General features: G+C 48.2%; 1 long non-coding RNA gene and 2 other non-coding genes across 3 annotated transcripts; 1 reads left to right on the forward strand and 2 right to left on the reverse strand.

Annotated features, from left to right (window-relative positions):
- The first annotated feature begins 18,308 nt into the window (after nucleotides 1–18,308).
- LOC119963996 lies at nucleotides 18,309–18,415 on the forward strand. Its single transcript, XR_005460238.1, has one exon. It is a non-coding gene; the product is annotated as a U6 spliceosomal RNA (small nuclear RNA).
- Nucleotides 18,416–27,206: 8,791 nt separating this feature from the next.
- On the reverse strand, nucleotides 27,207–113,518 carry LOC119963879. Its single transcript, XR_005460190.1, has 3 exons — nucleotides 113,262–113,518; nucleotides 42,927–42,986; nucleotides 27,207–27,308 (listed from the first exon to the last, which is right to left on the reverse strand). It is a non-coding gene; the product is annotated as an uncharacterized LOC119963879 (long non-coding RNA).
- On the reverse strand, nucleotides 31,086–31,192 carry LOC119964005. Its single transcript, XR_005460247.1, has one exon. It is a non-coding gene; the product is annotated as a U6 spliceosomal RNA (small nuclear RNA).
- Nucleotides 113,519–131,427: the final 17,909 nt, after the last annotated feature.

Below are 131,427 nucleotides of genomic sequence, written 5' to 3' on the forward strand. Positions count from 1 at the left end.
GGGGCAGGTGGGAAAGTGGACGTGACACCATGACCAGGTCATCCATAGCATTATTGAATGGTGCAGCAAGCTCTAAGGACTGAATCATCTATTCCTGCTCCTAAGTCCTCTGCTCCTCTTTTCCCATACATAGCCAGGATAGAAAAAGATAAAACTCATTTCAGCTTTGAGGGCAAGACCATCCGCGTTTTTGAACGTTCTGTCTTGCCCAGAGCTTTATGCATCAGCGAGAAATGGGAATGAATTTCCATCTAATGTCTGCCTCTCACCTTTTCTTTTCTCTGAGTTTCACCCATTCGGAAGTGCTTCTCCACAACATTTTATTTCATGATCAAATGAATCTGAATTAAAACATGGATAAAGTACACAACAGCTAAAGCAGCATTTCATCCTGGGATGGGTGAGCAAGTTGTCAAAATTGTCGTCTCTCGCAAAGAAACCATCCAATTCAAAGCAAATTTGAATAGAGCATTTTGATATCAAGGGGGCAGAAGAAAAAAACGTAGCTGCTACAAAATATATACAATATGTAAATTTACAGTTTCAAAGACAACTTTAATTCCAGTTAACCACGTATTAGCAGCGGCTCAAGAAGGCAGCTCACGATCACTGACTCGAGTGCAATTAGGGACAGGCAATAAATGCTGGCCCAGCCAGTGACACCCACATCACAAGAATGAGTAAAAGAAAATGACTTGTCACTGACAGCACTTTAAAAACAACCTGTCCGTAGAATGTTACGCTATTATATAGGAATGTAAGAACAGTTGGAGGACATATGAACACCTCAAGTTTTTTCAGCTACTCAGTTAGATCTTGTTGAGCTGTAGCTGCTCCATTTACCTGCTTTTCCTCCCTAGATACCTTAATCTAACAAAACTCCACCGTTCTCAGTCAAGCGCTGAGTAAACATGAGTTCAATCCACCATGGCAAGTTGTTATATCGAACCTGATCGTTTGTGAGATGGCACACGGATAAAATAACCATGAAAACCGGCGAACTGTTGTAAAAAAGGAAGATTTGCATTTTTATAGCCCACTTCATGATCAGAGCACATCCCAACGCTCTTTACAGCCATTGAAGTACTTCTGCAGTGGAGTGATTGTTGAAAGAAAAGTAATTCAGCCGCCAATGTGCAGGCAACAAGCATCCACACACAGAAAGATGGTAACGGCCCAGGTAATCTGTGTTTTCTGTGATGTTGATTGAGAGATCAATATTTTCCGGGGTAGCCGTGGTAACACCCTGTTCTTCAAAATGGCGCCATCCACCAGACAAAGCAGGAGGGGGCTCAGGTTAGTACCTCAACTGAAAGGTGAGATGGATTGGCCCTGTTAAATTGCCCCTTAGTGTCCAAAAGATGTACAGGTTCGATGGGTTTACACAGTTACGGGGATAGGACGGGGGAGTGGACCTCGGTAGAGTGCTCTTTCAGAGGGTCAGTGCAGACTCGATGGACTGAATGACTTCTTTCTACATTGTAGAGATCGTACAGATTCTATGGAAAGACAGCATTCTAATACAACACGGGAGTGACAACCTTGGACTTCTGTACTAAAGCCAGCAGGTACAAACGTATATACGGACATAGGAATTAGGAGTAGGCCCCTCGAGCTTACTCCTCCATTCAATAAGATCATGGCCGATCTGACTGTAACCTCAACCCCACATTCCTGCCTACCCCTGAGTGGGGTGTGAATCTGCAAACTTCTAACCCATGGTTCAGAGTGCTACCAACTGAGACACATTTAGCACCTAAAGCCTACTGGCCTCCGGTCCACATGTCATGGTTGACCTTTAATTGTCCTCTACAGTGAACTACCAACCCCAGTCCAATATACAAGTTGCCATGAAGAATGGGCAGTGTCAATCACATCCAGAGATTAAGCTTTAAAGACAGTTTCCGAGTAAAGGAAATACTGACGTGTGTGCCCAGAATAAAAGGAACACATAAGGGAAGAAAAAATTATATTTTTGAATGACATTCAGATTAAGAACCTAACCTTTGGCTCATGAGCCTTCTCTAGATATTGATAGCACCTTATTGTATCCAGCAAACAAAAACAAAAAAGAGAATTTAGACATATTTATCACCAAAATTTCTCACTGAGATGAAGGAGATCAACATTATTAGATGGGCAATACTTGTTCCATGTATCTTACCAGAGATCCAGCATTTGCTCAGAAATGTAGCACCCTCTGAAGCAGCGTAGCAAGACTTTCAGTTAGGGCAGTAAATGTGACCTTGACGGTGCCACACATATCCTGTGTACTTCGACCCTAACTGATGTTGCTACATATCCAGTGTCCACTGCTGTAACTGCAGATGGGGGCCAGTTTAGCTCAGTTGACTGGACAGCTGATTCATGACACAAAACAAAGACCCAGTTCAAAACAGCTGTGGGTTCAATTCCTGTGCTGGCTGAGGTTATTCATGAAGGCAGCTGCTTTCTCAACCGTGCCCCCTGCCTGAGGTGTGGTGATCCTCGGGTTTAATGTGGCGACTAGGGGCTTTTCACTTCATTGGATGAGAGTGTGGGCAGTGTGTGATTCATAAGTAACTTCATTGAAGCCTACACGTGACAATAAGCGATTTTCATTTCATTTCAAATCACCGCCAGTCAGCTCTCCCCCTCAAAAAGGGAAAGCAGCCTGCGGTCAACTGGGACTATGGTGACTTTATTTGCTTATCTTCAAATGATTCATTGATCATAGTTTACGATTGCTCCTGTAAAACCAGCAGTGACACTTGCTTTGAAAAACTGTCCACTTATAGTTAGTTTTGCAACCATGATTTACCGATGGTAATAATAGGCAGGTCAGATCATCACAAATGAGCTGTCTGGTGACTGGCAGTAAATGATTGCAGATAACATCCACTGAACACATGTATGTCAGCATTACCCTCACCAATCTACCTTTTCAGTTGCATCTGCCCACGATAGAAATGACCAATCCTTATGGAAATGAATTCCAGTTTTCACACTGACGACACATCCATCATGTTGATCGTGTTGTGTGGCACTAACATTAAAAAGGGTGGATTCAGGCCAGATCTAGCAGTATTAAATGGAACATTCATGATGTGCTGTTGCCCATCAACTACAGCAGAATTTTACCGCCATGATTTGTAACCTCATGACCCAGCACAGGGAGAAAGTGCAAACTCCACACAGACAGTCACCCAAGCCCGGAATTGAACCTGGGTCCCTGGCGCTGTGAGGCAGCAGTGCTAACCACTGTGCCACTGTGGTGCAACAAGTTCTGGACTTGTTACCCACACTCTCATCCCGTCAATCAGTTTTAAAAAGTAATCTCCATTTGGAAGTTATAAAAGTCTAAGGCAAAAATCAGGTCTGTGAGTCAGGGCGATGGAGTCAACTCAATGACGCTATGACTCATGCACGTGATTCATAAGTTCAACTGCAAAAAAACTTGTGGAAAGGAAGTTGGCTGCAATTGTTGGAGGCCAATCATCCCAGTCCCAGGATAGAAGTTCCTCAGGTTAGTGTCTTAGGCTCAACCACTCTCAGCTGCCTCAGCAGTAACCTTCTTTTGTGAGGGCCACGAAGAATCCAGCACGAGTTTAAGGATAGAAAGAAATAACATTTATTTACAATAACATATACATCCAACAGCAATGAACAGCAAGGGAGTTGCTGCTGCTGACTCCTCTTTAGCTGGTTCCAAACTGGCCAGCTTTATTTATGCAGGGAATCTGCTAATGATTTCTCCACCCCCCCTCATTGGGGAAGCTCATCCTCCCAAAGGATTGTGGGATTGCCATTAGTCCCCAGCCAATGGCAAGCAGGCAGGTTATTACATCCCTCCCCCCCCAAAGTCCAAGGAATCCACCGAAGACCCTGGCGAAGGAGGGCGTCGGACTCGTTTTGCCGCAGGCCGGACACCATTTGCACGAGGCGCTGGATCGGGCGATGTGTAACGAGACGGAGAACGGCGCTTCCGTGATGAACGGCATAACGGTTGTACATCCACGGCCCTTGGGCCCGAGGACACCCCTTTTAGGCGTCCTCATCTCAGAGTTGGAGTCCGCTGCCTCTGTCATCTCGCCGTCTCTATCTCCACACGGTTCTGCAATGACCTGCGCAGGCTTTGAGTGCGGCACCAGAGGAAGATTGTGAGGAACAGTCTCCACTGTGTCTGGTCTCTGTGGCTGTAGAAATTAGCTCCGGGGGTGGGGAAGCTTTGAAAGAGATGGTCTTCTGGACCGAACGTGGTCTACATGCTTGCGCTGGAGACGTCCCTGGGTACCTGGTAAGAGATTCAGCGAAAGATAATACCAGGGACCCACTGGGCACCACCAGCAACATTTCCCGTACCAGCCTCCCCGAACAGGCGCTGGAATGTAGCGACGAGGGGCTTTTCACAGTAACTTCATTTGAAGCCTACTTGTGACAATAAGCGATTTTCATTTTTTTATTTTCATTTCGAACGAACGATGGGTCACTGGGCGCAAACTGCTGAATCGGCCAATGCCGAGAAAAACCATGTCCCTGCCATTCTTGAGTGCGGCGTACTTTTGCACCAATGTCCGGGAAAACTATGCTAAGGTGGCTGAGAAGTTTCCGGCCCATTGCGAGTTCCGCAGGAGCTACCCCAGTCACTGCATGTGGAGTGGTCCTGTATGAAAACAAAAAACGAGCCAATCTCGTGTCCATCGACCTGAAGGACTGCTTCTTTAGGCCTCGTTTGAATGTCTGCACTGCGTGCTCCGCCAACCCATTGGTATCCGGGTGGTATGGAACGGTGCGGATATGGCATAGGCCATTCATCTTCATGAACCTCGCAAACTCTTCACTTGTGAACAGAGTGCCGTTGTCCATGACCAGCACCTCGGGGAGGTGCCGTTGTCCATGACCAGCACCTCGGGGAGGTCATGCGTACTGAAAGACAAACGCATCTTCTTGATTGTTGCGCAGGACGTTGTGCACCTCTTATGCAACTCCAACCATTTAGACTAGGCATCGATTAATAGAAGGAACATAGATCCTTGAAAAGGGCCGGCGAAATCCGCATGCAAGCGCGGACATAACTCTGGACCAACATTTTCATTTTCATTTTGGTCACACCCGGATGCCCATTGTGCAAGTCCCTTAGTATCAGCTCCTGTCCTTTTTCCGGGACAATCACACGCATCCCCCACAAGAGGATACAGTCTTCCACGCTAAATTCTGACAGCTTGGATGAAAATGCCTGCAACTCGCCTGGGAGCTGTCTATGCTGCCCACCATACAGGACTATGTGCCGAACCTTTGACAGGACTGGCTCCATCTGGGTCCACTCATGGATCTGTGATGCCTTGAGAGGCAAGGAGTCCATAAAATTTAGGGTTGCAACCACCTCACCGGTCGTGGGGGTCCTCATGGGGCCGGTCGATAAAGGCAATCGGCTCAGTGCGTCAGCATTCGCAATCTGGGTTCCTGGGGCGAAATTCTCCGCGGACCGACGTGACGCCCATTTCCGGCGGGAAAAAGCGGTGCGGATGACTCCGGCGTCGTGGCCTTCTTTTAAGCCATTAGTCTCTGTTCCCGAAAGGGCCAGCAGCGGACTGACGCGATACGCGGGGGGTGGGGAGGTGGGGGTGGGGGGGTGTGGGGGGGGGGGGGTGGGGGGAGAGAGAGACCCGGCGTTTGGGGGGGTGGGGGGGGAGAGAGACCCGGCGTTTGGGGGGGGTGGGGGGGGGGGGGGGGAGAGAGACCCGGCGCTTGGGGGGGGGGGGGGGGGAGAGACACTGCGGCAGTTTCGCAAGAGAGAGGGGGCAGGTCTCACTGTTTATACCTAACCAGTGAGGTTGTCCTTATTCCACACCAGTTACCTTGACTGCCACCTACGCCTGTGTGTGTGTCTTTCTCCTGTGAAGGTGAAACGTCATCTGGAAGTGCCCCACTAGTGCAACTTCACAAGAGAGAGAGAAAGAGGGACCACTGTTTATTCCTGACCAGTAACCTCTCTTGAGTGGGCGTGTTCGAAGCGCTCAGATTCCCTTTTCCGCTCCTTGACTACGGGATTATGTCCTGGCAATTATTGTCACTTGACCAGAGCGGACAGTGAAAGGAAGGTGAGAACCACAATATGGTAGTTTTAAAATAATTGATTTATTCAAGAGAAATTAAGTCTTCTGCAACTCAGATTAACCCCCACACCCACACACTGATTATGAAATACTATGTGTAAAACAAGAGACTAAACGGCACATCGAAAATTCTTACAGTTTACACAGATTTACTTTAGCGACGCAAACACAGATACATTCACTCACCCATCCCCCCCCCCCAAACCTCAACATGCTATACTAATTGGGAGTTTTCTGTGAGCTGAAGGAATATACTCACCGCTCCAGGGACAGGATAGTTAAAACAAACGTTGACACAGATCTCTTTAGATCTTCTTCCAAGCTGGCCGGTCCTTGCGGCTGTTGCTCCTTCAGTTCTCGTAGTCTCTTTTCAGCCAGGCGAAGCATGTGTCAGGCAAGAGAGTAGAGTTTCTTTCAGGAGAGTAGAGTTCTTGCAGGGGAGAAGAGTTCCTCAGACTCGACTTTTTAAGGGCCAAACCCTGAATGGGTCAAACACTGACCCTCCCACAGGTGAGTTCCAGGACAATGGAAGCCTTTCTGATTGTTGACAGAATGGAAGTGATCAAATTCCCCAATCAAATGGTGTCATAATGTAATTTGATTTTAATCAGTGCCCTTACAAAAAGCTTGCAATGTCTCTGGTCTCTGCTGGTCTCTTGACAATGGTCACTGGAGACAACTTTAATCGTTATCTCAGTAAGGTATGGTGCTTCCGTCTGGCCAGGACAATAAGTGATTTGCATTTCAACTGCTCCTGGTCTCTTGACAATGGCCGCTGGAGATAACTTTAATTGTTATCCCATTAAGGTATTTTGAGTCTTTCTGGCCGGGGCCGCAAGTGATTTGCATTTCAACTGCCCCTGGTCTCTGAATGAGATTGGGCTGTTTCATGACTCATGGCCTGTTTGCCTTGATTCAGTTGTCTGCCTGATCTGCCCATTTAAAATGGAATGTCCTGTTCCAACACGTCCAGTTCATTTTGGTCCTTTGATGAGTTTGCTACAACTTACAGTGGCTACCATATTGTTGTGCTGCTGGACATGCTATTGGGAGTGTTGCTGAAAACTGTCTGCAATGGTCTGAAAGAAAGATACTGCAAGTTGTCATCAATCCAAAACAAAAAGACAGGAAAGCGAGATAAGTAAATGAGAGAAAAAAGAAGCAAATAGTGCTGGACAAAGTAGGATGTATGGAACATAAACACTGATCTGGGTCAGATGAATGGCCTCGGTCTGTGCTACATATTCTATGTGATTCTACGAATAGTTATTTGTGCAGCTGCCAAAAAAAGCGGAGGCAGAAGGAAAAGTTGTGCTCTATCGGTCCAAACTCCCGAAGCTAACTAATGTCTTTTTAGGATTAAATTATTTTAACGTTCACCCCTCCCTGAAAGAGTATGTACAAGAAATGGGAAGAAATGATCAAGCAGTGACAATTCAGGCTAATCCGGAAACTGCACAAAACAAAGTCCGCTTGACGCGAAGTTCAAACTGGGTTGAGTGTGAGGGCATTGTTTTATGAAGTGCAGTGTTTTTGCATTATAAAGGCATGCCAGAAATCGGCAAGTGCTTGCCAGATGACTGTGAGGTGAAACTGGTTGAAGTACCAGCACGACATATAAGGCTGCATGAAAAGTAAATCCATCCATAAGGCCAAGCGGGCAATTTGGATGAACCTCCTGTGTATTATTAAACCCCTGGCAACAGCTTTGTGAATTAACTGATTGGAATCAAAGGCCAGCCTCATAGCCGTGCAAGTATTCTCTGCCATTTAGTGTTCAGACTGCATAAGTCAGGAAACTCAATTGAGAGCACTTTACTTCTGCAGCCTTGCCGCATGCTTGGAATTCATTTCAGGATAATGCAGATTTCCAGCCCATGATTTTCTGCCCAATAACTTTATGAAGCAGGACATTTACCCTTAAAGGTAGCAGGAATTTAATGATGGGATTGATGGTGGTCTTCCTTGTCATGCTGCCCTCACTGACAGCTGCTGCCACTGGCACTACCTCCCAGGCAGCATTTCTGACCCTGCAGCTGGTCGGCCGACCCACATGGGGGAAAAGAGTCCCCCATCCACGGCATTGAGAAGCCTTGTGAGGTCGACATCCCCGAAGCAAGGAGCAGGTCTGCCCGATGCCATGCTTGTGTGTTACCTGGGAGTGGGCGGCCAGGGTGCGTTTAAAAGCAGCACCCCCTTGTTAGCGGTGAGCAACTGAGGCGCGAGTCTGGCGAATCAGACGTCGAGAGAGTCAGTAATGTCGAGAATCCCGTGGGGCTCATTTATGGCGCTATGCGCCGTTGAACAACAGGCCACGGTCTCGCCAACGCGGCTGTTGTGAAACACCCGTCAAATATGCCCAAAACCGGATTTTAACTGGTTCACCGAATTGAACCCGGAGTCTGCAAATGAAGATGAGTAGGTGATGAGAGTGGCCAGAACATTGGGTAAGATGGAGTATAACTTGGCCAAATTTGAACTTGTCTGCTTTGGCCGGAAGAATAGAAAAGTCTCATTATGGGGAGGGGGGCGGTTTCCAACCTACGTTGGCCGTCGACTAGAAGGGTGACATGGTGGAAAATCCCGCGAGAATCGGAAAACATGATTCTCGCCGGCGAGATCACATTTTCCGATTTCCCAAGCCTCTCGTCGGCGACGTTGTGAGGTTCACGCCCAGAAAGGGCGGAAACCTCGTTTAAATACACTTCAATACATTTTAATACAATTACCGAACCACCCTGCCACATGATCTCCCCTCACGGAATATTCATACCTCGACAACAAGTTTGGAAATACGTGAATTTGCCGAGCGGATCTCCTGGAGTTGCAAGGATAGGTATAGTCCCCGTACAGCAGGGTTGGTTGGGGGGCGGGGGGGGGGAAGGGACATGCCCAGGCAGTACCATGACACTGCCCCCTGGGACAGCCCCTGGTGCAGGTTGGAACTGCCAGGGCCGGACCCTCTGGGAAGCCCCGTTGGGGGGGGAGAAGGGCCACTGATGGTTATAGTAGTGGTCAGCGAGGAGGGTGGGGGGGCCTGATGTTGGGGGGGCCTGATGTTGATTTTTTTTGGGGGGGGGGTAGGTCCCCCATATCCATGGAAGTGAGGCTGTGAGGAGTTTATTTTCTGTGCTGATTCAGGTGCCCCGTAGTCTACGGAGCCAGTTCTATCAGGCCCCACCTCACCACAGTGACGGCTCATACACGGCCATTGAATTTTCCTTTTCAGAGGGGCTCGAAATATGGGCCAGAAACTCGGTTGGGCAGCTGGAGGTTTTCACGGCAACTTCATTGCAGTGTTAATGTAAGCCTACTTGTGACAATAAACGCTATTATTATGGAGAACTACACGCTGGGCTTCAGTCAGAGCCTGACACTCTGGAAAACTATGGGAAAATTCTGCCCACATTGTGAGAGAATGCAGGTCTCTGAGGTACAGAGGGATCTGGGTGCCCTGGTACATGAACAACAAGAGGTTGGTATGCAGACACAGCAAATGATTAGGGAGGCAAATGAAATGTTGTCATTTATCTCAAGGGAAATGAAATATAAAGGCTGGGGCCGGGATTCACCGAGCCCGCAGCGGGTTGGAGAGTCGCCGGGGGGGGGGGGGGGGGGGGAGAAGAATCGGCGGCAATCACGCCGGCGCGGTCGGGGGCTGTTGAAAGCCGACTCCGTGGGGGGGGGGCTCCACAGTGGCTAGGCCGATCAGGTGCAACCGATCGGTGGGCATGCTAATTCCGGGGGGGGGGCCTATGTTCTTCCGTGCTGGGCCGCTGTAGGGCTCATGTTACCTGTGGGCCGATGCGGAGATGGCTGTAGCGCACATGCGCGGACCCACGCCGGCTGTGTACAGTTTTGGTTTCCTTATTGAAGAAGGGATGGAATGCATTCAAAGTAGTTCAGAAAAGATTCATTTTGCTGCTACCTGGGATGGGGGTGTTATCTTGCTGGGAAAGGTTGGACGGCTGAGCCTGTTTTGGAGGTGATTTTGTTGGTTTTATTGATCCTGCCGGGACTTGGCAGGGTCGATATCAAAAGGATATTTCCCCATGTGGAAGAGACTAGAACCAGGGGACACAGTTTAAAATTAAGCAGTCTCCCATTTAAGACGGAGATAAGAAGAAATTCTTTCTCTCAGAGAGGGTTGTGAAGCTTTGGAACTCTTGTCCTTGGTGAGCAGTGGGTGCTGCAGGGTCATTGGATATTTATAAGGCAGAGGAACGTAGATTCTTGACTAACAAGGGAGTCGAAGATTATTGTGAGGGTAGGTGGAATGTGAGCTGAGGCCGCAATCACATCAACCATGATTTTATTGAAAGGCAGAGCAGCTTGAGGGGCCGAATAGCCTCCTGCAGCTCCTAATTCGTATATTTATATGTTCTAATATTTGAAGTTCCCAGCATCTGATCTGTAATGTCAAGGTCTGTCCACTCAATTCCACAAAACAAGCTCCCCGGTTTCTGTGTTCAAGGACTGCCCCCCCTCAAACTTCCTCCTTCACAAATTCCCGGATCCCAGAACTCCAACAGTGCTCAGAAGACCGCATTTCCTCCAATCTCAGGACCATCTGCCTGATCCTGAATCCTCCCTCTCAGTTTGAGCCATTGTTCCCAGATCTTGAGGATATCCAATTCTCTCAGAATCCCCCACCGAGTGACCCTGATCTCAGGACCTTTATCGTCTTGCCTGAAGTTCCCTCTATATTGTTCCTGGGATGCTCTTTTTTTCATTCATTTATGGGATGTCGGCGTCGCTATTTAGGCCAGTATTTATTGCCCATCCCTAGTTGCCCTTGTGAAGGCGATGGTGAGTTGTCTTCTTGAACCACTGCAATCCCAGAGGTGTAGGTGCACCCACACTGCTGTTAGGGAGGGAATTCCAGGATTTCGCTGAATGCCGTGTTCATTATGATTCATGTCAGATACCAGAATAGCACTTAAGTCTTTTCCAAAGGAACTGGGTTTCCATTAATGTTCAGTTTTTGCCTTGTGTTGCGTAGGTGCCTCTCCGGTCTCTGAACACGACTATATGATTTTCCGTTTCTCTATTCTTCTTTTCCCTCTTGTTTGGGTTCTATATATAATGATTCTGTCTTCCTTCTACATGCTCTCTGTCTTGACATATCCTTCGAACAGTAAATAATTTTTTTCTGAGCATGGAAGGAGAGGCTGGATTCCCACGCAACTTGCTTGAGTCCCTATTAATGTATTCTCTCTCTCTCCTACATGCAAGTCCAGAAGAGAAGAATTATGGAACTGGAATGATTATAATGCTCGCTACAGAGGCAGATGTTTATATGAACTTTTCACTTCTGAATAAACATATTTTAGACAGGAATTGATGGTTACTCTGGACTTTCCACCTCTCAAAACGATTGCGTGCACAAACTTATGCTTTACCGCTAGATGTCAGCCGTGCATTAGTCGGCAGCAGTCTTGACCCTTCAGTTGGCTGTTGTGGGGCCTAAGGCCCACCACAGACACTCTGGCACAAATCCCAGTGCAATGTTGAGGGAATGCTGTCTGCAGCATCAGCAGCCTGATCACAACCTCCCCGCCTCAGCTAATCTGCTGCTGAAACCTTCACCCATGCCTCTGTTGCCTCCAGTGAGAAAGGGAAATACTGCAGATGCTAGAAATCTAAAACGAAAACAACAACTCGCTGAGAAAGCTCAGCAGGCCTGTCCGCATCGGGGAAGAGAGGAGCAGAGTTAACATTTCAGGTCGCTACCTGTCATCGGGTAAAATCTTTCCTTCTCTCTGTCAAGATTCACAAAGCCGAATTTTTGTAATTGTTATTTTTTAAAAATAAATTTAGAGTAGCCAATTATTTTTCTTTTCCAATTAAGGGGCAATTTTAGCATGGCCAATCCACCTGACCAGCACATCATTTGGGTTGTGAGGGTGAAACCCACGCAGACATGGGGACAATGTGCCAACTCCACAACGGACAGTGACCCAGGGCCGGGATACGAACTTGTTATTTTTATAATGTGTTATTATGCATCTTCTTATTTAAATCCATTGCTGATGTCATCAGTAAGTGCTGTGAATATTTGTATTAAACTGTCGTTAGTTCTAATTCGCTTGTGTTACTGTTATTTTGATGTTTAGCTAGCTGTTCCCATGTTTGAGTCCATATTGTATTTTAAAATTGGTTATCTTTGTATATTGAAGGAGATTAACTTTACTAACAACAAGTGGCTTTGAGTAGGGTGATCATGGCTCGGCACAACATTGAGGGCCGAAGGGCCTGTTCTGTGCTGTACTGTTCTATGTTCTATGTTCTATGTTTCGCCTACATTTTTGTGGTCAAGTTACCACAGTTTTATTTCTACTTAGTGGAATGTTACTGTTAATGGAGAATAATGCAGGTTCATCCAGAAGTTAGTCAGATGTCCAGACTATCTGTTATCAGTGCTGGCTAATTTGAAATACAAACAAAGAGTAAGAAATTTATGATGCCGATTCTAACCAGCTTTTACATATAATTTGTGTTCTGCTGAAGAGTCATATGGACTCAAAAGGTCAATTCTGGCTGCAAATTAACGGTGTCGTCTCGCCTGACTTGATGTCGGGACGAAGCAGTTGAATCTCACCAGAGGCCTCTTGCGTGATTTGCGACACTCCAAGTCTCACCAGATTTAATGGATTCTCGTGAGACATTGCGATTTGGATCTCACCCTCACTGGGCATGATCTAGATCTGCCTATTTAAATGGGCCCTTAGGCTAATTTTAAATTGCGTTCATGGATTCTCCCAGTGCCCGGGATCTAACAAGCCACCTGGGAGAACTCACCAGGGTGCTATTTGGTACTGGTTTGCACAAACATAGACCAGTTGCAATGGCACCTGCTGGGGTCTCCCATGGCTGGTAGAGACCCCCGAGTGGTCGGGACAGGGCAGGGTGGCACCCTGGCACTCCCTCTGGTACCCAGGCACCCACATTGGCACTGCCAGTTGGGCACTCTGGCAGTGCCACCCAGACCCCTGGAAGTGCCTAGGTAGCACTGCCAGGCTGGCAGGGGCAAGGCCAGGGTACCAGGGTGCCCAGGTGTAGGTTGACACTACTATAAATCAGGCCCAGGGGACCTTCCTAGGTTGAGTGGGTGTTCCCGGGGCCTCCCCGAGGTTGGGGGAGGTCGGAAACGATGCGGGGGGAGGCTGAAAGAGGAGGGAAGATCAGAGCAGCCAGACAAACTGCCGGCCCGATCTACGGGGGACCTTCCCTGCCTTGGAGCTTGAAATGACTATAATTGTGGCCTCAGCAGAGAGAAACTCCCTGGGCCAAGATGACAAGATGTTTCTCAGCACTGCAGCTGTCAAGAAACACCTGGCGAAATGCACCCGAAACCTGACAGATTTTTTCCGGTAAAATTCCTCCCTCTGTTTCTCTCCACACGTGCTGCCAGATTTGCTGAGTTTATCCAGCATTTTCTGTTTTTATTTCAGATTTTCAGCATCTGTCATATTTTGCATTTATATCCACAAGATTATTCCATTCAAGGGTAAACATCAGCATTAAAGTGGAATACATGCTATGCTGTGTTGTCGAAGAAAGCATTGAACTCCGAATGCGCTTGGAAGTCTCGAGTTGTTAATTGTAACAGAAAGCTGAAGAAGAAATTTTCCTCCACTCCATGTGCTGAATGTTGAGGAGGCGATAGGGGTCCAAGTCACTGGGCACTCAGGCACCGAGCATCCTTGAACGAGGGAGCCCTCCTGCGAGCCCGCAAACAAACATACCAGTGTTTGTTTATCAGCCTCTCCACTTGGCAAAGCCCCCCCCCCCACCTCGCAGCCCATTGCTGTGTTCAAACTAGCAATGGTGGGATGAGGCCCTCAAGTGAGTACGAATACCCACTTAAGGGTTTCACCTGATGGCGGGGCAGGAAGGCTGACCACAGGATTTCCCACCATAGATTTGATCAGAAAGAAGGATACCCACCAGTTTAACATTAGCTGCAAAACTAACCTCCTAGTGATTCAACTACAAGAAACCAACTATGAACCCTTTGCTTTACAAGACCGAGTGCCCTTGAACGAGGGAGGCCTCCTGTGAGCCCACAAACAAACATGCCAGTATTTATTTATCAGCCTCCCCGCTTGGCAACTTCAACTTTAAGCCATCAAAATGATTAAGAAACGAGGCCAACCACGTGCGAGATCAAGTGTATTAATTGTACTAATGTGTGGGAATAAATAACCTTCTTTATTTTTTAACTCACCAAGCTTGCTGCTGAAATTATTTAATTGGAGCACACATTCAAGGGGATAAGGGTAAATATACAAACCTTTACATACAAAATATGGAGCGGGATTATCCATCCCCCCTTCCCCAGCGTGTTTTACAGAGGCAGCCAACCATTAGTCAGCAGCAGGATCATCCACTCCCGCTGCTGTCAATGGGGTTTCCCATTGTTCGCACCCTCCACTGGTGGGGAACTGCAGGCTGGGCTTTGCCTTTGGCAGGATTGGAAGATCTGACCAACAAGGGCGGCAGGAAAATCTCGCCCATGCAAATCGTTCGTAGCAAGGTTTTGATTTTATTTTGATTTGATTTATTGTAACATGTACCGAAGTACGTCTTCTGCGACCAAGGGAAAGTACACAGTACGTACACAGTAGACAAAAGAAAACAACAGAGTACATTGACAAATGGTACATCGACAAACAGTGATTGGATACAGTGTGGAATGAAGGGCCAAACAAAGCAAATACATGAGCAAGAGCAGCACAGGGCGTCGTGAATAGTGTTCTTACAGCGAACAGATCAGTCTGAGGGGGAGTCATTGAGGAGTCTTGTAGCTGTGGGGAAGAAGCTGTTCCGATGTCTGGATGTGCGAGTCTTCAGACTTCTGTATCTCCTGACTGATGGAAGGGTCTGGAAGAAGGCAAAGCCTGGGTGGGAGGGGTCTCTGACAATGCTGTCTTCCTTCCTGAGGCAGCGGGAGGTGTAGACAGAACCAATGTGGGGGTGGGAAGCTTGTGTGATGCATTGGGCTGAATTCACCACACTCTAGAGTTTCTTGCAATCTTGGGCCGAGCAATTGTCATACTAAGCTGTGATACAGCCGGATAAACATAGAATAACATAGAACATAGAACATACAGTGCAGAAGGAGGCCATTTGGCCCATCGAGTCCACACCGATCCACTTAAACCCTCACTTCCACCCTATCCCCGCAACCCAATAACCCCCCCTAAACTTTTTAGTCAAGGGCAATTTATCACGGCCAATCCACCTAACCTGCACGTCTTTGGACTGTGGGAGGAAACCCGCGCAGACACGTGGAGAACGTTCAGACTCCGCACTGACAGTGACCAAACGGGGAATCGAACCTGGGACCCTGGCGCTGTGAAGCCACAGTGCTATCCACTTGTGCCACCGTCCTGCCCACAATGGGCGATAGGATCCTCTCTGTGGCACATCTGTAGATGTTTGTGAGAGTCGATGCAGACATGCCGAATTCCTTTAGCTTCCATAGAAATAATTAATGTTCTTGGGCTTTCTTGACTGTTGCATCAACGTGAGTGGACCAGGACAGACTGTTGGTGATGGTGACTTCCAGGAACTTAAAGCTATCGACCATCTCCACTTTGGAGCCATTGATGTAGACGGGCGTGCGTGTCATGCCAAGCTTCCTGAAGTCGATGATCGGTTCCTTGGTCTTTCCAACTTTGAGCAAGAGGTTGGTTTTGGTACACCATGCAACCAAGTGATTTCTCTCCCTCCTGTAGTCTGATTCGTCATTGTTTGAGATGCGGCCCACCACAGTCGTATCATCTGCAAACTTATAGATCGAATTGGAGTTGAATCTTGCCACACAGTCATGTGTGTATAGGGAGTACAGTAGAGGACTGAGCACACATCCTTGCAGGGCCCTGGTGTTGAGGACTATCGTGGGGGAGTTGTTGCTGCTTATCCTGCCAGATTGCGGTCTGTTGGTGAGGAAGTCAAGGGTCCAGCTGCACAGGGAGAAACACAAGAAAACACATACTTCTGTCCATGACACCAGCAATGGTCTCATCACGCAAAATAATATCTTTTTACAAAACTTTTTCCATGTTCATGGGATGAATGGCAATAATAGAAGGTGGGAAGATACAGGACCAATGTTGTACCCATGTTAGCACATATTATCTGAGTGATGCTCAGGCAGAAAGCTTTGGCGGAAAAGAATAAAATAGCCTTATTTGGACATTTCTACATTGCAACAACAACGGAACTTCAAAAAAGTATTTAATTGACTGTGCTTTAGGATGCCTAGAGATTGTGATGGTATTTCTTGTATCGGGCAGTAACAGACCCATTTGTTACTCTGTATTTACTCAGCTGGCACTTAGCTTTGCTGACTGAGAGCGGCCATTAAAAGTCTTCCAGCATTGCAATGGGGCACCAGTCATGCAGTGATGTCACCTCTTTCCACATAACCCATGGCTTCTTTTCAATTATTTCAGCAATCCTCCATCTAATTTATGGGAATCAAACTTCAGCACCAGCTTCGGAAAAACCTGCTGCTCATCTTTGTGATCGTCTCGTAGCTGTCATGCGTTCCCTTTACAGAACATGCTTAATTGATTAAACTCTTTGAATGAGGAGGTGGTTCCTTGCTTTGCCCCCAGTCCATGGATTACCAGCCTTCCTCCCATTTTACCTGATTTATCTCTAAGAGGACTCTGGGGCTCGCCTCATCCAGTGATATAATAATTAGCTGAACCCTGGGATATCTATTGCACGATTGAAGTTAATGGGAATAAAAAGCAGGGGAGATGTAAAGCAGGCTGTCATCTCACTGTCAATGATAATAGCATGCAGTCAAGACCTATTTCTGTGAGTCTTCAGGGACAGAAACATGAGACACCAAAGGGGAGAGCTTGTTTGTGAACTGAAGTGTTTGCAACATAAATGGTTGACTGCAGCTATAATTACAACATTTCTTGTCGTGGTTGGTCTATGGGAAACTAATCTGTATGCTAATTGCACAGTGAAATTTAACAATAGGAAATTGACTTCAGTTACAATGAGCTACTGTCCGATGTCCCTTGCCTCAGGCAGGAAGGGCTGAAAGTTTTAAACTGATGTACTCCTACTCCTTGCACGATGTATTATTCATTCCCCCGGGAACTTCATCATAGAATCAAAGCAAGGAACCACCTCCCTATTCAGAGGGTTTAATCAGTTAATCATGTTCTGAAAAGGGAACGCATGATGGGCGGGATTCTCTGCCGAAATCGATGGGTGGAGAATCACTTGCGATGCCAAAATCGGGATGCTCCGGCACATCAAAAATGTCGTAAATGCCTCGCCACTCTACCAGAAAGATGTGGAGGCTCTGGAGAGGGCGCAGAAGAGGTTTACCAGGATGTTGCTTGGTCCTGCTATGCGGAGAGGCTGGATAGCTCGGACTGCTTTCATTAGAAAGACGGAGGCTGAGGGCTGACCAGATAGAGGTCTACAAGATTACGAGGGGCATGGATAGAGTGAATGGGCAAGCACTCTTACCCAGGATGGAGGGGTCAGTCACTAGGGGGGAAAAGGTTTTAGGTCCTTGGGGCAAAATTTAGAGGAGATGTGCGAGGCAGATCTTTTACACAGAGGGTGGTGAGTGCCTGGAACGTGTTGCCAGGGGAGGTTGTGGAAGCAGATACATTAACGCTGTTCAAAAGGCATCTTGACAAACATACATGGATAGGATTGGTATAGAGGGATACGACACAAGGAAGTGCTGAGGATTTTGGCAAAGATTGATATAATGTCTGGTACAGGCTTCGAGGGCCTAAGGGCATGTTCCTGTGCTGTATTGTCATTTGTTCTTTGTTCTTTGTGCTAATCCTTACAGTGCAGAAGGAGGCCATTCAGCCCAATGAGTCTGTGCCAGTCCTCTGAAAGAGCACCCTACCTCGGCCCATTCCCCTGCCCTATCCCCGCAAACAGACCTAACCTATGGAAACTAAGGGGCAATTTTAGAATGGCCAATCCACCTCGTCCTCACAGCTTCAGTCAATGCGTAACTCAGGTTTTCCCAATATTCAGAATTACAACACTAAACGGGGTTTGACCATGTAAAACCAATCAGTTTGGTTCGTTAAAACTGTTAATGAAATGAATATCTTGCATTGCATCTTTAGTGCACATTTTTCTGTGCTGCATGTCTCTATGACTCTTGTGAACCTAGTGCTAGGAAATGGGATTAGAATAGTTAGGTGGGTGCTCGCTTCGGCAGCACATATACTAAAATTGGAACGATACAGAGAAGATTAGCATGGCCCCTGCGCAAGGATGACACGCAAATTCGTGAAGCGTTCCATATTTTTAGTCTACAAAGAATAGTTAGGTGGTTGTTTTTGACTGGCGCAGACTCGATGGGCCGAAGGGCCTTTTCTTGCTGAATGTCTCTATGTCCGGCAAACCACATTGTTGTGGGAATCTCATTAAAAACTGAACTATCCAATGCTTGCTGAAAATGTCAAACTCAATACTGGAGATGAGTCATCGTGGCAAAATTCACATGTCATTAAAAATTCCTTTCCTTCGGATTAAAATTAATGAAACTCAGAACTGCTGCTGAAATAATGATTTGTTTATTATAATAAACCTTCCAAAATTGCTTGTTAAGCCTCAGCTAGTGACAAGGCCTCAAGGAGGGTGCAGAAGAAATTTCCCACAACGATAGCAGGGATGAGGGACCACAGGGTGAGACTAGATGTTACACTCACGGCAGAGATTTAATAGTGTTTAAAATGAGGAGGGATTTTGATGTTGTAAATAATTGTTTCCACTGGCACCCGAGGATATATGTTTAAGATAATGGGGAAAATATAGATCGGGGTGAGGGGGTTTCTTGAACCAATTATCTGATTATCAATTTTAAATGTCAAACTATTTCACAGCATCCAGGTAACTGGTCGCTGGAAGCATAAAAGTGTAATTTTGGGTTTTTTGCTGGGTACACAAGCCTACACAAATTCAACTAAAGTCACAAATCTACTGTTAGATGATATGAAAGCATTGATGGAGCCACAGCTTTCGACCAAGGGCCTTCTGTATTCATTTCCTGAGCTTAAAAACAGGGGGCGCGATTCTCCGAGCCCCGCGCCGGAACGGAGAATCACCGCAACAGCGCCACGCCGCCCCGACGCCGGCGCCGGACCGCTGTACGTGGCGGGGCCGCCGATTCTCCGGCCCGATTGGGCCGAGCAGCCATGCGGAAAAAGCAGAGTCGTGCTGGCGCCGTCCACACCTGGTCACTGCCGGCGAGAACTTTGCGTGAAGGGTCGGGGGATGGCCTGTGGGGAGGGGAGGGGGGCTCCGTCCCTGGGGGGGGGCCTCCAATGGGGTCTGGCCTGCGATTGGGGCACACCGATCGGCGGGCTGGCCTCTCCGCCCCCGGGCCTACTCTGTTGCGCGGCCGGCCCCTGAACCCCCACGCCATGATGCGTCGGGGCCGGTGCGCTGAAGAAGTCCCCCGCACATACACGGGTTGGCGCGGCACCCATTTGGCGCCAGGAAGGGAGCTGGAGCGGCGTGAACCACTCCAGCACAGTGCTGGTCCTGTGTGGGGGCGGTATCGGTAGTCCCCACGCCCGTTTCGCGCCGTCGTGAAACGTGACGGCGATCACAACAGCGTGGACACTTAGTCTCACAATCGGTGAATCGCGTCCAGGAATTGTTTGCTTTATATATCTATGCCTATTCTGAATCCACACACCAGCTGACTAAATCCACATCACCACACTGCTAACACAGCACATCACTTCATCTACAATTAATTTTTTAAAAATAAAAAAATTTAGCGTACCCAATTTTTTTTTTTTCCCAATTAAGGAGCAATTTGGCATGGCCAATCCACCTACCCTGCATGGGGAGAATGTGCAAACTCCACACAGACAGTGACCCAAGGCCAGGAATCGAACCCGGGTCTTCAGAGCCGTAGACAGCAGTGCTAACCACTGTGTCACGTGCCGCCCTATCATCTACAATGATACTTTACACACAGCAAGTTGTTATGATCTGGCACGCACTGCCTGACAGGATGATGGAAACGGATTCAATGGTCATTTCTAAATGGGGTTTGGAAAATACTTGAAAGAAGAAATGTCCAAGACAATTGGTTTTATCAAATTCCTTTTTATTGCCTCACAGCTAAGGCAGTGTTTGAGCAGTTATTTCCAGTCCTAATGACATCTTGTATATCTGTTCAGGCACTGGGCAGATTAGCGTGTATGGTTACCGGCTACTTTTGTTATCTGCCCGCGATCCTTAAATTGTTAGTACAAATTGCAAACCAATTTTCAGGTTACTGAAAGTACACTGTCAAAGATGGGGGTCTGGATTCTCCATTTCAGAGGCTGAGTGCTGACCCCGGGACTGAATTGCGTGAGCTCGACAGCCCTGAATGCGGCCCCGGTCCCGGAGTGATTCACAACATTCTAATGGCCGGGCACAGGCACTACGTAGACTGAATGCAATTCCAACAAGTGTGTGATCGGGTGTGATTCGCTGCAGTTCGGGATTGGCACTCGAGAGCCTGACAAGCTGCAGCCATACATAAGCACTCCACTCTCCACGCACTCTCATCCCAGCCAAGAAGATGCCATCCCGATAAGTGGCACTGAGGTTTGCTGATGCTGAGCTGGAGACACTATTGTCGTGGAGGGGAGACGCGAATCCCTGTTGCCCGGGGTGGAAACCCACCGACACCAACTGGGCCTGGGCGCAGGTGGCAGAGGCCGTAAGATCCGTGGTCCCACCGCCAGGGCCGGCCCGCAGTGCGGAAGGAGGCCGCACAACCTCCTCACGGCAGTAAGGGTGAATCACCACCACCACCGTGCCCCTAGTGTGAAGACCCCCACATTCCCCCCCCCCCCCTCCTCACCCCCCCCCCCCTCACCCCCCCACCCCATACGGTTCCCAACAGGAAGACCGATAGGCAATACTGGGTGAGGGTGAGCAACAACCCCAGACAAGCTAGGTTTACCACCTCCACCACTATGTCCCTGGCACCAACCCCTGTTCCACACAGACGAAGCACCCCATCCAGAGGACAATCAAACCCCAATCCATTGGCAATCTGCATGCACACCATCCTGCACCACATGCCAACACCCATACCGCCCGCCATGGCAGGGTGCCCCACAGACACAGGCCGTCACAGACCCCTGTGCTGCCCATGTCTGATTGTTTCACTATGAATTATCCATCCCCCCAGGAGAAGGTTGCCGACAACCATGGGAGAGAGAAAAGACCGGAGAGGCCCACTGGACCCGAAGCTTTCACTATCACAGAGCAGAGGGTGTTGGACTTGTTCCGTGAGGTCGGAGGGCGGGTAGTCGCCAAGGCAATCGGCCAATTGATCCCGCAGTGAATAGCAATGTCCCTATGGCACGCTTGCAATCCCCCACCACCCCCACCCGTGATCCAACCATTAGTCTTGTCTTATGTCTTGCAGGGTCACCTGGTGATAGGGCAGGTCCATCTGGGGTCTCCCAGCTGCAACCCTGCGACTCATTCGGCGATGAAGCAGGTCCAGCTGGTGACCCGCGCCCTCAGCCACAACCCCGCGACACCCGGAGCACACGTTTGGGGACAACACCGGCTTCTCGGCACTGCCGTCGCTGACACCCTCCGCCATCCCAGAGACACTCACCACAGTTGGACGTTAGGGAAAAAACTCCTGGGGCACTATCGGGTGTGCCACACACGTGCAGTGGTACATCAGATAGAGGCAGGAATCCCTGAGAGGGTGGATGGTCAGAGGGAGGCCCATCACCACGGAGTAGCTGCCATCCAGGGTTTCAGGCTTCTGGAAGGGAATGGTACCATTTGGCCCCGCCATTTTGGTGCCGATCTTTTAGCGCCGTTTTTTTGGCGCTGAATTGGTTTGGCGCCGATTGTTTTGGCATTCAACGATTTGCCGCCGAATTTTAATTACCTACTTAATAACCACTTTTAAAACCAACATTTTAAATGTAGTTCTGTACCTAGTTCCACCAGAATTCCACCTAGTTCTGTAGCGCAACATAGTCTTAGAATTTTACTGTAAAATTTTCTCACAATGTATATCTATATGTGTTCGACAAGCATAGCAAGAAGGACACTTTGATGAAGTTTTGGAGATGTGAAAACAAGAACGAGTGCAAAGCTCGTATACACACTAAAAACAATGAAGTGATAAAGGAAATAAACGAGTATTCTCATGGTGCTTCAGCAGCAAGCGTGGAAGTAGCTGCAATTAAAACAAGTGTAAAGCGCCGGGCTGGAGAGAGTCAAGATCAACCATCGGCAATTTTAAGTTCTTGTACAGAAAATATTTCTCAAGCCGCTCAAGGAATACTTCCAACTGCAGACGCAATGAAGCAAATTGTAAGGAGAAGAAGAAATCAAATGAACCTCGTTCCTCCAAATCCTGTTCATGTTCGTGAATTAGTGATCCCCGATGATTACAAACATTATATGAAGAACAATGGTGAACGTGAGAACTTTTTAATAGCAGACAGTGGTCATGAAGATGATAGAATTTTAATTTTTGGGAGACAGAGCTGGACTGTGTTTCTATTAGATTCTGAAGTGTGGTATGTTGATGGGACCTTTAAATTATCTCCTCCGTTATTTACACAGGTTTATGTAATTATGGGAAGAAGGCATGGAGGAGTTCATCCAGTTTTATATGCCTTATTACCAAATAAAAGGCGTGCAACATATGTACGCATGTTTCAGATGGTTCATGACGCAATCCCAGGATTAAATCCGGGAAGAATTTCTTGTGACTTTGAACAGGCAGCTATTTCTGCAATGGAAGAATGTTTTCCAGGAGTAAGGATACAAGGATGTTTCTTCCATTTCGCTCATCATGTGTACAAGCACCTTAAACAGATTGGGTGCCAGGTTTTATATAACAGTGATTCCGAATTTGCTTTAAGAGCTAAAATGATCAAAGCCTTATGTTTCGTGCCTGTTCCTCACTTGGATAACTACATAGATACCCTGTCCGAAGACTTGCCGGTAGAACGTCAATCGCTGCTTAACTGGTTTGAAGATAATTACGTAGGACGACCAATGAGAAGAGGCAACGGCAGGCGGCCCCCTCTTTTTCCTTCAGAGATGTGGAACAAGTACAATCGCACAATCAACGGAGAGGACCGAACTAACAATCACGCAGAAGCAGCACATAGAAAGGTATAGGCGGAATTAGGAGCTCACCACTCAATTATATGGAAATTCATTGATGGACTGAGAAAAATTCAAAACAACCGAGATGCATAATATGAACAATTGGTTGCTGGCCATGCTCCAAAACAAAAACTTCTTAAGTATGTGAGAGCTGACGAGCGCATTTTGAATATTGTGCGCCAGTTTGATGAGAGAGAACCATTAGAATATTTGCGTGGTATAGCCCACAATTACGAAATACATTAAATTACTGAGTTTTAATTATATCTTTTACATAAATATTTTATGCCAGAATAAAGGTTTAGTATTTTTATCAAGAATAAAGGTTTCGTATTTTTATCCAGAATAAAGGTTTTGTTTTTTTATCCAGAATAAAGGGTTCGTTTTTTATCTAGTTTAATTTCATTCCAGGACCCTAGCAGACTATCAACATTCTATGAAACGGAGAATCCCGCTGTTGTTAGGGATAATTGATTGGTATCACAAGCTAATTCATCTTAAATCCTAGTTTCCATTTATTTGCATGCTTAAATTTTAATTTTGGCGCCAAACCGTGGTGGGCCAAGAAAATGAGCGCCATAACAAATAGCGCCAAAAACACGGCGCCAAAAGATCGAGGCCAAAAAGGCGGCACCAAAAAGCACACGACCCTTCTGGAAGGGGTGGTCCCATCAATGCTAGATATCAAGGTGCAGAGGCGGAGATGTCAGCAACCAACCATGTCTGCAGGTGCCTGCAGGTGCATTTGGAGGATTCCAAACGCCAGCAGGAGGTGGTGTGGACCATACGTACCACCCAGACCAACACAGTATGGGTGCCGTCCGCGATGGGGGCCTGGTGGTTGGAGATGGGCCCCCAGGGCACTCGGGAGCCACCCCATGTGTCAACACCGGGCGCGGCAGGGGACGGGCCAGATGGTGGGGCCTACCCTGTGAGTGACCCACTACCGCACGTCACCCCAATACCCAACCCCGTTCCCCTCCCCTCCCCCCCCCACCCTGGACCCCGTCCCCACCTCCGCCACCACAGGGACCATAGATGGAATGACCAGCACACATGTCAGGATCACCCGGGCAAATGGTGGAAAGAGGGAGCAAGGGTAGGAATCAGACCTCATCAAACGATGTGGAGCAGCAGAGCGCATCGCGGAGCGGATCATCATCATCCTCCATCCCATGGACCAGACCCGCTGATACAGCCCGAACTTCTCCATGAGGCAGGTAGGAATCACAGATTGGGGTGTCGGGGTGAGGGGCAGGGGTGCAAGGAGAGTATACGGGGAAGGGGGTGACTTGCCCGGTGGGGTGGGTGTTGGCGGGGGTGGGGATGGCGTTTAAGTAGACGCCGGGCGGGAGCCTTAGTTGATGAACCTGGCAATGATTAGACTGTCCATGTGCTCTGGCCCTGGTCCACACGTTTAAGTAGACGCCAGACGGGAGCCTTAGTCGATGAACCTGGCAGTGATTAGACTGTCCATGTGCTCTGGCCCTGGTCCACGCGTTTAAGTAGACGCCGGGCGGGAGCCTTAGTCGATGAACCTGGCAATGATTAGACTGTCCATGTGCTCTGGCCCTGGTCCACACATGCAGCATCTCATGGCTGCCTGGGCTCCATACCCTGCCCATCCTGGCCCTTCTTTGAATCCTCCTCGATGAACGAGGAGGCCTGGTGTTGTTCCTCCTCCTCCAGCATGTCACCCCTCTGCTGCATGATGTCGTGGAGGTTGCAGTAGGCCACCACGATGTGCTATCCTCTGCTGGGCTGTAATGGAGTGCCACACCAGAGCAGTCTACTGACCTGAAACGAACCTTGAGTATGCCAATGCACTGCTCGGTTACACTCTTGGTGGCTGCATTGGCATCGTTGTTGCAGGTTTCCACGTTAGTCTGTGGCCTCCGCATATGCGGCAAGACTGGTGGCCCACGGCTGCATCTTTGGGACCATGGCTTATGTTCTCTCTCACCCTCATCAGCCACGGTTCATATTTTCCGATTCTATACACCACATGTCAACCATGTACCATATTGGTACTTGGCCTGTGTTGTTGAAAACTTACCACTATTCTTAGAAGTCCCCCTATACCAAAAAGGGCTGACATTCTAAATGGTGAACAGGGATTCTCACTCCCCGACTCCTATGCAGACTTCGGTGGGTGCTGTTCAGTTCAAACTATGTTTTCAAGTTATTCCCCGGCATAACCCATACCTTCACAGAAGAGTTAATCTACTTACCACTTAGTAGCATAGATCCCGGGTCCCGCATTGCTAAGTAAGTAGTGTAGACTTAGGAATAACCACTGTTTCTGGTTAAAACTTTTAAGTTAGTTTATTATTATATTTTTTCTTTTAAAATCTGCAATCACTATCTTTACAGAAAGGTAATAAGATCTTGCTTCTGGATCCTGCTGGTTGGTTGAAGGGACCTTCAGGCCCACCTTGACAATCAATCTTCTTTAAAGTCTAGTCTTCTTTGGATGTATTCGCTGGTTAGCTCGGTTGCTATGTCCTATCTTTCCCATGTACCGAGCTGTGAGAGTTGACTCTGCTGGCTGTCTCTGAGCAGACACTGAGCTGATTCTGCCTTCTCTTTAAATTCTGGTCTTTCTTAGATGCAGTAGCTGTTTTAGCTCGGCTACTTGGCTCTGTCCCTTTCCCATGACCAATCTGACTGTAAGCAGGCTCTGCTTGCTTCTCTGGTTCCGTCCTGGACTTCCTAATCTCCTGTCCCCTTTCTCAGGGTTTACATATTTTCCTGACAGTTATTAAGTTTTTATGACTTTATTGTAAAGTAACTTTTATTTCACTGGGATTGTAAAAGGTACCTTTAATCTGAATTTTTCCCACACAACTAAGTATTCATTTTGACATGACCTCAGCTCATAGATCTTGGATTACATTGTTTCCTTTGTGATGTTCAAAATGCTTTGATTTCACAGGGGTGTTACTTTTAATTCCTTTCATTTCTATAGTTTTATTATTGAATTGTGTCCCCAGTTCATAATTTTGACTTTGATCTGGGTCTCATTTGTGTTCTTGTAGATAGGTTATCTCCAGTTTTCTTTAATTTACCTGGTGTTGGCAGAATTTCACACCTATATATTTGCCCCCCTAGTCATTCTTTTCTATCTGCTGATTTTACTTCAATGAAGGTGTGAATCATTGCTTTTAGCGTAATGCTAAAAATCCACTTGGTTATAACTTGAAAGGTTTACATTTATCACCTAACTCAGCTGAAACCCTCATCCATGCGTTTCCAGATGCATTATGGTTAAGATGGTTAATTTCAATGAAGGTGTGAGCCATTGTTTTTAGCTTCATACAAAAATCCTGTGTGTTTGCTAAGCCTGTTTGGAAAAAGGAATCTGCATTTTATAACCTGCTCTTTGCAGCTGCTGTTAACCCTTCGTGGAATTTTGCCCTACATTCTCTCATGTTTCTTAAATCAGGTATTGCCAGACTTCCATGTTTCAAATGGCACATCTTTCCATATTATCGCCGGAGGCAGATATCGCTGGAGGACCAGAAAATGGGTCGGGCCCGTTAATTATATGCCAATGGCCTTTACTATACAATGGCCATGCCAGCGTAGAACGTATTCATGGCACTATCTGAATGTAAACCGCTTATTGCCACAAGTAGGCTTCAAATGAAGTTACTGTGGAAAGCCCCTAGTCGCCACATTCCGGCGCCTGTTCGGGGAGGCTGGTGTGGGAATTGAACCGTGCTGCTGGCCTGCCTTGGTCTGCTTTAAAAGCCAGTGATTTAGCCCTGTGCTAAACCAACCCCTAGGCACTGGAGCATGGCTGGTTTAGCTCATTCAGCTAAATCGCTGGCTTTTAAAGCAGACCAAGCAGGCCAGCAGCACGGTTCGATTCCCGTACCCTCCTCCCCGGACAGGCGCCGGAATGTGGTGACTAGGGGCTTTTCACAGTAACTTCATTGAAGCCTACTCGTGACAATAAGCGATTTTCATTCATTTTTCATTTTCAATCACGGTTCTCAATTCCGGAGTTGCCGACTGAAAATCCTACCCGGAGTCCTGTGATACAAGACAAGCATAAGTAAATGAATGAAAGTATTTGTTGTAAGCAAATGAATCTCTTACAATCTAAAATCCAGCAGCACACATGCATTATTTACTTTCCAGGGATTTATCATTTATGACCTACTCCTATTATTTCTTTTCACACGCATTAAACTTTTATGTGTAATGGTCTATCATTTTGGTTGGTCAGCTCTGGGGCAAACTCAAGAAATACCGAACAAGGATTATAACCAAATCTGAAAGAACCTTGCAATTAGATCGTTTAGAAATTCCCCTCCTAGATTCTTTTCCAAACTATTGAATCTGCCAATATCACCATTGAAACGATTAAACGAGGGGCTGTTTAGCTCACAGGGCTAATCGCTGGCTTTGAAAGCAGACCAAAGCAAGCCAGCAGCACGGTTCGATTCCCGTAATAGCCTCCCCGAACAGGCGCCGGAATGTGGCGACTAGGGGCTTTTCACAGTAACTTCATTTGAAGTCTACTCGTGACAATAAGCGATTTTCATTTCATTTTCATAAAAGGGGAAAAGTCAAAAATGTCCTCTTTCTCACAAGGATAATCAAACAAAAACACAAAGACACAATCTACCCAGGTTAATATTTGCATTCAACCCTTCTGAGTTAACTTCTTCAAATTACTTTCCTTATGGTCCCACCAGAAGTGGGTTGCAACGTGGATGAGGAAGGTGGCCATAGAATCAGAGGGCAGTTTGGGTGTGGGTAGAATTCCCACCACCTTCCAAACTCATTCAGTGATTGGGAAGGTTGAGGACCATCTTTCCTCCAAGGGGCCAATTGTGGGTCTAAGTGGCTAATGGACCTCTTCCCGTACCGCTGGTATCTTGCCTGCCCACTGCGAATACCACCCTACAAAGGCTGATAGCCTCCCTGCATGATTGTCAGGGGGCCAACTCCTGATTGGACACCTATGGCCCATGGTGGGATGCCCAACGGTAAAACCCGCCCCGGCAAAAACACTTCTACGGTCCTACAGAATCATAGAATTTACAGTGCAGAAGGAGGCCATTCAGCCCATTGAGTCTGCACCGGCCCTTGGAAAGAGCACCCCACCTTAGCGACCGCCTCCACCCAATCCTCTTTATCCCCGTAACCCAACCCAATCTTTTTGGACACTAAGGGCAATTTAGAATGGCCAATCCACCCAACCTGCACATCTTTGGACTGTGGGAGGAAACCGGAGCACCCGGAGGAAACCCACACACACACGGGGAGGATATGCAGACTCCGCACAGACAATGACCCAAGCCGGGAATCGAACCTGGGACCCTGGAGCTGTGAAGCAACTGTGCTAACTACTATGCCACAGTGCTGCCCTCAATGAACTCCCCCCTCACCTGCACCTACTTGATCCTCCCTGCCATGCCCAATCCCATTCACCTCCACTCCAGGGCAGCGTTCAATGTTTCTGACTGGTTGCAGTACCAGCAGCGGCCACTGCTCCCTTCAATTGGCCAGAAGTTCTTAGAGGCAGGATCTCTGCTCTTAAACAGACCAGAGACTCAAAGGCAACCAGTTAGTAACCTGATGGACATCAAATTGGTTTGGGGCTTTCTCATATGGCCAACAAGGGGTTTCCCCAGCTCTCCAGCTTTGCTGCTAGAACCAGCACCATCCCCAGTAAATTCAGTCCTCCGAATCACCTGGAAGATATCTGTTGATAGCTAATGCATGATGTACACAATATATATTGACCCTCAAAGCTTCCTGGAGTGCAGTACGAAGGATTTCAAGGGTACAGGTCAAAGGCAGCTTGTGGATCAGTCATGATTTAACTAAATAACAGAACTACTCAGGAGCGGCATGGTCTACCTTTGTTTCCATGCTCTAAACATTTAGGGTGGATGTTTTAAATTGAATAGTTACTGGAGAAATGGACAATGCATTAATGGTATTTGATGTTTGTCTTTTTTGTGCTTTTTATAAAAATGTTTTTGTTAGGGTTTTATTTAAATACAAAACAAAGATGAAAGTGAACATACACAAAAACCATATACATCCATTACCATTCAGAATTTTTACAAGTGTTTAGCTTTGATTTTGCCTCCTGATACACCTTTCTCCCAGAATCTCCTTCCCTACTTGCTATCTGGTGTGTCATCTTTATTCGTTAGTTCATCAAACCTGGAAGCGGTTTGATGCTTTGTGTAAGTTGCTCGTGTGGTTCTGACTGGTTAGCTCTTTGTTCTCTCCCTCCTTCTCACCCCCCCCCCCCCCCCCCCCCCCGCCCGCAACCCCACTACACCCCCCTCCCTCCTTACCCTCCACCCCCTCTCTTTCCATTCGTGCCTGTGGATCTTCTGTGGATCCCCCCTCCCCCTGGCTTATTGGCTGCTGGCTACAAACAGGTCTTGGAACAGATTGGTGAATGGCCTCCATGAATGGTAAATATTATTTCTCCATTTGGAGAACCGTGCGTCACTGAAACAAACGAGGCTGGGGAAGTGGTAGAATCCAGTCCCATATTTAAAGCGCATCACATATTCTATAAAGAGAAATATGTTGTTCACTTAATGTTTAGAGTGCTTATTTTCCTCTGTAACCCATAGAATATATCATAGAATTGTGGAATCGTTGAATTTACAGTGCAGAAGGAGGCCATTCAGCCCATTGAATCTGCACCAGCTCTTGGAAAGAGCACCCCCATCCAAGCACACGTCTCTACTCTATCCCCGTAACCCAATAACCCCACCTAACCTTTTGAACACTAAGGGACAATTTAGCATGGCCAAGCCGCTTAACCTGCACATCTTTGGACTGTGGGAGTAAACCGGAGCACCCGGAGGAAACCCAGGCAGACATGGGGAGAAAGCGCAAAGTCCACACAGCCACCCAATGCCGGAATTTAACCCATGTCCCTGGAACTGTGAGGCAACAGTGCTAACCAGTGTGCCACCGTGCTGCTGTAGTATCCACATAAGCAGCACTGCTGAGAAAATAGTCATTTAAAAAATCAAATAAAATATGAAGCATTCGGTCAAACTCATGTCAGAGTCTTGTAACTTCTTTGAGGTTCTGTTACCCTCCTCATCCTTCTCCAATTCATTTTCATCAACAGTCACATGGGCCTTTAAAAACATTTTTTATTGGCATTTTCAAAAAATTCTAAACAATTATGTACATTGCTGGCCGTGTTCATTCATTATACAATGCAGAAAGGTTTGTCTTTTCCTTCCCTCATGTTCTCCTATTTACAGTTTGCCGCTATCTGGCTCGGCGTGTGGTCCCTCCTGCCCTCCCACCCCCCCTTAGCCTGCCCCTCCCTGCCCCCCCCCACCCACCCCTCTTGTGTGTGTCCCATTGGTTATTGGACTGTGGGAGGAAACCGGAGCACCCCCTGGCCAACCCTAACCATTGGTTGGTCGGGGGGGGGGGGGGGGATATTAGGGTTAGGGTCAGGGTTAGGGTTAGGGTTAGGGTTGGCCGGGGGGGGGGTTCCCCCCCATTCCGCTCCCCTTCCCCCCTTTCTTTTCTTCCTCTCAGCTTTGGCCGTGCTTCCCCTGTGGCTGGGAGAGGGGGAAAGGGGGTGCGGTTTGCCCGCCCCCCATCCCGCGTTGTCCCTTTTAGGTCTCTCCAGCCCTTTCTCATCATCCCCCCCCCCCTCCCCCCAGGTTGCGCGTTCCGATGGTTCCCCCATGTCTCTCTTTTTTTTTTCCTCACCCTTTTCTTTCTAACTTTCCCGTTTCCCTATCTATTCATTGTTGCTGGCCTCGAACAGGTTCTGGAACAGGCCGACGGACTATCCAATGCGTTTAGGAAGCCTTCCTCCGACCCTCGGATGGCATACTTGCGCAGGGGCCATGCTAATCTTCTCGGTACCTTTCCAATTTCAGTATATGTGCTGCCGAAGCAAGCACTTCAGATGGCATACTTAATCTTCTCCAGTCATATGGGTCTTTTAACAAATATGCAAACATGGGCTGGTTCATTATGGTCAGTACTGTGCCTACTGTGAACCGGCGCAGGGATGTGCTATTTGATACAATCAGTTATTCAATAGGACATATGGTCTGTGTATGTGGCATCACATCGGCACCGAAATTCATACACTTTGTCTGGTAAAAAGAACAAATTATTGGATTAACAATTGGTCAGTTGAAATTACCACGACTGCATAGGAGGAATGTGAAATGGCTAACTTGGGAACTTTTGTCAGAATGCACGATACACAGTGAGCCATGACCTGGTCAGGGTAGCCATTATCCCGCAGGAACTAACACGTTACCAAAATATTTCAACCGTTTTCCAAAATCAAATGATTTGTGGATGCGGAAATCTGTCCACTAATGGTTTTGGACTACTGTCCATTTACTCGCATTTATTTCCTTTTTGGGATCCATCTCTCTTTGGGATATTTACAATAGATCCGTTATTCAGGGAGCTTCTTTGGGTTTTTACATTTTTTGACAAATGAATACTTGCAATATTTCTCAGCCATAATTGGCACAAAGGTCAATGGATTTGTTTCTCATTGTACAGATTCTGAAATAGCATCCACCCATCGATTTCAGGACAAGTGCATCTAATTGAGCATGTTTGAATGTACAGCAGTGTTTTATGATCTTTTGGTAAATGACAGTCAGAATGGCCTTTATGCTTCGACAGGTGATAATTCAGTCCTTGATCTTTTCACTAACCCCAGTTATGTCTAACCTCTTTCATCAGAACCAAATATTAAAGCAAATTAGCTCCTCAGAGGGCTTGTGCCCTCATTAAGCTATTTGTTTAAAATCAGATTCTCTCGGGCATATCTTTAACACTGTGGAGCAAATTGAAAGCTTCTTCTCCGCCATTTTTAAAGTCAAAAACAGGATCCAGAAGTGGGTTGGAAGCAGCTTCATGAGTTACTTGCAATAGGTGAACATTACAGGAATATGTGGCAAGAGGCAGGAGGAGTGAGACTAATTTATGAGGCCATAAGACATAGGAGCAGAATTAGGCCACTTGGCCCATCAAATCTGCTCCGCCTCTCAATCATGGCTGACGTTTTCTCATCCCCATTCTCCTGCCTTCTCCCGATAACCCCTGATCCCCTTATTAATCAAGAACCTATCTGTCTCTGTCTTAAAGACAGTGAATTGTCCTCCACAGCCTTCTGCGGCAAAGAGTTCCACAGATTTACCACACTCTGGCTGAAGAAATTTCTCCTCATCTCTGTTTTAAAGGATCATCCCTTTAGTCTGAGATGGTGTCCTCTGGTTCTAGTTTTTCCTACAAGTGGAAACATCCTCTCCACGTCCACTCTATCCAGGCCTCGCAGTATCTTGTACGTTTCAATAAGATCCCCTCTCATCCTTCTAAACTTGTATCTCTTACAGAGAGCTGGCACACTCGTGATGGATCGAATGGCCCGTTTCTGTGCTCTAAGATTGATTGATTCCAAGGAGTTCAATTTACAGAACCATTTTCCGTCCTGGAATTGCCCATAACATTCTTTGTTGTTTTTTCTCGGGTGCTTTGAAATCCTTCACAAGGTAAAGGTGCCCAAAAGTGATGAAGTTGAGCATCCCAATGAGTTACAGAGTTAGAGGGCTGGATTCTCCGATTTTGAGACTATGTCTGGAGCACTTGCCTAATCTTACGATGAAAATGTCAGCGCCGCTCCCGCACCAATGCTCCGCCCGGTGGGGGGGAGGGTTAGCAGCGACCTAGAACGGTCGCGCCGTACAACATGGTGTTACCTGCGCGCGGATCCAGCCTGCCAGATAGTGCCCACTCTCGCCACCTCCCACAAGTCCCCTGAGCCCCAATGAAGCCCCCCCCCCCCCTGCCAGCCAGCAGAACGGCTCCCCCGCCCCGATTGTAGCTGCGTGAGACACAGTCCGCAGCCACCACGCGAGGTTGACAAAAACGCACACCACAAGTGCTCCACGCTGTTGGGAAGTCAACCCATTGGGAGTGGAGCATCGGGGTGGGCCTTGTTGCTATATTAACTCGCTATAACTATGGCAGTCAATAAGGTTGCCCTTCTTTTGCCTAGATATTGATATTATATTGCTTTCAGAGTCACCAGGTATCAAATGATACCACCACAAGGTTCAACCGGATATCGATCAAAGACCCAACAACCAGTTGGTTAGTTCAAGTTCAATAATACTTTATTTACACACACGATTAACTTATACTTGCAACATAAACACTACGAGCTAAATTACACCTAACACTACGACAACCTGTACTTAACTTCAGGCACCCGGCTTAGGTCAGAGGAACAGTGGCCTTTGTTCGAAGCTGGATCTGCTGGGTCTGGAGAAGTTACTGTGGTTCAGCTAGGCCTATCCGTCTGGTAGTTGAACTTGGACTTGCTTCTGGTCGTGGTACATCAGTTGGAGATGGACACTTGGCAGTGTCCTTGGGGGGTTTTGCGCTCTTTTGGGTGGTCCTTAGGTTTGGACCCAATACTTCGGCAGAGTTCGATCACTGCCTTCGATCTGAGCAAATGAAGGGGCGGGTGCCTTGATGGCTGGGCGTCTCCTAAGTGGTCATTGACCTTGCTGTTCATGCTTCCTTACTAAGGGGAGTGGCACCGAAATGCCTGGAATAGTATCGGATACCTGAGTATCAGTCCTTTGTCTTACGGAGATGGGTCATTAAAATGCAAATTGGCTGGGGGTTTCGATGCTGTCTGGATTCTCTGCTCACAAATATACATTCAGGCTCTATGCCTGCCTGAATCTTACATTGGCCAAATTTCCCTTTAGGCTTTGCGAGCGTCCATGTTTCTTGTTGTAAGTGGCCATCCTAGATGGCTACAGCCTTCAGGTGACATCCTGAGGTCATGCCAGCGGCATACGGCGTACTCACCGATGATGCTGTTTTGGAGGGGGTGGAGCATCCGAAAACAGGCGTTGCCCCCGATTTCGGCATCAAAAGGGATTCTCCACCCGATTGCCGAATGCGACTTTGGAGTCCAAAAAGTTCAGACAACGGGCAGGATTTTCCATCTCATTTGTGGCAAGGTCCATCGCGGGCAAGAAGGGAGAATCTGCTACATCAGCCAGAACTCTGTTCACTTGCAGCGGCACCAGTCAATCCCAGCTGCGATCAAGGGCTGAAACTTTTGGCCAACGTGTTTGACTTGTAATAGAAACAGCCTTAGAACTGCATCCCAGCGCTTGATCTAAACCTTTGTTCACAACTTCAGTCATATTGGCCTGAGGCTTTCTGCAGGTAATTGGTCCTGCTGTCCAAATCTATTTTTGTCCACATCCATTGAAAATTAGCCACACAGAGAATATGTAGGCTTCTTTCATAGTCCAATGCACATTGCTGCACAATTTTCCATATCATGACTTATGCACCACCCATTAAATTTGTCTGGATCCCTTTTGCTGCTATTGATCTCTTTGATTTAAATATTGGGCATTTTAGTTCCGTGTTATCAATCATAATTTCGATTCAAGAACAATAAGAACAGATTCCAATACAACTCCACAACCTGTCTTTGTCATCACATAAAACTGTCGGTTACCACACAAAAGTTAAGTATATTACCATTATCCATGGAATCCATAGAATCCCTACAGTTCATCAGTGTGTCCAATGGATATGTTTTCCCCAGTGATTTTCTTATTCCTCATAGAATACTGACAGATCCCGAGAATGTTAGCTTTTAATTCATGCTGACTTTCCCCTGTAGTCTCTAACACACTTTGAATTCAATGGAAATGAAATTCAGGGAGATGTACAATGGCTCATTTGATGTCCCGTTATACACGCTTATCCAATGTCAGCTCAGCTAGCACGTCCACATGAATATTGGTGGCATTTGGCCCAGTAAGTCTGCACCGACCCTGTGAAGGAACACCCTACCTCAGTCCATTGAGGCAGCAGTGCTAACCACTGTGCCATGAACCCGGGTCCATGGCGCTGTGAGGTAGCAGTGCTAACCACTGTGCTGTGAACCCGGGTCCCTGACACTGTGAGGCAGCAGTGCTAACCGCTGTGCTGTGAACCTGGGTCCCTGGCAATGTGATGCAGCAGTGCTAACCACTGTGCCATGAAGCCGGGTCCCTGGCGATGTGAGGCAGCAGTGCTAACCACTGTGCCATGAACCCGGGTCCCTGGCGCTGTGAGGCAGCAGTGCTAACCGCTGTGCCATGAAGCCGGGTCCCTGGCGATGTGAGGCAGCAATGCTAACCGCTGTGCCATGAAGCCGGGTCCCTGGCAATGTGAGGCAGCAGTGCTAACCACTGTGCCATGAAACCGGGTCCCTGGCAATGTGAGGCAGCAGTGCTAACCACTGTGCCATGAACCCGGGTCCCTGGCAATGTGAGGCAGCAGTGCTAACCACTGTGCTGTTAACCTGGGTCCCTGGCGATGTGAGGCAGCAGTGCTAACCACTGTGCGGTGAACACGGGTCCCTGTCGATGTGAGGCAGCAGTGCTAACCACTGTGCCATGAACCCGGGTCCCTGGCACTGTGAGGCAGCAGTGCTAACCACTGTGCCATGAACCCGGGTCCCTGGCACTGTGAGGCAGCAGTGCTAACCACTGTGCCATGAAGCCGGGTCCCTGGCAATGTGAGGCAGCAGTGCTAACCACTGTGCCATGAAGCCGGGTCCCTGGCGATGTGAGGCAGCAGTGCTAACCACTGTGCCATGAAGCCGGGTCCCTGGCAATGTGAGGCAGCAGTGCTAACCACTGTGCCATGAAGCCGGGTCCCTGGCGATGTGAGGCAGCAGTGTTAACCACTGTGCTGTGAACCCGGGTCCCTGTCGATGTGAGGCAGCAGTGCTAACCACTGTGCCATGAACCCGGGTCCCTGGCGATGTGAGGCAGCAGTGCTAAGCACTGTGCTGTGAACCCGGGTCCCTGATGATGTGAGGCAGCAGTGCTAACCACTGTGCTGTGAACCCGGGTCCCTGATGATGTGAGGCAGCAGTGCTAACCACTGTGCCATGAACCCGGGTCCCTGGCACTGTGAGGCAGCAGTGCTAACCACTGTGCCATGAACCCGGGTCCCTGGCACTGTGAGGCAGCAGTGCTAACCACTGTGCTGTGAACCCGGGTCCCTGACACTGTGAGGCAGCAGTGCTAACCACTGTGCTGTGAACCCGGGTCCCTGACACTGTGAGGCAGCAGTGCTAACCACTGTGCTGTGAACCCGGGTCCCTGACACTGTGAGGCAGCAGTGCTAACCACTGTGCCATGAACCCGGGTCCCTGGCGATGTGAGGCAGCAGTGCTAACCACTGTGCCATGAACCCGGGTCCCTGACGATGTGAGGCAGCAGTGCTAACCACTGTGCTGTGTACCCGGGTCCCTGACGATGTGAGGCAGCAGTGCTAACCACTGTGCCATGAACCCGGGTCCCTGGCGATGTGAGGCAGCAGTGCTAACCACTGTGCCATGAACCCGGGTCCCTGACGATGTGAGGCAGCAGTGCTAACCACTGTGCCATGAACCCGGGTCCCTGACGATGTGAGGCAGCAGTGCTAACCACTGTGCGGTGAACCCAGGTCCCTGACACTGTGAGGCAGCAGTGCTAACCACTGTGCCATGAACCCGGGTCCCTGGCGATGTGAGGCAGCAGTGCTAACCACTGTGCTGTGTACCCGGGTCCCTGACGATGTGAGGCAGCAGTGCTAACCACTGTGCCATGAACCCGGGTCCCTGGCGATGTGAGGCAGCAGTGCTAACCGCTGTGCCATGAAGCCGGGTCCCTGGCGATGTGAGGCAGCAGTGCTAACCACTGTGCTGTTAACCCAGGTCCCTGATGATGTGAGGCAGCAGTGCTAACCGCTGTGCCATGAACCCGGGTCCCTGGCGATGTGAGGCAGCAGTGCTAACCACTGTGCCATGAACACGGGTCCCTGATGATGTGAGGCAGCAGTGCTAACCACTGTGCCATGAACCCGGGTCCCTGATGATGTGAGGCAGCAGTGCTAACCACTGTGCCATGAACCCGGGTCCCTGATGATTTGAGGCAGCAGTGCTAACCACTGTGCGGTGAACCCGGGTCCCTGGCGATGTGAGGCAGCAGTGCTAAGCACTGTGCTGTGAACCCGGGTCCCTGGCACTGTGAGGCAGCAGTGCTAACCACTGTGCTGTTAACCCGGGTCCCTGATGATGTGAGGCAGCAGTGCTAACCACTGTGCCATGAACCCGGGTCCCTGGCACTGTGAGGCAGCAGTGCTAACCACTATGCAATGAACCCGGGTCCCTGACACTGTGAGGCAGCAGTGCTAAGCACTGTGCTGTGTACCCGGGTCCCTGACGATGTGAGGCAGCAGTGCTAACCACTGTGCCATGAACCCGGGTCCCTGGCGATGTGAGGCAGCAGTGCTAACCATTGTGCCATGAACCCGGGTCCCTGGCGATGTGAGGCAGCAGTGCTAACCACTGTGCCATGAACCCGGGTCCCTGGCGATGTGAGGCAGCAGTGCTAACCACTGTGCCATGAAGCCGGGTCCCTGGCGATGTGAGGCAGCAGTGCTAACCAGTATCAAGCAGAGGTTAAGTACACTTCTTGATTTCATTCAAAGGTTTTCTTGCAAAATATGAAATGTCGGTATGTCCAATGGATACGATTCCCCGTGATTTTCTTATTCCTCGCAGGATAGTGGTAGATCTCAGGAATGTTAGCTTTGAATTCACGATGACATTTTTTCGTAGTCTCTAACACCCTTTGAATTCAATGGAAATGAAATTCGAGGGAGATGTACAATGGCTGATTTGATGTCCCGTTATACACTATTTCCAATGTCAGCTCAGCTAGCACCTCTACATGAACATTGGTGACATTGGGTGGCTAATCGAACAACAACTGGTCTTCTGTTTCTTCACTTAACTCTTTTTTATATACATTGTGACTACAAGAACCAAAGAAGTTGCCAGGAACAAGAGGGCAGCGATTGCATCCGCTCGCTGAGAGATGTTTGCATGCTAATTGTGTAAACTACTGCTGCATATTGAATTAGAGCCAATTAAAAACGAGCAGTATAAATTAAGCACAAATAAAGGTAATAAATGCAAGAGAAAATTGGGTACCTTTCAATATTATTAACTAGCAGGTGTATAAGCAAGTGGACTCAATTCTGATTTAGCTGAATTTAACTCCTTAGGAATTGGGGGGCAGAATTCTCTGATAATGGGGCTGTGTCCCCACTGCCGCGAGAAAACGGCCACAAATCACTCTGGACTTTCCTGGAGAAAGTTTTGAAGGGGGCTTGCAGGGCCCCGAAGTACTCCACGCAGCTCTGTCTGCCGATATGGGGCCTTGCACTTCCAGCAACGGCCCCGCGCAACATGACAGACCCACACAGCGGGCCGGCCCCAACAATATAGGCACCCCCCAGGTTGCATGCGCCTGCCGATCGGTGCCCCCGATCGCGTGCCTGGCCATCCTGGAGGCCCCTTCCCGGTGACGGATTCCCCCAGCCCCCACCAGGTCTGTGTCTGAAGCTGCCACTCCGAGTGCCTGCTGGGTGGAACCATGAGTGAACCACGCTGGCGGGAACTTGGCCAGTTGCCAGCGGAGAAACGCCACGGGGGCCTCTTTCAATGGCTCCCAACTGGCGCCATGTCGACTGCGCGCGCGCGATTGCCGCCGATTCTCCGGTCCCCGTAGCATCGCGCGAAGGCGTCGGACTGATTGCGGGTCTGGCGCCCCATTCTCCGCCCCGCAGAGCGCGATTGCGGCACAGAGGCTCGGAGAATCACATCTTATAGCTTTCTATTAAAGAAAACGATTTCTGTTTTGATAAACTATTAGCTCGATTGTAAATTTTCTCTGCTCATGGAAATGGCGTCGGAGAGGAAAACACTCTGTGAACATTTGTGAAGGTCCTGAGTGCATTAATGGGGAGGTGAAAAGCACTCAGGGCATGTCCAGGCAGGGGAGATCGATCCAAGAGGAATTTCCATCCCTGTCCTTGGGGGGGGGACAGGACTGACAGAGGGGGTGGAGAATTGAGGGGGTCCGCAAAGTCCTTTCACACCTGCGGGATTTCCCCACTCGATTGTCCCTGCCCTCGCCAATGATTTAATGGGGTTCCCGCCCATTGGCATACAGTTAGTGGGTTTCCCCCGCTGTATAATCACCTCACATTGGGAATCCCCCCCCCCCCCCCCCCCCCCCACTTACCCTGCTGGCGTGATATCACTTCGGCATGTTTCGCAACAAGTCTTGACAAATGGGGATATGGCGAACAGGACTCAATGGGCAAAGTTAAGTGCAGCCCTCAGTGGGGAGAGGATGAAGTCTGGGTAGTACTCTGGCAGTGTATCCTGGCGGTGCCCGCCCCCCGAGGGGGAAGTGCCCGGGGAAGTCCTGCGGGGAGATGTCAGGAGATCCATGTGGGGGTGTTTGTGATGGGGAGGTTCATTCGGAGCCCAACCCACCAGACTGATATTGTGTGACCCGCTTCCTTGATGTTTTTTTGACAAAAAGTGTGTAAAGTAATGGCTGGAAAAACCGTCAGTGGAGTCGATGGGTCACAGTTGACACTTAGTCAAAAGAATTGTAAATTCTGTCCAGTATCTATATTTTGCACCGATTGAGCCTGTACAATAGAAGATACACAATACTCTAACCAAGTCTGCCTCTCATGGACAGCATGGGTGATGCAGTGGTCCCAGGTTCGATCCCGGCTCTGGGTCACTGTCCGTGTGGAGTTTGCACATTCTCCCCATGTTTGTGTGGGTTTCACCCCCACAACCCAAGGACGTGCAGGATAGGTGGATTGGCCATGCTAACTTGCCTCTTAATTGGAAAAAATGAATTGGGTACTCTGCTCCTCAAATTGCAATAATGATTTTTAACTCAATGTATGATGTAAAATAATAAAATCATTATCTAAAATTAATAATTGTGGGCATGATCGTCATCTCGGGAAAGTGATCTGGACCCTTTACTGACTTCCGAAACCCAAGACTGTCTTCCAACCTTGTATGTCACACATTTTTATCTGGGAAACATTTGACTGCTGTTCTTTCCACATTCTGGGACCCACACTCAATGCCATGCACTGCCATATGCACAGCAGCACCGACTGACCAACTCTCAAAGCTGGCCTTGTCCCTGGTTCCATTTTATACTTCGTCTTATCCAACGTCTTAACAAAACGCTCTTTCTCTTCCATTCAGGTGATAAGGAACACAAGCTCCAGCAACTTACAGATACCAATGTCCATCTGGGACCCTCTGTACCTTTCCATTCCTCTGACCCCATTCCCTGTTCCAATCCCAGCCCCTTGTCATGTTTTCACTCTACCCTCTGACCTTTCCCTCTCTGATACTGAACATTCTGTAATCAGCAATCAGTACATGACTCAGCTTCAGCCCTTTACGCCGTCATCTCATTGAATTCTGGGCTTGGCAGAATGGTGAACTCTTCTTCTGTTGCCTTCATTTCTGTGCTCACTTCTTTGGCCAGGTGCGCTTCCCCCAGTCAACGGATCCTTTCACCTGTCTCCAGTATTCTCCCTCTACCTGGACTCCTGCTTCTGGCCTCCTATCCACTCTTGATCTTTTCATTGTGAACTGTCAGCGCGACATTGGCCATCTCAATCTCTCTACTCCTCTCATCCGCTCCAACCTGTCCCCTTCTCAACGAGCTGCACTCCATTCTCTGAAGTCCAACCCTGACTTTGCGATCAAATCTGCCAACAAGGATGGTGTTGTTGTTGTCTGGCATACTGACCTTTACCTCGCTGAGATTGATCGCCAACTCTCAGACACTTTCTCCTCCCTCCCCTGAGATCTTGATCACACCACCAAACATTAAGCCATTGTATACAGGGCTACCACCCTCCCCCCTATTCCACACTTCCTGCATCTGCCTGCTTGCTAAAATCCACAAACAGGAATCCATAGAATCCTTACAGTGCAGAAGGAGGCTAATCAGCCCATCAAGTCTGTACTGACCCTCCGAAAGAACATCTTACACAGGCCCAAATCTCTGCCCTATTAGTGTAATCCCACCTTCTCCCTCCTCACTGTCCAGGGGCCCAATGACTCTTTTCAGGTTAAGCAGCGTTTCCCTTGCACCTCCTCCTATTTGCAGACCACCTTCGCTCTGTCCTCAAACATGACCCCCAACTCACTACAAAATAATGCCAACAGTAAAGGAGGGAATGGAAGAGAATTAAATGGAGGCCTCTTGTAGAATTCTCCAGGCACCGTGCCTCAATGTGTCACCACGTCACCTTGCCCTCTTGTATTTTCAGGAAAAGAAGGCCCACAATGTCTGTTAATCCTGCAAGATCGGGAGTGGGACCCCAAAACTGCAAGAGATCAGACCAAAAATACTGATATTCCTTCTCCCTTTCATATTGAGAAGCGAAAGATTATGCTGCAGCTATTTCACTCAAAGAAGTCCTCAGATTTACTGTCCTCGGTGAACAATAGCGTTTGCTATTTGGATGACTGCAGGAAGAAAATCTTGAGGAGTTAATGTTCAATTTGGCTCACAGCTAACATTTTGTCTCCCGCTCTCTCATATATCACTCTCCAAGTGTGGTATGGAGCAAGTCAGACACCTGAACAGTACCTGAACTTTGTCTAACAGTTGGTTTCAGTTTCTAGCAGTGGGAAAATTATTATGTCAGTTTTGCCTTCTTTTCAATATTTGATCTACTTCTACAATAGATACCTTCTGTCTATAAGCTGCATGTAACTGTCTCCGACAGATGTCACACAGCTGCCTCTGTTCTGAGACTAACAAGGCACATCCTGGTCATGGTACCACAGCTGAGTGGCCAGTGATCCAAACCTATGTCAGTCTGAGATTGTCACTTCCTTGCTTCGAGTACATTGCGAGCAGTTTTGGTCTCCTCGTTTGAGGAATGACATTCTTGATATTGAAGGTGTCCAAACAGGTTCACCAGGTTAATCCCCGGGATGGCAGGACTGACACATGAAGAAAGACTGGATCGACTGGGCTTGTACTCACTGGAGTTTAGAAGAATGAGAAGGGATCTCATAGAAACATATAAAATCCTGATGGGACTGGACAGGCTTGATGCGGGAAGAATTTACCCAATGTTGGGGATGTCCAGAACTAGGGGTTACAGCCTAAGAATAAAGGGTAATCCATTCAGGACTGAGATGAGGAAGAACGTCTTCTCTCAGAGAGTTGTGGACTTGTGGAATTCTCCAACACAGAAAGCTGTTGGGGCCAGTTCATTGGATATATTCAAGAGGGAGCTGGATGTGGCTGAAGGGATCAAGGGGTATAGAGAGAAAGTGGGAGTGAGATACTGAATTTGCATGATCAACCATATGATCATATATTGAATGGCGGTGCGTGCTCGAAGGGCCGAATGGCCTACTCCTGCACCTATTTTCTATGTTTCTATGTTTACTTTTTGAATGCCTAATGTGTCAGACCATTCAGTAACTGGACTGGATCCTAACTGTTGTTTCTGGCATTTTGGGCACAGCAAACCGTTGCCAAATAGAGACAGTTTAATGGCCCCAGTGACCAGTCAGTTCTGCTTAATATTGAGTATGTTCAGTGTGGAGCAAAAGGACTTCCTTCACTGAATATTTTGATTAAACATGTTCTATTTTAACCATTGGTTAACATTAGCACTTCTCCAATTCTCTGACTCTTGGACCTGTTTTATGTGCAACGTGTGGGCACGTACCAAATCCAGAAGTGTGTTCAATCACGGCAGAAGACGTCGGGCGTGTGGTGATATGCATCACTGTAAATACACAAGGGGTTAATGTAGATACATGAGGACACTGTAAATACACAAGGGGTTAATTTGAACACACTATACCTAGCTAAACACTAGAGGGAGCACCAGAGACATCATGACACACAGACAGTCAACCAATAGGTCAGTAAGATAGGACACGACCAATGGGCATTCAAGACACACACAGAGGTGACACTACCACAGGAGGGCATTATACAAACCCATATATAAGGACACAGCACACATGATCTTCCTCTTTCCAGTGGAGACACTTAGTGAGTACAGACAGGGTTGATTGAAACACATCACACCCACCATGTGGATTGTAGCAGACTGGTTAGTCAGTCTGAGTAGCTATAGCAGGGTTAACAGGAGAGTCGAATCCAAATAGGAGAATCATTAACAGTTTAATAAATGTGTTAAAGCTATCTCCAAGTCTGAACCTTCCTTTGTCAGAGTGTACATCAAGGAAGCAGCTTATGCTACGTCAAGAGCATAACAAAACAATTCCAAAATTGTTGTGCATTCTGTTTCACGAATGTCCTTTAGGGAAGGAAATCTGTCATCCTTACCTGGTCTGGCCCGAATGTGACTCCAGGTCCATAGCAAAGTGGTTGACTCTTAAATGCCCTCTGAAATGGCCTGTCAAGCCACGCAGTCCAAGGGCAATTACAAATGGACAACAAAGGGTGGCACGGTAGCGCAGTGGTTAGCACTGTTGCGTCACGGCCGCCGAGGAGCTGGGTTCGATCCCGGCCCCGGGTCACTGTCCGTGTGGAGGTTGCACATTCTCCCCGTGTCTGTGTGGGTCTTACCCCCCACAACCCAAAAAGATGTGCAGGGTTGGTGGATTGGCCACAGAAAAAAGAATCGGGTATTCAAAAAATTTATTTTTAAAAAAGGACTGCACAACAAATGCTGGCCCAGCCAGCGACACCCGCATCCCATGAATGAAGTTTTAAAAATTTGCTCACATATTTCTTCATGCGGCTTGGTGTTGAATTGTGTCTGCTAACGCTGCAGGGAGTGCTACTTTGGTCAAGGTGCTAAATCATTGCAAATTGTTGTTGTTGCAATCCTATTCCAATTACTTTCGCCCCCCCCCCAGACAAACAAGGTTGCATGAGAAACAAGCATGCTTTCCTGGCATCCAAAATTGCTCTGACATTGGAGAAGGTTCTATTTAAAGTTGGAAGTGCTGTCTTGATCATATAAAATTGATTGACAAGACAAAGACATTTGCTTCTTTTATCAAATAGCTTTTTCTTTTCCTCAAAGATGTTGGGCCGGGCACACTGCACAGCAGTAACACTGCACTGCAAGAGCAAGCACCCTCAGCACAGATTCCCTCAATAGTGAAGTCCTCCCAGGATCGTACCTACAATCCATTCTGACCCTGGTAAATTGTCCAGGTGCTGAGGCACTTGCCACAGACATGCTGCCAAAGCGGAAACTTTTATATTCGAAAATGATGGGCAGGAAGCAGCAACCAGCTTGTCCATTACATTTATGATACTCGGATCATCTGGGCCAGATACTCCCACCTCCCTGCAACCATGTAACCTCCCGGGAGAAGCAAAAAAAAAAGCAGGGGAAATAAAATCCCAGAGTCAATAAGGAAAACAACAATTGTAAAATTCATTTCTGATTTTCTCAGGCAATTGAAACGAGTCCCAGCCTGCGCCGATTCAGATCCTTTATCTAAATCTGTTGCCTATTTTCCAAGGTCTACTTCTCTCTGTTCCCCACCCGTTCATATATCTGTCCAGAAGCATCTTAAATGATGCTATCGTACCCGCCTCTACCACCTCCGCTGGCAAAGCTTTCCAGGCACCCACCAACCTCTGCGTAAAAAACTTTCCACGGACATCTCCCTTAAACTTTTCCCCTCTCACCTTGAAATCGTGACCCCTTGTAATTGACACCCCCACTCTTGGAAAAAGTTTGTTGCTATCCACCCTGTCCATACCTCTCATAATTTTGTAGACCTCAATCAGGTGTCCCCTCAACCTCCGTCTTTCCAATGAAAACAATCCTAATCTACTCAACCTTTCTTCATAGCTAGCACCCTCCATACCAGGCAACAGCCTGGTGAACCTCCTCTGCACCCTCTCTAAAGCATCCACATCCTTCTGGTAATGTGGCGACCAGAACTGCACGCAGTATTCCAAATGTGGCCTAACCAAAGTCCAATACAACTGTAACATGACCTGCCGACTCTTTTACTCAATACCCTGTCCGATGAAGGCAAGCATGCTGTATGCCTTCTTGACCACTCTATCAACCTGCGTTGCCACCTTCAGGGTACAATGGACCTGAACTCCCAGATCGCTCTGTACATCAATTTTCCCCAGGACTCTTCCACTGACCATATAGTCTGCTCTTGAGTTAGATCTTCCAAAATACATCAGCTCGCATTTGCCTGGATTGAACTCCATCTGCCATTTCTCTGCCCAACTCTCCAATCTATCTCTATTTTGCTGTATTCTCTGACAGTCTGCCTCGCTATCTGCAACTCCACCAATCTTAGTATCATCTGCAAACTTGCTCATCAGACCACTTATACCTTTGTCCAGATCATTCATGTATATCACAAACAACAGTGGTCTGAGCACGGATCCCTGTGGAACACTACTAGTCACCTTTCTCCATTTTGAGACGCTCCCTTCCACCACTACTCTCTGTCTCCTGTTGCCCAGCCAGTTCTTTATCAATCTAGCTAGTGCACATTCTCCCCGTGTCTGCGTGGGTCTCACCCCCACAACTCAAAGATGTGCAGGGTAGGAGGATTGGCCATGCTAAATTACCCCTTAATTGGAAACAAAGAATTGGGTACTCTAAATTTTAAAAAAAATCAATGTCACTCAATCCAATTTGCTTGACACTTTTATGGTCCCAGACTGTTAATCTAAGTTTACAATTACTCTTTGAAGTTTCAGCCCCATTCTCAACTAGACTTTTAATTCTGCATTATTCATTGGTTTCAGTATATTATTCTCGAAAAGCTGAATGTTCAATAGAGTATCTGCAACTCAACATTTAAAATATTTAAAAGCTTAAATTATTGCTTTCATGCGCTACACCTTTTCCACTGATCAGATAAAAACGCCAGAAGGCCTATTAAACGTGGAAATTTATAATAAGATTAATTATCTGTTTTGCTGATGTTCAATATCTTTGGCATCATTGCCACACACTACTTCCACCAGAGATTTGGATGATCCCTTGCCTTGGGCATATAATGTTCATTATTCTTGCACTCCGCTCCACCAAGATTTACTTGCTTCTACGAAGTTTGCAATTTGTGCTCCCTAAATTTTGAAGGAAAATGCTACTTTCTGACTGACACCAAACCTGATGAAAGGAGGGGAAGTTAAGTTGCAAAAGTTTTCAGGGCAATTGCTATATTTAATCAGAAACGATAATCGTGCAATCTCTCTTTACTAAATAAGGATTGGTCATGTTAGCTTTCGCGCATTGGGTACGATTCCCACAGTTGTGAATGTTCCAGACTGATTGAGCTGGATTTTTGATGGTCAAGGGCAAGGAATATGAAGCTTCGGAGGGTAAATGACATTGCAGTGTCGATCAGCTACGATCTAATTGAGTGTAAGAACAGACTAGAGGGGCTGAATGGCCTTCCCCTGCTTGCACGTTTCTCACTGGTTTTCTTCTTGGGATGAATGTCCAGTTTTGTGCAAACCGAATAGCAGGAAAGGTGATGAGAGGAGGAGGGGGGCATGGGAACTCTGGTCTGTCAACCGCCCATTTCCCATAGAAACCAGTAGAGCTGATGGGCAGGGGTAGTGGGGGTAATATTCGGCATTGGTTACCCTTTAGATGACCAAGCCAGGCAGCCCTCAACCAATTTTGAGTAAATATACTGGCGGTAGCCACGACAGTCAAGGACGTGAAACATTTTTTAAAGTTTAATTTTCATGGGTGTTCCGGAGTGGCAGGACAGGTCCTCCCACCTCCCCCGTAATAAAACATGACCACTCTGGCCCATGCTCAAACTCTTCCGGAATCAGCTGCTGCTTTCCTTGACCAAAAGTCCCAAGCACCACCCCTCCATCACCCCCTACCCTGCTGCCGAGAAAACCCCTTCCATCACCCACCCACCCCCAATCCCGACACCCACGTCTGACCCCATTCCACAACCTATAAATATAATAATCTTTATTGTCACAAGTAGGCTTACATTAACACTGCAATGAAGTTACTGTGAAAAGCCCCTAGTCACCACATTCCGGCAACTGTTCGAGTACACGGAGGGAGAATTCAGGATGTCCAAATGACCTAACAGCACATCTTTCGGGAAGCCGAGTGAGAGGAAGCCGGAGCACTCAGAGGAAACCCACACAGACAGGGGGAGAACGTGCAGAAATCCACACATACAGTGACCCAGCCAGGCATCGAACCTGTAACCCTGGCGCTGTGAAGCGACAGTGCTAACCACTGTGCCACCATGCTGCCCTGAGATTCAGCTTGCCAGCCAGACCAGTGTAAGAGGTATTTGATTTTCTGCACTGTATTGGCAGCCAATTTGGCATTCACAGCTTGCTGCATTCAAATCACGCTCCGGCCTTGAAACAGCCTGAGGCCCCTGAAGGCCAACCAATCAGCCAGCTCCATGCCCACGTTGGCCGGAATACTTTAAACAGTGCTTGACATTTGAACAATAGGAACTAGCACGGCAGCATAGTGGGTAGCACTGTTGCTTCACAGCTCCAGGGTCCCAGGTTCGATTCCCGGCTTGGGTCACTGCCTGTGCGGAGTCTGCACGTTCTCCCTGTGTCCAGGGTTTCCTCCGGGTGCTCCGGTTTCCTCCCACAGTCCAAAGATGTGCAGGTTAGGTGGACTGGCGGTACTAAATTGCCCTTAGTGTCCAAAAAAAAGATTAGGTGGGGTCGCTGGGCTACGGGGATAGGGTGGAGGTATGGGCTTAGATAGGGTGCTCTTTCCAGGGGCCGGTGCAGACTCAATGGGCCGAATAGCCTCCTTCTGCACTGTGAATTCTATAATTCTATGATTCACTTCTGAAGAAGCAATGACCGAGAATGTCACTTCACGGGAATGTGATGAAACAAAATTTGACACCAACCACTTCAGGAAATATGGGGGGATTTTCCCACCATTCTTGCCAGTAGGAGTTTCTGTTCCCGCCAGCAGTGAAGCCCTGTTTGCCAGCGTCGTGGGGCGGATTCAATGGGAAATCCCATTGATTGTAGCAAGCCTGGAAGAATGGCGGGAGGGGGGTGTTGGGCAGACCACCCCACCTATAAGGATTGGGTGACCAAAGGTTTGGTCAGAGAAGTAGATTTTTACTAAGCATCTTAAAGGAGGAGAGAAAAGCATAGTGGCAGAGAGTTTTAGGGAGAGAATGCCAGAGCTCAGTGCTGAAGCGTCTGCCAACGGCGGAGGGATTAAAGCTGGGTTTGTGAGAGAGTTGCAAAAGGACTTTATACCAATTGGGAGGGAGAAATCAAAGGGGGATTTGAAAATAAGGATATTAGGTGGATTGGAAATGCTAAATTGTCTGTAGGTGGGGTTACAGGGATGGGATGGGTGATTGGGCCTGGAGTAGGATGCTCTTTCAGAGGGCCGGTGAAGACTCAATGGAAATGAAATGAAAATCGCTTATTGTCACGAGTAGGCTTCAATGAAGTTACTGTGAAAAGCCCCTAGTCGCCACATTCCAGCGCCTGTCCGGGGCCGGATGGGCCAAATGGCCTCCTTCTGCACTGTAGGGATTCTATGGTTCTATGATTCTGTTCTGTGAAATTGAGACATTGCTGCACTGAAAGCCACTGGAGGTCAGCGAGCATTGAGAACAGATGAATGGGGCTTGGTGCGAGTTAGGATACGGGTAGCAGAGTTTGGATGAGCTCGGGATCACGGGGAGTTGAAGGTGGAAGGCTGGCCGGGGCAGCACTGGAAGGCACGAGGGAAGAAAGAGGTGAATTTCAGACACAAGCATACTCGGCACATGACAGAGTTAATGCTTGTCAAAACATTCACCCATCCAAGAAATTTAACTGAATGTTTTTGTCTGCTTTTGTGTAATTAAATTGGGCTAATTTGTCTTTTGGAAAAAAAAATTTCCCTGCCTAAATCGTCTGTACATGTCCAAACCATCATTAATCCAGATGATTAAGCAGCAAAAATTACAAGTTATTTAATGACAGAAAGAATCGTGAAATCATTGCCGGGTATTTCTGGAGTCTTTGCAGGTTTAAAATATTTGAGTGCAATTCCAATGGAGGAACCTGCCTTCCTCAATAAAAGCAAAACATTGCGGATGCTGGAGATCTGAAATAAAAGCAGAAAGTGCTGAGAAGAACTCCATGGTGAGAGAAACAGGGGTAACGTTTCGAGTCCAGTGCGATTCTTCTTTGGAAAAGCTGCTGACCTGTTCCAGCACCTTCTGCCTTTTTCTTTCTGCTCCCCTTGGTGAAGTTGATTCAGGCCACTTGGGGCATGAAGAAACAACGCCTGTGTGCCTGTCCTCTTTGGGAAAATCTGTCATTCCAAGGAATGGAAGACGAGCCGAATAGAAGATCGGCAAACGGGCCTGTACTGTGGAGGCACTCTTTTTCTTCCGTCCCCACCATGGCCTTCACCATGGCAGAGGTGGAAGAGAGCCCCCTCCCTTGCGCATGCGCCGGTATGACATCAGCAGCCGCTGACGCTCCGGCGCATGCGCGGTCTTACGCCGGCCGGCGAAGTCCTTTCGGCCCCAGCTGGCGTGACGCCAAAGGCCGTTCACGCCAGCCGGCGGAGTGGGAACCACTCCGGCGTGGGCCTAGCCCCTCAATGTGAGGGCTTGGTCCCTAAAGGTGCGGAGAATTCCACACCTTTGGGGTGGCCCAACGCTGGAGTGGTTCACGCCACTCCGACACGCCGGGACCCCCCGTCCCACCGGGTCGGGGAGAATTCTAGCCGAGGAAGCATTTGTGGAGAGAGAAGCAGAGCTAAGGGGCCAGAACTTCCAGATGACCCCCCTGCACCTGGCAACCCCACCCCACCCCCGCCACCCCACAGCAGGTTCCATGGCAACGCTCACGTTCATTGAGCAATGCAAATGGCCATTGACATTGGAGGTAGTGGAAAATCCTACTTGTGGCAGATGGAATATAATGTGGAAAAGTGTGAGGTTATGCACTTTGGAAGGAGAAATGGAGGCAGAGACTATTTTCTAAATGGGTAGATGCTGAGGAAATCAGAAGCACAAAAAGATTCTCTTAAGATTACTGTGCAGGTTCAGTCGTCAGCGAGGAAGACAAATGCAATGTCGCATTCATGTCGAGTGGGCTAGAATACAAGACCAGGGATGTATTTCTGAGGCTGTATAAGGCTCTGGTCAGACCCCATTTGGAGTATTGTGAGCAGTTTTGGGTCCAGTATCTGAGGAAGGATGTGCTGGCCTTGGAAAAGGTCTAGAGGAGGTTTTCAAGAATGATCCCTGGGCATCTGAACTCACAAATACCAGGACAGGATCCATTTGTCTTCAACAATCAGTCTGCTGCAAGAAAGATGCAATGCAGTAGTTGACAATTGAAAAGCTTTCCTAATGAGGTAAGTAGGAAATGCGAATGAGTTCAGGCACCCGAGACATGGAGCCAGACATCCCATTATGATCATCAAAATACCGGATGATTCTTCAAATCTTTGAAGCCAAGTTTTTTGGTTCCCATAATTTGATTGCGTCTTTCTATTGATATTGTATTTTATTTATCCAATAGTCTTGTTTAGAATGGATAGTGTAATCATTAATGAAGTGTTCCCAAGGATAATGTGTACTTTGGAACTATTTCTTGATTAAGCTTAAGAAAATATATAAAAACAAGCTATGACATAAGTTAACTGGGAGGGGGAGGAAAAGGGGTCCAGTTGGACATATACATTTATTGGCTACGTAATGTTTTGCATATTGGGAAATCATACGGTAAACAAATGGAAAAATGGAAAATATTAAAGTACCCCAAACATCTTTCAGTGATGTAGAAATCCCGAATAGCAACTTATATAGATTTTCCCAAGCTAAGAGAAGACGGAGGATGGGATTTTCTCGTCCCTCCAATGGTGGAATCTTCTGGTCCCTCTAAAGTCGCCCCCCCCCCCCCCCCCCCCCGCGGCAGATCCCCAACGACAGGACAGACGAGTCACGTCAATGGTGTGGACATCATCAGAACTGGAAGGTCCCGCCAGCAGCCAATGGTGAACCGCCTCGGCCACTGGAAAAATAAACTCGATACCTTGAAGAATAAACACAGAACTCGGGGATACAACGACGGGACTCACAAACTTCAAGCAAGGCATCACGGTAGCACAGTGGATAGCATTGTTGCTTCACAGCCCCAGGGTCCCAAGTTCAATTCCCGGCTTGGGTCACTGTCTCCATGGAGTCTGCACGTTCTCCCCATGTCTGCGTGGGTTTCCTCCGGGTGCTCCGGTTTCCTCCCACAAATCCCAAAAGACGTGCTGTTATGTGAATTGGACATTGTGAATTCTCCCTCTGTGTACCCGAACAGGTGCCAGAATGTGGCGACGAGGGGCACTAAAGGTTACATTGTGGAACAAACTGCACCCAGATTAAATGACATTTACAGCACAGAAACAGGCCATTTGACCCTTCAAGTCCTTGCCCAATTAAGCCTCTTCCTACCGTGCTTCATCTCACACTATTAACATACTCTTTCTACTCCTTTCTCTCTCCTGTACTTAATTAGTTTCTACTTAAATGCAGTAATACTATACATCTCAAGTATCTCCACATGAGTTTTCAATCTCACCGGTCTCTAAGTAACAAGATTTCTCCTGAATTGTTCATTGGATTTATTAGTTATTGTGTTGTATTTGACTTCTCTGAACCCCTTCATAATTTTCCAGTGCTTCAACACGTTACTCTAGGTCTTGAAAAGAGTCCCAGCCTTTTCTGAAAGTTGTACCATAAAAGCTGCTGTGCAGATGGAGGCCATTCAGCCCATCATGTCTGCACCAGCCCTTGGAAAAAGCACCCTACTTAAACTCAGGCCTCCAACCTTGTCCCCATAATCCAATAACCCGACCTAACCTTTTTGGACACTAAGGGCAATTTAGCATGGCCAATCCATCTAACCTCCACATCTTTGGACTGTGGGATGAGACTGGAGCACACGGAGGAAACCCACGCAGACCCGGGGAGAACGTGCAAACTCCACACAGTTACCCGAGGCCGGAATTGAACCCGGGACCCTGGAGCTGTGAGGCAGCTGTGCTAACCACTGTGCTGCCGTGCCGCCCCATAGCCTTTTTAGTTCTTGTATCATTCTTGTGAACTTTTACAAAATTCCAACTGCTGCCAGATCAAATTAGTTAATGATTAATATAGATTTAACGTTTCTATAACTCATCTCTGGGGAACATTGAAAAGCATTTCGCTCACAATGAGTCATTTTGAATTGTGGTCACTGACTGTAGATAAGCAAATGGAATAACTATTTTTGTTTTACAGAGAATGCTGATTGGCGGGAAATCTCACCGAGCCATTGGGGAGCAGATTGGCAAAATGTAAACACTGCTTTCTCTCCTTCCAGATGCTTCCAGACCTGCTGATTCTTTCCTGCATTCTCTCTTCTTGTTTGAAATCGAAGTCAGAACTAATTTCAAACTCTAAAGAGTAAAACGAGGAAGTCGGCCTCTGTGAGTTTTCATTTAAAAAGAAAATCTTACGAGATTGAATGTTATGGGAACCCTCCACCCCAAATACTTATCAATTTGTTTGTTCCTGCCCCACTTTCACATCTGTAACATAAGCTTAACTAACTGTACAGATCAGCCATGATCTGATTGAATGGCGGAGCAGACTCGAAGGGCTGGATTGCCTACTTCTGCTCCGAATTCTTGTGTTCCTATGTTCCGACAACAACTTAAAAGATAAATTATCTCCTATTTCATCTTTTAACCTGTATCTAAACTTATTTGCCTTTGAAAGGTTGAAATAAGAGAAGGTTAGGAGCACTCAGCAAATCACACAGCACCTCTGGAAAGAATAAAGTGTGGACTCATTGTCAAATCTACGATAGTGCACATTAACACAATTTAAAAAAGGAGGAAAAGACATACAGCAGGGCAGCACAGTGGTGAAGTGGTTAGCACTGCTGCCTCACGGAGCCGAGAACCCGTGTTCGATCCCGGCACCGGGTCACTGAATGTACGGAGTTTGCACATTCTCCCTGTTTCTTGGACGGCATTGTAGCACAGTGGTTAGCACTGTTGCTTCACAGCGCCAGGGTTACAGGTTCAATTCCCGGCTTGGGTCACTGTCTCTGCGGAGTCTGCACATTCTCCCCGTGGCTGTTTGGGTTTCCTCCAGGTGCTCCGGTTTCCTCCCACAAGTCCCGAAAGATGTGGGGCGGAATTCTCTGCTCCCGCGATAAATCGGGAAGGCCGTCGTGAACTCGGCCGAGTTTCATGATGGCCTCGGAGGCCGCTCCTCTCACCTTATTCACCCCCACCCGGGGGGCTAGGAGCGGCGCTCCGTAACGCCGAGACCAACGCGACGGCGGCGCCTAAGTGACGTCAGCCATGCATGCGCAGGTTGGGCGGCTCCAACCCGCGCATGCGCGGCTGACGTCACGACGGCTGACGGCTCAAACCCGCGCATGCGCGGTTGCCATCTTCCCCTCCACTGCCCCGCAAGACGTGGCGGCTTGATCTTGCGGGGCGGCGGAGGGGAAAGAGTGCGTCGCTTTGAGACATCGGCCCGACGATCGGTGGGCACCGATCGTGGGCCAGTCCCCTCCCGAGCACGGCCGTGGTGCTCACTCCCCTCTCCGCCCCCCCACAAGCCTCAAACCGGCACCCATGTTCACGACGACAGCGACCAGGTGTGGTTGCCGCCGTCATGAACCGGTTGGGAACGTCAGCCGCTTGGCCCATTCGGGCCGGAGAATCACCGGTGGCTGTGAAAAACGGCGAGTGGCGATTCATCCGAGCGGGGGGTGGGGGGGGGGGGGAGAATCGCGGGGAGCGTGTCGTGAGTCGCCCGGCCCTCCCGTGATTCTCCCACCCGGAATAGGGAGCGGAGAATTCCGCCCGTGCTGTTAGGTAATTTGGACATTTTAATTCTCCCTCATGTACCTGAACGGACGCCGGAATGTGGCGGCTCGGGCCTTTTCACAGTAACTTCATTGCAGTGTTAATGTAAACCTACTTGTGACAATAATAAAGATTATTATTATTATAATTACACTCACACACAAATACACATACAACTTATACACATACACAAACAAACATTCACAGACACTAAAACATACACATACACAAACATTCACAGACACATATGCACATACATACAACTGTACACACAGAAACATATAAACACAAACATTCACACACATATGTACATACATTCAAACATACACCCCAAAACATACATACACACAAACATTCACAAATACACAGACACATATGCACAAACAAGCATACATACACACAAACATGTACACACACAAACATATACGCACGCAAACATATATACACACAAACATATGCACACACAAACACGTAAACACATTCATACACACAAACATACACAACACATACAAATGTATGCACACACAAACAAACATATATAAACATACAGACACGTGCATGCACACACACAGAAACACATACATGTTTTCCAAATGCTACAAATAATCATGGAGAAGCACTTGCCTTTGTAAAGCACTTTTCTCCATCCCAGGACACTCCAAAGAACTTTACTATTCTCTAACCTAACTTGGTTAAATGCTGTGTGAGTGGATGGGTTAGTATTCTTGGTGGATATGGAGTGAGTAGGAGATGTTTTTCTTGTCTTCAAGCATGTAATTAGCAGAGTTGATAAGGGGAAGCCAGTGGATGTGGTTCATTTGGACTTTCAGAAGGCTTTCGACAAAGGCCCACATAAGAGGATAGCGTGTAAAATTAGAAAATTGGTTGACAGACAGGAAATAACGAGTAGGAATAAACGCGTCTTTTTCCAAATGGCAGGCAGTGACTACTGGCGGACTGCAGGGGTCGATGTTGGGACCCCAGCTATTCACAATAAAGTCATAAAGTCATTCAGCACAGAAAAGGCCCTTTGGCCCATCAGGCCTCAGCTAGTCAAAAACTACTACCTAACTATTCTAATCCCATTTCCCAGTATTTGATCCATAGCCTTGTATGCCTTGGGATTGCAAGTGCAGATATAAATACTTCTTAAATGTTATAAGGGTCTCTGCCTCCACCACCCTTTCAGGCAGCGAGTTCCACATACCCACCACCCTCCGGGTAAAAGGTTTTCCCTCACATCCCCTCTGAACCTCCTACCCCTTACCTTAGATCTATGCCCCTTGTTATTGATTCCTCCACCATTCCAGAACTGCGCACAATGGTCGAGCTGTGGCCTAACCAACGTTTTATACAGTTCCAGCATAACCTCCCTGCTCTTAAACTCTATGCCTTGGCTGAAAAAGGCAAGTAAACTATATGCCTTCTTAACCACTGTGTCCACCTGCTCTGCTACCGTAAGGGAAGGGTGTACAGGAGATGGTTTAGCACAGTGGGCTAAACAGCTGGTTTGTAATGCAGAACAAGTACAGCAGTGCGGGTTCAATTCCTGTACCGGCCTCCCCGAACAGGCGCTGGAATGTGGCGACGAGGGGCCAGTAACTGCATTGAAGCCTACTTGTGACAATACGCTATTATTATTATTACATGCACACCAAGATCCCTCTGATCCTTGGAACTCTCCAGGGTCCTGCCATTCATGTATTCATAAAATATTATTTTATTTTATTTTTTATTCCCTTGCCTTGTATGTCCAGCCCATGTGCTTCACGTCACAATTATCCGGATATACAATATATATTAATGATTTAGATGAAGGAACTAAATGTAATGGGCGCAATTCTCCCATCGGGAGTCTAAGTGTCGACACCGGAGTGAAAACTGGAGTGTTTCACTCCGGCGTCGGAGGCCGCTCCCAGCCCCCTATCCTCCCGTCCCGGGGGGCGGCTAGGAGCGGCGTCGCGTCATTTACGCGCCGCGTAAAAGCGGCGGCGTGTAAATGACGTCACCCGCGCATGCGCGGTTGCCGTCCTCCCCGAGGCCGCCCCGCAAGAAGATGTCGGATGGATCTTGCGGAGGAAAGGAGACCCTCCTTCAGAGAGGCCAGCCCGCCGATCGGTGGGCACCGATCGTGGGCCAGACTCCTTTTGAGGCCCCCCCCCAGTGCAGGATCCTCACTCCCCCCACACAGGCTGCCCCGCCCCCCCCCGCCCAGTGTTCCCACGCTGATCCCGCCGGCATCGACCAGGTGTGGACGGCGCCGGCAGGAACCTGTCGTATTGGGCAGGCCACTCAGCCCATCCAGGCTGGAGAATAGCCTCTCGCCCATTGCAAACGGCGTGCGGTGATTCTCCCAGAGCCAGCTGTGCTTCTCGCCACGCCAGTTGGGGGGGTGGGAGAATCGCGTGCGGGTGCCGGGGCGGCATGGTGGGACTCACGCGGGGCCCCGGCGATTTTCCCACCCGGCGTGGTGGGTGGGAATTCCACCCAATATCTTCAAATTTGCAGATGACACCAAGTTGGGTGGGAGGGTGAGCTGTGAGGAGGATGCAGAGATCCTTCAGTGTGATTTGGACAAGGTGAGTGAGTGGGAAAATGAATGGCAGATGCAGTATAATCTGGATAAATGTTAGGTTATCCACTTTGGTAGCAAAAACGGGAATGCAGATTATTATGTGAGGGGCTATAAATTAGGAGAGGGAAATGTGCAACGAGGCCTGCGTGTCTTTGTACAGCAGTCATTGAAGGGTAGCATGCAGGTGCATCAGGCAGCAAAGAAAGCAAATGGTATGTTGACTTTCACAGTGAAAGGATTCAAGTACAGGAGCAGGGAAGCCTTTCGGCAAATATACAGGGCCTTGGTGAGGCCACACCTGGAATATTGTGTGCAGCTTTGGTCTCCTTATCTGAGGAAGGATGTTCTAGCTATAGAGGAAGTACAGCAAAGGTTTACTGACTGATTCCTGGGATGGCAGGACTGACGTATGAAGAGAAATTGAGTCAGTTAGGATTGGATTCGCAAGGATCACATAGAAACCTATAAAATTTTAACAGGACTAGGCACAGCGGAAAGAGGGGTGTAAAATGATGATTGAAGTAAAAGGGTAAGTCTTTATTTCAGATGTATGTCTTCCAGTTAATCTCTTTCTTCAGTCCAAGTTTCAGATGGATGCTATCTTTTTGTTCAGTTTGTAATGGTTCTCACGGTAGACTTACAGAAATAGCAGGCAGCCCAAATTTGAGAGAGAGTGAGAGAGAGACAGCTTCTTCTTTCAGGATCTAGAAACTTCTGCCTTCAAACTCCAGGCAGCTGAGCAGAGTGAGAGAGCTGCTTTCACCTTGAAGGTCCAGTGGCTTCTCCTGGGATCTCTCTGAAAAACCCCACCGTACAGGAACCAATTGCTGTCGGTTGCTAGGCAGAATACCGTCCCTGGCCAATCCATTGACCACAAAACACAATAAAACCCTCCCATCTCTGAAGTGCCATAACATTGGGGTTGTCTGTCCAAACTAAAAAACTTTCTAACACAGTGTATTATTTTGGCTCTTTGAATTCCTTACTTCCCCTGCTCAACTTAAAGGTATGACTCCATTAATGAAAAATGGACTGAAAACAATAAAGACAAAATAAAAGAAATAGGAACTAAGGGAATCAACAGGCAGGGCCCTTACACAAGGAAAACAGCCCCAGCTTCTGGAACCTAACCCAACAGCTAAAATCCCCAATCCCTGGAACCATCCCGGTAAATTTTCTCTGCGCTCCCTTCAAGGAACCTCACATTGTTCCTAAAGTCTGGTGACCAAAACTGGGCACAATACTCTTGTTGTGCCTCAACCTGTCTTTTATAAAGGTTCTGTACTAAAACAAAAACCAGCATTCACCCCTCATTCCCCCCCCCCCCCCCCCCCCGCCACACACACACTTCCCATGCCAGATTATGCCATCCCCTGACCCCCGCACACCCTCACGGCGCCTTGCACCTCCTTGGACAACCCATGCTCCACTATCCACCCCAGCTGGCCCCTCCCACACCCAATGCATACCACACCCCTGTGGTCCTTTCTAGCTCGTATTCCAACTCATGGCAACCGATGACCCCCACCCACCTCCCTTAACTTTTACCACTCAATGCCAACTCACATAATACCCACCAAGGCAAACCTCAGAAGCCATTCTAACAACCAATAAAACGGTGTCAATTGACGACATTGCTATTCAAAAAAACTCTGACTAATTAAAAACAATTCAAATTGGCAACACGGTAGCACACGTGGCTAGCACTGTTTCTTCACTGTGCCAGGGTCCCAGGTTCGATTCCCTGCTGGGTCACTGTCTGTGCAAAGCCTGCACATTCTCCCCGTGTCTGCGTGCGTTTCCTCCAGGTGCTCCGGTTTCCTCCCACAGTCCAAAGACGTGCAGGTTAGGTGGATTGGCCATGCTAAATTGTCCTTAGTGTTCAAAAAGATTAAGAGGGGTTATTGGGCTATGGGGATAGGGTGGAAGTGAGGGCTTAAGTAGTTCAGCGCAGATTTGATGGGCCGAATGGCCTCCTGCACTGTATGTTCTAAAAAAAATCAAAATTAATTAATTCTTATGAAAACAAACCTCTCTATTCTATAACGACTTCTAGCTGTCAATAAATCTGCTCATTAACAAGCCCCCCACTGTGATAACTTGAGTTTGTAAAATCAGTCATTGCATCACAAATCCTAGAATGGAAACCATGGGCGGATTCTCCGCCCCGCTGCGCCACATTTCTGCCCCGACCGGCCAGCTGAATTCTCTGTTATGCCAGCCGGTCAATGGGGTTTCCATTGTGGGGCAGCCCCACACCGTTGGGAAATCACTGGGCGCCGGCATAATGGAGAATCACACTGGCGGAGAAACCCGGCCCATATGCCAAAAGTTTGAATGAATTATCAAGCACTGTTTTTTTTAAATTCCAGACTATTTTACTGACTTAAAGCCCAGAAAAGTTAAATGTATTAACCGATTTGACAATTCCAATGTGTTTTAATAGTTCCAATGAGTTTTGACAGTTCCTTGACAACTTGAAAATTCTTTGACAGCCTGAAAGTTGTTTGACAGTCTTGAGAGGTCTTTTCAAACTTGACAGTTCTTTGAAAGCTTGACAGTCAGGTGACACTTTTGACAGTGCCAATTAATTTGTGCACTTTTTAATGTTCAATCATGTTCAGTTTTAACAGTCCCAAAGCATGCCTAATCTATCCCAAAGAGCACCTTGCCTCTCCCAAAGGGTGCTTTAACTCTCCCAAAGGTGTCGCAAGGGCGAAAGAGTACGCTGGCTATGAAGGTAGACCAGCACCTACTTAGAGTAATCTTCACATGATGGGATTCGCACTCCTGGCCTATCAACATTTTCCTAGTGGAGACAGATGGAGTTTCGAATGGCGAGCTGCCTCTGTAAACCCTGCATGCATGAATACCAGCCTGACTCCAACCCCATCCCGAAAAAATAGGAAGTGGTGTGTTTGGGGACTGAACTCAGGATTTCCACGTTCATCTGTCATTTTCGCTACAACGCAGAGCCTCTCAGTCCTGTTGTAAAAACGTCTTTTAGAGAAGGAAATCTGCCATCCTTAGTTGATCTGTCTGACATGTGACTCCAGATCTACAGCAAACTGCCCTCTGAAATGGCCATTCAGTTCAAGGGCATGAGGTATATCAACAAATGCTGGTGTTCCCATCAACACACATATCCCATGCACAAATAAAAATAAACTGTGTCATTGCGTCTACATTGCCTCTTCCTATCCCTTCTGCAAAAATGCATCACATCACACAGAAAACCGACAGAATTACACATGGAAATGTTAGACTTTAAAGACCTGAGATTTAAAGATGGCCAAGAATGTACAGTTAGCCACTGGCAAGAATGACACCAGGGTGTTTCACTATCTTCCGGACAAGATACTTCTAAAGCATCCAGAGACCGATTACCATCTCTAGCAAAGACAAAGTGATATCATGGCCATCTCATCGTGAGAGATCCTGTAATGCCAAGACAGAATTGTGGATTCGCTCTCCACTTGGAATATACAAAGAATGGGTTTGAAGCCAGCAAAGAAAGATGTGTCTGTCTGTCTGTGTGTGCTCTGTGAGGATCAGCAGCTGGAGATTTTTCACACTGAAGACTGAAGGCACAGCAACAGAAGCAAGCCAGCAATGCCCCTGCAAAGTAGTCATTTCTGCAGGTATATTTCTTTCTCTGGTTGTGGAAGTCAACTCGGCCGCCAAAGGATCGCAGCTGAAAAGGGAACTGGGGCATTTCTCTGCTAAACCATGGAATTGAAGTACCAGCTATTCATCTGTTTAGGTCAACTCTATTGGAACATTGAAATAGACTATCTGCCTACCGAAGTCAGCTCTACTGGAATCAGTTAATAACAATCACTTGCTTCATCAGCTACTCTTTGCAAGTCAAGGATTGTGCCATATTTCTTTAAATTTACTAACGGCTGGACTCAATTCTCATTTCAATCTATATGAATGTATATGCATGTGTTTTACCATTTTTTCCTTACCTTCTCAGTAGTTAATAAACTCAGTCTATTTATAACTCAAGAAATCTTGGTGAATAGGCTCCTTTTAAAACATAACCATTGGGCCTGTAAAGGATACTCAAGGGAAAGGGAACCTCATTAGATTAAGCCATATTGCTCCCAGCAGAGAGAGTGGAATAAAGACATGGGCCGGGATTCTCTGATCCCGCACCGGGTCGGAGAATCGGGGGGGGGCGAGAATCACACCACGCCGCTCCGACGGCGAGCCGCCGATTCTTCGGTCGCTGGAGAATCAGCAATCGCGCCTACGGGGTCCCCGCCGCGCCGGTCAGGGGCCGTTGAAAGTGACCCCCCCCCCCCCCGCCAATTCTCCGCACCTGGACGGTCCGAGTGCCTGCTGAGTTCAGCCGAGTCCCGCCGGCGTGGGTTACGCATGATCCTGCCTGGCGGGACCTTGGAGCTCTGGTTGCGGGGGCCATCCTCGTAGGGGGACAGGAGATCCGACTCCGGGGGGGGGGCCTCCACGATGGCCAGGCCTGGGCCTATGTTCCTCTGCGCCATCCCCTGTAGGGCTCAGCCATATTGCCTGGGAGCCGGAGCGGAGACGGCAACCCACGTGCATGTGCAGCCCTGCGCCGGCCATAGCGTGCCGGCTTTCGAGTGGGCAGCACTCCGGCGCCGTTCTAGCCCCTTGGGAAGGGGTTAATGCCTGGGCCTGGAGGCCCGTTGACGCCGGAGTCGCTCACGCTGGTTTTGACGCCGGCATCAACACTTGGCCAGGATTTTGGAGAATTTCTCCCCACCTGGGTTTGTAACAATTTGGTGGTATCTAGCCAGATGGAGACAAATAAAGGGGTCTCACCTGGGCCAAAATCTATTGGAGAACCTCACCTGGGGGTTGTCGGAACACAATCATTTAACTATGCCACTGACCCTCCTAGTCCATGAACCACAATTTTATTAACTAGCCTTGTATGTCATGCTTCATGAAATGGTCTCCCAAAAACTATATAGACAGCATCCACAGCATTCCATTCATCAACCTTCTATGTTACTGCATCAAAACATTCAATTAGATTAAACAAGCTTGACCTGCCTTTTACAAATCTGTGCCAGCCTTCCTTAATTAACTCAATCCTCTTCCCGTGCCTGTTGATATGTCCCTGATCACAGAATCTTTACAATGCAGAAGGAGGCCATTCAGCCCATTGGGTATGTACTGGTTCTCTGAAAGGCAATTTTATCTAGTCCCATTCCCTTGTCTTATTTCCATAATCTCACACATTCTTTTTGTTCAGATGAAATGAAAATTACTTATTGTCACAAGTAGGCTTCAAATGAAGTTACTGTGAAAGCCTCAAGTCGCCACATGCCGGCGCCTGTTTGGGGAGGCCAGTACGGGAATTGAACCCGCGCTGCTGGCATTGTTCTGCTTTACAAGCCAACTGTTTTAGTAATGCAATTCCCATTTGAAGACCTCGATAAAACCTACTTTCACCATCCTTTCAGGAAATGTGTTCCAGACTCAGAACACTGTGTGAATACATTTTTCTGTACTTCATTTTTACATCCTTTTGCCAATTATTATTATTATTATTATTATAAATATCCTCTGTACTCTCTCCAATGCCTTCTCATCCTTCCTCTAGTATGACTTCCAAAACTGGAAGTAGTACTCCTGATGAGACCTAATTAATATCCTACACAAGTTCAACATGATCACTTTATCCTTTTTCAAAATGCCACCAGTAATACTGTAATGCCTAAGATACTCTCTGCTTTATCAACTGCTATTTCAACATGCCCTGACAACTTCAATGACTTCAGTACATATGCACCAAAGTCCCTCTGTTCCTGCATCTCCTTTGGAGCTTCTGCCATCATCTTATACTGTTCTTCCATACGCTTCCCACCAAAATAAATCACCTCACACTTCTCTGCATTGAACTTCACCTGCCACATGTCTGCCCAATCCACCAACGTGCTTATGGCCTTTTGAAGTTAAAAACTACCCTTTCACAATTGACAACATTTTGAATCTTCGTATCAGCTGCAAATTTTGAACCCATGCCCTGAACACTGTCCCTTGGTCATGAATATATATCAGGAAGAGCAGGGGCCCCAACACGAACCCCTCAGGAACCACATTGCCAACCTTACTCCAATCTGAAAAATAACCATTTATTACTGCTCTCTGTTTCCTGTCACTCAGCTGATTTCTTACAGAAGACATTGGAGCTCCCTTTCATATCAGCTGCCAGTCCCTTTTCATGCTCTCCCCTTGCTTCTCTTCTTAGTTTTTTCACTTCCCCTCTGTCCCTTCCATATTCAGCCCAATTCTCCATTGTATTTTCCAGCTGACATCTGTCCGCGCACTTCGTCCTTTTTAGTGCATCTCCATCTCTCTTGTCATCCAGGATGCTCTAGATTTATTTCTCCTACCTTTCCCTCTAAGGGACTATACCTGAGCATTGCCTGTAAAACTTTTCATTTGAATAGACCCATTATTCAGCCACTGTTTTCTCTGCCAACATTTCATCCGCCCTTGACTCGGGTGCAGTCTCATCCCATCAAAGCCTTTCCCCCAATTACTTATCCCTGCTTTGAATTGTTTGTTGTCCTTTTTTCATGGCCACTCTAAACCTTATGATACAATGATTTGATTTGATTTATTATTGTCACAGTATTAGCATGCAGTGAAAAGTATTGTTTCTTGCATGCTATACAGAGAACACATACCGTACATAGGGAAGGAAGGGGGGGACTGCTGAATGTAATTTTACAGTCATAACTAGGGTGGAGAGAAAAGATCAACTTAATATGAGGTAGATCCATTCAAAGGTCTGAATCTTTTTCCTGACGGAAGAAGGTGGAAGAGAGTATGCCCGGGGTGCGTGGGGTCCTTAATTATGCTGGCTGCCTTTCTGAGGCAGCGGGAATTATAGAGTCAATGGATGGGAGGCTGGTTTGCATTAATGGACTGGGCTACATTCACGACCTTTTGTAGTTTCCTGCGGTCTTGGGCCGAGCAGGAACCATACCAAGCTGTGATACAACCAGAAAGAATGCTTTCTATGGTGCATCTGTAAAAGTTGGTGAGGGTCGTAGCTGACATGCCAAATTTCCTTAGTCTTCTGAGAAAGTAGAGTCATTGGTGGGCTTTCTTAACGATAGTGTCAGCATGGGGGGACCAGGACAGGTTGTTGGTAATCTGGACACCTAAAAACTTGAAGCTCTTGACCCTTTCTACTTCATTCCCATTGATGTAGACAGGGGCATGTTCTCCACTACGTTTCCTGAAGTCCATGACAATCTCCTTCGCTTTGTTGAAATTGAGGGAGAGATTATTGTCATCGCACCTGTTCACCAGATTCTCTATCTCATTCCTGTACTCTGTCTCGTTATTGTTTGAAATCCGACCCACTACAGTGGTGTCATCAGCAAATTTGAAAATCGAGTTGAAGGGGAATTTGGCCACACAGTCATAGGTGTATAAGGAGTATAGTAGGGGGCTGAGGATACAGCCTTGAGGGGCACTGGTGTTGAGAACGATCATGGAGGAGATGTTGTTGCCTATCCATACTGATTGTGGTCTGTGAGTCAGGAAGTTCAGGATCCAGTCGCAGAGGGAGGAGCCGAGACCCAGGCCATGGAGTTTGGAGATGAGTTTCGTAGGAATAATATTGTTGAAGGCTGAGCTGTAGTTTATAAAGAGGAGTCTGACATAGGTGTCTTTGTTATCTAGGTGTCCCAGTGTTGAGTGCAGGGCCAGGGAGATGGCATCTGCTGTGGACCTGTTGCAGCGGTAGTTGAACTGTAGTGGATCAAGGCAATCCGGGAGGCTGGAGTTGATTTGTGCCATGACTAACCTTTCAAAGCACTTCATAACGATGGATGTCAGAGCCACTGGATGATCGTCATTAAGGCATGCTGCTTGGCATTTCTTTGGTACAGGGATGATGGTCATCTTCTTAAAGCAAATAGGGACCTCAGATTGTTGTAAAGAGAGGTTGAAGATGTCTGCGAATACCCCCACCAGCTGACCTGCGCAAGACCTGAGTGCTGGTCCAGGTACCCCGTCCGGGCCAGTGGCTTTCCGTGTGTTGACCTTCGAGACGGCTGCTCTGACATCTGCAATGGTGACCTCAGATACAAGTCCATCCGAGGCTTCCAGGGTGAAGGGTGTGCTCTCGTTGACCTCTTGCTCAAAGCAGGCATAGAATGCGTTGAGCTCATCAGGGGGAAGGCGTTGGAGACGGCGATTTTACATGCCTTCATCTTGTAGCCCGTTATGTTTTGCAGACCTTGCCATAGTCGATGGGGGTCTGTGTGGCTAGCCTGGGATGCAAGCTTGGTCCGATACTGTCTTTTGGCATATTTGATGGATTTCCTGAGATCATATCTTGGCTTTCTTGTATAGGCCAGGGTCGCCTGACTTGAACGCCTCAGACCCAGCAAGCAGTGAATATCCCTATTCATCCAGGGCTTCCGTTTGGGAAACACGTGGATTTGCTTCTTTGGCACACAGTCTTCTACACACTATCACTTCTTCCATCGGGCAGAAGATACAAAAGTCTGAGAACATGCACGATTAGACTCAAAAATAACTTATTCCCCGCTATTACCAGACTCCTGAACAACCTTCTTATGGGCTGACCTCATTAATACTACAGCCTTGTATGCTTCACCTGATGCCGGTGTTTATGTAGTTACATTGTGCACCTTGTGTTGCCCTATTATGTATTTCTTTTATTTTCTTCTCATATACTTAATGATCTGTTGAGCTGCTCTCAGAAAAATACTTTTTACTGTACCTCGGTACATGTGACAATAAACAAAATCCAAATCCAAATCCAATCAGTGTCCCCCAAATGCTCTCTCACTGATATTTGATCCACTTGTGCCAACTCATTCCCCTCATTGGACTGGAAACATGTTGCTGCACAAAGTTACCTTGAGCATATTCCAGGAACTTTTGCCCTTCTTGTCGCACTAGAGTTTTCCTATCCCAGTCTATATTTGGATAATTGGAGTCCTCCATTATAAAGGCTCCAATATTCTTGTACCTCCCTATAGGTTATTTGCAAATTTGTTTTTCTGAATCCCTTCCAGGAGCAGCTGGTCTTGATACAATACCGATCAATGTTATTGACCTTTTTCATTCCTTACCTTCAAACAGAGAGATTCCGTCCTTTAATTGAGTGGAACTCCAAGATTGCCTTGATTCACTACAGTTCACCTACCACTGCAACAGATCCACAGCAGCAGCCATCTCCATGGCCCTGCACTCTACCCTGGAACACCTAGATAACAAAGACACCTATGTCAGACTCCTATTTATTGACTACAGCTCAGCCTTCAACACCATCATTCCTACAAAACTCATCTCCAAACTCCGTGGCCTTGGCCTCGGCTCCTCCCTCTGCGACTGGATCCTGAACTTTCTAACCCATAGGCCACAATCAGTAAAGATAGGCAACACCTCCTCCACGATCATCCTCAACACCAGTGCCCCACAAGACTGTATCCTCAGCCCCCTATTATACACCTTATACATCTATGACTGTGTGGCCAAATTCCCCTTCAACTCGATTTTCAAATTTGCTGATGACACCACCGTAGTGGGTCGGATTTCGAACAATGACGAGACAGAGTGCAGGAACGAGATAGAGAATCTGGTGAACTGGTTCGACAACAATAATCTCTCCCTCAATGTCAATAAAACGAAGGAGATTGTCATCGTCTTCAGGAAGCGTAGTGGAGATCATGCCCCTGTCTACATCAATGGGAATGAAGTAGAAAGGGTCGAGAGCTTTAAGATTTTAGGTGTCCAGATTACCAACAATCTGTCCTGGTCCCCCCCATGCCGACACTATAGTTGAGAAAGCCCACCAACGACTCTACTTTCTGAGGAGACTAAGGAAATTTGGCATGTCAGCTACGACTTTCACCAACATTTACAGATGCACCATTGAAAGCATTCTTTCTGGTTGTATCACAGCTTGGTATGGAGCCTGCTCTGCCCATGACCGCAAAAGGTCGTGAATGTAGCCCAATCCATCACGCAAACTAGCCTCCCATCCATTGACTCTATCTATAATTCCTGCTGCCTCAGAAAGGCAGCCAGCATAATTAAGGACCCCATGCACCCCAGACATACTCTCTTCCACCTTCTTCCATCAGGAAAAAGATACCAAAGTTTGAGGTCAAGTACTAACCAACTCAAGACAGTTTCTTCCCTGCTGCCATCAGACTTTTGAATGGACCTACCTCGTATTAAGTTGATCTTTTCTCTATACCTTGCTATAACTGTAACATTATATTCTGCAGTCTCTCCTTCCTTCTCCATGTACGGTATGCATTGTTTATACATCATGCAAGAAACAATACTTTTCACTGTATACTAATACAAATGACAATAATAAATCAAATCAAAAAACATCCTCCAACTCCAATACTGCAATCCCATCTTTAATCAATACTGCCACTCCCACTGCTTTTCTTCTTTTCCGTTTCTCCTAAACATCTTGCACCCAGGAATATTTAACATTCAGACCTGCCCTTCTTTGAGCCAGATTTCTGTTTTCGCAATAATATCATAATTCCTTCTGCCAACCTGTGTTCATAGTTCACCAATCTTATTAACCAAATTCCATGCATTCCAAGCTCAAGAACATTATTGCAGGAGTCCCTCAGAGTAATGACCTGAGCTCAACCCCCTTCAGCTGCTTCATCAATAACCTGCCTTCCATCATAAGGTCAGAGGTGGGGATGTTTGCGGATGACTGCACAATGCTCAGCACCATTTGCAACTCCTCAGATAATGAAGCAGTCCATGTCCAAATGCAGCAAAACCTCAACAATATCCAGGCTTGGGTTGACAAATGGCAATTTACTTCATGCCACACAAGTGCCAGGTAATGACCATCTCCTACAAGAGAGGATCTAACATTCACCCCATGACATTAAATGGCATTACCATCGCTGAATCCCCCACAATCAACATCCTGGGGGTTACCATTGATCAGAAACTGAATTGGACTAATCACATTAATACTGCGACGACCAGGGTAGGTCTAAGGCTACCCTCACCCCCTTCTCTTCCAAAGCCTGTCCACCATCTGCAAGGCACAAGTCAGAGGTGTAATGGAATACTCTCCACATGCCTGGATGAGTGCTGCTCCAACAACACTCAGGAAGCTCAACACCATCCAGGCCAAAGCAGCCCACTTGATTGCTCCTCCTTCCACAAACATTCAATTCCTCCACCACCAACAAACAGTGACAGCCGTGAGTACCATCTACAAGATGCACTGCAGTAACTTTCCAAGGTTCCTCAGACAGCATCTTCCAAACGCACAACCACTACCATCTAAAAGAACAAGAGCAGCAGATACCTGGGAACCCCACCAACCTGGAGGTTCCCCTCCAAATCACTCACCACCCTGACTTGGAAATATATCACCATTCCTTCACTGTCGCTGGGACAAAATCCTGGAACTCCATCCCTAGCAGCACAGTGGGTGTACCTACACCTCAAGGACAGTAACGGCTCAAGGAGGCAGCTCATCATCACCTTCTGATGAACAACAAGGAGTGTGCAATAAATGTTGGCCTAACCAGCAACGCCATATCGTAGATGAATAATTTTTTTAAAATCATATACATGTACATTGACCTAATTTAGGACTTTTTCACTTTCCTCCATACTCTGGCCCCATCTATTGACTTACTATTTCCTCCTCTAATTCTATCAAACTCTCTAAGTGTTCTATTTACCTTGATTATTGTTTCTAAAACCTTACCTACCACTGATGTTAAACTAACTGATCTGTAGTTACTTTAATGGTCCTTACATCCTTTCTTGAATAAGGGCGTCACATTTGCCACTCTCTTATCCTCTGGCACCCCCCTTGTATCTCGGAATGTGTGGTCATTGTTGTAACATTGGATATCGTGGAATCTTTATAGTGCAGAAGGAGGCCATTCGACCCATCGAGTCTGCACCAACCCTTCGAAGACCACTCTACTTAGGCTCAATCCCTCACCCTATTCTTGCAACCTGACCCTAAGGGGCAATTTAACATTGCCAATCCACCTGACCTGCATATCTTTGCACTGTGGGAGAAAACCGGCGCACCCCAAGGTAATCCATGCAAACTCTATATAGACAGTCACACGAGGTCGGAATCGAACCTGGGTCCCTCGGGCTGTGAGCCAGCAGTGCCAGCCACTGTGCTACTGTGGTGGATGTGTGACAGACAAATTGGTCAAACAACAAAATAATGATCAGATAATCTGGGTTTTCTGAGGTGCTAGTTGACCAGGATACAAGGAGAAGCCCCTGCACTTTTATTGATGAGGAAACGTGAGGAATATTTACATCCTTGTGAGAGATCAGGCCTGTTTAACATTTCATCCAAACAACTGCATCTTTGAATGAATGTCAGTCTAACATTATATGTTCAGTGGGCAGCGAACCTACAACCTTCTGATTCAGAGTTGAGAGCACTACCACTGAGGGATAGCCAATCAGAATTTTTCCTTTACTTCTTTCCCGTATTAATTGCTTAAAGAATGCGTCATCGTTTCAATAAAGGGATATCAATAATTAAATGTTGGACGAACGATTTATCTTCATTTTAAGCAACTTATCGCGTCGTCGTGAGAGATGACAGTGACTCAATCACAATTGACCAATAATGTGGGGACTGGTTTAGCACAGTGGGCTAAACAGCTGGTTTGTTATGCACAACAAGGCAGCAGCGCGGGTTTAATTCTGGTACCGGCCTCCCCGAACAGGTGCCGGAATGTGGCGACTAGGGGCTTTTCACAGCAACTTCATTGAAGCCTATTTGTGACAATAAGCTATTATTATGTTTTAAGAATGCAAGAGGGTCACTGGGCAGGATTCTCCCATCCCGCGGCCGCTTGGCCCATCCGGGCCGGAATATCACAGGGGGCCCACGTGGAGCAGCCCGCGACCTACGCTGCACCAACCACGACGGCGCAAATGGCACCGATTCTCCACACTGTGGAGAATCACGTGCCGGCGTCGGGACGGCATGGCCCGGTTGTGGGGATTCTCCATACACCAGCTGACTAAACCCACATTATCAGACTGCTAACGCAGCACATCACTTCATCCACAATTAATTCAAAAAATAAGTAAATTTAGAGTACCGAATTCTAGTTTTTTGCCAATTAAGGGCTGGTTTAGCACAGTGGCTAAATAGCTGGCTTGTAATGCAAAACAATGCCAGCAGCACTGGTTCAATTCCTTTACCAGCCTCCCCGAACAGGGGCCGGAATGTGGCTTTTCACATTAACTTCACTGAAGCCTACTTGTGACAATAAGTGATTATTATTATTTAGCATAGCCAATCCACCTACCCTGCACATCTTTTGGGTTGTAGGGCTGAGACCCATGCAGGCACGCGAAGATGCACAGAGACCCGGGGTCGGGAACGAACCTGGGTCCTCGGTGCTGTGAGGCAGCAGGGCTAACCACTACACCACCCCGCCGCCCCGCAGAACTTAACTATGACTGAATCAGAATCCTTTATTCTTGGTGGACCTATGTTGCACTCTGGTGTAACTAGAGTTAAATCGGATTCTATTCTTCATTTCTAAATTACCATTAAAGTCCCAAATGGCGATGGGAGCCGAAATGCAATTATTTTGAACCGGTGTTTAATTAAAGTTCACAATTTGAAATGTTAATATATGTATTTACTGTCAAACAGCTGTGTTTATCAAATGACTGTGTGGATTGGTGAAGGGAACCATCACCTGCTCTGCAGACGCTAAGTTGGTTGTTGGCATTAGATCAGAGCTTTGCTGTCAAGGCTGCAGATGAGGGAACGATTGAAGGTGTGTCAATAGAAAGACTTTTTTTCCTTCACTTATTATATCAGGCTGTCAAAACATACTTCAAAGCATGTCAGAGAGAAACGGCTCTTGAAGATGGACTTCACGTCTTCAGTTCAACCTCAAGTAACTGGGCAAAATAAAACCTGCAACAAAACAGTCTCTGTTGAATACGGACAACACAAATCTACAAGGTGTTTCTTGAGAAATGATTCGGAATCCAGTGTAAAAGAAGGTGGTGGAAGCAGATTCAATAATAACTTTCAAAAGGGAATTGAATACATACATGAAGGAAGGAAATGAGCAGGAGAATGGGGAAAGGGACAGGGAAGTGGGACTAATTTGAGAGCTCTTTCAAAGAGCTAGCACGTGTACAATGGGCCGAGTTGCCTCCTCCGGTGCTGCATCATTTTCAGATTCAAAGTGTTCATTTTACCGTGCTTTTTTTCTCTGTGCAATTTTACAATTATCCTGACATCTGAGCATTCATTCAAATAACAGTTCATGCCTATACTTTTATGCCTCATGGGTTTTGGAATTTTTAACTGAAGGGTTCGGCTGCTCAATTCTGTTTTTCAAGTTAATATACCTGCCTTTCCAAATATCCTGATGGGTCAAATTGATCCTGGGTAAATTTCAGTTTGCACTTTACCACAATTGGTTCAGTTGCTCGTTTTATGCTCTGTTAATCCTTGCAAAGGTGAAGCTGATAAGATGGAACCTTCCTACTCATGCGAGCCAAGGAAATGCCACACAACTGAAAAAGGAAGTAATCTGAGGTCAGAAAGGATCAAGCACAAATGAACTGAGCTCCAAAGTTAGCAAATACAACGACAAGTCAAGCATAAGGTACAATAGTAAAATACCGTAAAGTGGAAAGAGGTGAATTGAAGGAAAGACCTACATGAAAATGCAGAGAGTTTAAAACTAACAAGATCTAAAATGGAAGCTTGTGATAAAACTATAGCTAACAATATTGGACATAATAAAGAAGACATAATAATAACCTTTAGTGTCACGAGTAGGCTTACATTTACGCTGCAATGAAGTTATTGTGAAAATCCTTCAGTCGCCACATTCCGGCACCTGTTCGGTACACAGGGAGAATTCAGAATGTCCAAATTACCTAACAGCGTGGGCGAGATTCTCTGCAAATGCGGAGAGTCGTAAAGGCTGCCGTGAAACTGGCCGTGTTTCACGGCAGCCTTCACGCCCGTTCCTGGGACCCGATTCTCCCTCCGCATCAGGGCTAGGAGCGGGACCCCGGAAATCACGGCGTCGCGGCCTTAACGACTGTCGTTAAGGCCGCACGCCAAGATGATGCGCGGCTGGCATCTGTATGACGTCAGCCGCGCATGCACAGGTTGGAGCCGGTTCCAACCAGCGCATGCGCGGGTGACATCATCACGCCATAGCGGTCCCGCATTTCTCCACCGCCGCCCGACAAGATGTGGTGGCTTGATCTTGTCGGGCGGCGGAGGGGAAATAGTGCGTCCCTTTTGGACGCAGGCCCAACGATCGGTGGGCACCGATCGCGGGCCTGTCCCCTCCCGAGCACAACGGTGGTGCTCCCACCCCAAATGGGCCTCTGGATGCCCCAAACGGGCACCCAGCGCCCGTTTTTACGACGGCAGCGAGCAGGTGTGTTTGCTTCCATGATAAAACAGACGTAAAGGCCCGGCTGCTCGGCCCATCGGCCGCGGAGAATCGCCGCTCGCCGTAAAAAACGACGAACGGCGATTCGTGACGTGGGTCGGGCGAGGGGGGGGAGAATAGCGGGAAGGCGCAAAAAATGTCGGGAGGCCCTCCCGCTATTCTCCCAACCGGCGTGGGCAGCGGAGAATCGAGGAAACCCATGCAGACAAGGGGAGACTCCGCACAGACAATGACCCAAGCTGGGAATCAAACCTGGGACTCTGGCACTGTGAAACAACAATGCGAACCACTGTGTTACTGTGGCACCCATAGTGTGGCCAGAGAGGCGAGAAAGGAGTTTTGAATATGAAGAAAGCTGGAGAATATAATAAAAGGGGATAGTGAGGGATTGTAACAAAATATTGTTATGGGCCAGGGTATAGAGAACCCCAAAGTGTATCATTGATTTCACCTGACCCACAACTTTTAATAGATTGTGGTATGGGGAGCATGCGGCCCACTCTACTGGTGTGGTACAGCAGAAATGGAAAAGTGTTTTTTGAAGCAAAACAATGTTTATTCTATGAACTCAAGTTAACCTTTTTAAAACATACAGTGAACATCTTAGCAACCATTAATTAAAATACAGCCCACAAAGAATACAACACTAAGTAATCCTTAATACCTTCCCAAACAACATCCAAAAGACAAAAGAAACACCTATTAACAGAAGCCCATCAGGTTTATATTCACTACTGAAAACATTTATAATTCTGAATTCACCAAATGATCAAGAGATAGTCTTTTCATGACAGAGAGATCAACAGTACACCTGCTTTGTCTGGCTTCAGCTCCAACACTGAAAAAACTAAACCAAAAACATAGACACACCCAAGCTTTTCTCAAAGTGAAACTAAAAAGCAGAGCCAGAGCCCAGCTCCACCCACACTCTGACATCACTGCAGTAACATGAGCAGACAGGCATTTCATAAAGTGACATTCTCATGCCACCTCCCCCCAAGAAAACAAAAGCAACCATCAACTTCAAGATGGTTGCATTTTTCACCATTACCCTATCCGTTAAGAAATGCACACAGTAAATATACATTTTTGTTTCAAAAAACACAACACGTGAACAGGTATAATAATACAGTCCATTTTTGTTCTAGTTCCTCCAACTGAACCTGCTTCTGTTCATCACATTCGTGACAAAGCATCGGCTATCACGTTTTCTCGTCCTGCCACATGTACTATTTTTAAATGAAACGGCTGGAACAATAAACTCCAGCAAAACAGCCTTGCATTGTTATTCCGGAATCGCTCCAAAAACGTCAACGGATTATGATCAGTATTAATGGTGTCAGACAGATTGTTGGTCACATAAATGTGAAAGTGTTGCAAAGCTAGCACCAAACTCAAAGTCTCCTTCTCGATCGTGGAATACTTTCTCTGGTGAGAATTCAATTTCTTTGAAAAATAACCAATAGGCCGCTCTAGCCCTTCGTCATCGTCCTGCAGAAGCACCGCACCTACACCCACATCACTCGCATCAACAGCCACTTTGAATGGTTTGTGTAATTTGGGATGATTAACACAGGAGCAGTGATTAATACAGCCTTCAGGCCGTCAAATCCCAGTTGAAACTCCGCTGTCCACTGGAATTTGTTACACTTCTTGAGCAAGTCCGTCAGTGGAGCGACCACACTGCTAAAATTCGGTACAAATTTCTGGTACAATCCACTCATACCAAGAAATCGCATCATTTCTGTTGTATCGAGGGCATCGGAAACTCCCCAATAACTTCTGTTTTCACATCCCGTGGGACCATTCGACCCTGTCCGATTGTATGGCCAAGAAAACTGACTTGGGCCTTTCCAAATTCACTCTTGGCTAGGTTTATTACCAAACCCGCCTCCTGAAGTCGATCGAGTGACTCCATCAGATATTTTAAATGTTCTGTCCATGTCTGGCTGAAAAGTACCAGATCGTCGATGTACCCCGCAAAATTGGGTAATCCTGAAACAACTTTGTTAGTTAACCGGTGAAATGTGGCTGGGGCGGTTTTCATGCCAAATGGCATAACTTTGAATTGGTATATACCATCTGGAGTCACAAAAGCTGAAATCTCCTTCACCCTTTCGGATAAAGGTACCTGCCAGTAACCTTTAAGTAAATCCAATTTGGAAATAAAAGCTGATTGTCCCACTTTCTCAATGCAATCCTCCTAAAGTGGGATCGGGTAAGAGTCCATTCTTGTAACTGCATTAACCTTTCTATAGTCAACACACAACCGTTGGGTGCCATCTGGTTTAGGTACCATCACTATGGGTGAGCTCCATTGGCTGCAACCCACTTCAATTATGCCATTTTTAAGCATACTCTCAATCTCTTTGTTAACCTGTGCCAATTTTAAAGGGTTAAGTCAGTATGGATATTGCTTGATTGGAACAATATTTCCCACATCTACATCATGTATAGCCATTTTAGTACTTCCCAATTTATCTCCACAAACCTGCCCATGTGATATCAAAAACTCTTACAGGTCAGTCTGTTTTCCTCTGGAAGGTGACTCAACAATTTATCCCAATTTTTAAGAACATCCTCATTTTCCAATTTAATTTGAGATATGTCAAAGTCATCTGGATTTGATTCGTCACTTTGAGTTAGAATCATTAAAACCTCCTTTTTCTCTCCTTCCCTTTCAAAGTAACTATTAAGCATATTTACATGACACACTCGGTGAGTCTTCCTTCTATCCGGCGTTTTTAACCACATAATTCACCTCACTTAATTTCCTTTCAATCTGATAAGGTCCAGAAAACCTTTGCTTTTAAAGGCTCACTTACCACTGGTAACAACACTGAAACTTTATCTCCACTGACAAAACTACGAACTTTGGATTTCTTGTCCGCGACTTGTTTCATCACATTTTGTGGAACTTTCAAATGTTGTCTAGCCAATTCACCTGCTCTATTTAATAGTTCCCTAAAATTTGACACGTAATCCAATAATGTAAGTTCCGATTTCTCAGTCACCAATTTTTCCTCAATCAATTTAAATGGTCCTCTTACCTCATGACCAAAAATTTGTTCAAAAGGACTAAATTTGGTTGACTCATTAGGTGCATCCCCAATTGCAAACAGTACGAATGGAATTCCTGTAACCCAATCCTCTGGAGAATCTTGACAATACGCCCTCAACATTGTCTTTAATGTCTGATGCCACTTTTCTAATGCTCCATGTGATTCTGGATGGTATGCAGTTGATTTAAATTGCTTTATTTCTAAGCTATCCATAACTTCTTTGAATAACCTTGAGGTAAAATTTGATCCTTGATCTAATTGTATTTCTGTGGGCAGTCCACATCTAGTAAAGAATTTAAGTAACTCCTCCACAATCTTTATAGCTGCAATATTATGTACTGGGATGGCCTCTGGAAACCTAGTAGACACATCCATTATAGTCAAAAGATATTGATTCCACTTTTCGTTTTAGGAAGCGGTCCTACGGAATCAATTCGGACCCTTGTAGAAGGTTCTTCAAATGCTGGAAAGGGTATTAAGGGTGCTGGTTCTATCACTGTTTGAGGTTTCCCTATCACTTGACATGTATGACATGATTCATAAAATTTAACTACATCTTTATGTAGTCCAGGCTAATAAAAATGTTTTTGGATTTTAGCTTGAGTTTTCCTTATTCCTAAACGACCTCCCACTGGTACCTCATGTGCAATGCGCAACACCTCCTTTCTATACCCTACCGGCAATACTACTTGATGAACTTCTGCCCACTTTTCATCCGCCTGCATATGTAAAGGTCTCCATTTCCTCATCAAGACATCACTTTTACGGTAATAACACTCTGGTATACACTCAGAGTGTATATGCTCTTCCATATATGCTTTCTGATACATCTATTTTATATTTCTATGTCCTTTTGTTGTAACTCCGCCAACTTTCCTGAACTAAAAATATCCACCTAATCCTCAACCTGTCCTTATTCTTTTTCAATCATCTGATCAAAAATAATTTCTGATAATTGTACCTCCACTTCATCTTCACTCTTTGAAATGAAATGAAAATCGCTTATTGTCACGAGTAGGCTTCAATGAAGTTACTGTGAAAAGCCCCTAGTCGCCACATTCCGGCGCCTGTCCGGGGAGGCCAGTACGGGCTGATTTCTCCTCTTGTCTTAACCTGTGACTTTGCAACCTTGTTATGACACAATCAGGAAAAATCCCAGGTTATTAGCCCTTTAACACTTAAGTTGTCTGATTTTCTACTGGCCTATCAACCACTGTAAGCATCACTCCCACCTGCGATCCAGGTATACCATTTCCCAAGATAAACGGTATTCCTGGACAAGATGGTTTCTCTATTACTCCTACTACCACTTTACCATTCTTCACTGGACTTTCCAACCTTACCTTATATAATGGAACACTACTCCTCTCACCCTGAATTCCACATATTACCACCTTTTCTGACAACATTCTTCCCAAACTACATAACTCCTCATCTCTTACCATTAAAGATATCCTATATCTCTTAAAATTGTGACTTCTTTACCTGGTCCTCCTGATACACATGAGTAAACTTTATCCACACAAGTAAATTCTTCGAAGAGATCTGGCACCTTCTCATCAATCACCTCTTCATCGGGCTGCACAATCTTTTGCACCTCCTTTGCTTCACTTGGGCTTCCCTTTACCACTTCAACAAACCCCACTGTCTTATCCTGTTTTACCATATCAGCCTTCCCAGTGCTTTTCTTCAACCACCAACACTGTGACTTTACATGGCCTAGTTTATTACAATGAAAACATTTGAAATTTTTCATTTCTTTTCCACCCTCCTGGATTTCTTTTGTAATCTGAGGTACACTCTCCTTATTATCTACCATCAGATCACCTTTACCTTTACCACTTGAGTATTTCTCATGTCCCCAGTTTCTCTCCCTCACCGGCTGAAACTGATATCGGAAACCAAGCTTTGATTTATGAACTAATTCACAATCATCTGCCATTTCTGCTGCAAACCTCACAGTTTTAACCCTCTTCTCTTCTACATGAGTTCTCACTACATCAGGAATTGAATTTTTAAACTCCTCCAAAAGTATAATTTCTCTGAGAGCTTCTTACGTTTGGTCTATTTTCAAAGCCCTTATCCACCTATCAAAATTACTCTGTTTGAGCCTTTCAAACTCCATGTATGTTTGACCAAATTATTTCCTTAAATTTCTAAACCTTTGTCTGTAGGCTTCAGGCACCAGTACCTATGCACCTAAGATGGATTTTCTCACCTCCTCATACGTCCCAAATACCTCCTCCGGCAGTGATGCAAACACTTCACTAGCCCTACCTATCAGTTTTGTTTGAATCAGTAATAGCCACATGTCCTGTGGCCATTTCATTTGTTTAGCTACCTTCTCAAATGAAATGAAAAAGGCTTCCACCTCCTTCTCGTCAAACCTTGGCAATGCTTGGACATATTTAAATCGATCTCCACCAAGCCTTTGACTATGACGCTCTTTCGCATTATCCTCATCACTATCCTCCAACTGTATGTTTCCCTTTATGTCCACCAATTTTAACTGACTGTCATTTTTCATCGCCATTTTCTGCAGTTCAAACTCTCTGTCTTTATCTTTTTCCCTGGTCTCTATCTCCCTTTCTCATTCTTTTTGTTCTGCTAGAGCTATTCTTTCTTTTCTCCTTTCTTCACTCTCCTTTTCATTTTCTTCTCTCTCTCTTTTGCATGCAAGCTGCTTTAATTCTTTCTCATGTTCCATTTGCTTTAAGTTGTAACTGAATTTGTGCCATTTCCACTGAGTCAAACTGTATCTCAGGCAACTTTAAACCCTTAGCCACGGCCCTAATTACCTCATCTTTTCGCATTTTGTCAGGTAATGTGAACTGCAATGTTTTTGCCAACTCTGTCTGCCTTTAGTCTCTGTCTGTAAGGTACTGTGTGTGACCACCTCCACCCCAAAAATCTTCACAGCCTCTGAAAGAGCCATTGTCCACAACACACTCTCTACTTCAACTAAAATACCACAACTGAAACGCCACCACAATATGCACACCCCTCGCTGTCTTTAAGTTCACTAAACCAATCCAATAGATATACTTTTATCCACCTCGGGCCCCCAATTTGTTATGGGCCAGGGTTTAGAGAACCCCAAAATCTATCATGGAGTTCACCTGACCCACAACTTTTAATAGATTGTGGTATGGGGAGCACACGGCCCACTCTCCAGGTGTAGTACAGAACAAATGGAAAGGAATTTTTTCAAGCAAAACAATGTTTATTCTATGAACTCAAGTTAAGCTGTTTAAAACATACAGTAAACAACTTAGCAAACGTCAATTCAAATACAACCCCCAAAGAATACAACACTAAGTAATCCTTAATAACTTCCCAAACAACATCCAGAAGACAAAAGAAACACCTTTTAACAGAAGCAGATCAGTTTTACATTCGCTGCTGAAAACATTTATAATTCTGAATTCACCAAATGATCAAGAGATAGTCTTTTCATGACAGAGAGATCAACAGTACACCTGCTTTGTCTGACATCAGCTCCAACACTGAAAAAAATGAAACCAAAAAAACACAGACACACCCAAGCTTTTCTCAAAGTGAAACTAAAAAGCAGAGCCAGAGCCCAGTTCCACCCACACTCTGACATCACTGCAGTGACATGATCAGACAGGCATTTCTTGAAGTGACATTCTCATGCCAAAATGGAAAGTAACAAATAGTTAAATCACAGTGTGTGAATGGCAAAGGCTGAGGGAGGAGTGGAAAACTGAATGTACGGTGCAGATATGAAATAAAGATCTTCCATCAAATGTTATGAATGATCTGAAAATGGAAGGGTGCTGGAAGAGAATTTGGAACGACTCGTGCAGCTAACAGTCGAAAAGTACCCTGTTCTGAAAATGTTAGTAGAGCTTAAAGTAGATAGGCCACCTGCAGGCTCTGATGGTGTGCACCTGAAGATATTGAATGGAGTCAGATGGGGAATTGCAGGGAATTTGACAATAATTAGATATTCACACTGTGCCGGGGACTGGAGGCAGCTATTATCATCTGCTCTGCAATTTCTGCTCCTATTTCTGCCTACCCATGAGCTATCTGCTTCACCCTTCACGCGCTTCTTGACTGCAGATGTTGCATTGGCTGCTTCCCAGCCCACATTACTGAAAGGGAATTCACATTGCTGAGCTCGCACAGCTCGGAATCAGCACCTGAAGCTTGGGGTGAAACAAAATAAAACAAAATTTGAAATGTTCACAGCAGAGCAGTTTGAATGATAGAATCCGAGCTGGATTTTGACAATGTAAGAGAAAGTTAATTTCTCGGAATTGGCGAAGCAATTTTGGGAACCAATGTCCTTTAGCCCAAACATGGCTGAAAGATGCCCACCTCATTTGGACCATTATTCAGGTGTCGAGGGCAAGCACCTAAAACCGGTGTAGGGCGCCTTGCAAATGCCAATCAGAGGCCTGACACCTGCTCTAGGAAATGATGTCAACCATAAAGGCAAGTCAAAATTGCAACATGGAGCAAGGAGGAGCAAGAGTACTTTTATAATCCATTGATCTTGATGGTCTCCAGAGATTTCCACGTTTCGGTAACTACCTTAAGCACACTGACAATGTGATCACTGTTTCCCAAATGCTCCCCTACTGAATCATGTTCCACCGGCCCAATTTCATTCCTCAGAACTAGGTCCAACAATGCTTCCTTCTTCATTTGGCTGGAAAAGTAGGCCAGGAATTTGAAGATGGCAGTTTCCCTTCCTGCTATCTGATAGCCTGAAAATTGAGGCTGGGTGGGAAGGGCCCTTAAGTAGTCAATAATTGGCCATATAAAGGCCTTGGCCTTGCCCGACCAAGCATAAAATTGCAAAGAGGTTGGGTTGGGCTAGAGCCTGGTGATAAATAAGGCCAACCACGAAAATCTACACCAGCAGTTCAAAACAGATCAGCTTCTTTCAATATAGTATGCAGCACTCAGAAGTGCCTCACTACACTTGGCAAGTACCTCCGTTTCTGAGGCCAAGTACCGGTGCCAACGGAGGATCCATGGTGGTTCACGACAGGAAAATCGGTGTGAAACCCTCACCCATTCCAGTACTGGTAAGGGGCGAACACCGGTGCCACATGAAACACCCACGGATAACATGCGGAAAACGGCCGGAGAATCGGCGGGTCCTGGGCTGCACAAAAGCAGGTCTGATAAGCTGCAGCTGCGCAAGCCTACACCCCCCACACACCCACCGGTCACACTGGAAAACATGGCACCGGCCATGCTGAACCATGTACCAGCCACCCCGACCCCACAGCTCATCTCGTGCCACTCCTGACCACTCCCCCCAGCCCTAGCAGAAGCCCCCTGGCCAGCGGCATGGGTCTCGGCTGAGTGTGGTGCCACAGGACACTGTGAGCAGCCGGCACACTGGGTTCCCGGCCATTGGAACCACACGTGGCTCGCGCCATTGGGAACTCGGCCCATCGGAGGCGGAGCATCGTGGGTTGGTCGGTTGATGGCGCTCCATCAGGGTTGCGACTGTTCGCATGATGCGTGTCCCGATGACACCGATTTGGAGGGAGCGGAGCATCGTGAACTGGCGTCAAATCAGCGCCTTCCTCGATTTCAGCGTCGGGAGCCATTCTCCTCCCGATCCCCCTTCTTGATTCCGGCATCGGACTACAGAGAATCCAGCCCCAGATTTCTGTGTTACAGAGCTGCTTGGGATAAGCCTTCACAAAAAACTCTGCCTCTCTTTTCCAAAGGCATATTCCTGAAGTGTTGAGCGATAGGCTCTTCCCCACCACAGCTGCATTCAGGGCAGTGTGCGAAGGTGGTGAGACTCCAACGGCTTAGGGTGATTCTGAGGCTTTGATGGGAAGGGCCCTTCTCACCACCAACCAAACCATGTCTGGTGCTTGTTCAACAGTTCTGGCAATGAGACATTCTGCCACATGACATTTGACGGTCTGCTCAGGGAATTACCTGGCAGGATCCAACATCTCCTTTTCCTGCAGGCCCTTGAGAATGTTTCATGCTGTCGACAGCCTGATGGATTTGTGGGCAAAGATGTTTTCTTGCACAAATGTATATCCTTCTGACAGCGCAGACAGGGCCTCAGTTTAACATCGCATCCAAAAAGACAACACAGCTGACACCACAGGACTCTTGCATATTGCAAAGGAGTGTCAGGTCAGTTTATTAGGCACTCAAACTCTCAACTCACAATTCAGGGGCACAAATGCCATCAACTGAACCTCAGCTAGTACAATCCTGTTATCCCAATGTGCTCCAGAATACATCATAGTCAGGAATATGCTGCACAACCCCCGTCATTATGAGTAGCAACGTGCAGAGGAGGAGGAAGGAGGGGTGAAAAGAGGGAAGAGGAGCAAAAGCGATGAGACGAGTCTTCCTACTGCTATCGGCCAGGGCTTAGAAACTCCGAAGTGTATTCTGAAGTTCACCTGACCTATAACCTTGATGTTGAAGTCAACTAGGATGAGCACAACTGCCTTCCCTTCAGGTGCGATTCATCAGACTTCCTAGGAGCTTTAATCAAAACAAGGTTGATTCTAAGAATGTAGTTAACATATATATATATACAGCAAGAATATTTGACCAATTACAAACATAAAGACAGTTCAACAACTACAGTAATCTATGTATATAACACTTAATGAATTCTCCCTTAGCTGTTCCAATTCAATAACAAAATCCAATAAACTAAAACCTCTTTCAAGGGCATGGCCCAGCACACTGTATTCTCACTTGAATAGGACTGGTCCTTTCCCTGAGCTTCTAATCCAGTTTCAACCAGCAGTTTCAGACTCCTTCCTGAATACAACTCTATCTTTAAAGTTACCAAGGCAGTTTGCCACACCCAACGTGCTTTTTCACTGGAACAGCTTTGAAAATGCAAACAGAGGAAAACCGGGAAACACTTCTTTCTCCTTCTGCAGTCCAAAGCAACAAACCGAAAACTGAAACAAAATAAACCTCTCTCGCCTGATGGCCACAGCCGAGCTCCACCCACAAATGACATCACTGAAGCCGTGCGACAAGTCACACGATAAGAGACCAAACCTCTTTTAAAGGGACACTCACATGTCACTACACAGCTCCTTGATGGCAGGACTGTCCATGAAGATTGTGTTGCCATTCACATTGGGCTGCCAGTGATGGGAGCCACCTATCAATTAATTGTCTGAGGATTTGAAAATCTCGGTGGGTGTCCCGAAACCATGCCATGCGGGATCAGGACCGGGAGCTAACCCACTTCCAGTTGCCGATCGCTGATTCAGCCTCTGGTGTCTCACTACATGCAGGTCCTCTCTAGCCTGTCCAAGTGAAAGTAGGAATATTCTACCGAAAGCTGATTATGTCTCCACATATATTCAAAATAATGTCCTCATGGTCTGTGAGTATGGACGGGTTCTGTCTCAAATCCAGGTAGGCAGCAGCGGTATTGCTAAGAAATGAGAATGTGGTGATTTTCTAAAATTAGTAATGGAAAATCTCTGATCATTCAAACATCCAAAAATACTGATTATATACATTTTGGTTAATTAGAATTTTTTGGAGTAGAGAAATTTCAGCTCACAAATCAAGAATCTGATTTGTGAATTCTGCTGGATAAAAATCTCATTACCGAGAATTGAGAGTATGGTATTATAAATTAACTTGGAATGGTGCATATGTTCAACCAGCCATTATGGATGCTAATATCCTGTTCTTCTGAATGATAGAACAAATTTTAGTTCTGTACTACTTATATTTTTGTGGTTTGGGCATGCGATTGCTGAAGCTTTGTTTTTTGATTCATGGGCTGTGGGCGTCGCTGGCTGGGCTGTATTTATTGCCCATTTCTAATTGCTCACCCCCCCCACCCCCCCCCCCCCCCCCCCCCCCACCATATCAATGCCACTACATAAACTGGTCAAAATTTGTGATGTGCCAGAGAGATTAGGGTATCATTGGCATTGCAGTGGTTTAAATTACTAACCACCTCTTCCCTATACTGCACCACATTCCCACCCTCACAAAATTCCCATTGTCACTCTGTTTAGCAAGCTGGTCCTTTCACCGGTGCTTAAAGCTCACATAGTTGTTCCTCATCATTTACGTTCCTGCTGCCTCTATCATGTTCCAATATATTATGAACTTTCAGTCAATACTTTAACTTTTTGAATTCATTGAGATAATCACTGTAAATCATGTGACCTTTTGCATTTCGAACTCCAGTCCCGAGTCTCAAGCAAATATCGAATTTAATAACCACATTCACAGCCATCCAGGGAATTCACACATCCCTTTGTTTAAGGATGGACTATCAATAAAAGAGCTATGGCATTCCAGCTGGCTCGTCTTTATGTTTCACCATAGACAAAGGAAACATTGACACAGAAAGCGTGGTAGATTCATGTAAATGAGCACCTTCCATTGTGTTATGATGGGCATTCATTAAATTTAGACTGGGTAAATTTCAAGCTATCACATGACTACATAGAAGGTGTAATTAGCACACCTTTTTTAGGAAAAAAGACTTTGAACTTGTACAATTCGCATGTTGTGGAAGACATTTTGCTGTCTCTTTTTAAAATGGTAACACAAAGAACAAAGAACAATACAGCACAGGAACAGGCCCTTCGGCTCTCCAAGCCTGAGCTGACCATGGTACCTGCCTAAACTAAAACCGTATGCACTTAAGGAGTCCGTATCCTTCCATTAACATCCACAATGGTTAGCACCATTGCTTCACAGTGCCAGGAACCGTGTTTCAATTTCCGCCTTGGGTCATTGTCTGTGCACAGTCTGCACATTCTCTCTGCGTCCACATGGTGCTCCGGGTGCTCTGGATTGCTCCCTCAAGTCCCACATGTTATAGCTATGATGAGAGGTTGAATAAACTCGGTTTGTTCTCACTGGTGTTATGGGCCAGGGTTTAGAGAACCCCAAAGTGTATCATGAAGTTCAACTGATCCACAACCTTTAATTGTGGTATGGGGAGCACACGGCCCACTCTACAGGTGTGGTACTGCAGAAATGGAAAAGTATTTTTTAAAGCAAAACAATGTTTATTCTATGAACTCAAGTTAACCTTTTTAAAACAACCAGTGAATATCTTAGCAACCATTAATTCAAATACAACCCCCAAAGAACACTACGTAATCCTTAAGCTGTCCTTTTAACATCCATAAAATATTTTAAAATCCTTTAAACAGAAGCACATCAGGTTAAAGTCACTAGTGAGAACAGTTATTAGTTTTAAATCACCAAAGGATCGATTTACAGTTTTTAGATTACAGAGAGAGAGAGACTAATACCCCTTCTGGCTGTGACTGCACCTATCCAGCTCTGAAAACGAAACTAAAACACACCCTGCAGCAAACAGCCTAAAACGGATATCGCATATTAACACCTGGGGCAATTGTATAACGATAAACCATTTTTTTTTAAAGTACTCACATAAAGTTTGGTCCTGGAATTATTTAAATTGGAACAATCACTCTGAGGATAAAGGAAGCACACATTTTGCATGCAAACATATTGATCACGGGCAAAGAAGGAACACCTGGACCAATCTGCATTGAAAGCTCGCGTTCCCTGTTGCAATCAGTAACCTTCGTCCAATGACTTGATGCTCAGAGCTGCCAATTGTATACACACTGGAGGATCAGGCAACAATTTTCTCTTCTATGACTAATAAATAATTAGCCAGACCAATGCAGTAATCAACAAAACAAAAAGAGACGCTGATTAGTGCCTGGAAATGGAACATTATCTGGGTGAAGAACACAAAGGACTATTTATTATTTCTACAGATTTGCCGTTTACCCGAAAGCAACAATCTTTAAAACACTGATTCCTTCCTTTAAATATACAGATGTCAACAAGCTGTTGTGCTGTTCATTCTCTATGTTATTGAATCACTGTGTGGTCAAAAAAAACAGAACAAAATGCATTTTACATTGCTTAATGCTATCCTGAAATGTCTACTTGAGTGAGTCAGGCACTGAAGGAATTAGGAAACTGGTTGCCTTCAGCTGCTAGATACTTAGCGACTGCTGCCTACCAGACACTGGGGAAAAAAACAATCCTTCCCCATGAGACTCAATCACTTATGATTTGAAAGAACCAGAAATGCCAAACTTATATTTTTTTCTTCGAAGTCCCTCATGACCACATTGCTCACATAGAGCTGACTGATTGTCCCACACAATCAATCAGTGTCAGTCTTCAATAATGTGAAGACATCCTTACCCAATCTTACCCCCTATGCTTAAAGCAAAGGGCAGATTCGGGATGACAAATTATAGTTTTGTTCTATGCTGTCATCTTAGGACGGCATAGTGGCTTAGTGGCTTAGTGGGTAGCGCTGCTGCCTCACAGCCCCAGGGACCCGTGTATGATTCCGGCTTTGGGGGACTGTGTGTTGAGTTTGCACAGTCTCCCGTGTCTGCGTGGATTTCCTGTGGTGGCTCCTGTTTCCTCCCATAGTCCAAAGATGTACAGGTTAGGTGCACTGGCCACGCTAAACTGCCCCCTTAGTGTCCAAAGATGTTTCGGTTAGATGTAGTTGTGAGGATAGGGTAGGGGAGTGGGCCTGGGTGAAGTGCTCTTTCAAGGGTTGGTGTAGATTTGACAGTATGAATGGCCTCTTTCTATACTTTCGGGATTCTATGAAACCTTCTATGAAATCTTTCTCTTGCTTAACAAAGAATACAAAGACTCAGATTAACTACGACAGATTGATTTACGAAAATGGACGATAGAGAAAAAAATATTGTGCATTCCAAGAATCAATATGTAATGTTTTATAAAAAATAAAGAAAATAATGGGGCAAGCAGTATTTTTACATGTTCACATGTATGTATATATTTATATATGGCTTCTTCATTTTTTGATTATGCATTTGGCATCTTGACGAATGTAACCTCGGTGAATATTATTCTGAGAGGTTCCCCTTGTTAGTTCTGAATGATTTCAATCATAGTTAGTCGCAAACAACAAGAACCTAAATTGTCAGTGAATTCCAGATATACCCAATAATTCTAAATGTTTACTTAAAAACTGAGAATTGTGTCTTTCTGTACCTTTTCGCAGTTCTGGTGAAAATCATGTAGTCTTTGTTTCCAAGTGAGTCCTTGTGATTGAAAGTTATCTTTTCACGTCTCTGTCATCCGGCCAAAATTTCAATTAGAAAAGTTTTAACAGTACACGAAGAGCTTTTGTGAAAATAAAATTAAATATTTTGACTGTTAATGAAAACCTTTAAACATACAGATTGCAACCTACGTTGTATTTGTGGAAAAATTGAGGAATATAATGCACTCCAGGGGAAAGGCACATGCTAAAATTCCAGTCTTTCTTGCTTCCATACATTTCTATTGAGCTACACATTGTATTTTGTTATTCTATACTGTTACAAAACCCTGGGGAGGTGAACGGTCCATTCCAGCCCCACGCGCTCCAGAGTCACAATACAAGTGAGTTTACCAATAATTCTTATAAGAATTCCTGACACCTTTGGCTCTTGCCTGTCCAATAATTACAGTTCTTGAAACCAATCACACTCATATTCACACGCACAAGCCTATTTCGTAGTATATAGTAATGATCCTGCAAAAATATAGAGAAATCTAATTTTTCCTTGCATTAGCTAGGGTAAAGAACAAACTTTATCCCCATGTTATACCCTGAAGGAAAACGGTCCATTTAGGTTGTTGTTCAGCTTGAATTGCTGTCAACAATAATAACTCTCATTTGCATCATAACTTTAAAACAGCAAAATCTCCCAAGGCAAGAGCACAATCAGACAAAAAAGTTAACATTGAGAAGACCAAAAGAGGTACGGTTCAAGCAGCATCTTAAACCAGGACAGAGGAGGAGAGAGGCGATGAAGTTCAGGGGAGGAATTCCGAAGATCAGGCCTATGCAGCTGAAGGAATGCTCCCCAATGGTGGAATGATTGAAAGGGTACAGTAAGAAGTCTTACAACACCAGGTTAAAGTCCAACAGGTTTGTTTCAAACACGAGCTTTTGGAGCACTGCTCCTTCCTCAAGTGAATGGAGAGGTATGTTCCTCTCCATTTATTTAGACAAAGTCAGAGATGCCAGACAATGCTTGGAATGCGAGCATTTGTGGGTAATCAAATCATTACAGATCCAGAGATAGGAGGTGATCCCAGGTTAAAGAGTTGTGAATTGTCTCAAGCCAGGACAGTTGGTAGGATTTTGCAAGTCCAGGCCAGATGGTGGGGGGTGAATGTAATGCGACATGAATCCAAGATCCCAGTTGAGGCCGCACTCATGTGTGCGGAACTTAGCTATAAGTTTCTGCTCGGCAATTCTGCGTTGTCGCGTGTCCTGAAGACCGCCTTGGAGAACGCTTACCCGGAGATCAGAGGCTGAATGCCCTTGACTGTTGAAGTGTTCCCCGACTGGTAGGGAACATTCCTGCCTGGTGATTGTCGCACGATGCCCATTCATTCGTTGTCACAGTGTCTGCATGGTCTCGCCAATGTACCACGCTTCGGGAAATCCTTTCCTGCAGCGTATGAGGAAGACTACATTGGTCGAGTCACACGAGTATGTGCCGCGTACCTGGTGGGTGGAGTTTCCACGTGTAATGGTGGTATCCATGTCGATGATCTGGCATGTCTTGCAGAGATTGCCCTGGCAGGGTTGTGTGGTGTCGTGGTCGCTGTTCTGAAGGCTGGGTAATTTGCTGCAAACAATGGTTTGCTTGAGGTTGCGTGGTTGTTTGAAGGCAAGTAGTGGGGGTGTGGGGATGACCTTGGCAAGATGTTCATCTTCATTGATGATGTGTTGAAGGCTGCAAAGAAGATGTCGTAGTTTCTCCGTCCCAGGAAAGTACTGGACGACGAAGAGTACTCTGTCAGTTGTGTCCCGTGTTTGTCTTCTGAGGAGATCGGTGCGGTTGTTTGCTGTGGCGCGTTGGAACAGTCGATCGATGAGTCGAGCGCCATATCCCGTTCGTTAAGGGCATCTTTCAGCATCTGCAGGTGTCTGTTATGCTCCTCCTCGTCTGAGCAGATCCTGTGTATATGGAGGGCTTGTCCATTGGGGATGGCTTCTTTAATGTGTTTCGGGTGAAAGCTGGAGAAGTGGAGCATCGTGAGGTTATCTGTGGGCTTGCGGTAAAGCGAAGTGCTGAGGTGACCGTCCTTGATGGAGATGAGTGTGTCCAAGAATGCAACTGAATTTGGAGAATAGTCCATGGTGAGTCTGATGGTGGGATGGAACTTATTGATCTCATCGTGTAGTCGTTTCAGTGATTCTTCGCTGTGGGTCCAAAGGAAAAAATGTCATCGATGTATCTGGTGTATAACGTCGGTTGAATGTCCTGTGCGGTGAGGAAGTCTTGTTCAAACTTGTGCATGAAGATGTTGGAAGATATTGAGGTGCGAATTTGGTCCCCATGGCTGTTCCGTGCGTCTGGATGGAGAATTTGTTGTCGAAGGTGAAGACGTTGTGATCTAGAATTAAGCGGATGAGTTGCAGAATTGCGACTGGAGATTGGCAGTTGCCGGTGTTAAGGACTGAGGCTGTTGCAGCAATGCCATCGTCATGGGGGATGCTGGTGTAGAATGCCGAGACAGTCTCCACATCATGATTGAAAGAGAGAGGAGATGGCGGCACAGTGGTAATTTCACTGGCCTAATAATCCAGAGTCCCAAATTAATGCACTGGAGATGTGGGTTCAAATCTCATCATGGCAGTCGGTGGAATTTAAATTCAATGAATAAGTTTGAAATATAAAGCTAGCCTCAGTAATGGTGACCATGGAACTATCATCGATTATTGTAAAAGTCCACCTGGTTCCACTGTTTTAGGGGAGGAAATCTGCCAACCTCACTGGCATGTGCCTGCAGGCCCACAAAAATATGGTCATGGAGTCATAGATGTTTACAGCATGGAAACAGGCCGATCGGTTCAACGGTATGCATTGTTTGTACAGCATGCAAAAAACAATACTTTTATACTAATACTGTGACAATAACAAATCAAATCAAATCAAAATCGTCCCAGCTTGTCCATGCCGCCCAGTTTCTATCACTAAGCTGGTCCCACTTGCCCGCATTTGGCCCATATCCCTTTATGCCCATCATGCCCATGTAACTGTCTAACTGCTTTTTAAAGGCCAAACTGTACCCGCCTCCACCACTGCCTCTGGCAGCCCATTCCAGATGCTCACCACCCTCTGTGTGAAGAAATTTCCCCTCTGGTCTCTTTTGTATCTCTCCCCTCTCACCTTAAACCTATGCCTGGTAGTTCTAGACTCCTCTGCCTTTGGGAAAATATATCTACCTTATTAATGCTTCTCATTATTTTTTACACCTCTATAAGATCATCTCTAAGTCTCCTACGCTCCAGGGAAAAAAGTCCCAGCCTATCCAGCCCCCCCTTATAACTCAAACCATCAAGTCCAGGTAGCATCCGCGTCAGTCTCTTCTGCACTCTTTCTAGTTTAACAATGATGTGGAGATGCCGGCATTGGACTGGGGTGAGCACAGTAAGAAGTCTTACAACACCAGGTTAAAGTCCAACAGATTTGTTTCAAACACGAGCTTTCGGAGCACTGCTCCCCATTCACCTGAGGAAGGAGCAGTGCACCGAAAGCTCGTGTTTGAAACAAACCTGTTGGACTTTAACCTGGTGTTGTAAGACTTCTTACTGTAGTTTAATAATATACTTCCTATAATAGGGTGACCAGAACTGAACATAGTATTCCATGTGTGGTCTTACTAATGTCTTGTACAACTTCAACAAGACGTCCCAACCCCTATATTCAATATTCTGACCAATAAAACCTAGCATGCTGAATGCCTTTTTCACCACCCTGTCCACCTGTGACTCCACTTTCAAGGAGCTACGTACCTGTACCCCTAGAACTCTTTGTTCTGTAACTCTCCCCAGCTCCCTACCATTAACTGAATAGGTCCTGCCCTGATTTGATCTACCAAAATGCATCACCTCAAATTTATCCAAATTAAACTCCAGTTAAGATCAATCCTTAACTGTCCTATGACATGGCCGAGCAAGTCATTCAATTCAAGAGCAATTAGGGATGAGCAGCACATGCAAGGGCAAAACCCAAATCCTATGTAAGCAGAGATATATATGGGGCTGAATTCTCCATTCGGGAAAGTGTTGACGCCGTTGTGAAAACGGTGGAGTTTCACGACGCTGTGATCGGGTCCACAGCTGCAGCAATTCAGCCGCTCCCAAGGAGCTTGCACGGACGTAGCGGGAAACTCAACACTCTGTTAAGGGAATGGCTGCCGATTCGCCGGTTCCGCGATTGACGCCCCCCCGCGGCTGCACATAATCCATTCTCCCCCTCCCACACACAAACGTCGCAGCCAACATGGCCGCAAGGAGGGCAGCGACACGTGTCCGGGAGGGCAGCCAGGGTGAGTACCCAGCACTGTGCCCCTAGCACTAACCCCCCCACCCCCCCCCCAACCCCCACACACATGTGACCCGGAACCCCCACACGGTCCCATATGGCTGCACCCGTGCCAGCCGTAATGGGCGGGTGCTGGCCACTGATACCATCAGATACCCAACCCCTGGGCTGCATATTTCGGGCTGTCTAACATTGTTGTTGTTTGTGCTTGCTCCCCCCCCCCCCCCCCCCCCCCCCCCCCGGCCCGGGAGTGGGAGAAGACCGGAGGGGGACTGCCAGACCTGCGCCCCCTCACTGTGCCCAAGCAGAGGGCACTAGACATTGTCGGCTGGCCGGAGGGGAGGGAGGTCGCTGATGCGGAGGTCGGCAGCTCGCCACAAAGTGAGACCCCCTGCCTGGTTGTGTTTCCCCACAACAAATGTGTGCCCACCCCAACACCCCACACCCCTCACCCTGCACCCCAGCCCCCTCACCCCAGCCCCCCTCACCCCAAGCCCCCCTCACCCCACACCCTAACCTGCTCACCCCCCACCTCAACTCCCCTCACCCCAACCCCCCTCACCTCATACCCTAACCCCCCTCTCCCCACAACTCAACTCCCCTCACCTCAACCCCCTCACCTTATACCCCAACCTCCCTTACCCCACACCTCAACCCCCTCACCTCATACCCCAACCCCCCTTACCCCACACCTCAACTCCCCTCACCTCAACCCCCTCACCTCATACCCCAACCCCCCTCACCCCCCACCTCAACTCCCCTCACCTCAACCCCCTCACCTCATACCCCAACCCCCCTCACCCCACCTCAACTCCCCTCACCTCAACCCCCTCACCTCATACCCCAACCCCCCTTACCCCACACCCCAATTCCCCCTCACCTCAACCCCCTCACCTCATACCCCAACCCCCCTTACCCCACACCCCAATTCCCCCTCACACCAGCCCTCACGTCCTCACGCCTCAACCCCGTCCTGCTGTTGAACCATACATGCCATCCATACAGGACCAGCCGAGGATGGGCCCAGCTCAGCCGGGACCAACTTCCTCCGGCCGATGCCAGAGCCGGTGCCCCCAGACAGCCGAGCACTGACAGGAAGAGCAGCCGGAACACCAGCCCTCTGCCCGAGATGACCCAGAACACCCCGGAGCTCAGGTCAGAGGAGGACACTGACTTTCCGTCACTGCTATCTCCAACACTGTCCACCATCTCAGAGACTATCACCTAAGTTGAGCAAATTAGTGAAGAGCCTCCTGGGGTACTCACTGGTGCGCACCACACAGATGTTCTCGGTACAGCAGGTGGAGGTAGGAGCAGCCGAGGGGCTGGACGATCAGAAGGCAATCCGGCTCCAAGAACCAGCTGCCGCCCAAACGGGTCCCAGGCTCCTGGAACACCCCGTCCCACCCATAGTTCAGGTGCAGGCAGTTACCCAGGGGCTAGAGGAGAGGATGCCGGCCGGCTTCCAACACCTGCAGGGGCAAGTGGAGGAGTCCATCCGCGCGCAGGAGCAGGGAATGGTGCGGGTCAGGCGTGCCACCCAGGCCGAAACTGCATGGGTGGCATCCATGGTGGAGGCAATGAGGGCGACGGTCTGGGTCAGCGTGTGCAAGGCCTGGGTAATTCTGTGCAGGCCCAGGACAGGGCCGCCCTCTCACAGGCAGCCATGTACCGGAGCCAGCTGGAGATTGCAGCGCCACTGGTCAGGGTGGCCGCGTCACAGCAGGCCACTGCTGAGAGCATCGCCGGCATTGCCTAGGTGATGGCCGCGTCACAGCAGGCCACTGCTGAGAGCATCGCCGGCATTGCCTAGGTGATGGCCCAGTCACAGCAGGCTACTGCTGAGAGCATCGGCGGCATTGCCTAGGTGATGGCCGAGTCACAGCAGGCCACTGCTGAGAGCATCGGAGGCATTGCCTAGGTGATGGCCCAGTCACAGCAAGCCACTGCTGAGAGCATCACCGGCATTGCCTAGGTGATGGCCCAGTCACAGCAGGCCACTGCTGAGAGCATCGGCGGCATTGCCTAGGTGATGGCCCAGTCACAGCAGGCCACTGCTGAGAGCATCACCGGCATTGCCCAGGTGCTGGCCGGCATCGCGCAGACACAGAGGGAGGTGGCTCACACCCTGCGCTCCATGGCCGCTGATGTTCAGATCCAGGGAGGAGGAGGTGCAGGGGCCCATGTCGATGACTCCTGCAGGGTAGGTCTCGGAACATTGCAGCCCCTCGGACTCCCCCCCCCCCCCCTTGTCCCTGGTGCATCTGGTTGGCAGCGGGCAGAACAGGGTGGCACCACGCCATCTGGAGCATCAGCGGAGTAGTTAGGTCTGGAATCACAGCAGTCCGCCTCCTGCTGTACTATCTGGGGAACTACAAAGGCACAGTGTTAGAGCCCGTAAGACCAGGACGTTAGACACCAGTTAAATTGGCATGGGTGCAGGGCACAGTTGAATTATAGGGATAGCGCACAGACTGTATATAATTAATTGTTCGGAATAAAGACATGTTCACACCGTTAAAACCAGCCTTGGTGCTCTGTCTGATAGGTGTGGGAGTTGGTTTTTGATTTGATTTGATTTATTGTCACATGTACCAAAGTACAGTGAAAAGCATTTTTCTGCGGCCAAGGAACGTACATAGTAGACACAAGAATAATCAAAAGGGAACATTGACAAATGGTACTTCAACAAAACAGTGATTGGTTACAGTGTGGAAGAAGGGGCCAAACACAGCAAACAAAGCAAATAGATGAGCAAGAGCAGCATAGGGCATCGTGAATAGTGTTCTTACAGGGAACAGATCAGTCCGAGGGGGAGTCGTTGAGGAGTCTTGTAGCTGTGGGGAAGAAGTTGTTCCTATGTCTGGATGTGCGGGTCTTCAGACTTCTGAACTTTCTGCCTGACGGAAGGGGCTGGAAGAAGGCAATTCCTGGGTGGGAGAGGTCTCTGATAATGCTGTCTGCCTTCCTGAGGCCGCAAGAGGTGAATACAGAATCAATGTGGGGGTGGCAAGTTTGTGTGATGTGTTGGGCTGAGTTCACCACACTCTGCAGTTTCTTGCGATCTTGGACCGAGCAGTTGCCATACCAGGCTGTAATGCAGCCGGATATTGATGCAGATGGAAGTGTGTGTAGTGCTACGCTTCCTGAAGTCGATGATCAGTTCCTTGGTCTTTCCAACATTTATTGAAAGGTTGTTTTCGATACACCATGGAACCAAGTGATTTATCTCCCTCCTGTAGACTGATTCGTCATTGTTTGAGATGCGGCCCACCACAGTCATATCATCTGCAAACTTAGAGATTGAGTTGGAGTTGAATCTTGCCACACAGCTGTGTGTGTATAGGGAGCACTGTAGAGGACTGAGCAAACATCCTTGCGGGGCCCTGGTGCTGAGGACTATTGTGGAGGAGGTGGTGTTGCCAATCCTGCCAGATTGCGGTCTGTTGGTGAGGAAGTTGGGGCAGCACGGTAGCATAGTGGTTAGCACAAATGCTTCACAGCTCCAGGGTCCCAGGTTCGATTCCCGACTTGGGTCACTGTCTGTGTGGAGTCTGCACGTTCTCCCCGTGTGTGCGTGGGTTTCCTCCCACAGTCCAAAGATGTGCAGGTTAAGTGAATTGGCCAGGCTAAATTGCCCTCAGGGTCCAAATTGCCCTTAGTGTTAGGTGGGGTTACTGGGTTATAGGGATAGGGTGGAGGTATGGGCTTGGGTAGGGTGCTCTTTCCAAGAGCCGGTGCAGACTCGATGGGCCGAAAGGCCTCCTTCTGCACTGTAAATTCTATAAGTCAAGAATCCAGCTGCATAGGGAGGGGTCAAGTCCAAGATTGCGGAGTTTGGCTATTAGTCTTGTTGGGATAATGATGTTGAAGGCGGATCTGTAGTTGATGAACAGCAGTCTTACATAGGTTTCCTTGTTGTCGAGGTGTTCGAGTGTTGATTGTAGTGCCAGGGAGATAGTATCTGCTGTGGACCGGTTGCGGTGATAGGCAAACTGCAGTGGTTCGAGACCGTCTGGGAGGCTGGCAGTGATCCGTCTCATGACTAGCCGCTCGAAGCGTTTCATGATAACAGACATTAAGGCCACCGGTCGGAGGTGGAGACCTCAGAGTGGAGGAGTGAGGTGGTGAAGATATCTCGGATACACTCGCCAGCTGGTCTGCTCAGGCTCTGAGTGCTCGCCCAGGGACTCCGTCGGGGCCCATCGCTTTCCGCGGATTCACTTTCAAGAAGGCAGCTCTTGGTACGTCCTTGATGGCCACTGGGAGTGAGGGGTGGTGGACAAATGAGGTCCAGTGGGTGGACCGTGTAACACCCCACCTCCTCGCCACCCTCACCCCACCCTCCTCCGACCGCCGGGCCATGTGATGGATTGGCCAGCCCGCCTGCAGTGATCACCCAGATGGAAAGTGCTACTGTGGGCATGAGATAGACATTATCTAATGATGTTGAGCATGGAGCTCATCGCAGAGCGGGCTGTCATCATCATCCATCCCATGGACCCGACCTGCTGTCACTGACAACCCAGTGCCCCCAGTTCGTAGTGCCACAGGTAAATATAACGGAGGGGGGTGTGCATGCGGGTGGTTCGGTGGTGTGGGAGGTGAGGGTGGTGTGGGAGGTGAGGGTGGTCGGTGGTGTGGGAGGTGAGGGTGGTGTGGGAGGTGAGGGTGGTCGGTGGTGTAGGAGGTGAGGGTGGTGTGGGAGGTGAGGGTGGTGTGGGAGGTGAGGGTGGTCGGTGGTGTGGGAGGTGAGGGTGGTTGGTGGTGTGGGAGGTGAGGGTGGTTAGTGGTGTGGGAGGTGAGGGTGTTCGGTGGTGTGGGAGGTGAGGGTGGTTAGTGGTGTGGGAGGTGAGGGTGGTTAGTGGTGTGGGAGGTGAGGGTGTTCGGTGGTGTGGGAGGTGAGGGTGGTTGGTGGTGTGGGAGGTGAGGGTGGTTGATGGTGTGGGAGGTGAGGGTGGTGTGGGAGGTGAGGGTGGTGTGGGAGGTGAGGGTGGTCGATGGTGTAGGAGGTGAGGGTGGTGTGGGAGGTGAGGGTGGTTCGGTGGTGTGGGAGGTGAGGGTGGTTCGGTGGTGTGGGACGTGCGGGTGGTTAGTGGTGTAGGAGGTGAGGGTGGTGTGGGAGGTGAGGGTGGTCGGTGGTGTGGGAGGTGAGGGTGGTCGGTGGTGTGGGAGGTGAGGGTGGTCGGTGGTGTGGGAGGTGAGGGTGGTCGGTGGTGTGGGAGGTGAGGGTGGTTGGTGGTGTGGGAGGTGAGGGTGGTGTGGGAGGTGAGGGTGGTCGGTGGTGTGGGAGGTGAGGGTGGTTAGTGGTGTGGGAGGTGAGGGTGGTTGATGGTGTGGGAGGTGAGGGTGGTGTGGGAGGTGAGGGTGGTGTGGGAGGTGAGGGTGGTCGATGGTGTAGGAGGTGAGGGTGGTGTGGGAGGTGAGGGTGGTTCGGTGGTGTGGGAGGTGAGGGTGGTTCGGTGGTGTGGGACGTGCGGGTGGTTAGTGGTGTAGGAGGTGAGGGTGGTGTGGGAGGTGAGGGTGGTCGGTGGTGTGGGAGGTGAGGGTGGTCGGTGGTGTGGGAGGTGAGGGTGGTCGGTGGTGTGGGAGGTGAGGGTGGTCGGTGGTGTGGGAGGTGAGGGTGGTTGGTGGTGTGGGAGGTGAGGGTGGTTGGTGGTGTGGGAGGTGAGGGTGGTTGATGGTGTGGGAGGTGAGGGTGGTGTGGGAGGTGAGGGTGGTGTGGGAGGTGAGGGTGGTCGGTTGTGTAGGAGGTGAGGGTGGTGTGGGAGGTGAGGGTGGTTCGGTGGTGTGGGAGGTGAGGGTGGTTCGGTGGTGTGGGACGTGCGGGTGGTTAGTGGTGTGGGAGGTGAGGGTGGTTCGGTGGTGTGGGAGGTGAGGGTGGTTGGTGGTGTGGGAGGTGAGGGTGGTGTGGGAGGTGAGGGTGGTTGGTGGTGTGGGAGGTGAGGGTGGTTTGGTGGTGTGGGAGGTGAGGGTGGTTGGTGGTGTGGGAGGTGAGGGTGTTCGGTGGTGTGGGAGGTGAGGGTGGTTAGTGGTGTGGGAGGTGAGGGTGGTTGGTGGTGTGGGAGGTGAGGGTGGTTGGTGGTGTGGGAGGTGAGGGTGGTGTGGGAGGTGAGGGTGGTCGGTGGTGTGGGAGGTGAGGGTGGTTAGTGGTGTGGGAGGTGAGGGTGGTTGGTGGTGTGGGAGGTGAGGGTGGTTGGTGGTGTGGGAGGTGAGGGTGGTGTGGGAGGTGAGGGTGGTCGGTGGTGTGGGAGGTGAGGGTGGTTGGTGGTGTGGGAGGTGAGGGTGGTGTGGGAGGTGAGGGTGGTCGGTGGTGTGGGAGGTGAGGGTGGTCGGTGGTGTGGGAGGTGAGGGTGGTTGGTGGTGTGGGAGGTGAGGTGGTCGGTGGTGTGGGAGGTGAGGGTGGTCGGTGGTGTGGGAGGTGAGGGTGGTTGGTGGTGTGGGAGGTGAGGGTGGTCGGTGGTGTGGGAGGTGAGGGTGGTCGGTGGTGTGGGAGGTGAGGGTGGTTGGTGGTGTGGGAGGTGAGGGTGGTCGGTGGTGTGGGAGGTGAGGGTGGGTGTGGGAGGTGAGGGTGGTGGGGAGGTGAGGGTGGTCGGTGGTGTGGGAGGTGAGGGTGGTCGGTGGTGTGGGAGGTGAGGGTGGTTGGTGGTGTGGGAGGTGAGGGTGGTGTGGGAGGTGAGGGTGGTCGGTGGTGAGGGGGGGTGGTATTGTGGTGCCGTTGCCCTGCCCAGCAACCCCCCTCCCCCTCTAGTTGGTGAAATGTGTGTCGATTAATGTGTCCCTTGCTTGCTGGCCCTGGCAGTTTGGTTGTGCGGCTTCCCGTGCCTGGCCAGCCCCCATGTCCCGCTCATTATCCCCTTCCCCCTCATCCGATGAGGCATGCCCTTGCTCCATACTCCTCCAAAACATCGCTCCAATGCTGGGCTATATTGTGGAGGCCAACCCTCCCGGCCTCGTACTGAAAGGGCCCCTCCAGAGTGGTCCGGGCACCTGCAGTGGTTCAGGACACTGAAGCCCCTCTCGACCACACCCCTGGTCGCACAATGGGCATCATTGTAGCGGTGCTCCGCGTCGGTCTGTGGCCTCTGTATAGGCGTCATCAGCCACGACCGCAAGGGATAACCCCTGTTGCAACTAGCCCCGCAGCCGGTGGGGGTGGGGGGAGGTCTGTTGAACTTGGGGATCACATGGTGCCAAATCGAATGAGTCATGTACGCTGCCCGGGTATCGGACGCAGGAATGCAGGATCCTCATCTGATGGTCACAGACCATCTGAACGTTCATTGAGTGGGAAACCCTTCCTGTTCGTGAACATCAGCTGTTATCCAGCAGTGGCCATAGGGCGACATGCTCCCCATCGGGGCATCCCGGCGACGGCAGCGAACCCCGCTGCCCGTGCATCCTGGTGGGTGCAGTCCACAGGGTGCTGGATGTACTGGTCAGCAAGGGCATACAGGGCATCCGTGAGGGCCGGGTGTGTGCCGATTCGGTCACGATGCTGCGGCAGCCCGCTGGTGACAGGATCGGGGTTTGCACCCTCGCGCCAGCGGGAGGATGGAAACAAATGTGTCTTTTTTCCTTTTTCCCTGGCCCGCTGTGATTCTCTGGTCCCCTGGACCGGAAATCAAGTGGGCGGGAATCAGAACAGATCTCACCAAACCGGAGCCTGACTTGGTGGTCCTTGCTGTGAGCCAAGGGGGTAACTCCTTAACGGAATTGCCCCAAAGTCCATCCAAGGACTACCCTCCCCCCCACAATGCACGACCTGCCCACCCATCCTCTACTAGATGTGCCCTGGCCCACCCCATAGTCCCCCTAAAATGGAAGACCCACCCAAGAGACCCCCTTAATAGAGAGACCCCTTCAGGGACCCCCTTAATAGGGTGATGACCCAGGGACCCTCTTAATATGGAGACCCTCCCAGGGACCCACTAGCTAAAGGAAACCCCCACAGGGATGCCATAAAGAAAGGACCCTCAATAGAGACCCCCCTAATTAAAGGGAGCCACCACAGGGACACCCTAAATTGAGGGACCCCAGAAAAAAGATCCCCGTCTGGAATCTAGTGAGCAGTCCAGACAGGACCAGTGAACAGAATTACAATTGTAACACATACCTGGAAGCACCGTGGCCATTCCTGGAAGGAGAACAGCTGTGACCTGTGTTTAAAGCCCTCAGATCCATTAGCTGAAAGCCATTCATTCCTCTCTAGCAGTGGGCTGTCATTGACAAATCTGCCACAACCTTGATTCATTCATCTCCCTTCATGGGTCAGTGACTCTAAGTGCTTAAACTCCAATGTTTGCAAACATCAATCATAACAAAGAGAGATAAGTGCATTTCAATCACTAAGTGCATTGCAATCAGTCAAGGTTGTGATTGGAATGCACTTATCTTTCTTAGTGAATTGCTTCCTGATTTGTGCTCCTGGGATAACGTAAATCGATAATTATTCTCCTCCGGCTGCAAAACTGTCTCCCAAAAGGGGAATCTCGCCCTTAGAATTTCTTTTAGCAGCAGGGGACTAAACCTGTCGGTCAAACTGGCTTATAGATCATAGAATTTACAGTGCAGAAGTAGGCCATTCAGCCCATCAAGTCTGCACAGCCCATGGAACGATCACCCTACCTAAGCCCACACCTGCACCCTATCCCCAAAACCCAGTAACCCCATCTAACCTTTTTTTGGACACTCAGGGCAATTTGTCATGGTCAATCCACCGAACCTGCACATCTTTGGATGGTGGGAGGAAACCGGAGCACCCGGAGGAAACCCACACACACACGGGGAGGATGTGCAGACTCCGCACAGACAGTGACCCAAGACGGGAATCGAACCTGGGACCCTGACGCTGTGAAGCAACTGTGCTACCCACTGTGCTACTGTACCGCCCTCAGAGATCGGGGTGCCATTTTGAAAGGGTGCTCTCAGTGAGATTGAGAATTCCCTACATTCCCCCACCCCTGCAGGCATGGGAATTTCATTCCCCAAACCCCCCAAATCAGCACACCCTGCTGTGAGAGAAACCTTTTCCAATGGTGGTGAATTCCAGGAAAACGGGATATAATTTTAAAGTCAGAGTCAGGGCCCAGGGGCCCATGTTCAATTCCGACCTTAAGTGACTGTGTGGAGTTTTCACTTTCTCTCCGTTTCTGAGTGGGTTTCCTCCGGGTGCTCCGGTTTCCTCCCACAGTACAAAGATGTGCAGGTTAGGTGGATTGGCCACGCTAAATTGTCTCTCAGTGTCCAAGGACGTGTTAGTTAGGTCAATTATGGGGATAGTGGTCCCAGATAGGGTGCTCTTTCAGTGGGCCGGTGCAGACTCGATGGGCCTAATGGCCTCCTTCTGCACTGTAGGGATTCTATGATTCCAGGGTTCTTTGAGATTCAGCGAGCAGAATAAAGAAAGGCTTATTCTGAGGGATAGGTGGCTTTCAAATGGAGAACATTCCTTGTCCACATAGCAAATGTTGAATCAAGGTTATGAAATGTTCCCAAACGTAAAAGATATAAAGAGCAAAGCTGGTGTTCTGGATCTTCATGCTTGTAAAGCTTGAGCTCAACATCCCAAAGGCGGAGATGTCTGTCCCTCTCTGACGTCAGCTCGGGTCCTCAGCGAAATGAAGTTGGACAGACTCAACTGTTCAGTTCTCGTAGGACACCAGTTCACAGAATGTTTTCTACTTGTTCCTGCACGATATTTCACAGCAGCAAAAATAAGACGCTTGTTATCCAAGTGTAAATCAACTTAACCGTGAGCTGCTTTCCTCCACGAATATCAGAGAGGAGCAATTGTACTCATCTAACATCTTTCATGCCATCAGGAAATCCCAAAACACGTCACAACCAATTAAGTACTTTGAGATGTAAGTTATTTTAAGTAGGTAAATGAGACAGACAATTTGCACATAACAATGTCCCCCAACCTGCAAAGACTCACTGATGGAGGTGATTAAGGGGTAAATATTGGCCAAGCGCCCAGAAGACTGCCCCTGCTCTTTTTCCAGTCATGTCATGGGATCTACTAAACCCATCGCAAAGGGAAGATTGGTCATCTGAAAGTGCTGTATTGAGGGGCGGGATTCTCCGACCCCGCACCTGGTCGGAAAATCGCTGGGGGGCGGCGTGAATCCCGCCCCCGTCGGCCGCCGAATTCTCCGGCACCGGAGATTCAGTGGGGACAGGAATCGCACCGCACCGGTCGGCGGCCACTCGCAGCGCCCCCCCCCCCCTGGCGATTCTCCGACCCGCGATGGGCTGAAGTCCCGCTGGTTCTTTGCCCGCCGGCATAGATTAGACTTGGTCTCTTACCGGCGGGACCTGGCGGCGTGGGCGGGCTCCGGGGTCCTGGGGGGGGGGGGGGCGATATGGCCCCGGGGGGGAGGTGCCTCCATGGTGGCATGGCCCGCAATCGGGGCCCACCAATCCATGGGCGCACCTGTGCCGTGGGGGCACTCTTTTCCTACGCGTCGGCCATGTCAGCCTCCGCGATGGCCGACACGTAGGTGAACCCCCCCCTCCCTGCGCATGCGTGGACTTGTGCCGGCTGGTGGAGTCCCTTCGGCCCCAGCTGGCGTGGGGCCAAAGGCCTTCCACGCCAGTCGGCGGGGTGCAAACCACTCTGGCGCCGGCCTAGCCCCTGAAGGTGCGGAGGATTCCCCCGCCCCGCCGGGTACGGGAGAATCCCGCCCGAGATGTCAGCCTCGATTCAGTGCTCACGTCTCTGGACTGGTGGCGCAGTGGTTAACACTGCTGCCTTACAGCGCCGAGGTGCCAGATTCGATCCCGGCTCTGGGTCACTGTCCGTGTGGAGTTTGCACATTCTCCCCGTGTTTGCGTGGGGTTTCACCCCCACAACCCAAAAGATGTGCAGGGTAGATGGATTGGCCACGCTAAATTGCCCCAAAATTGGCAAAAAAGAATTGGGTACGCGAAATTTTTAAAAAAGTCTCTGGACTGGGACTTGAATCCACAGCCTTCTCAATCCAGGGCGGTATTGCTGAGCAGGGAGGGAGAAAACGTGTTGCAGAAACAAGTCTGCTGCTTGCTTGATCTGTAAGGAAAAGCTGAAAGACTCACTGCGAGTAACGCCGGTGGAAAAACCTGCCGGTTAGAATGAAAACTGATCAAATAATACACGGAACTGCAAACAATCTGCATCACATTAAGGGGCACTTCAAAAGCTGAGATGGCGTTTAAATGCTGTCACTTCCCTCATTTAGCGAGCTTGTCCGCTGCAACCTTCGAGTGCCGGTTGCGAATGAAACATGGAATGATTATTAAATGAACTGACACACATTTTTCCTTTTTGTTTATTCGCACAGGACAGCCTAAAACATGATTTTTTTTCCCCCAACCTCCTGGAGTGCTCCAAATCACAGGGCTTATAAAGGGTGGCGGCAAATCACTGCGTGGAGGTGTACAGCATCATTAGGAGCTCTAATCACGGATGGCAATAACCCGGGCCAAATATACGTCGCTTTGTTGAAACTTCATTTAATTGCATCCCTGGATAAGCAAGCGTACCATTAACTGTGATTTGAACATACAGCAATAGGAATACATAGCTGACAGCTCCTTTAATTACCCATTTTTGGCTCAAGAAAAGCAATCTCTTTGTTTAAAGTAGCCTTGTCTGCTGCTCTGTCTGTTTCTGTTTACACGTTCACGGCTCAAAACATGCCGCACTTGCACAATTTATTGTCGTTTAATGCCATGCAACAGCAAGAAACATTTTTTAATTTGTAATTTGAGCATGTAGATGGAATGTACGCCAACAGCACATTAACGGGGCAGGGCTGGCAAGACCCAGTTTAGACAAGTTGCCATATTTACAAACAACTAACCGGCCTCCCTGTGGTGTTGCTCTTCGTAAGTCAAAGTAACTCGTTTAACAACGGTCGGAGCAGCGCAAGAGGAGTACAGAATCTATTCATATACATCAATAGCAATTTGTATTTATACAGCACCTTTAAAGTAATAGAAGACCCCAGACTACTTCACAGGCGCATTCTGAAAGAAAATCTGTCAACAGGTCACGTCAAGCGATGACCAAAAAAAAGGTCTGTTCTGAGAAGTGTTTAAAAGGAAGAAAACGAGGTAGAGAGGCAGAAGGATATATGGAGGGAACTCAAAGCTTGGGGCCTCAATAGCCGGAGACACGGCCAGCATTGGTGGAGAGATTCAAATCGGGGAAGCTCAGTAGTGAATTGTCGGATAATGTAGACTTGCAAGGTTAACATATACCACCAACACTGAGGAAGGTTCAACTCTATTTTATTAACTAACTATGAACTAATCGACATACGAGAACTGTGGGTTTAAACAATGTTAGTTTAACTAGAGACCTAAGCCTGTCCGAACCAGTTGAATCTCTCAGCACGTGGTGTGAGTCTGTGCTAAACGTGATGAGCTCTTGTTCTACTGAGAGGCAGCACCCAGAATGAGCGGGAACCATGGTGCCCTCTGCCTTTATAGTGTGTGTATTCTAACTGGTGATTGGCTGCGGTGTTTGTGCATGTTAATTGGTCCCAGTGTATGTCCATCAGTATGTGTCTGCACCATGATATACTGGTGTACATTATGACAAATAGGTCAGAGTTAGAGCAGCACGGATATCCTGGAGGACTGTAGAGCTGAAGGGGATTACAGCGTATGAGGCCATTGAGGGATTTGAAAACAAGGATGAGAAGTTTAAAATCAAGACATTGCTAGCCTGGGAGGCAGTGTTAGTCAGTAATTACAGGGCTAATAGGGGAATGGAACTTGGTGTGAGTTCAGATGAGAGGAGAAGAGCTTTGGAACACCTCAAGTTTATGGAAGGAGGGTGGCCTGGATGGTGTTGGAGTAGTCAAGTCTTGGGGTCAAAAAAAGACAGAAGTGAGGATTTGAGATGCAGATGGGTTGAAATGAGGCAATGTCGAGCGATGTTATGGAGGTGAGAATAGGCAGTTTTACTGATGGCAGCTCATCCCGGGACCAGGTATGGCAACAAGGTTGTCAACAGACTGATTCAGTCTCAGACCGTTGCCAGGAAGAGGGATGCAGTTGGCAGCTCGGAATCGTAGTTTGGAATGGGGACTGACTTCTATCTTCCCAATACCTAACTGGGGGAAATTGTGGCATATCCAGTACTGGATGCCAAATCAACCACCTGATCATTTCACAAGAATAAACAATTGTTTTTCCAGGCCTCTGGAATTTGCTTGTACATTTTCTCCTCTATCTCCTGGCTCTTATCAAAGTCACGAGCAATATTGTATGCGACTGTGGCAAATGAAAACCTTCCCTCCCCATCCTTCTCAAACCTGCCTGCAGCCCTTGGCATGGTTGGGAATAGAATATAACCAGAAACATAACAACTTTTTGTTTGAATTATGTTGAGCTGCCTGGGAACGCCCGTCAGTTCCATGGGGGAAGCCCAAAGGAATCGAATGCCCTTCAGGCACGTCATCCTCCTGGCTGTATTAAGACCCTCTAGGCCCAATATGACAGGGCTTCATTTTCACTTAAGGTTGTGATTGGCAATGTTTATTGGATGATAGTAACCTTTGATCTTCATGTTCTGCCAAATGTATTAAACCCCTGATGCTTAAAGTCTTGTCCACCTTTGTGCTGGAGATTTGGTCGCCCGAATACTCAATCAAATCCACAGTGCTTTCCCCTCTCCTGTTATGTTCTGATGCTTGACCGGTCGGAATAAGTGCACGAGAGAATGTCTAACTTGAGACTAGTTAAATGTTTTATCGTTCAACAATAATGTGAGTTAGATAACCGGAAGAATATTCTCAAAAACCTCTAACTATTATAAATTATCTAAGAGCTACTACAAATGTGACTATCCACTTTGACGACTATCTCCAGGCTCCCTGAGGCAACAGTATCACATGGTTGTTCTCTACAGCCACCTGCTGGTTGGAGGTCATGTCTGATACTATTTATATGGTTGCTTATGCATATCATCACACCTCTGTGTTTTTAGGAACTGAGGCACAGGTGTTTGCTCCCCGGTCAGGTGTACAGAGACTGGAGATTTCCCGGCTCTTTGAACCCGACCTGTAAAAGTGGCCAATTGCAGTTGGGATTTTTGTTCCAGGGTGGCGGGCTGGATTGGAAGTCAGCTCCTCCACCCTCAGAACGAGTCCAGAGGCGGTCTGAGCAGAAGGACTGCCTCTGCGCTGCAGCACTTTGCTTAAGTTATTTAAACCTCCCCCAACCCCTTCACACACTCCATGCCCCATCCATGCCAATCCATGCCCGTCATATCCCTATTAAACTCTACACCACTATACCCACTTCCCCAAGGTTTCTCATATGCAATATGGCAGTGTTTTTCAAACTTTTTTTCGGGGACCCATTTTTACCAACTGGCCAACCTTCGGGACCCAACCCAGCCAACCAACACGACCCATGCTGGCCGACCACCGCGACCCATGCTGGCCGACCTGCGCGACCCACGCCGGCCGACCTGCGCGACCCACCATTTTCTCTTACCTTGTTTGCTGCTGACAAAAATGGAGGAAATGGTTTTGGGTCCCTTTGGCCCTCGTACACGCTCCTCCAATGGAACCTGTTGGATGAAGGTGAAGCCTTCATGTGTCGGAAAGTATGGAGTCTCCAATTGTCCAAAGTTCTGCATTTTTTTCCTGTAAAGGTTTATCAAATAAAACGCCCCCGAAATTGTAAAAAAACAATAAAATAAAATGAATAAAATAAATGAAAAATATAAAAATTAAATGAATAAAATAAATGAATAAAATGAATAAAACCCCTCTGGAACTTGTAAAACAAAAAGCTGCGACCGTTTAAAAAAAATAGCGGCCTCACTGCGCTTGCGTGCCCGATCATTGCCGCGCACAGCTTTGCGCTTGCGCGCCGATGATCTGGCACACATGCACAGTGCGGCCGCATTTTATTTACATGTTCGCGGCCGTTTTGAAGGCCGCATGCAGCCGGCGCTCTCAACAGCCGGCTGCTGCGGCTGTTGCGCGCAGATTTACGTGATCTGGAGCGCAACGACGGATGGCTCCATGACCCTCCCGACACCCGCCTGCGACCCACCCGCGGGTCGTGCCCCTGAGTTTGACAATGCCTGCACTATGGCAACTGAGTGCCAACTCATGCCAATGCATGTCTGCACCCTTGGCCTTACCCTCTCCATGCCAACTCATGCAGTATCTTTTGACACTTCCTCAACTGCTTGCTAGCTCCAATGAGTATACGCACATTTTCTGCACAAGCATGTTTACTTTTAACAATCTTAAAGGGTGGCTTACCTCTACCAGTGGCATCTTAGAACCATATCCAAAGGGATACACTGGCTATCGAAGCTAATGCACCGAGTTCAGACCAGTTCTTAACACTGAGGGCGGGATTCTCCACTTCATCGGCAGCGCACTCACGCCTGCGGATTTCCCAACAGCATGGGCGTGGCCACAATGGGAAACCCCATTGGCCGGCTGCCGGGGCGGAGACTCCCGCTGCCAACGGATGTGCACCGCGCCAGAAAATGGGACTGGGAGGACAGTGAGTCCTGCCCTTAGTTTCTGAAACCGAGAATTCCGCCCATGTAATAATAATAATTGTTATTACTGTCACAAGTAGGCTTACATTAACACTGCAATGAAGTTACTGTGAAAAACCCCTAGTCGCCACATTCCGGCGCCTGTTTGGGTACACAGAGGGAGAATTCAGAATGTCCAAATTACCTAACCACACATCTTTCGTTCTCTCGCACCTATCGCAATCACCCCTCCTTCTGGTTTGTACACTCTCCAGCACTTTATCTACAACGTCCCCACTCCTGCCAGTGATGATTTTAAATGAATTCCATCCAGTCTTATAGTATTGCTTGAAGAACTCAGCCCCTGGCCAGGATTCTCCGACCGTTGAGATTCCCTGTTCCTGCTGGCAGTGCACTCACAGCTGTGGATTTCCTGCTGCCGTGTGGTGGCATAAAGCGGTGGGTGTAGAATATAAAATACGACCCTTAATCATAAAATCATAGTCATAGGGCTTGATGGCAGTGCCAAGTTGTCACTGCCAGGTTGTCACTGCCAGTGTGGCACTGCCAGATTGAAATTGCCAGGTTGTCACTGCCAGTGTGGCACTGCCAGATTGAAGTTGCCAGGTTGTGCTGCCAGTGTGGCACTGCCAGGTTGTCACTGCCAGTGTGGCACTGCCAGATTGAAATTGCCAGGTTGTGCTGCCAGTGTGGCACTGCCAGGTTGAAACTGCCAGGTTGACAGTGCCAGTTTGACACTGCCAGGGTGGCACTGCAAGGGTAGCACTGCCAGTCTCCCCCCCCCCCCGGGGCCATACATCCCTTTGCACCCCGGCAGGTTCCCTTCAACTGCTTCACATTTTACTTGGGCGTTCTCCCCATGTCTGCGTGAGTTTCCTCCGGGTGCTCTGGTTTCCTGCCACAAGTCCCGAAAGACGTGCTTGTTAGGTGAATTGGACATTCTGAATTCTTCCTCTGTGTACCCAAACGGGCGCCGGAATGTGGCGACTAGGGGATTTCATAGTAACTTCATTGCAGTGTTAATGTAAGCCTACTTGTGACACTAATAAAGATTATTATTATAGTGGGGGAGCTCGTACTCCACAAGAAGCATGGGGAAGACCAGCATTCCCACCCAGCACGCTCCGTGCAGGATATTAATAATAATCGTTATTATTGTCACAAGTAGGCTGACATTAACACTGCAATGAAGCTACTGTGAAAATCCCCTAGTTGCCACACTCCGGCGCCTGTTCCGGTGCCAACCACTATACCACCATGCCACCATAATACGTGGTGCTTATAATGTTTGGCACGCAAGTAGTCCAGTTTCATTCATAATAGCACTACATCCACATGTTAGTTACTATACTGCAGCTGGAAGAGATTGCAACAGATGTTTATTAAATTTAAGAATAAGAGATAAACGGTCAGGTACGGGGATGATGAAGGGAGAACGAGTGGTTTTTGCATTGAGAGAAAAATGTATGGAATATTAGAAAGGGAATTAATAGGAGGAGAAAGGACACAGTCAAAAGTTGTTGAACTCAACGTTGAGTCCTGAGGGCTGTAACCTGCCTAATCAGAAGATAAAAGCAAATTTCTGCAGGTGCTGGAATCTGAAACCAAAAGAGAAAATGGTGGAAAATCACAGCAGTTCTTGCAGCATCTGTAAGGAGAGAAAAGAGCAAATTGGAAGATGAGATGCTGCTCCGCTAGGTTGCCCCAGGCATCACTAGAACATTGCAGCAGGCCAAGGGCGGACATGGGGGCATGAGAGCCCGTGCTTGTGGACTGACCGAAGATATTCTCATTTTTCAAAACAGATTTTGAAACCCTCGCGAGCATTCATAATAACAACAGCTATTATGACAAAAACTTACAGCAACATTGAAACTGATAGAACAGAATGGTGTTCCATTGAAAAGCGAAGTACCTGTCCATCAATGGAGAGACCAGCGCAGAGACTTTGGGCTCGATCTAACCAAAAAAAAAAATCAGAGTCTGTTCCAGGTGTGATTAGCGGGGTTGATTCAACTGTGAAGGGAGGTGATTGGAAAGCACTTAACTCTATTTGAAGTGGTCAAGGAGCTGTCAACCAAAGCTTGATGCTTATAAACATTACAGTTAGAGCACTTCAGGGTTACTCAACCACGAAGGAAGATGAATGGAACAATGCTGACAGCTGGGGGTGTGTGGAAGCTGTCAATCACAGTCTAGTAAAATCAATGTCAAAGGGAAATGAGTAATGGCTTGCAGATCAGAGATCTGAGGTGTTTAAACCCAGCCGACAGGTCTTCTTTTCCCAGGAATTGACAGGTGATGCTTCCTGTGTCTGAGTCAACAGGTGTATTGCCCAGGTGAGCGTTAATGCAGTGATTATTTTTCACAGGGGTCTCTTTTTTGGGAGGCTTACTGACAGGGACGTTTAGACAGGGGTTTCTTTTCTGGGGGCATCTGTGGGGGTCTCTATATTTAGGGGGTGCGGAGGAGGGTTTGGTGGGGTATAGGGTGGACAGGTCTAGCATTGTTGGGTGGAGAGTGCTCCTCTGATGGTCTTCGGTTCCCCCCTTGGCCCACCACAAGGTCAACCGCACCCAAAACACATTTGTCAGGAACAGCAGTGGTTCTCCCCACGTTGTTCCCGGCCCAGAGCACCGGAGAATCACCCAGGCCCGGAGAATACGGTGCCCGGCCTGCGGGGCACAAACCTTGATTCTGATGCCAGCGGGGGACCAGAGAATCGGAGATCCCATTTTCTCCACTACCGCTGAGTTCTCCGCTGCATCAGTAACTCCGCTGCCGGCAGCAGGTGGTGGAGAATCTAGCTCAAAGTCTCCTTCCAAACCTTAAGTTAAAATGTAATCAGAAAATAGCTATAAAAGGATGTTTTTGAATCAGATTAGAAGAAAGCTTAGAAAATAAAGTTATGCAAATTTGAAAGTTGCACAAAAGAACACATTGAACAAGTTATCAAGAGTTTCCCAACCCCCCCCCCCCCCCCCCCCCCCCCACAAACACGTGTCTATTTATTTGTAAAACATAATATTGCTAACTGTACAGAGTTTCTGTTTTTGAGTTGGTGTAGAATATCCTACCAGGTTTTTTCATTCTGTGTACATAACTGTAAATATACTATGTTCAAAAACCCAATAAAAACGTTTTATAAAACAAATTATTAATCACAAAAGCCAAGACCAATTAAGTCGATCCATGGGCGACAAGAGGCGGAATTCTCTGGCCGTTGGGATTCTCTGTTCTGCCGGCAGGGCATCTCCGCTTGCAGGTTTCCCAGCGGCGTGGAGTGGTTTCAATGGAAAATCCCATTGATATTGGTTGAATCGGGAGATCCAATCCCTTCTGAAATCCTGGTCTGAGGTGTTCAAAACAGGTGACCCTGACTGTTATAAAAAATCCAGGTACAACCTCCACAAAGCCATCAGGGACAAGAAACAATACCAGACAAAGCTACAGTCACAGACAAACAACACAAACTCTCAGCACTCTATCCTGCGCGGACTAGTTTGCGGGTGTGTTCGCGGACATCTTCAACCTCTCCCTTCTCCGATCCGAGATTCCTGCCTGCTTCAAGAAGACCTCCATCATACCAGTGCCAAGGAAGAATCAGGCAACGTGCCTCCATGACTACCATCATTAAGAAGTGCTTCACGTGGTTGGTCATGAGATACATCAACTCCATATTCCCAGAATGCCTTGATCCACTGCAATTCGCAAACCGCCACAACTGGTCCACAGCAGATGCCATCTACCTGGCCCTACACTCATCCCTGGAACATTTAGCCAACAAGGATTCCTACGTCAGACTCCGATTCATTGACTACAGCTCCGCCTTCAACAGCAAAATCCTTACCAAGCTCATATCCATGCCAAAGCCTTGGACTTGGTTCCTCCCTCTGCAATTGGATCCTCGACTTCCTGACCCATAGACCACAATCAGCAAGGATAAACAATGACACCTCCTCAATGATAGTCTTCAACACCGGGGCCCAGCAAGGCTGCATACTTAGCCCCCTACTATAATCCCTATACACACACGACTGTGCGGTAAAATTCAGCTCCAACTCCATCTACAAGTTTCCTGATGACACGACCATAGTGGGTCAGATCTCAAACAACGATGAGTCAGAGTACAGGAGAGAGATAGAGAACCTAGTGGCATGGTGCAATGACAACAATCTCTACCTCAATGTCAGCAAAACTAAGGAGCTGGATATTGACTTCAGGAAGAAAAGTATTGCACATCCCTGTCTGCATCAATGATGTCAAGGTGGAGATTGTTGACAGCTTCAAATTCCTAAGTGTGCACATCACCAACAATCTATCCTGGTCCACCCACGTCAACGCTACAACCAAGAAAGCCCAACAGCGCCTATTCTTCCTCAGGAAATTAAGGAAATTTGGCATATCCACATTGACTCTTACCAATTTTTACAGATGCACCATAGACAGTATCCTATCTGGCTGCGTCACAGCCTGGCATGGCAACTGCTCAGTCCGTTAAAGACTTCAGAGTGTCGTGAACATAGCCCAGTCCATGACGCGAACCCACCTCCTATCCATTGACTCTGTCTCCACCTCTCGCTGACTTGGGAAAGAGGGCAGCATAATCAAAGACCCCTCCCACCTTCTTCCATTGGACATAAGATACAAAAACCTGAGAACACGCACTCACAGATTCAAAAACAGCTTCATCCCCACTGTTACCAAACTCTTGAATGACCCTCTTATGGACTGAACTGATCTTTCTACACATCTTCTCCACTGTTGAAACACTATACTCTGTATGCTTCACCTGATGTCCATGTCTATGTATTTATATTGTGTATTTATCGCCTATGATTTTTTTTTCATGCATGGAGTGACTGCCTGGATTGTACGCAGAACAATACTTTTCACTGTACCTCGGTGCATGTGACAATAAATCTAAATCTAAATTTACTGAAATTAATTTCATATTCCAGATTTATTAATTAAATTTAAATTCCACCACATGGTAGGATTTGAACATTAACCTGGGATTTTGGATTACTAGTCCAGTGACAATGCTACTGTGTCCCCACATACTGAACAATTAAATCTCTTACCACCGCAAATTGTTTGTTACTCAATCCATTTATCTCTCCTTCCTCGACAGACTGCTGGATTGCTTCACATTGAGAGTTAAGTGGCATTCTGAATATACATGTGTAAATGTGCATGACTATATAGGGCTGGATTCCTCTGCCCCGCTCACCGCAATAACACCAAGGGTAAGAGGCGGACAATGGAGAAGTCCATTGACCTCGGGCGGGATTTTCCGGTCGCCGGGCAAACGCGGCCGGAGAATCCCGCCCATAGTTCCTAAATCATTTTGGATTAGTGTAACATAATGAGAGCCTCCTTTCCCCTCTGTATTGAATTCCTGTTCTCAACAAATTCCCACCTTATAATCCTCACTCTTGTCCGCAGCTCTTTCTGTTATCTGCTGCATTGCATGGTCGTGCAGATATGCCTCTGAAGAGACCTATACAACGATGGTCCTTTGGAGAAAGCTCTGTCTGGTGTAGTTTTTGTTATGGGGTTTGCAGGAACATTCATCCTTGACTGTTTCTGCTTCTCCGTGCCCACTGCACCCACCTCTAACCCAAGACCTGCGCGTCCCTCCTACCACTCCATCGAGTGCACCAAACAAGCACCCACCACTCACCGCTAGAACTGAATCAACTCCACAACCTGGAAATGGTTTCAGCCATGCGACTTGGGCACAACATCTATTTTGTATCCATTTTGGAGCCAAGGTGTATATCTCCCATCCCCCCCCCTCTCCCATCCCCCCCCCCCCCCCCCCCCCTCCCCCCGCTACCCAACACTCAACCCGAGGATGTTTAAAAAATCTCGGGAGAGAGCAATGAATAAACAGTAATGCAACAAACGCAGACCAACGCAGAGTTAATGACAATTTAAAGTCGTATTTCACACATTGAGAAAGGTTCAATTATGGAAAATAGTACCCAAGCCAACAGATTTATGGCACATGAGGTTATCTTCCACTCTCAATTAATTGAATTAGTTCTGCACTGATTCGCATGGAGTAGAATCGATTTGACTAAATCTTCTCCCAGTGATTGAGGAGATTGTTAACAGTGATTGTCCTTTCGCCAGAGTGGTCGTTCGCTTTGTGAAGGGAAGAGGTGTGAATCTCTTTCAGCACAATCTCTATGGTCAGTAAGCCGTTTGTTAGCCCTGTCTGGTGCTGCCAGCGAAGAGAGGGAGCTAACGGGCAGCTTTAACAGTTCGGGGTTTTTTTTGATGAAAACAAACTGCTCAATTTTGGTTCTGCTGTTTATTTCCAGCAGCTCCTGTTTTCGTTTTGGATTTCTAGCATTTGTGTGTGTTTTTTTTCTAATACTGGCCTCACCAGTTAGCGCCGTCTAACATGAAGTGAGACTGTGGTCACTGACAACAAATCAGCAATGACCTTCATTGGTTTCAGAATGAGCGAACAGTATACAGTGCTGGAGACAACATCAGCCATGAGCTAATGAGTCAGTAAATTCCATTGACTCATATTCATTTGACTGCAGGTCAAAAATGACAAGGATAAAAAGCCTCTTTACCAGTTGTCAAAGTTTTTATTTCCTTCCTTCTCCTTTCATCAAAGATAATTTTTTTTTTATTTTAATGACAAATAGAAGGTTGGCTTGTTTTTCCTTGTCATCAACAAAGCCGTGTATTCATGGAGCATCTTTGACAACTTCAGGAAGGCCCCAAAGTTAACTGCAGCTAATGAAGTCCTGTGTGAAGTGTAGCCACCGTTCGGATGCTGAGCAACGTGACAGCCAATTCGTGCCCATCAAGCTCCCGCAAGCAGCAGCACGATAAGAAACAGCTTGCCTGTTGGTTGAGCGATGTGCAGTATGTGCACTACGCTCTCCACTGCTCCTTCTTAAAATCATAGAATGGTTACAGGGGAGAAAAAGGCCAATCAGCACATGACGACCTTCTGGCTCTCCATAAATGCAATTCCTGTAGTCCTGCTCCCCCACTTCCTCCCTGCAGCCCTGCAACTATTTTCTCATCAGATAATTATCCAATTCTAATTTGAAGACCTCAACTGAATCTGTCTCGGCCGTGTTCCCAGGCAGTGCACTCCAGATCCTAATCACTCGCTGCGTAAAAAGAAAGTTACCTCATGTCGCCATTATTTCTTTTCCCATTCAGCTCAAATCAGTGTCCTCTGTTTCTGGGCCCTTGTACCAATGGATACAGTTTCCTCCTGTCTACCATATCCAGACCCATTCTGATTGTCTCCTCGCAGATCTCCTCACAGCTTTCTCTTGCCTAGCTTCCCTTTTTTAAAATAAATTTAGAGTACCTGAAACTATTCTCGCGAACCTCTTCTGCACCCTCTCTCATCCCTTCACTTTCTGACGAAAGTGTGTTGCCCAGAACTGGATCAAGCCTGGATTATCTAAATCCTGGATTAGTGGGGCTGGTTTAGCTCACTGGGCTAAATCGCTGGCTTTTAAAGCAGACCAAGGCAAGCCAGCAGCACGGTTCAATTCCTGTACCAGCCTCCCCGAACAGGCACCGGAATGTGGCGACAAGGGGCTTTTCACAGTAACTTCACTGAAGCCTACTTGTGACAATAAGCGATTTTCATTTCATTTCATTTTTCAAATGCTTCAGTTGAGGCTGAACTGGGAATAACGAGGCAATCTGTGTGTTGAGCTGGAGGACGTAGGTAGGGTTCGAAATGAATACATTGTGTTAGTGTTCACCAGTGAAAAGGCCGGTGTGGGTATAGAAATCAGGGAGAACATAAGAACTAGGAGCAGGAGTAGGCCATCTGGCCCCTCGAGCCTTCTCCGCCATTCAATGAGATCATGGCTGATCTTTTGTGGACTCAGCTCCAGTTTCCGGCCTGAACACCATAACCCTTAATCCCTTTATTCTTCAAAAACTATCTATCTTTATCTTAAAAACATTTAATGAAGGAGCCTCAACTGCTCCACTGGGCAAGGAATGCCATAGATTCACAACCTGTTGGGTGAAGACGTTCCTCCTAAACTCAGTCCTAAATCTACTTCCCCTTATTTTGAGGCTATGCCTCCTCGTTCTGCTTTCACCCGCCAGTGGAAACAACCTGCCCACATCTATCCTATCTATTCCCTTCATAATTTTATATGTTTCTATAAGATTGCCCCCGCATCCTTCTAAATTCCAACGAGTACAGTCCCAGTCTACTCAATCTCTCCTCGTAATCTAATCCCCTCAACTCTGGGATTAACCTAGTGAATCTCCTCTGCACACCCTCCAGCACAAGTATGTCCTTTCTCAGGTAAGGAGACCAAAACTGAACACAGTACACCAGGTGTGGCATCACTAACACCTTATACAATTGCAGCATAACTGCCCCAGTCTTAAACTGCATCCCTCTAGCAATGAAGTACAAAACTCCATTTGCCTTCTTAATCACAGAAGGACTCTGATAAAATTAAAAGACTTAACATAGACAGAGAGGAACAAAGAACAAAGAAAACTACAGCACTGGAACAGGCCCTTCGGCCCTCCAAGCCTGTGCCGACCATTCTGCCGTCTAAACTAAAATCTTCTGCACTTCCGGGTCTGTATCCCTCTATTCCCGTCCTGTTCATGTATTTGTCAAGATGTCCCTTACACATCACTATCATCCCTGTTTCCACCACCTCCTCCGGCAGTGAGTTCCAGGCACCCACTACCCTCCGTGTAAAAAACTTGTCTCGTACATCTCCTCTAAACATTGCCCCTCGCACCTTAAACCTATGCCCCCAAGTAATTTACCCCTCTACCCTGGGAAAAAGCCTCTGACTATCCACTCTGTCTATGCCCCTCATAATTTTGTAGACCTCTATCAGGTCGCCCCTCAACCTCCGTTGTTCCAGTGAGAACAAACCGAGTTTATTCAAACTGTCCTCATAGTTAATGCCCTTCACACCAGGCAACAACCTGGTGAATCTCTTCTGCACCCTCTCTAAAGCCTCCACATCCTTCTGGTAGTGTGGCGACCAGAATTGAACACTATACTCCAAGTGTGGCCAAACTAAGGTTCTCTACAGCTGCAACATGACTTGGCAATTTTTATACTCAGTGCCCCGGCCAATGAAGGAAAGCATGCCGTCTTCCTTCTTGACTACCTTCTCCACCTGTGTTGCCCCTTTAAGTGACCTGTGGACCAGTACACCTAGATATCTCTGACTGTCAATACTCTTGAGGGTTCTACCATTCACTGAAGATTCCCTACCTGCATTAGACCTTCTAAAATGCATTACCTCACATTTGACCGGATTAAACTCCATCTGCCATCTCTCCGCCCAAGTCTCCAAACAATCTAAATCCTGCTGTATCCTCTGACAGTCCTCATCGCTATCCGCAATTCCACCAACCTTTGTGTCATCTGCAAACTTATTAATCAGACCAGTTACATTTTCCTCCAAATCAAACAGCAAAGGTCCCAGCACTGATCCCTGCGGAACGCCACTAGTCACAGCCGTCCAATCATAAAAGCACCCTTCCATTGCTATTCTCTGCCTTCTATGACCTAGCCAGTTCTGTATCCATCTTGCCAGCTCACCCCTGATCCTGTGTGACTTCACCTTTTGTACAGTCTGCCATGAAGGACCTTGTCAAAGGCCTTATTGAAGTCCATATAGACAACATCCACTGCCCTACCTGCATTTACCATCTTTGTGACCTCCTCGAAAAACCCTATCAAGTTAGTGAGACACGACCACCCCTTCACAAAACCGTGCTGCCTCTTGCTAATACGTCCATTTGCTTCCAAATGGGAGTAGATCCTGTCTCGAATGTGGACCTGGCAGCTTGCAGGTGGCAAGGACGATAAATACCCACCCAACCATTGCCTCCAGGATGCCGAGGAGGGTGGGATCGGGTCCTTCCTGGGATGTGGGGGGTCGGTTGGCGGGGGGGGGCCTTGTCCTAAGGTGGAGGGCTCTGTTTCGGTTCCTTCCTGAGATCAGACTCATTTGGCTGCACTTCCGATCTGCAGCCTTTAAACCCTTTCAACCCTTTACTCGGTAAAAATTATGTTTTCTCATCATAAAGTGAAAGTAATTTCATCTGCACCCCAAACCCAGACAAATGGTCATTCAGTGGGCACGATTCGGTGATTCTGTTGTGCCTGTTCCGTCCGACGAGATCTGGATCTCACCCTCACTGAGTGAGATCTAGATTTGCATAGCTAAATGTGCCTCATATCGCATTTAGACACTTGGAAGCTGGATTTACACAGGGAGGCATTTAGTACCGATCCACACAAGTGTGGACCTGGCCCGGGGGCGGGGGGGGGGGGGGGTCGTGGACTGAGCAGGGCAACACCCTGGTAGTGTCATCCTGGCACTGTTAGGGTGCCTGATGCTACTCCCCAGGTTGCCGTTGGAACTGGCAGGGTGCCAAGCTGGCAGTGCCAAGGTGCCCAGGTGCCAGGTTGACACTGTGTGGGCTCAGGCCCGAGGAGTGGGGCCTTGTCGGGTAGAGGGAGGTGAGGTGGTTAAGGGGGCCCCCGGGGGGCCTTGCCAAGATTGAGGGAATGAAGGGAAATGAAAACATGGCGGGGTGGGGGGGTGGACTGAAAGTATGGGGGGGGGGTGGGATCTGAGCTGTGGACAATATGACACCCCAATTAGCGAGGAGCCTTTCCAGCTTATGAGCTGCATTCCCGTGGACAAAACCTGCTGATACTTCCAACCCAGGGCCAACACCCTGTGATGATGCTGGTTTGACCCTCGGAGTGGCGAGTGGGAGCTGTGGTAGTGGGAAGGAGTTGAAGGCTAGGGGGAAGGTGGAGTGAAAGATGAAGGGAGAGAAAAAGGGTGGAAGAACTAAGGGGGAGGGAAGGTGTGGAAAGACTGAGGGAGTGAGAAAGTGGAGTGACGTATTGAGGGAGAGGGAAGGGGTGGAAGGGCTGAGGGAGAGGGAAGAGGTGAGTTGCTCAGGGGATGGTGCAATCTGTTTTATGTGGGGGGGGGGGTTGTTGAATTTTGGGGTGAAGGAGGTAGGACAGGGCGGCGGAGAAGTCGGTGGCCTGGCTTCTCAGCTTGTAAATTGGGAGGTGATGAGGTTGTCCCATCTGCGGCGGGCCATCGATTACACAATGGGCAGCCTGCCGTGCCAGCTCAGGCTCCATGCCCAAATTCTCCTGGTCACCGTCCTCGTCCTCCTCAGCAGAAACGGCCTGCCGTTTGTCCTCCTCCTCCAGCATGCTATGCGATGTTAAGAAGGGCATGCAGGCCACCATGATGCTCGAGATCCTCTGGGGCTATATTGAAGCTCCCCACCAGAGTGGCCCAGGCCTTGGAAGGGCATCTTGAGAAAGCCGATGCATCGCTCAATGACGCTCCTGCTTGCAGCACGAGAATTGTTATAACGGTTCCCCGCCTTGGTTTACGGCCTCCACATAGACGTCATTATCAATCACCTCAGCGGGTAACCCTTGTCGCGCAATATCTAACCCCTCACCTGAGGGACCGTCTCATAGATGCCGGGAACCTATGACTGTGCCAAGATGAATGCATCGTGCACGCTGCCTGGATATCGGGCACAGACGTGCATGATGTGCAGCTGGTGGTCGCACACTAACTGCACAGTCATGGAGTGGATGCCCTTTCTATTGATGAAGGCCACGACTTGCTGAACCGATGCTTGGAGGATGACATGCATACCATCGATCATTCCCTGGACCTGGGGCATACCTGCAATGGCGGCAAAACCTGTTGCCGGGGACCTTGTTGGGCCTAGTCTAGGTTGAAGGAGATTTGGTTTGATGCCCAGGCGCGTGCAGATGTATGCAAGATCTCGCACAGATCCCCGTTTGAGCCCTTGAATGTGCCAGTGGCATAAACGTTTAAGGGCGACTGTCCCCTTGATTGTAATGGGGAGCAGGTGCCCTCCTCCATACCCCTTCGGTGTCAGGCACGCCACCTTCTGGCACAGGTGGCACAGGGTTTCTCTGGTGAGCAGGAATCATTGGCGGCACACACTGGCATTTCCTCGAAGGACAGGTACCGACAGTGAATACATGCCCTGATGTGGTGCCTCCTTCGCATCTCATAGAATCATAGAATTTGCAGTGCAGAAGGAGGCCATTCGGCCCATCGATTCTGCACCAGCCCCTGGAAAGGGCACCCTACCTAAGCCCACACCTCCACCCTATCTCCATAGCCCCATAACCCAATAACCCCACCCAACCTTTTTGGACACTAAGGGTAATTTAGTGTCTCCTCCTTGGCCTGTTGGACGGCCAGCACTTGAGCCTCACCAGCTAACTACTGCTCTTCTGAGCAGTCGCCTCTTGTGCAGGGTTTTATCTGGCCTGACTGTTCCTCCAGCCTCCGTGCATCCACAATGGTCACAGCAGCAGCCAGGTAGATAACTAGCACTGCTGGCTGTCGTCCAAAATCCATGTCTCTGTGGGGGAAGGAGGAAGGGACAGAGAATATCAGCAGGGTGAGGATTCCCTTAACCATCCAATGCCACCAGGTTGCATGGTCATCCTGAGTTGTACTACTGAGCCACCCTCAGCCTGGCGCCTCCCTCCCCACCTGGCCCTTTTGAGATAATGTAGTCTGCACTGCACCCTTGCCTCCATCAGTGACTGGCACCCAGCCTAAGATGTGGGGAGCCTCTATCCTCACAACCTGTCCCTGCCAACAGGGGTACCTGTGGCTGTGAAAACTGATGTTAGCGATAGGCTGTGTGGCCCTTGTCCTGTTTCTCCCAGTGAGATCTGCTGTGGGTTTCCTCACTGGGTGAGTGTTGTGCTATCTCACCAGGAGGGTGGCAAACTGGTTGTGAGGTGGAGACATTCATACTGTGCAGGCATGGACTCCATGCTCAGAGCCTGGTGTATGGGCAGGTATGACAGATGGGATGAGAGAGGGATGTGTGCATTTGCTGAGACCTTAGCTGCAGTATTGTGTCGAACCTGCGTTTAACACACAGGTTGTAACAGCAAACTGGTAAGGTTTCCTGGCCGGGGGAAGGATGGATGGGACCAGGGACACGGTGCACAGACAGGGCTTCGAAGGTCATGAGGGGTGGGCTAGCTGATCGTGTGTCTCAGGAGCCACTTGGGCAGCACGGTAGCACAGCAGTTAGCACTATTGCTTCACAGCTCCACGGTCTCAGGTTTGATTCCCAGTTTGGGTCACTGAATGTGCAGAGTCGGCACGTTCTCCCCGTATCTGCGTGAGTTTCCTCCGGGTGCTCCGGTTTCCTCCCACAAGTCCCGAAAAACATGTGGTTAGGTAATTTGGGCATTCTGAATTCTCCCTCTGTGACCCGAACAGGCGTCGGAATGTGGCGACCTGGGGCTTTTCACAGTAGCTTAATTGCAATGTTAATGTAAGCCTACTTGTGACAATAAAGATTGTTATCATTATTTTACTCTGAGAGAGGCAGTATGTCAGGGAGGTTTCCAGCAGCCATGGTGCATGTGTCATTTGTTTGAGGTGGGCATCACCAGCTTCCTCTGCTGTGTGGCTGCGGATCTGATGAGTGCTCTGAGGAGGACCGATACCTGGTGGGCCGGTGATTGAGCATGGCCACGCCCATTCCCTTGATGATACTGCGGGGGTATGGGGTTTTCAGAGGGGAGGGGCCAGGTGGGTTACCACATGACCAGTAGTCCTCAGAGCATTGGCAGGATACTGTGAGCAGTCAGCAGACTCAACAGCCAGGAGCCTGGAAGTTACAGCTCAGGGATTGGGTTTAAATGAATTTATACGGCAATGTGGGTCTCAGCCAGGCACCCGACCCTGAGGGGACACGCTGAGTCCATGCGACTGCCACCTAGTCATTCACCGTTACTCCAGGCATACACTCCCTAGCAAGCCCGAAAAGTTTGATCGCCTTCTTTCTCACCCCTCAGCGACCTTGGTGGCTGTGTCTCTCGTAAATACTTGCACCATTCACATCCATGTCACTCCCATATGAGAGCATCACGGAACAGTGGAGCATCGAGCTTCCAGCCCGTTAATCATATTTAAATCCATGCAAATCCCGGTTTTGAATGGCGCTGCTGGTGTGGGGCGTGTCGCTCGCTGCCACTGCTGCTGGGGGACTGGAGCAACGGAATTGGCGGCAATCCCATTTTTCAGCTGACACTCGAAACCCCACCGGATCGGGAAACCGCCACCGGCGGCAGCAGTGGGGAATCCACCCCACCTACTGACAGTTTACATAGTTCAGGGGTACAGAGGAGAACATTTTCACTTCATTATGAGAAAACTTTCACTGTTACGCACTGACTGACTGTTTAAAGGGTTTAAGGCTGCAGATGGGGAGAGCTGTCAAATGAGCTCCATTCCAGGAAGGACTCCCGAACTGAGCCCACCCAGCCCTGCACAAGTCCCTCTGACCCCCACCTCCCCTCAAGAACCCCCCCACCCTCAGCCCCCTTGCGGCAATTGTTGAAGGGTACTTAGCCCTCTGCCGCCCCTCAGACCGCAAGGTGCCAGTTTGGCTCTGCCAAGGGGTGGGGCTTGAGAGGGAGATGACGGGGCTGAAGTGGGGGATTGGGGTCCATGAAGGGGATTCCTGGAGGGGGGACCTATGTGGTTGGGGGGGGGGGGGGGGGGGTCGGAATGTGGGCCTGGGGAAGCTGAAGGAGAGTTCCTGGTGGGGAGTGTGGGGGAGATGGCCTTGTCAGCAATAGTCGATTCAGTAAAAAGAAATTTCCAGGTGCCATAGCCTCGTGTCAGTGCGAATCGCTCTAGTGTTCCGGCTGACGGGAGCACTTCTGGAGAACCGCACCAATAATGTATAAAACATTAAGCATGAAATAGTGCAGTAGAATTGTTTAAATCATCTGAAAAGGCACACAGGGCCTTGGTTCATTGTTTTTTTTCCCATTGTTAGCAATTAGCTCCCTGTAAATGGAATCTTTACACATTTCCCAGGCACTGCAGTGATTTCATTAGCAGGGCTACAATTACCTTCTCGCATCTTGCAAAAAAGGTGAGGAATCGCTGGTTCGATTGTACAGCGTTGGAATGAATGAACTGAAGGCTGAAATAACTGATCTGCTCTTGCTGTGAAGGAAGACCTGTGCACAAATGGGGCAGGGGTCAGACATACAGCACCATAACAATGACTCCTTCTTCTCCCTCCCCGTACACCCAGGAATGTCAGGATCGCTGAATCATTCCGGAAATTATACAAATGAATGTTTGAGCTCTGATGGGAGATGGTAAAGATTTATGTTATTGCAGAGTTCAGAACATTTATTTTTGGCCTTAATTTTAATTAAGCGAAGGATCTGAGTTGCTTCGTGCTGTGAATATATCGATGGGAGTTTTGTCTGGGGGTAAGTATTGGCACAGAGCAGATCTTCTGGAAAGCTCCTTTGTCAACGTATTCATGGCCACACAACATGCTGAATGTGAGAACCAGCCCACTGATTGACCTGATGCCAGGCATTCTGTGTACCGCAATGCCCCCTGCGGTTTTCCAGCTGTTGACTTTGGTCAACAGTGCTCCATTATATATTTGCAGATTAGTTGTGGACGCACAGTACTGAACAGCAAAGCATGGGATTGGGGCCTGTTTAGCACAGTGGGCTAAACAGCTGGCTTGTGTTGCAGAACAATGCCAGCAGCGCAGGCGATGCACCATCAATTACGAGACGAGAGTAGAGTGTAATTGAGGTTTTATTACGCAGAGATGTGGAGCCTCCCATAGCTGCTGCCGAAATGACTGCAGCTCGGAGAGCACACACATTTATACTCCACCTACTGGGCGGAGCCAGAAGGCAGGGATCTACCCCGTACCTGTAGTACAGGGGCCTTACCATAATACCCTCATATGCAGTATATAATACAACAGTGGTGACTACCACATTCACCCCCTGTTAAAAAAGAGTCCAGCGGGGATGGTGCAAACTATTTACATACAGGTTGTTAAAAATTTTTGAAAGTGTCTACAAATTTAGAAGGTCGGGCGCCTTGATCCTCCGTTGCGAGCGCCACAAGTGTGATGTTGATGCCGCCGTTGATTCGGTCGTCGGTGACTCCGGGAGCATGTCAACCTCATCATCATCCATGGGTGGGACCAAGGGGAGGGTGGATCATCCTGGAGCAGGGACTGTGGCGGGGTGTGCCGGGGGAAGGGAGGGTGGTGCCGGGGCAGAGGGGGGTGTGTGCAGGGACCCAGATTGTGCCAGTCCCGAAGGGAGACTGAGTCTTGGCGGGCGTCAGGGTACGCTACGTAGGTGTACTGCGGGTTCGCATGGAGTAGCTGTACCCTCTCAACCAACGGGTCCGCCTTGTGGAGCCGCACGTGCTTACGGAGGAGAACGGGTCCTGGAGCTGCCAGCCATGTTGGGAGCGAAACCCCGGATGTGGACTTCCTAGGGAAGGCAAAGAGATGCTCATGGGGTGTGTCATTAGTCGCAGTGTACAGGAGCAACTGAATGGAGTGAAGGGCGTCGGGGAGGACCTCCTGCCAGCGGGAGGCCGGGAGATTTCTGGACCATAGGGCCAGCTGGCCGGCCTTCCAGGCCGTCTGATTCTCCCGCTCCACCTGCCCGTTTCCCCGGGAGTTGTAGCTGGTTGTCCTGCTCGAGGCAATGCCTCTGTTGAGCAGGTACTGGCGCAGCTCATCGCTCATGAATGAGGATCCCCGGTAGCTGTGGACGTAGGCGGGGAAAGCAAACAGAGCGAAGATGGTGTTAAGGACTTTGATGACGGTGGCAGATGTCATGTCGGGGCATGGCATGGCAAAGGGGAATCTCAAGTACTCGTCGACCACATTAAGAAAATACGTATTGCGGTCGGTGGAGGGGAGGGCCGCTTGAAGTCCACGCTGAGGCGCTCAAAGGGACGGGAGGTCTTTACCAGGCGTGCATGATCTGGCCGGTAGAAGTGCGGTTTACACTCCGCGCAGACCTGGCAGTCTCTGGTGATAGCCCTGACCTCCTCGATGGAGTAGGGCAGATTGCGGGCCTTTATGAAGTGATAAAAGCGAGTGACCCCTGGGTGACAGAGATCGTCGTGCAGGGTGCAGAGTCGGTCCACTTGTGCGCTGGCATATGTACCTCGGCATAGGGCCTCGGGGGACTCGTTGAGCTTACCGGGGCAATATAAAATCTCGTAATTGTAGGTGGAGAGCTCGATCCTCCACCTCAAGATCTTATCATTTTTGATCTTGCCCCGCTGTGTGTTATTAAACATGAAGGCAACCGACTGTTGGTCAGTGAGGAGAGTGAATCTCCTGCCAGCCAGGTAATGCCTCCAATGCCGCACAGCTTCTACAATGGCCTGGGCCTTCTTTTCGACAGAGGAGTGCCGAATTTCAGAGGCATGGAGGGTGCGGGAAAAGAATGCCACAGGCCTGCCTGCCTGGTTGAGGGTGGCGGCCAGAGCGACGTCTGATGCATCGCTCTCGACTTGGAATGGTAACGGCTCGTCGACGGCATGCATCGCAGCCGTGGAAATGTCGGCCTTGATATGGTTGAAGGCCTGGTGTATGGTAGGGCATTTGCTGGCGGGGTCCACGATGTCCAGGAGGGGTGGGCCACGCGGTCGGGGGCATACGCTTGAATATTGCGCGAGGCGACTGCGAGCGAGGGCGCTAGTTTCTTGGTCGCCGCGAGGTCGAGGGTAGTCCCTTCTCAGAGTCGTTGGCTAATGTAGGCCGACTCTATGCCTGTAACAAACGCGTCTCTAAGTAGCAAGTCTGAATGTTCAGAGGCCGAGACGGCCTGGCAATCGCAGTCTCTCACCAGGGCATGCAGGGCACGCCAGAAATCCTCCACAGACTCACCGGGGAGTTGATGCCACATGGAGAGGACGTGCCTGGCTTAGATCTTGTTGGTTTGCTGAGTGTAGTTCTCCTTCAGTTGCGCCATGGCCTCAGCGTTTGTCGGCGCGTCCCGGATGAGGGTGAAGCTGTCCGAGCTCAGGCGCGCGTAGAGGATCTGGAGCTTCTGTGCCTCTGAGGGTGGGTCAGTCGCAGATCCGAAGTATGCCGTATCTCGTAGCAAGCTAGCCAATGTGTGAAGGCTGATTTGGCGTTGTCTGCTTGAGGGTGCAGCTGCAGGCGATCAGGCTTGATGTGGAGTTCCATTGTTTTAAAATCGCTGCGTAATAAATTGATGCACTATCAATTACGAGACGAGAGTAGAGAGTAATCGAGGCTTTATTACGCAGAGATGTGGAGCCTCCCGCAGCTGGTGCCGAAATGACTGCAGCTCGGAGAGCACACACATTTATACTCCGCCTACTGGACGGAGCCAGCAGGCAGGGATCTACCCCCGTACCTGTAGTACAGGGGCCTTACCGTAATACCCTCGTATGCAGCATATAATACAACAGTGGTGACTACCACAGCGGGTTCAATTCCCGTAATATGGCGACTAGGGGCTTTTCACGGTAACTTCATTGAAGCCTACTTGTGACAATAAATTATTATTATTAGTGAGGAATGGCTTTCAGTAACTTTCTGGTGAATGGCTATGAGCTGAAATGGCGGCGTCATGTACCCTGACTGCCCGGTTAGATGTTTGGGGAGGGAGAGAAGAAATTGGAAGATGTGAAGATCAGAGAGAGTGCAGAAGAGATTTACTAGAATGATGTACCGTGGATGAGGGACTTCAGTTCTGAGGAAATACTGAGAAAGCTGAGGTTGTGCTCCTTCAGGAAGGAGAACAGGAGAGTTGGCAGAAATTACAGAGAGCTTTGGATGAAGTAAATAAGGATAAACTGTTTCCAGTGCCAAGAGTTGGTACCTTCAAGGCCGTTGACAGTAGAATCATAGAATCAGAATCCCTACAGAGCTGAAGGAGGCCATTCGGCCCATCAAATATGCACCGACCCTCTGAAAGAGCACCTAACCTCGGCCCATGCCCCCATCCTATCCCCGTAACCCAGAAAACCCACCTAACCTTTTTTTAGTACATGAAGAGGCAATTTTAGCATGGCCAATCCACCAAACCCATAAGCCTTTAGACTGTGGGAAGAAACCAGAGCACCCGGAGGAAACCAACGCGCACATGGAGAAAACATGCAAACTCCACACAGTTACCCAAGGCTGGATTTGAACCCGAGTCCTGGTGCTGTGAGGCAGTAGTGCTAACCACAGTGCCACTATGCCACCCTCATAGTAACTTAACCACAGAAGGAGGCCATTTGGTCCATAGCACCTATTTTTACTCCATAAAATAGCAGTCATGCATATAGTTCCTTTTTAGTATGTAATCATGTAAGTTCCTCAAGGTCTCAGATATCTTGCTAACTCACTTTTTAAATTATTTCTGGAATTAAATTCCACCATCTTACCAGGTAGAACCTGCACATCCCAGCAACTCTCTGACTGAAAAAGCATCCTCTTTGACTTTCCAGATCTTTTGCCAATGATTTTAATGATCTCTAAAGCATTACAAAACTCACCAGTGGAAGTTGTTTTATTCAGACCATCAAATCCTCTCATGATCTTTAAAATCTCCATTAGGCCATCTCTTGACCTCTGTTCCAAAAAGTCTTGAGTTTTCTAACTGCTCCTCATAACTAACATCCCTCACCCCTGCTGAAAATGTAGTAAACTTCCTCTTTACCCTTTCTAAGGCCTTTACATCTTTTCAGAAATGTGTTGGCGAAAATAGCCCACAGTACACCAGCTGAGGCCTAACTAGTTATTTATGAAGTTCTAGCATGGTCTCTTTGCTTTTATATTCTATTCTTCTATTTATTAATTCAAGTAACCCATGTGTTTTTTTTTGTCCACCTCATCAGTTTGCTCTGCCACCATTAAGGATTGAAGTGCAGGGATATCAAGATCTCTCTGTTCATCGACACTTTTCAAAATTGTGGAATCTATATACTATCTTTCTATATATCTTCTCAAAATGCAAAATTTCACACTTCGCCACATTGAACTCCAACCAGCCATGATACTGTGCATTTCACTATACTGCCTATGTGATCCTGAAGCCTCATCATGATCTTCTCTGTTGCTAAGTTCTACCTGATTCACAATCTTTAAAATGGGGTCCCCTACAGCTTAAACTAGGTTGTTTCTCGATCTGAGAAGAGTAATTGGTCGAATGCCTTTCGGAGGTCCACATATACAGTATCTACTACATTACCTTGATCAACCTTTATTCAAATAATTCAGTCAATTTAGTCAAACAAAATTTGTCTTTAATAAATCCATGTTGTGTCTGCTTGATTACCCAGTCCTTTCCAAATTAAAATTCATTATGCCCCTTATAATGGGTTCCAATAACTTCCCTGCTACTGATGTTAGGCTTAGTGGCCTGTAGTGTCCAGGTTTATTCTCCATTTTAAACAGTGGTATGTGGTGAATTATATACCTAGTAATTCATACTGTGTTCTATTATATGGATTGTGTCCTTGTGGGCTCTGTATACGAGCCGTTGCGCAGCTCTGCCCATAGGGGGAGATGAGGAGTTTGTACTGGGCTCCACCCTTGGCTCCGCCCATGGCTCTGCCCATGGCTCCTTCCACTAACCGGAAGTTTAAGCTCTGAAGTCATGAGCCTGCTGCCAGTTCATCTCGTCGCAGGCAGGCTCTGTTGTAAGATTATTAAAACCACTGTTCACTTCCAATCACGTGTCTTGTGAATTGATGGTCACATCAATTTAATAATCTTTGGAAACTTGAAGAAAACTACTATGGAATCAGCCCTCAAACCCGACCGACTAGAACTTGACCCGCAGGCTGCAGAGGTGAAATAAATCTTTCTACACTGGCTCAGATGTTTCAAGGCCTACCTGGCTGAATCAAGCACTTCAGAAACTACAGAGGAGCAGAAAATCAGCCTACTGCACGCAAGGGTGAGCCACCTTATCTCTACTCGACTTAACAGTACTACCTCGTATACGGAGGCCCTGGCCATGCTCGACCGAATGTACTTACGGCCCATCAACGAGGTCTACGCGCGCCACATTTTTACGACCCGCCGCCAGCGCCCCGCAGAGTCACTGGAAGACTTTCTGCGTGATTTAAAAGCTTTAGCTCGGGACTGCAATTATCAAGCTGTATCAGCCGCCCAATATATGGAGCTCGCTGTCCGAGATGTATACGTGGCAGGGCTCAGGTCCAACTATGTGCGCCAGCGGTTGCTTGAAAAAGGGGCCCATAACTTGGAGGACACTGTAGAGTTAGCTACAACCATGGAGGTCTCGTTCCGCAGCCTCACCTCGTTCCCCGCGGACCAAGCGACCCCATCATGGGCCCCGACCAGTGACTGCCCCAGGCCTGCGCCGCGTGGCCACCCACCGACTACGCAGCTCCAGCGTGCCATTTTTGCCGGCAGCCCCAACACCCACTGCAGCACTGCCCGGCCCGCAACGCGACCTGCAGCAGCTGCGGTCGCAAAGGACACTCTGCCCGGGTCTGCCTGGCAAAGAAAACCCCCACTCCAAACTCTCCCGCAGCCCAGAGCACTTGCTTCCCAAACTCGCAGGCCCACAGGCCCCGAAATGCTGCAGCGTGTCTGCCGACACCGACCCCACCCGACATGTGCGACTCATGGGGGTGGCCATCTTGGGCTCCATCCTCTTCAACCTCTAATGCTCACCTCGAAGACTACGACCTCAGCGGACAGTCATCACGGGGCCACTCCAGCACAGCTGATCGAGCCACCGACTACCCGCAACTCAGCGGGGTCACGTTGGACCAGTCGCGTCCGAATCACCTCCGCAATTCGATGATGACCGTTAAAATCAATGGGTACAGTACACCGTGCCTCTTCGACTCTGGGAGCACAGAGACCTTCGTACACGCAGATCTGGTAAGACGCTGATCGCTCCCTATTTTCCCTGCACGGTGACTATCTCCCTCGCTTTAGGCTCACACTCTGTTCATCTCCAAGGGCGCACCATCGCGACCCTACTCGAACTTCCAGCTATACGTACTCCCCGAACTCTGTGCCCCACTCTTACTGGGACTCGACTTCCAGTGCAATGTCAAAAGCCTCACACTCAGCTTCGGCAGGCCCCTACCTCCACTCACTATCTGCAGTCTAGCGACGCTAAAAATCGACCCCCCTCCACTCTTTGCTAACCTCACTCTGGACTGCAAACCCGTAACCACGCGCAGCAGGCGGTACAGCCTGCAGGACACGTGTTTATCAGAACCAACAACTCTTACGTGAGGGGGTCATAGAGGCCAGTAACAGTCCCTGCAGAGCTCAGGTGGTGGTGGGGAAAAATTCTGAATGGTAGTGGACTATAGCCAAACCATTAATCGGTTCACGCTCCTCGATGCGTACCCCCTGCCCAGGATTGCAGACATCGTCAATCAGATCGCCCAGTACCGAATCTTCTCCATGGTGGATCTGAAGTCTGCATACCACCAGCTCCCAATCCGCCCGGAGGACCGCCACTACACGGCGTTCGAGGCAGATGGCCGCCTCTTCCATTTCCTCCGGGTCCCCTTTGGCGTCACGAATGGGGTCTTGGTGTTCCAACGAGCAATGGACCGAATGGTGGACCAGTACGGGCTGCAGGCCACGTTTCCGTACTTGGATAACGTCACATCTGCGGCTATGACCAGCAGGACCATGATGCTAACCTCATCGATTTCTCCAAACTGCCCAGAAACTTAACCTCACGTATAACACGGAGAAATGCATTTTCCGCACGACCAGGCTAGCCATCCTCGGCTATGTCGTGGAAAACGGAGACCTGGGCCCTGACCCGGACCGTATGCGCCCCCTCTTACAACTCCCTCTCCCTCATTGTCCCAGGGCCCTCATAAAGGTGCCTGGGATTCTCCTCATATTATGCCCAGTGGTTCCCTCAGTATGCGGACAAAACCCGCCCACTATTTAAGGCCACACTCTTTCCTCTGTCAGATGAGGCTCGCCAGGCCTTCACCTGCATCAAGGAGGACATCGCCAAAGCGGCCATGCGGGCGGTTGATGAATCTGTCCCCTTTCCAGGTGGAGAGCGATGCCTCAGAGGTAGCTCTCGCAGCCACTCTAAATCTGGCAGGGAGACCAGTCGCCTTTTTCTCTCCCGAACCCTCTCCGCTTCGGAACTTCAACACTCCTCAGTCGAAAAGGAAGCACAGCCATCGTGGAAGCTATACGACACTGGAGGCCTACCGCGCAGGTAGGAGGTTCACCCTACATAACCGACCAAAGATCGGTTGCCTTCATATTTGACAACTCACAAAGGGGCAAATTAAAATGATAAAATCCTGCGGTGGAGGATTGAACTCTCCACCTACAAATACGATATTATGTATCGACCGGAGAAGCTCAACGAGCCCCCCAGATGCCCTGCCCCGCGGCACGTGCGCCGGCGCGCAAGACGACTGCCTGAAAGCCATCCACAATGACTCTGCCACCCGGGGGTCAACCCCGGCTCGCCCACTACATCAAAGCCGAAATCTGCCTTTCTCCATCGAGAGGTAAAGCCATCACCAGGGATTGCCCGATCTGCGCGGAGTGCAAACCGCACTTCTATAGACCAGAGAGGGCTCACTTGGTAAAGGCATCCCGGCCCTTTGAACACCTGAGCATCGATTTCAAAGGGCCACTCCCCTCAACCAATTGGAAATGTGTAACTTCCTGAACGTCATCGATGAGTTCTCCCGCTTCCCCTTTGCTTATCCCGTGCCCCGATATGACCTCCCACACAGTCATCAGAGCTCTGCACAATATCTCACCCTGTTCGGGTTCCCCAGCTACGTAACACAGCGACAGGGGTTCATCCTTAATGAGTGACGAGCTGCGTCAGTACCCTGCTCAACAGGGCATCGCCTCGAGCAGGACTGCTAGCTACAACCCCAGGGGGAATGGGCAGGTGGAGAGGGAGAACGCGACGGTCTGGAAGACCGTCCTACTGACCCTACGGTCCAGGAATCTCCCGACACGCCCATTGGCAGAGGTCCTCCCCGACGCGCTCCATGCTATTAGGCCCCTCCTATGCACAGCCACCACCAGACCCCTCACAAACGGCTATTTGTTTTTTTCTAGGGCACTACCATGGGGGTTTCGCTCCCAGCATGGTTGAAGACAACAGGCCCGGTTCTCCCCTGAAGCACGTCCAGGCATACAAAACTGACCCACTCATAGAAAGAGTGCTCCTGCTCCACTCCAACCCCCATACGCTCTCATCAAATACCCTGACGGCCGTCAGGGACACTGTTTCCCTCTGGGTACCTGGTGCCTGTAGGATCCACCCCACCACCCCGGCCAGCCGAGGTACCCCTCACACTACCACCCCACCCAACCCTCCTTGCCCTGCGCCCCTGCACCTACAGGCTCACTGCCCGTGCTCCGCGCCCCCCGCGCCTATAGGTTTCCAGCGCTTCCCCGTCGCACAGTCAAACCAGTCGGGTACGAAGCTCGGACCGATCACCCCTGAAGTCCACTATCGTACATCCACCGACCGCCCCCATCCAGCCACCCGAAGAGGTTGCAACCCCGGTGCACCGCCAATCCCAAAAGACGACTCGGCTGCCGGACTGGCTCAATTTGTCGACCCATCACCCCGCCGGACTTGATTTTTTACAGGGGGTGAATGTGGTGAACTATAAACCTAGTAAGTCATACTGTGTTCTATTATATGTATTGGTGTCCTTGTGGGCTCTGTATACGAGCCGTTGCGTGGCTCTGCCCATAAGGGAGATGAGGAGTTTGTACTGGGCTCCACCCTTGGCTCCGCCCATGGCTCCGCCCATGGCTCCTCCCACTAACCAGAAGTATAAAGTTCTGAAGCCGTGAGCCTGCTGCCAGTTCATCTCGTCGCAGGCAGCCTCTGTTGTAAGATTATTAAAACCACTGTTCACTTCCAATGTCTTGTGAATTGATGGTCACATCATGGTATAAGTCTGGGAACCCTCCAACCCGTCCAGCAATATACCTGTAGTCCATGAGGTTTGAAAAGTTTCCATCACTGTTTCTTTCAGCAACCTAGGTTGCTTTCTGTTTGAATCAGATGCCTTACCAACATTCAGTGAAGCCAAGCTCAAAAAGGCCGCTCACCACCACCTTCTCAAGGGCAACTAGGGATGAGCGATACATGCTGGCCTATTAATAAAAAAATATATTTTTAATACGTCTTGTCTATCCATTACTATCTGATCCATAGTTTTGCTCTCTTCTTTTCGTCTGATGACAAGTACCCATTGAAGACTTTTACCATATCCACTGCCTCGCCGTGAAGATTTCTCTTTGGGTTTTGAAAAGATCTGACTTTTTCCCTAGCCGACCACTCACTCTTCGTATGTAAGCCCCCCCCCCCCCACCCCTCCATGCTGTTTGGAGGGAGTTGCAGGACTTTGAGCGAGGGACAATGGATGGAGGGCAACAATTTATTTCAAAGT

Source organism: Scyliorhinus canicula, chromosome 3 (assembly GCF_902713615.1).
Source record: "Scyliorhinus canicula chromosome 3, sScyCan1.1, whole genome shotgun sequence".
NCBI lineage: Eukaryota > Metazoa > Chordata > Chondrichthyes > Carcharhiniformes > Scyliorhinidae > Scyliorhinus > Scyliorhinus canicula.